This window comes from Calypte anna, chromosome 1 (assembly GCF_003957555.1).
Source record: "Calypte anna isolate BGI_N300 chromosome 1, bCalAnn1_v1.p, whole genome shotgun sequence".
Classification (NCBI taxonomy): domain Eukaryota; kingdom Metazoa; phylum Chordata; class Aves; order Apodiformes; family Trochilidae; genus Calypte; species Calypte anna.
Genome location: NC_044244.1, coordinates 129789095 through 129932979, shown reverse-complemented (window position 1 = coordinate 129932979; position 143885 = coordinate 129789095). Strand labels below are relative to the sequence as shown.

The 143885-nt window shown below is 39.7% G+C and overlaps 4 protein-coding genes and 1 pseudogene across 14 annotated transcripts; 2 read left to right on the top strand and 3 right to left on the bottom strand.

Moving 5' to 3' along the window:
• The first annotated feature begins 6419 nt into the window (after positions 1-6419).
• LOC103528597 (CD99 antigen) lies at positions 6420-15594 on the top strand. The gene is made up of 8 exons (XM_030457426.1): positions 6420-6423; positions 6671-6712; positions 7032-7088; positions 10730-10765; positions 13400-13465; positions 14351-14407; positions 15079-15117; positions 15440-15594. Exons 1-8 carry the CDS (start codon positions 6420-6422, stop codon positions 15592-15594), a joined length of 456 nt encoding a protein of 151 aa, XP_030313286.1.
• Positions 15595-20425: 4831 nt separating this feature from the next.
• GYG2 (glycogenin 2) lies at positions 20426-36578 on the top strand. Of its 6 annotated transcripts, none has more exons than XM_030469122.1 (10): positions 20426-21064; positions 26493-26634; positions 27815-27989; positions 28637-28799; positions 29069-29191; positions 29349-29475; positions 30876-31098; positions 32107-32247; positions 33890-34000; positions 35888-36578. In XM_030469122.1, exons 1-10 carry the CDS (start codon positions 21058-21060, stop codon positions 36047-36049), a joined length of 1374 nt encoding a protein of 457 aa, XP_030324982.1. In that variant the 5' UTR covers positions 20426-21057; the 3' UTR covers positions 36050-36578. The 6 variants fall into 6 exon arrangements, with proteins under 6 accessions (XP_030324982.1, XP_030324984.1, XP_030324985.1 ...); XM_030469120.1 differs by lacking the exon at positions 20426-21064 and adding an exon at positions 21120-21183; XM_030469124.1 differs by lacking the exon at positions 26493-26634.
• An 8453-nt stretch (positions 36579-45031) lies between these two features.
• On the bottom strand, positions 45032-69175 carry LOC103535105 (arylsulfatase D). 4 transcript variants are annotated; one of them, XM_030459702.1, is made up of 12 exons: positions 69077-69175; positions 68785-68891; positions 65782-65851; positions 64220-64360; positions 63272-63393; positions 62241-62363; positions 60235-60658; positions 59133-59269; positions 56903-57037; positions 53766-53928; positions 52592-52713; positions 45032-45582 (listed from the first exon to the last, which is right to left on the bottom strand). In XM_030459702.1, the coding sequence occupies exons 3-12, from the start codon at positions 65832-65834 to the stop codon at positions 45212-45214; spliced, it is 1791 nt and encodes a 596-aa protein (XP_030315562.1). In that variant the 5' UTR covers positions 65835-65851; positions 68785-68891; positions 69077-69175; the 3' UTR covers positions 45032-45211. The 4 variants fall into 4 exon arrangements, with proteins under 4 accessions (XP_030315562.1, XP_030315567.1, XP_030315553.1 ...); XM_030459707.1 differs by having other exon boundaries at positions 68834-68891; XM_030459693.1 differs by lacking the exon at positions 68785-68891.
• A 3167-nt stretch (positions 69176-72342) lies between these two features.
• Positions 72343-80073, bottom strand: LOC103535103 (annotated as a pseudogene).
• Positions 80074-88573: 8500 nt separating this feature from the next.
• Positions 88574-102323, bottom strand: LOC103535101 (arylsulfatase D). Of its 3 annotated transcripts, none has more exons than XM_030452389.1 (11): positions 102238-102323; positions 99510-99609; positions 98839-98988; positions 97692-97813; positions 96339-96461; positions 92822-93245; positions 92186-92322; positions 90803-90937; positions 90039-90201; positions 89640-89761; positions 88574-89026 (listed from the first exon to the last, which is right to left on the bottom strand). In XM_030452389.1, the coding sequence occupies exons 2-11, from the start codon at positions 99533-99535 to the stop codon at positions 88656-88658; spliced, it is 1773 nt and encodes a 590-aa protein (XP_030308249.1). In that variant the 5' UTR covers positions 99536-99609; positions 102238-102323; the 3' UTR covers positions 88574-88655. The 3 variants fall into 3 exon arrangements, with proteins under 3 accessions (XP_030308249.1, XP_008499343.1, XP_030308238.1); XM_008501121.2 differs by lacking the exon at positions 102238-102323 and adding an exon at positions 101721-102043; XM_030452378.1 differs by lacking the exon at positions 102238-102323 and adding an exon at positions 100691-100771.
• Between the last annotated feature and the right edge of the window lie 41562 nt (positions 102324-143885).

The window sequence follows — 143885 nt, the reverse complement described above, 5'->3', positions numbered from 1 at the left end:
TGCTTTGCTTCTTTGCTGTCTTGCATTTTAAACACACAAGAATGTGCATGAAATGCCCTCATCATCCACTTTGACTTGGTAGTATTACTAACCCCTTGGAAGCAATATAAAGAATAATGCCAATGTCCTACCATGACTTCAGGGGGCACAGGATTAATTATACAGCAGATCTTCTGAAACAAGTTCAATACAACATTATTTACAGAATAGTGCTACTGAGATCTATGCTACTCATATTGAAGAGATAAAGATTATTTTGGTTGCATTTTACCAGTGCATTTGTGACGAAGTTGGGAGGAGAAACATTAAAAGACACTCTAGGAGCAACAGAAATAAAAAAACCTGGCATCTCCTGACTTGCATTATCTTCTGCTCCATCTGTTGTCTTTAAACTACCAGCTGGGGAAAATGTGGATTAGCCAGCGGGTTCTTAGGGACTGTGTGGTCACTGACAGAGCCCAAGACCTCTGTTGCTTGTGCCACACTATAAGGTTTCAGCAGGAAGACTCATGAAGGCCTCTTGTTCAAGCCTGCCTGCTATAAAGTGAGGATCATTAAACCTTACACCATCAGACCAAATGGCTGAGAAGGGCCAGCAGCTTCACAAATCACAGAGGGACAGAGAGAAGCGTTGGCTGAGCAGCCCACACCATGGCCTGGGCTCCTCTTTCTCATGACACAAAGATGAAAATCTGAGTTTCGGTGAGACGGGCAGACATATGGTGCTGTTACCTCAGAGATCCCAACTCTTTAGCTCTGCCTGTAATTTTACAGCCCGCACCAGATTCTTGTGTACACACTCTGAAGCAAAATATATAAAATTATATGTTTAATTTTATGTATGAAGGACATATCACATCATAAAGAACAGCAGCTACCTTTGAACAGCGGTTGTTTGTCCACCACAAAACAAACACCATCAAAACAGAAGATTTTCTTTTATGTTTCACAAGGCCATGCTACACAGACCTAAAGCAATACTGCCACTGGTGCTTTACTAGTGCATCTTATTTGCCAGTAGTTATTTAAATGTGTACTTAAATGAATAAGTGAGAGAGACCTTTTAATTTCCCTTAAATTCAAACAGAAGTGGCCTAGAAAAAAAAACATGAAGCCAATAATCAGGTCCATATGCTGTAGTCTGTAGACTGGATCTCTGATCTTAATTACAGATTTTAAAGCATGCTCATTTACCACCCCAGCATTAAGGGGTTGTAATGGCGATTGTTGTTTATGGAACAAAGGGGCCATGATGGAAAAAAAAAAAAGCTACAGTAGCCTCATCAGGAAATAGGGATCATAAGAATGTTACATCAAAGTAATGACACCCCCTCATTGAAATTTTGTCCCATGTGTCCACTCTGGGGTGTAAACTTCTATGTTCTGCCACAACTTTTCTTCCATGAGTAATTTCCTTTAAACAAACATAATTGCTTCCCTAAAAAAATTGGACTAGTAAAAGGGTATGTTCTGAATCCCGAGAGAATACATCCCATTTCCTTGTTACATGGGAAATATGCCTTATTATTGTATAATAAGCAGAAAGTAGCTGTGCAAAGAACTTACCATTTCATCTAAGATGAACATAAAATGGGCCCTGTGAGAAATTTCAGTAACTTATTGTTTCTCTTTAGAACTATTTTTTTTCTCATTTGTGAGTCACCCACTTCTCCCTCAGTATCTGCCAGCTTCACAGTGTTTTAAGCTCATTGTATTCACAAAACAATTCTTATTTTATTACCCTGAAGAAATAATTTTTGTTCTTCTTTTAAGACAATGTAAAAACCTATTTTCCCTTTCTATCTAGCTTGCATTTCTAAGTTAGTTGTTTCTAACTTATTTGTGACACATGTAGTCTCATCTTAATCATAGGACTGCTAGCAATACAATTAAAGTCCATTAATTTAATAATATAATGACAAAAGGATTTACCTAACAGCAAGTGCATGTATGCATTTAAGATGTATGTCCACACACATGCACATGAACATATAAAGACATTTTCTCATGAATCTTTGCTTCATTTTTAGGACTAGACTATACATGTTAAAAGCCTGAGAAGTTAATTTCATTTATCCCATAACCTGAGTCTCGTTTTGCAACACTCGTGCAGGCTTACTTAAATGTGTAAAATTTGAATGGCTAAAAGCTGTGTTCATAGGGCTCCATTGCAGGGCTGAACCTACTTATGGAGATTAAAAATTGCACAGTGGTGCTGTGGGAGCCTTTTTCCAGAAAACCTCTGACATAATGATGTATAGATAACATCCACTTGGAGAATCCAGCCAGGATCTGTGTAAATTCTCTTTGAAAACTGTGGGTCCTCGGACCCTTGTGATCAATTGGCTACTCAGCTAGTGGGTGATGGATCCATTTAACACGTAGATCACCAATCCAACCATAGCCAAAAGGTGCTGTTTTCTCTATTTTAGTGACTGGATATTTTGGTCATATTTTCAGAAAACTAATATGGGTCAAATTTTGCAAACATTAAATGTCGATGTGCCAGAGGACATCACTTGAGGTGGGGTAAGACAACCTCAACTTTTGAGATGCTTCAGCAGGATGTGTCTTACAGTCAAGGCAACCTACTAAAAGTGAGCTCAATACCTCTGTGGCAAATAACAACCATAACAGTCCCCACAAGTAGAGCAAATGGACTAATGAGGATTTTATATCACCATGCTATTAAAAAATTGATAGAAAGTATGGGCATTAGTGAAAGCAAATGTCTTACCCAGAAGAATCGTGCCTGTGAAAATAAAGGCAGTAACTTTGAAATATTCTGATGCTTGGCTTTATGAAGTCTGTTGCCACCTGTCTAGCTGCTCCAGAGAAGTCTGCTATTAGCTGTGTAGGCCAGGGTTATGCTTCAGATTTTTTACTGGGACAGTTATGTGTGTTGGGTGGAGATGAGGAAATTACATTTCAAATGATGCTGGCAATAGCAGCAAAAGTCCTGCTGTTACTATAGTTCATTGTGTCTGAGCAGCTAGCTTAAACATAATTAAAATAAGTCCTTTAGTGATAGAAACTGTGTCTATCTGTATATCTATCTAGAAGGCTCACTTCCTTAGCTTAACGTCCTCTTGTTTGCAGAGAAGAATTGTTCTGTAGTGTCAGGCAGGAGCTTACAAGAATTTTCTCAAATTTTAAATTAATAACCATATCAGACTACCCAACAAAAAACACTGTTACAGTAATTTTATTTCTGTTAAAAGCAGGGGTACTTCCAGAAGAAGGGATAGAAGTGATGCTAAGAAGCATCATACTAGCCCAAAGCAGTAGTAACAGAGATAACTCTGAGATAATACCACCTTGAATAGCTAAATCTCTTTGTATCTTTATCCAGGTTAAAAAAATAAAATAAAAAACCAACAACAATCAAACTCAACCAACAAAAAACCACAAACAGAAAACCGACCAAATAAAGAAAACCAAAGGAAAAAAGCTGTTTTCTCCCCACTAAAATTTCTTTCATTCTTATTTTTATCGGTGTACTTCCAGTTGTTTCTATTACAGAAGCTGGTCCAAACCCAAGCCATTTTTATATGTGGAAAATTAATTTCTATCAGCCTATTTGTTCTGTGAAGAAGCTTGACTGGTTTATTTCCATTGTCATTTATCTTCACAGTTCCCTGAGTGACTGCAGTTCCTATTGAGCTAAATAGTCCCTGAGTCTCTAATGTGTTTTTGATTTTAGACCCACCATTTTGTGGATGAAATCTGGGCTGTTCAGCTATTTAACCATCTGTTATCCTACCAAATTGGATTCTTAAAATGTCTAGGTGCAGTCTCAGAAATGGTAACGAGCATTTAAAATTCTGCTCCATAAAATCTTACCCCTTGCAGCAATTTGATGTTATTACTGGAGGAAGTCTGCATGGAAGTCCAAGGAATCTTTTGGTTTATTGGAATATCATTTGCCATGCTGCACAGATGTCCACATAAAATCTGCCCATCTGTCGAGGTTTATATTTACACAGTCAAAGAGATTTCAGTGTAGATTCCTGCCTTACTCCAATTAATTCGTTCTGTGTTGATGTCAGTGTATTACTTTGTTTATAATAAGAAATATTAATTTAAAAAAATCTTAATAATTTATACAGGGAATTAAGAGACATTTTTTTCTCTACTTGAAATATCTGTAGTTCTCTTCTACTTCTCCCTTGCTGTCTCTTGCTATTTCCCACATCTTCAGGATGAGAGCAGACATAAAACAGGGATGTGTAACCTAGGTATTGTTCAGGAGAAAGGCAGATGTGTGTAACGGTTTCACCATTCTATTTTGCTTTTGTTCTTACTCACTTGGAAGCATCTGCATCATCTTGTTTGAATTCCATAAATTATTTGGATTAGATTTCTCCTTCTGCTTCTTTTTTTTCCTTCTAACTGCAAAGAAATATTATACAAATAAGTTTTCCAGAGTCTTCCTTTACAAGGTGATTTTGTCATGCTCTCTTTACAGCATTAAGATCTCAGTAGCTGCTTTCTATATTGGTATTTTGTGCCTGTTAGGATCTGTTACAAGGGATCTGGTTTGGCCAACAGCTCTTCAATGTTACAAAACTATTTCTGGTGATTCATTTTGATGAGAAATGGTTTGAATCCCACAGCAGTATCCTGTAGCAGCAGGGCTCAGGTCAGCACTCCTTCAGCACTCAGCACTCAGGATGCCGGTGAATGGATTTATTCAGAAGAAAAATCAAACCACAGTCAAAAGGTTGATTGTATGGTTGGCACTGAAGAAATGCTTCAGAAAAAAGGTAGTTTGACTGCATAAGCTGAGATAATACCAGGATGTCAGTGTCTGGGTAGGGTGTTCAGCAGAGGGATCAACTTGTCCCATGGTTGGACAGCAGCACAGATGTGTCCTCTGGGAGGGGCTTAGGGCCTGTAAGGGGTGGCAATGTCCTTGGAGCTCTGGCAGATAATATCTTCTGAGGAAGTCACCTGTCTATTTTATGTAATTATGTGTTTTTGTGGATTTATTTTTTAAAAAATAACCTGTAAGGATCTTGGAAATTATTCATCTAAAGACCCAATTCAAAGGTTGCTGAACTTAACTAGTTTGGCTCAGTGGCTAGGGCAGGGGTGGGAGAGGTGGTCAGACAAGGTAAAACTCCAAGATCAGTTCAAAGGAAAAGAGATCAAATGCTATTCTAACAACATTTGTGGGAAAGCCTTATGCTGTTTATCTACTTCTTACTTCCAGAGACATTTGTCATAGTTTTTATGGGACAGTTTTGCTTTAAAAGCCTTTCACTATTTTTCATTCTAGCTCGTTTTATCTTTTCTGTCAGACACCAGCTATAATTAAACTCAGACTTTTGTGAAAGTACTTATACAAATCAAAATGTTTCTACTTTATCCTCCAGCACTGATTTTTATCTGAGCATCACTGGTTTTTACCTCTTATAATTTAACTATCCAGGAGCTCTTTGACAAGAGAACAAGAGATACTATTCAGAAAGAATGACTGATGTGAAAAATGTCATGAAGACAGACAGCATCTGTCAAGGAGAGAGGGCTAAGCTGAACCCAAAGCACTATCATGCTGGAGAATCTCTGATAGCCTCTCTCTGATCCTCAGTTTCCCTGCTTGACTTGTGACACCTTTCTTACTCTTTTCAAGATTTAGTAAGAAAAGCACTTTAGTGAAGAGTTAGTTCTTAAGCCTTTTAGAGAGTAATAAACAGATGCAGATCAAGAAGCTTACTTGGTAGAGCACAGTAAAACACATCATCTTGGGGCAGTCCCAACTTCAAGAGTTTTTGTGGTTTTTTTCTGGCTGACCTTGTATTTGGTGAGCAAACATAAGGATGGTGAAGTTTCAGTCTGGATGAAAACTAATGGATATATACTCTGCAAAGAAGTGATTCATGAGGGCTGTATTAAAAGGGAAGTGGCAGGCTGTAGAGGGTGGAAAGTAAAACTCACATGGTCACTTCAAAGTAGTATATTTCAGTTCAATATATTTTAAACACTTAACAGTTTTATTTACCTGCTAACTTCAAAAGTCAAGATGCTAAATGTCCTGCTTTGACATTTAATCACATCATTGCTACCTAATACAGAACAGGAAGGTTTCTTTTCACCCCTTTCAGATTTTTTAAAGTACTGTGGAAACTAAATTAGGGAAGTACATCTTTCCGTCTTTTACTGCTGGCACGTGTTACAGGAAGAATTAAAAAAAAAAGTTGACTCAAGCTACAAATTATCAGAAGTCAGGCTTGACAGAAAAGCTGCTCTCTGAAGCTAAGCTACTGAAAATGTAGTGAATATTAAAAGTTGTCACCTAACTATTCTGGTTTGCAAGCACTGCACTGACTGCTATTTTCCATCATCTGGCAATAGTCCTTGTGCCCCCTAAGAAGCAGCCTGTGTGGTTCAAAGACATGTTTACATAGCAGCTGAATATGGGTAACACGAGAGAAGAGCTTTTCTTTGGGCTACCTGAGCAAATAACGTCTCTGAATGAAGTGAGCCCATCCCATGAGACCACTGAGGATGGCACAGTGCAGGGACAGCCGCTGACAGCTTTTGCTATGCCAGCTCCTGTTTGGTTGGATTTTTCTTTTGCTTCTTACTGGTGTTCTGGCTCAGTCCAGACCCAGAGCTCATGGAAACCTGTCCACTTAAGCAGTTTCTTCTGTCACCTTCCTTCTAGGTCAACGTGATTTTGATTTAGCTGATGCTCTTGATCACCCGGGTAAGTAAATCTCCTATCCTTATTTTACCAAGGCATCTAAGATAAATCTCAAGGCCTTTTCCTTGTGGCTAGTACTTAAGTTAAAGATATACAGAACTGAGAAATCCTGTATTTCAATGTTTTACTCATAAAATTTAAATTTTCTTTAAAACAAATGGAAGAAAAAAGGCTTTGAAAACATAGCCATTTATTTTTACCTTCTTCCAGAGTATGCACAAATGTACTGAGTGCACCTCTCTAGATTGGTAGATAGCTTCTTTTGATAAGTTGAAAAAGTTTAAGCTATTATTTCTTATTGTTATGCCATTGTGTCCCACAGAGGACATAATCACCAGGAAGCCTACAGTGATCAGAAGACCGACAAGGCCTGGGCTGAGTAAGTAATAAAGACAAGGAGTCATAACTGATTTTAGATATGTAGAAACTTTCTCCCATGAGGTTCTTGACCATATTAGCTAATGTACCATATGAATATTAGCTGTCTTTTACATGTAAAATAATTTTTGACAATTACCAATTACATGTCTTTACTACTTTACTAGTTCCAGGAAGGCTTTAGAGTATGACTGGCCACTGATGGCATTTTATTTCCTGAAGATCTTCCTTGCCCTTTTCCAACCCATATTAAATTCCCTGGGGAGTATAATAATAGGATGATAAAAATAACAATAACAGTTGCTAAAAATGGCTCACTGTTCTACTATTTTTTTCCCATCATATTTTCTATGTGAATGGTTTAGTGGTTATGGGTTGTAGGGTGGATGGTTGGACTGATGATCTTAGAGGTCTTTTCCAACCTTGATGATTCTATGATTCTCTTAGTATAGGTATTCATGATGTTTGATAGTAGACTTGGGAAAGAATCAGAAGGAATTTGGGTATTTTCACTTCTTCCCATGTATATACTTACTATTATCTGCTATTGATGACCTGCGTCAAAAAGGGGAAAAGGCCCTGAACGGCAGAGAGGACCAAAAGATTTTAGCTGTGGTCTTGAGGATGGCAAATGACAATGTCCAATTAACAGTCATTACTGCCGAAAAAACCCAAACATAAACAACAACAAAACGACACAAGCATTTATGATGGAACATTTTATGATAACATAGAGATTTTTTCAACTAAACTACACCAAAAAGACATTTTTGGCTATCAAAATACTTGAAATTAACATTACTCCACACAACATCTTGCAGTGTTTTGTTTTCCTGGATAAAAATTGCAGTAAGTCTTTAGATACATGCAAGCAGGTACATTTCCCACACAATTTTCTGTCTCCTTCTTTGAACAAAGAGGGCAGCATTTTGCTAATGCTGTGGTAATTAAACCCTGTTGCTGGCTGCATTCTTCCTTCCCACTGGATTTTGCAAAGAAAGTCTGTGTTTGGCCCAGATTAGACGTGTCCATTGTAAAGCACTGCTAAACCACTGCCCTCAGCTTAGCTAGCTGTGCTGACTTATTCTGTAATCAGTAGAGAGAAATCAGAATTTCTAGGGATGGTTCATATCACCCTAAATGTGGATTTGGACTCATTCTAATAGAGGCATTCCTAGTAGGTTACTTGAATTGTGCCCCAAAATACTCTGTTCTCAGAAGTGTTTGAAGATAACCTAGGGATGTTGATACCTACAGTGAAGTTGCTTTAGTAAGGTGAAAGTAATTTAATTGTGGGATACAACAGCCAGAGGATTATCCGCCTTACCTGAGTCAACTTCACTAATTCCTGGAAATGAAGAACTCTGTTTTCCTGACCGTTCTAGACTCTCTTCCAGGGCTGAAGAGGATTGCAGGGAGTTTAAAGGAAATTCAAATAAATCAAAAGGCAGCTTTAAAAATCAGTTACTAGATTTGGAAACATGTGCAGGAAGATGATCCAAAAATATATTTAGCATCTGCCTGATGCTTCATCTTAACCTCAGGGTTTCCTCTATGTCTTATTCAGCCAGTACCATTAAGAAATGAGGCTGGCTGAGATGATGAATTTGATTGAGCTGGGACGAGTTACTGCACAGGCCATGTCCTCTGGGCACCACTTCCCACACAGAAACCTGTGCCTGACTTAAAGCTCTCCTGTGGGCACCTCCCATGTAGCATAAGAAAATTTAACTCAAAACGTATTGGAAGGGAATGGTGACATTTGTTTACAAAGCCTCTAAATAAGTTGATTTTACCTACTGACATTCATCCTGCCACTGATTTAATTCAGCTGTATGCTCAGAGGAGCACCAAGATGTGCATGTTCAGGTGGTCTGGTGAGCACCATGTGCAACATAGGACAATGTATGCCAGCTACTAAGTCCTCAATAGCTGTGGTTCTTCTTGGTCAAAAATGACAAGCCAGTTTATGTACAGATCTTTTATACTCTTTAGGAGTCATCAGCTATTATGGAGAGGTCCTTTGCTTCATAATCTTACTTCAGTGTCTCTGACCCCCAGGCCAGGTTGCTGCCCACTATCTGGCATTACTTGTTTGAGTACAGAGATTATGTCCACATGTTATTTTCTGAGTGAGCAAACAGGAATAGTGGAATAGGTGATACTCTGCAACCTTTGGTTTAGAGTCCCCTTCTGCTTTTCCTCTGCTGACAATTCATCTGTGCTGTCACCTTACAAGAGTGCAGACCTACTGGTTTTGACAGAAGCAACACATTCCTTCATTTTATTGCTGGGAAGCATGTTTTTTATTGTCTGTTCATTAACTCTTCATTCTGGTGTTTCTTCTGGCACTTGAACAAGTAAAGGTATTTTTGAAATGTTGCCCAGGTGCAAACAGGATCAGCACCTGTTTTGACAAGAACAAACAGAGTCACGTTGTATGAATTCGATTATTTTCCTGCCAGATTCCTTGGTGACATCAAAGCATTTCTGGATTGTTACACATATGAGACTAGATACTGTGCAAAAGCAGCTCCCTCTGGAAATAAAGAATACGTGTAGGGTGTCTTCTGCACAGTGATTCATTTGGATGGATTTTCCTGAGTTTGGGAAATTCTGATACAAGTATACTGAAAAAAAAATAAAAAATGTTTAGCTGATTTTCTGTGGCAATAAGCACTGGCATCAAAATTTAGGCATATTTTGATGTCCATCCTGATATATTCCAGCACTTTAGATTTAAAATGAACAAGAAAGGGATCCTTGAAGTTATGACATCCATCTGCCTATTACTCAGTGATCTTTTAGAGCTCACCACCATTCTAAGCACACCCTAAAATATCACCCACGTACTCATATCCACACCTGCATGTTGGAAACAGAGTTCCTCTTGTTTATGCATCTGCAGCTCACTGGCAGGTTTTTTATTGGGAGGAAAATTCCAGCCCAGGTACATAGGGACACGTGGGCAGTGCTGGGGGAATGGCAACAACTTGCTCATGTAGATATTTAAGTATACTTTAAAACCTTTATAGCTCAGCAAAAGTAAAACAGACTGTTACCCAACTTGAGACAGGAACATGTGATCAACTGAAGCAAAACGTTTTATGTCACCATGACCCTTATATTTATTAGTTGACTCAATTCTCTTTCTCTAAGTAAGTTTACTACTTCCCAGTAATTGTTCTTGAAAAGGGTATTCAGGTTTTGCAGTTCAACAGATTACACTTGAGCTGACAAATATATATCAGTGTTAGCCACAGACAAAACTGTTTTTAAATAAGTGTATTTTTTAAAAAATAAACTATAATATGCTAAGGTAACTAATTTTATTTTTTGTAGTTGTGAATACGTTAAAGACCATGATTCCATTATGAGATTTTTTTCTGAGCTTATTTAAAGCAGGAATAAATCTTTTCTATTTTGAGTGGAAAATACTGTATCATTTGTCAGTTATTGTGTGGGGAAATATTAAATTCTGTAAGCAGTTTCAATAAAAATCTAATATCTTATTTGAATTTGTGGGACTGCCCTGGAAAAGTTGCTTGGCAAATACTCAGTTTTACATTTTCTATTAAAACTAATGTCTCATTTCCCTCAAGAATCGCATGTAACTCACTTCTTCCTCCTTTTCATTTTTAGACAATGATCTGCATTTAGGAGATGCTCTTGGTGGAGGTGAGTACTCTGTTCTCAGATAAAATGATTGGGTTTTTTGTAATTTTTTTTTTTTTAATCCTGCCTGTGGGAGGAACTGTAGTAGTGGGAGTCATTACAATTCATGTACATACAGATTTTCTGTCAGAGGCCATCACACAGAGCTGGGACAAGAGGATGGGCTGTGCCTGCTTGCCAATTCTGGGAGCTTGCAGGCTCTCCTGCCTGCCTGAACCAAGTCAGCTCCCAGTTCCTTTACCATGCCAGGCTACCCCAGTCTGGTCAGAGGATGTACTGCCCAGTTAGCCCTCAATGGTTTAGGAGCTTGGCCTCTGGTAGAAGGTTGAAGGCAACAGGCAACAGCAGTAGTTTCTTCTTTCAAAATGTGTCTGCCTAAGATTAGGAAGCAAAGGTAACAGCGTATAGAGAGAGGTGGGAGCTTGCAGCTCTGCTGGTCAGGAATACAGGAAGGAATCTTCCAGAGATGAGTAGGGATGGAGAAGATACAGCTTAAGCTTGAAGCAGTCAAGGTGTTGCAACCTGACAGAGCTTCCAGGTGTTTCAGTAACATCCAGAACTGACCCAGGAAGCATTCACTGTACTGTGCTGAGCTGTGCAGACATAGGAAATCCATGGCTTTGGGAATTTTTGCATTTTTTTTAGGATTTTTAGAGATATACCAAGAATGTGATTTACCAAGAATGTGTTTTAGGCTCCTGTATGCTGAGATTATCTAAAATGCAAGCAGTATTGAATCAAAGCCTAAAATTCCACTGGAATCAAAGCTACAAATAAGAAAAATTACTTCTCAGCCCACTGCACAGAACCTCTGAATTATGAACCCAGTCACAGTGGTCTTGTTTACTCGTGTTTCCATCTTAGAGAACCATAACTTGCATATTATTCTTCCCATTTACAGGGCTTTTCACATTTCCAGGTTCATCTGTGGCATTTCATGATCATGCTTGACATATTAACTCATCTTTTCTAAAGCTGAATCTAATTTTGTTTATAACTTTTATGTTTATACTGTCACTTCTTCCTGCCTATGCTTATTGTTATATTTCTGCAAGTTTATAATGGGTGTTTTTATGAACGTATGTGCTTAGTATGTTGATTAAATTACTAAATGAATACCTTAGGTGTCCTCTCTAAAACCCACCTTTTTATTCAGAAGATGGCAAATTACATTTCCCTCAGTTTTTATTTCTTTGCTCCATTCTGAGTTCAGGTTCTTAACTGACATGCATGGTATAAAGGGATTAATGATATGTACCTCATTATCAATAGCTCTGAAGATATTATTTCAAAGAATCAGGGATCATACAATTGCTTGCAACCCCTCCCCAACCCTTCCCCCCCATCCCTACCATGGGCAGGGGCACCTACTAGACCAGATTAATAATTTTTTCACTATAGTTTGTATTTATAAGGAGATATATAGAATATATCTTCTTATGCTTAGAGAAATCCGAATAAGTGTAGCATCATAGTAGAAATTAATAATGGGCTCAGTAGTTTTCTGCTATTGTGCTGTGGTGAGTCTTAGTTTGTTAGACATAGTTCTGGAACAGAACAAGTCTCTTTTACTGTTGAATAGAATGAATTGGGCAAAGTCTGATTCAGCAAAGCTTTAAGACTTTACCTAAAATCCACTGACTATAGTAGGCTCAACTTGACTGAACTGAAGCATAGATCTAAATCATTTCCTGAATCATAACCTAGATGTTATTCACACACAGAAGCATTGTATTTAGCAGTTATGCAAGAAGAAAACATGAAAAAAGGGAATCTGGAATGTTTAAAGGTGAAGAAAAGATTTAAGAAGAGGGAGGGAAGCAAGTATTTATTTCTGTGACCTACCTTTGATTTTGTAGAAACTAAATTTACCCTCTAGCTTTGAGAAAAGCAACTGAGCTGATGGCAAGAGGCGATCTACTCCATGTATGCAGAGCAACACCCTGGGTGTTAATTTTGGCAGGTTTTTACCTGAGTCAGCTCTTACTACTCCAGCACTGTATGTGCAGTTTGGAAACTGCTTTTAGTCATCAGATCTTCTGCTCTATTCAATGCATCTCTTCCTGAAACTTTGGCAAAAGTTAAGGCCAAATACCAGCCCAAAGTCCTAAACAAAGCTGTGAGTTCATTTTGCACTGTTCAAGAGTAGAAAATTAATCATGCATTAGGTGAATTCAGCATCTTTTAGATGAAACTAATCTCCAGATCTTAGTAATATCTCATGATGTCACAGATACATCCCTTCTGTGCCCTCCTACCAACCCCAGCCACTGCCCAACCCTGGACACCAACACCAACTTCTCTGTCAGTTCTGCATCCCTGACACCCACAGTGACACACTGCACCTCCCCACTGTCAGCACTAGTGTTGGCACTTCCCAGGAATGCATGAAGTATTTTCCTTCAACATTGTTGCAAATTATTCTCTCATTTTAATTTTGAAACTATTCCCTTTTCACTTCCTAATTAGTTTTAGTACCTAGTTATTTGTTGATGCAGTGCCTGAGACTTTTTAACTAGTGACAAGATCCTTTTCTTAATTCACCAGAGAACAAATTAGAAATAAGTGTAAAATCTCAGGTTAATATGCTTTTTGTTTAAAGCTGTCCAATTATCTAATAATGTTGATTATCAATAGGTGACATCCCAAGAAAGCCTTTATATCCACCTCTGCCACCACGACCAGGAACCTATAGTAATTCTGGTAAGAATATTTTCTCTTAAGACAATCTAGCATTAAAAAGGGACATTCTGAATAGTTTATTCTCTTATTTTTTATTGATGGTTTTTATCGTCCCTTTCTGCTATCTGCTTTTTGCAATCACTGTTAATACCCAATGTTTGCAATGTTTTTTTTGAGTTTTTAGTACCATAAATCTTTTCTGTCTGACCAAATTGTGGTACTTTGCCTCCTAAATGGCATGGAAATAACACTCATCTTGTTTGCCTTTTCATTTTGGATGTGTATACACTGAACCATGATAAGGTTCAAACTGGACATCTAGTCACAGGGTGTCAATAATCCTATATTCAGTCCATACTGAGATGTGCATCTGAGATGGCCCTGGGACATACAACAGGTGGGAGTGGGGAGGTGGATATAAGCCTGTATTGCTTTTGGATGTGGTTCCACACACACCCACTCAGATAATGTGGAAATGGCACCTCTACCCCAGATGCCACCATGTATCACATGTTTACTTCTGGTATGATTGTTAGTGGTGAGCCATGGAGAGGCCCTTCTGAAGTCCTCCTGCAGCCTTTCCTGGAAAGTTCCTGTTCCAGGAACCCCTGGGATTTGAGAAATCTTTGTTATAATGCTCCTGAGAACTCAGTCCCACACATCCTACAAGTGTCAATACAGGTGCAGAATAGGTAGACATCAGCAGTTTCAGTACTCCAGCTTCCAGGTGAATTTGAGTCAGTGACCATTCAGTGCAAGACCCCTGACCCATCCTCCATACAAAGCTGAGATTTCAAGGGTTCCTCACCGCTTCCTAGAACATTACAAAAAGACAGGATTTGGATGCTGAAGGGGTTATCATTGATCAGAAATTTTGCAACTTAAATCCTAATCTTTATTTTGCAGGAGGATTTGATGACTCAGATCTGCTTGATGGGAATGCTTTACCACCGCACATTATAGGTACTATTTGCCAATTCTTTGGTTCTTCCTTTATTGCTTCTTCCTAATACTTGTAACTCAGAGCTAGCTGGCATTTCTTTAGCAGTAATCTGTTTGTCATTGAAGATATAGGACAAGACTATGATATTTTTATTTAGATTAGCTATCCTGCACAAGCCATGGCTTTGAGCCTGAAGCTCAACTTTGAAACATATTCCTAAGCATTTTGTACCATTCTGGCATATGCCAGAACCCTGCAGATTTAATTCATTTGAATTCAGCTGGGACAGTACCAAAGCAAAGCCATTCTGCTGAGAACAAAAAGTAGATGCACGAGGCCCATGATCTGGATTTAAATCATTGAGAAATCAACTGACTGTCTGGCAGTACAGAATAGCCAGAGTATACAGGCCTCCCACTCCCTGTGAAATCAGCTGGATGTAGACAGCTAAGTACAATCTTTTCTTTAGAAGATAATAGTCTTCTCCAAAAATGAAGTGTTGGGAGGATGAACAGTTATTCAGCCAGCCAGTAGAGCTGTCAGCCAGGACTGGAAGAGATGTTCCTTTCACACAGTCCTGCTGAGCCACCCCCTTTCACCTTCTCTAGGAAACCATGTTTTGATGAGTAAAAACTGTTCTCAAAACAAGACTAAAAACATTTTTTGATAAAATTTCACCTTTTTGTTTCAGGAGAAGAGGAGCATAATTTTAATCATGGAGGAAACACAGGTATAATAAATTATTTATTAATAATTAACTTGCTTCTGATCATCATAAAATAGTCAGAAAATGTTAGCCTTTTAAAAGTAGTACATATACTACTTTTTTACTCTTAAATTATTCCTTATACTCTTAAGTATTCTTTAAGACACCATTTTCACACCAGCTGGAATGCAACATAATTGCTAGTCTTCTGCTTAAATGCTATGTAATAAATTTCCAGTATCTGACCAAACAGTGTTCAGTTTGGCAGAAGTACACTGCAGTAGGGAAAATATTCAAGTCAAACCATTTAAGTGCCTCTGAAAAAAAACCCTCTCTTTTTCCACAGATTCAGGATTGATAGCTGGAGTTACATCTCCGATAATTTCTGCTTTTGTGATATTGGTTGTTGGATCCATAGCTGCCTATTCCGCATACAAGAACAAGAAACTTTGTTTCAAACCACAGGGTAAGACCAAAGTAGTTTCCAGCTTTCAGAGTTGATTTAGTACTGGAGCAGACTTAAAATTTCAGCGGGAGCATAAATGAGTCAGGGATGAGGACATTTGAACATCTCATCTTAAACAACCTCACTGGCCTGCATGAGATACTGGAAATTAATGTTCTAAGTCAAGGACAGGTATAGGAAGGCATAACATGCCCAGAATATGGATGTAATTCACATCATGAGGGGAATTACATGACGTGAGGTCTCTGCTATCACAGAGATGACCTTTCCAGCCCTGTGCGTGGGAACCAGTCTGAGTCACTCAGATCAGCCTCTCCTGGAGCACCCTCATGTATCTTCTGAGGTCCCCATTTCAACTCCTGCCTCTGAGTTTCCTGTATCACATCCCTGGAATGCCTGACCCAGCCATGAGCCTGGGTAGGTGGTTGGGTTTCCTGGCTTGCTGGGCCAGTTGCTTTGTCTTCATCTGGCTATGGTTGGCCCATGCCTGGAGCCTGTTTGACAACATCACATCCTCTGTGTGTGCCTGCTGCCAGGGAGGAGGTGGCCTGGGCTCCCCTGTGGCTGCCCTCAGCTCCCAGCATTTTGGGAACGGCCCAGCCCTGGCCCTGAGCTGTCACAGAGGTCAACTCAAACCTGTAATTCCTGTGACTTGCTCTGTAACAACTAAGACGTGAGTGAAATGCAGGGTGTGAGCAGAGATGTTTCACGGGCATTTTTGAGAGATCTGGGATTGCCTGGCACTTAGGGAAAGCCTCAGCCTGGGGCTGCTGTAGTGGGTTGCAATGGGGCTGATGCTGGCTTGGTGCTGGGGGAAGGCTTGGCTAGGGTTACACCAGACACAGCAAGGACAGGGATGTCCTGAGGAAGCCTGGTCAGGGCCATGAAAGCTGCTCATGCTCTGAAGGTCTGACAGTCACTTAATTCCCTCTATTTCTATGGCTGGAAGGTAACTAGAACACCAGGTCAGTGACCTTGCAACCCCCTGGTTGCAGGCAAATGGGAAAGATTGTCTGTATAGCTCCAGGGATTATGAGATTCCCACCTGCTGCCTCAAAAGGACTGGAGAGAAAAAAAAAAAACAAAAAAAACCCCACCCAGAAGAGCTGGGAAAGGGCATTCATGGTGAAATACTGAATGTTCAATCTGCATTTTTCAGGTGGGGCTGTGGTGTAAACTGCTGAAAGAAGAGCTGCCCTCTGATCTCAGGCTCCTTTGGTTGGTGACACACAGCACACAGATCCAACAACTTTTTTCTACTTTAACATTCTGACGAAAGAAAATCTTCCTCTAATTAATGTTTTGTTGAGACATTGAAATCCTACTGCCTCTTACCTGACATCGGTCTGGTACCTTGGGCTTTACATCATCAAAGATCTGCTTAAAACCTCTAGGGATGGTATTGAACCACCAGAAGTTATTGGAAGCAACAAAGAAATCAAGTCTAATATAAGTTAAAAATGGAAAGATGTTGGTCACATTTGAGCAACTGAACAATTTTCTTTTTTTTTTTTTTTTTTTTTTTTTTTTCCCCAAACTAACCAAAATACTTAATACTTCTGATAGAAAAGAAATAAGAAAACTGCTGTTTCCATTCATACATGTTGGGCTTCTATAGTATACTTCTGTATTGTCTATAATGTTTAAGGAAAACTTGATATTGTATAAAAGACAAAAAATTTTAATGCCTTTACTTTGTATTTATGTCTGGGTTCTAGCAAAGTGAAAGGAGATGTAGATGGAATATTAATTCTTAATGTTAAAACAAAAGAATATGTATATTGATGAATAACTTTAAAAAATAAAAATGAGAGGAACATACACTGATTTTATTTATTTATTTATTACTGAAATGGTGTTTTGCTCTTCTCAGGAACTGGAATTTGACATAAATTCTGTTTCTCTTCTTAAAAACTTAGGTCCTGCTCTAGGAGCCTTTAAAGGCATTAATCTGGCTGGCTGTTTGGGGTTTTTTTAGTCATATTATTCGTGATTTCCATAAAGGGGAAATAGGTATGAGCTTTTCAGAGTCATTTAGAACAAGTCTGTGACATTTATTCTATAAAATCTGTGTCATGCCAACTTTTAACTTCATGCATATGTGGAGATGGAGTTTTCATACATATGGTTGATAAGAGTTGAAAGACTGTTTCGTCTTTGCCCTTTGTTCCTGACCAAGTTTGCTGTGCTAACAAATGTCCTTACAAAGACAAGTCTATCAAAAAAAAAAACAAACAGTTTTTCCAGCCTCTCTGTCTTCATTTAGTGAGCAACTCAAAATACCAGCAAATGAATGAAATGCAGCTGAAACCTGGCAAAACAGTTTTCAGACATAATTCTTCACTACAGCCGTTCTAGCTAACACTTCACAGCATAAAGGAAATCTTTGTTATCTTCATCTTATATATAAAGCATGTTTTACCTTACTGAAATTCCGTGTAGATGGAAGAAAACATAATTTTGTGTTTATTGAGACAAAGGCATAATCTGAAAAAGTATTATTTTCATAAAACACTGTTCAGTCTAAATTACACTTGAAATGCTGAGGACATTAGGATAATCTTTATTTTAATCCTGAAAGTAAGAAATTATAACGTACATCAATTTAAGTACTGAAACGTCTTGACAATACACAAACTGATGAGCACCTTTGTGGCTATCCCTTTCAACTTATAAATAACAACATTTTTTAATATGGTTTTCAAGGACACTTGATATTTCTCTAAAAGTACTAATTTTCCATGTTAATAGTTAAAACTGAAATCTATTTTACCAGGTAAACACACAGTTTTGATTAATGAATTGTTTAAGTATTTTGTGGTTACCACTTCAGTTGTTTGTTTAACAAGGAAAATACATATATTTTGCTTCTTTCTCTTGAAAATTTTCAATAAACACATACTGTGTTTTATCTAAGATGATCTGAGTTTCGTTTGTTACTTTCTGGGACATATGCCAGCTGATACCTTTTACATACAAACTCATCTATGTCTCTCTAGAGAAGAGGAAAAAATGCTTTTAAATTAAAGACTTTAGGAAGAAAAAAATCAACTTAAGAATTCTTTTTGTTGTTTGGTGTTTTTTTGTTTGTTTGTAGGTTTTTGTTCTGTTTTGTTTTTTCAGAAGCAGTGTCCAGAGAATGGGCATTATTAGCATGTTTGATTTTTAAAAATTATTGCAACTTATTTAAATTTGTTAAAAACATTTCAAAATATTTTCTTGCCTGTGTTATTATCCAAAAAGCAGATTTTACTGTGGAGAACTTAAGCAAAATACATGAATTGTTTTAGCCCTCTATAGCTCGTTTGTCTAATTATATCAGCATACAATCAATATACCACTGTGCAGGTACACTTCTCAGTGCTAATTTCCCTTTTAATTACTATGACAATGATGATGTTAACAATAATAATTTCTGTAATATTATTCATAATCATTATTATTTCATATAATTGGGGGTTGTGTGGGGAAGCTGTGGCTTATTTAAATTGGTAGGGGAAGGAAAGAAGGAATATAAACTGCATATTAGACTATCAGAACTCCTGGTGGTATTATTTGCTTTGACATCTATAATCTATTCTATACTGTAAAAAAGTTGCTGACACACAAGTAAAATAGAAAATCTTCTAAATGCAGACTTTTAGTACCAAGAAAATGCTTTTGTTGATTATAAAGTTCCCTAACTGAAATAGATCTGCCAGTAAAATTACATGTAGAAGTGATCATACTTATATTGCTTAGTTGACTCATCAATATAGGCAGATGATGCACACATTACCTGAGATTTTTGTTTCTGCAGGATAAGTAAAGCTTGATTTCTTATTAATTTGTCCTTTCTTCCTTCAACACCATATAGTGCAATGACATTCTCTTCTATTGGTGAACCTTGGAGATACTCTCAGTGCATGAGACAACAGATGCTGCAGCTTGGAATGGCAACACTGATCACCTGCAAATTGTTGGAAATACAGGTTTAATTAGTTGAGTGGTATGTGCAGTTTCTTCAGTGGCACACTCTTAAATTGTTTTCCTCTTTCTAAACAGTTACCGATGTTCACAGAACCATTTGATGCACAAATGCCTTGGCTGAACCTTATCAGCCTAAAACTACCATGCAGAGATACTTTGTGCCTGCATTAGTTGTTGGCTACCTCACTGCTAAATTATTGGCAAAAACACGCTGTGTGAATATGCGTACATTTATATCTGTATTTGTGAAAATACAAATATATTATGTATAATATAACACAATAACACAAGATCTCTGAAAATATTTATTTATATATCTGAGTGATAAGTTATCAGACTGTGCATATCCACAGGGGTAATGGTGGCTCCAGAGAAGTTTTGGGGCAGGCTGTCCAGACTGTCTTTTAACTCCTGGTGAATCCCAAGTATCATGACTGCTGTAAGCCACCCTTGAGTCACTGCACTCATTTGCTAAGATTTTGTTTTCCACATTCTACAAGCTTTTCCAGCGAAGACATTGATGTTTTCCTCAAAAGGGTTTCAGAATAGAGCCTCCAAGGAGAGCCTCCATGGTTGAGTCACCAGGCCTGGAGGTACTTAAAAGCTTAGTGGTTTAGTGGTGGACTCGTCAGTGCTGAGATAATGATTGCTCGTGATAACCTTAAAGATCTACAACCAAAATGATTCTATGATTGATTCTATTCCCACAGTTTATCTTCTTTCCTTCCCGTTTCTGCTCAGCAGTGTGCATAGGGGCAGGCCGTGTTGCAATGCCAGGAGCAGGGTTGGTGGGGGGCGAGGGGCGTCTCTCTCTCTCCTTCCCTGACGTCCCCGAGCAGCCCGCAGGCATTCTGCCAGGAATGGCCTTGGGGAGGGGAGGCTCTGTGGAGGTCCCGTCCAAACCCGCAGCTCTCAGGAGCCGGGCCGGGATGAGAGGGAAGAGGAGGCGGAGTGAAGGCGAGGCCGCCCGTCCCCACCATGGCTGCGGGGCCACACGGGGCAGGGCAGGTGCCACACGGGGCAGGGCAGGTGCGAGGCCCGGAGCAGACGGAGGCTGCTGGGGCCCGACCTACGGGATCTGCTCTGCCTTAGGGGCGGCTCTCTGCGGGGATGCACGGCGGGGCAGGGGGCGACGAGGGCATCCTTCCCTTACCTTCCTTTATTTCCCTTCCCTTTTCCCTCTTTCCTTTTCCCTTCTCTCTTTTCTCTTCCCTTCTCCCTCCCCTCTTCTCTTCCCTTCCCTTCTCCCTTCCCTTCTCCCTAAAGCAAGGGCCGGGAAGGGGAGGCGGTGCGGGTCGTGCCAAGCCTCCCCAATGGTCTGTGCCGCTCAGGCCGTTTCTCTGCCGCTGCGCAGGAGTCCCTGCGATTATAAATCACCTGCCGCTGTCCGCAGCGGGAAAGCGGATAATCCCATCCCGCCATTTACCGGGCCAGCAGCGAGCAGGTGAGGCGGGGGCAGCGGCAGAGGGTGGGCGCCCTGGGCCCGGGCCGTGACTCTGGCCCTTCCCGCCTGTCCCACCCCCCGCAGGATGCCCGGTGAGTACCGCGTCTCCGGCCGCCGGGTCTGTCGTGGCGGTGGGCAGCAGCACCCGGGCTTAGCCGCCACTTGGGGGCCGGCATGGCAGCACCGGGGCTCCGGCCGGGGCTCCTTCGGGGTCAGTTCCCTTTCGGCACACCGGGGAGGGTGAGCGCGGATGTCCGCTCCTTCTTTATCAGCAGAGTGCTGCGCGCTGTCAGGAGCGCTCGCAGATTCGGATTTAAACCCTCAGGCTGGTGGGATGGAAGAGCTGAACTCGTGTATTCATGCTGCCTGTATCTACAGGTTGGCATCCCCAGGCCTCTGCGGGCTTTCCTGATGGGTCTGCAGGGGCACAGACAGGGATGGGCTCATGCCAGCCTGAGGCAGGTTCAGAGAAACCTTTCTGGTGTCCCTTCTTTAGCAGCGATAGCCCCGTGTTCCAAGTATCCCTCAAGCCGTGAGGCGCTGGCTCAGGACTAACCGCAGGGGTTGGGTGCAGGTGCTGCTCCATGTCTGTGATGTTGCAGACATCTCTTCTTCAGGCATTTGGCCTGGCGTTGGAAATCGTGTGTGTGTCACCTCAGTGCTGGGGGCAGATGCAGAAAGGGAGTCTGCAGATGAGAAGATTAGAGGGTCGTGGTGGTGCTGTGTTTTGCTTTGTTTCGGGTTTTTTTTCCCCCCTCCTTTTTTGGAAGAGGGAAGCATCTAACTTAATGTATCAATCCCTCAGTACTGTCTTTGGGTTGCTTAAGCAACTATTACTCATTTTTTTTTTTTCAAGCTGGTGTGTTATTATTTTGGGACCAGCTTTGGATCCTACGCATTATGTGTTCACTATGCATTATGTGTGCATTATTTTCATGTTATGATATTGTTGCACTTGATATTTCATAATGTTCATTTACTGTCTATTGAATATGAAAGCAGAATTATAAAAGCAGAATGTAACTGTTCTTAACTGAAAGATACATAGTAAAATCTACACTAAATTAAAATTTCTTTTTTGTAACCTCCAAGATAACAGCAATCCTGTCTACTAAAAATATATTTTTTTAAAGAAAGGATAAGAGAGAATGTGGTTGTGGATCAGGCAGAACTTTATTAGACCAAGAGAAACACTGCATGCCATCAAGTGTCAATTTATGTTCTCTTATAAAAAGTCTGTGTAAATGTGTCAGCTGTGCCACCTTTATCAGTAACGTGTTACTAATACTGGACCCAGACTGAAGAAGTATGGGAATTAAAACAGTCATTTCTTTACTAGGGCAAGAACTGCCTCTGCTGAAAACTTGCATAATAATTTCTGATAGTGGGCTGACATAGCTTATTGTCTGATACAATTATTTATTTTATCTACTTATAACAAAATACTTTTTGACTGCTTTTAAGGTTCTGATACAGTGTTCCAAGTGATTCTGATACAGTTGTGCTGGTCAGAGATATGAGAAAGCCTGTAGCTTTCTTTACCTTTGCAGAAGTCTAAGGCATCTTCCCCAAGATGTGCTCCTGTGGTAGGATGCACAGGGACCTATGTGTGGGAAGGGGAGTAACAAAATTGTTGTGAGAAAAAGTGATTTGAACTGGGGCTGATTTCAAAAAGATGCTTTGGTCTTAGTGGGCACCAATTCAGGCTGCAGCCTGCTTAACCTGCAGATTGTGTCTGAAATGGAACGGGAGAGGTTAGAAAAGAGCAACAGATGGTACCAGTGAGGAATTTAAGAAAGCAAGATACAGCACAGGTTTGTATGAATGGCATTAGATAGCAGAGATCTAACCAGCCTCACAGAGTTTTAACATTTGAGTTTGCACTCTTCTATTGCAATTTGGAATGGACAACATGGGAAATTTGAGTTGTTATTCTAGGAGCCACAGCTAGAGTGCTTTTATCCTATCTGTGTCTATCAGAAGAAAATCTGAAATCTGTTAAGAACGCTGTGTCTAGTGGATTATAGAAAAAAACCAAAACCCTCCCAGATTACTTAAACTTGCCTTGAAGCTGTCAGGTGGATGTGGTTTGTTCAGTGCTTGTTACTATGAGTCACTCATTTTCAGGAGGTACTTGGTGTTCAGTCTTTTTTTTTTTTTTTTCCTTTGAAAATCAAAGTGTGAACCACCCTGTCTACTTGTTGGTGTGGATTCTAAGTAAAGCCCCTAGCTGCCCCAGAATTAGCTTTCAGCCCGTGGAAGAATTTTGCCTCTGGCAGTGTTATCCAAGGTACCACTGCTATTAAGCAGGATGAGAAGCTGGTGGTCTTGGTTTAAAAACTGTAACAAGTTTCTGCATAAAATCACCCTAACTGTAGTGATTCACATTACTTTTGCTGTCTTTTCTGTTTTGCTATCTGTAGCTGAAGAGCAGGCACTGAAATAACTCACTGAAGTTACTGGCTTGAAAATCCCTTGTTTGTTCTGAGAAATTATCATTAGGTGTTAAAACTGAGGAGCCATTGCTGATGATAATGATTTCTAAATTTTCATACGCTGTGTGGTAATCCAGTCAAGAGAAATGAGCAGACTTAAAAATTCATATAACATGGCTTTATGTGATTCTAATAACACACTTCACTTTCTCATAATTCTCTGAAAGTCAATAGTATTAGCCATAGGGTTCCACAGCTTGAAAACAATTTGCTTGAAACTTAACACTATTCACACTCTGTGTTTTCCATGGGAAATCGTATTGTCATTCAGCACAAAGAAGTGAAAGCTATGCATAGAGCTGCACTTGACATGTAAAAAAATTAAAATAATCCACTTTCAATGAATTTTTTAAATCTACACCCTTTTCCTTCAATCTTAAAGGATTAAATCTTCTTTTGCAGTTTAAAATCAGTCGGTGAAGCCCTGTGTACATTCAATTTAATTCAGCATTTTCTTTTATTTCAGTTAAATTAGAATTTTCAGGAAAGGGTTTACTTTCATGAGTTTATATGAAAATCTGATCCTTAAGTTTTAGTTATAAAAATAAAACATTTATTTACAGTTACAGAGTTCCAAAGAACTTTCAACACAAGGGAAGTCAAATAACACGTCTCCCTTGAAAACAGAGAATAGATGAAAGAGCATGTGTTTTGATTTTTAATCCCCATATAGATCCTTAATAGATTAGTGATGCTTCTGCATTATTTTAAAATGTACTTCTTGCTTTCCACCAGAAATATTTTAATGTTGCAGATGTTTGTCTGTTATCTCTCTCTGTAATGATTCAGTCTTAAGAAGGCCACAATATGTATCCTACATCTGATTCTCAAAAGAGAACTGATTTATTTTCTGTGTAATGTATTAGCAAGAGTTTCTTAGAAGCTGTATTTATTTAGCAGCTTGCTTCCTTGTGGTTCTGGCCACAACTTCAGCCCAAAAGGTACAGGGCATGGGGTGTATGTAGGATGTGGTAATTTGCCATACCAACTTGCTGAATGAGTAGCTTGTGTATTTTTAGATTTATTACTTATATGAAGATTAGGTTTCTGTAGCTAAAAGAATTTGCAGATGCAATAAGATTATGTTTTCTGTTTTTTTGATAATTATTTGAATTTCCGCATATTTCTCAGTTTGCTTTTTTTTACTAAACTGCCTCCCACGTTCCTCTCAGTAGTTGTTTTATTACCTTTATTTGGCTAAAGATGCCTGTTGCCTAACACAGAAGTGCTTTTCTTTGCTGACTCTGTCCTCTGAGAAGAATTTTGCTAAAGCAGTCTCCAGGGTTTGGTTTTTTTTAATTTTTAAAATGTATGCTTATACTTATTCATTTAACCTTTTGAAAAATGGCAGTAGGAACAGTTCACTTGCACACCTGTCTTTTTAAAACCACCCCATGTAAGTAGCCCCTTATTAATTGAATCCTAGAACACCCATAACTTTCTCAAGCTGTTACGATCACGGAAGACTTGAAAGCTCCTTTTTCTTTTTTTTTTTTTTTTCATTTGTTGTTTCTGGAAACTGCGATTAAAAATTGCTTTTCTTAGCTGAGGGATCTGCAGACTACTTGAAGTTTGAATAGTATTTCAGATTCCTTGGCCAAGCTTAACTCTACTGGGGATATCCTGAGGTGCAGGGGTCTGTTGCAGTGTGTGTCAGCAACCGCAAGGTGCATGTGATTGATTTGAATTCAGGGCTGGCTGGAGGTGAGTGGGAGGTAGGGCAAAAAGGAGGGAAGAAGAAGTGGGTCTGTGCTTTGCTCTGGATTTGGAGGACCTGAAAAATGAGAGTAACAATTACCCGAGAGCTTGTTACTGGCACCAACCATCCCACTTCATTGCATACCTTGATGTTAGGTTAGAGTTTTGAACTCAGTTTGGCAGCCTCTGGGCTGAAGCAGCCATGAGGTCATTTGTTGGGTTCTCTGCAACTAGTTCTGTGAGATTCTTTCCCAGTGTCTCTCACAGAGCCTGGAAACTGTATGACAGGATGTTTTTGTTGTTATTGTTTCACTGGTTTAATTTATCTAATGTAATTGCTTGTCCCTTCAGATAATGGTGGTTTTAAACATGTAGTTCAGCACAAATATTTATTGAAGCCCTCTAGAGCTCAGTGGAATTTCCCTCATCTGTGCTACCCACTCTTCTTCTTTTGCGTATTTTGCAGTCTAGAAAACTGAGATCTTCCTTCTGTTCTGAGGATGCTCTTCACCTTGCTGAGTTGTAGCTTCTGGCTCTCCTTAGGAGAACCCTGGTGGCTCTGTCAGAGGGCAGAGCTAAAGAAGCAGTCCTTGGTGCTACTGCCACAGGCCTGCTATCTCTACTAAGTACATTATGTCTGCTTTGTGCAGGCATGTAGCTTGCTTTTTTTGTTATAGTAACTTCTCCCTTGGAAATATTCCTAATTTTCTTGCAGCTACTTGAGGTAGGACTGTTAGCTTCTGGGAGGGGAACCAATCTCAGCAGCAACTTCTCTGCGTTTGTTCAGCCAGCACCAGTTACTCCCATACAAAGAGGACAGATTAAAGAGTGCCTGTTAGGTTGATTCAGTGAGGTCATGAAAAGGAAGACATTTTTGGCCAGTACTTAGTGTACTGTTTTTTCCCTTAGCTTTTGGTGCTGTATAAACAGGAATAAATTCCTTATCTGTTATATTTTACTATGTTAGCTAAATGTAAAATCTAAATATTTAGAGAGTGACTTTTTTGATTGACATTATGTTTAGGCAATAAGACTTGGGGAAATATTTGTTCAAGTCCAGTCCAAAAACTTCATACCTGTTATTATGTGAATCAGATGAACAAAAAATAACAAATTCAGGAACATACATTCTGCAATTATTTTTCATGGATTTTCTATTCATTTGTGTCTTCTGGGGGATTTTATGAGAGAAAAGAGCTTATCACAGAAACTGCAGGTTGTTACAAGCTGCAGCCTGCTGGTTAGCTGGAGGAGGGAGTTTGTTGGAACCTGCCAAAAGAGCTTATGTTAAAGCTATAAAGTAACTCTCCTGAATATTTTCTCACAGTAACAGATCAAGCCTTTGTGACCCTTGCTACCAATGATGTGTATTGTCAAGGTGCTCTGGTTCTTGGACAATCCTTGAGGAACCATACAACTTCTAGAAAATTGGCAGTGCTAATTACACCAGAGGTTTCCAGTGGGATGAGGTATGGATTAATGTATTTTGGAGGGTGATAATGTGCAAGAATTAACAACAGCATGAAAGATTTTAATAGACTTCCTGTGCATTTCACAATATGTCTAGAAGTTTTCCCTTGGCTACCTATTTCTGAGAGCAGTCCCAAATACCATCCATGATAAGCCTTGTTATAAGAATTCACTTGCAGAAGTACAGTCTGTGGCTGGGAGTTATCTCAAGCCCTTAACTGGGAACATAAGTTGAAAGTTTGGGAATTAGGGTTTTATTGTCTTGCTTTTGAGCTGAAAAAAAGGCACTATTTTTTTCCTCAAGTGTTCTTCTTTCAGGAAGAGCAAGATGCATAACTGCCTGTGACATTAGAACTCTCCAAAACCTTGGGGGCTTAGTTTCAGATGATGTCTGTCTTGTCATCCAAACCTTGGGGGCTTAGTTTCAGATGACATCTGTCTTGTCCCTTGAAGGGAAAAACAAAATCTAAGACTCTGCAGTTGAGATAATCAGCATAGGCTTTTATTTTTCCATCTTTGTATGACACCCAGGACATGGTCATTAATAGTGTAATGTAAACAAATAAGCTGTATTAAAAATACTTTTTCTTTCAAGGCACTACAAAAAAAAAATTTACCTGCTTTAGTCTCACCTGTGAAATTCCCATCAAAGATATGCAAAGAAAAAGGGTGTCTTCCTAAAAGTCCCATTTGTAAGGTTTGTAGTAGTGAGCAAGTATGTACTGTCTGTTTTTAAAAGTGCAGTTTTGAAGTTGCATTCACTTGGGTATAATAGGTGCAAATGACTGCTGACAGTGCATGCCACATCCTCTGTGATGCAGAGGGAACACAGTATGGCATTCTTCTTCAGAGACAATTATGCAGGATGAAAGCTGCTTTAATTTCTGTTAGTGCTCCCATAGAAGATTAAGTAACTAAAATAAGGACTGGTTTCTCCTCCATACAGCACCTGTCACTTTTGAGATGTGCTGTCCCTGTAGTGGAAAACGCGATAGTTTATGGCCTCATAGCTGCCACTTCAGTAACTGTTTACAAGGACTTTAAACTTTTGACTTCTCATTCTAACCAATCCATCTAGCCTTTGTTGTTGTCATAAAATATGTTGTGCTGTGTGTCACTGTTTTCATGCCAGAAGTGAACTCTGATGAACCTCTCCCTCTCTTGTCCTTGCTCTGGTAGGTCTGTCCTCCACAGTGTGTTTGATGAAGTAACCGAGGTGGATGTGCTTGACAGTGCTGGCTCAGCCCATTTGGCTCTGATGCAGAGGCCGGAACTGGGCATAACCTTCACTAAGCTTCACTGTTGGACTCTTACTCATTATAGCAAATGTGTCTTCATGGATGCAGACACTTTGGTGAGTAGATTGGTAGCCATGGAAACCTTAGTGTCTGTCTTGGAGAACTACTCTTAGTAGCTCCTCATGCTTCCTCATCAGGCAGGCTGCTGACCTATGAAGTGACCAGATTTGCTCCTGGTCACAAGGTTGCAGGAGCTCCATCTGGCCTGGTTTGGCAGTACTCACAGTTTTGCTGGCTGCCTAGAAATAAATGCTGCTTTGAGAGTTGTCTCAGGATTGTTCTCAAAAGAGACCACAAACACATTCTATGCAAATGGGCTTCTGACGGATATTTAAAAAATAGTCTTCTGTCGTATACTTAAGTTTGGATTTTTTCTGGTCAGAAGGACAGGCCAGTTTTAAAATGGAGGTATGCTATACTATTTAAAGAGATGCTCTGGAAGGTCTCTGAGACTCATGAAGTAATTCCACCGAATTTTCACTCTTATCAGAGAAATTATGGAGAACCATAGTTAATGTTACAATATTGTATTAAAGATAGAGGTTTTGACCCCAAGCATATTTTGCATAGCTACTGCATTTATGTTTTGCAAGCTATATACTTGGCCAAACTAGTAGTTTACTCCATTGGTACTGATTTTACTACTCATATTCTAAAAAAACATTTGCTCTAAATTTTTTTCTTTTTTCCTACTATCTCTAAGGTGCTTTGCAATGTTGATGAACTGTTTGATCGAGAAGAGTTTTCAGCAGCTCCTGATTCTGGCTGGCCTGACTGCTTTAATAGTGGTGTTTTTGTGTTCCGACCTTCTTTAAAAACTTACAACCTACTGCTCCAGTTTGCTGCTGAGCATGGCAGCTTTGATGGTAAGGAGCAAAGCATAAGGGTTGAAGTGCAAGACATTAGATTTCTTTTCAGTAATTTGTTTGATCCATAGCTTTCATGCTAGCCAGCAGGGTGGAAGGAGGCAGGAGTTCTCTGGGCTTTATGCAATTGAGTCCTCACAGAACTTAAAGGTGCAGACCTTTGCCTCTTGCACTGTACTTAAGACCCATTGAGTTCCCAGAAAAGTGCAGCAAAGGGTCGTTGTGTCTGAGTCTTGTTCAGTAAGTTTTAATTTTGCTGTCTGGTTTAGGAGAGAGAAATACAGCTGATCTTCAGGCTTCTGCTCTGAGGGAGACCCAACCCTTTCCCACTCCTTTCTTCATATATTACAATAGAACTCCATTTACACTGAATTTGCATCGGAGTGGATCAGGTATATTTCACTTGTACCTGCTCATGTGGCCATATTGTCAAGTCCACGTGGCAGTGCCATGAACACACCAGTCTCACTCCCATCCTTGGATGTGAAATTTTGACATAAATTTGAGTGAATGCACAATTAAGATAATACTATTTTATGTATTCTTTAGGAGGTGATCAAGGCTTGTTGAATAGCTTCTTCAGCAACTGGGCAACAGCAGATATTGGCAAACACTTGCCTTTCCTCTATAATTTAAGCAGCAGTGCTGTATACACCTACAGTCCTGCTTTTAACCAGTAAGTAGTAACACTTCGGACTGACTGTAAAATGCTGTAATTTGTTATCAAACATTCATTGTTGACAAACATAAGAGAGATTAACAATGCCATATTCTTTTCATTATAAGTTATGGTAGTTACAAAGGATATTATGTAAAAATCATGCAGTAGAAGTTTAAATGTGATATCAAACAGAAAGTCTCAGAGTTGCCTACACTATCTTATGTCACAGAATCACAGAATTGTTAGAGTTGGAAGGAACTTCTAGAGCTCATCTAGTCCATCTCTCCCACTAAAGCAGGATCACCCAGAGCACATTGCACAGGACTCTATCCAGGCAGGTTTTGAACATCTCCAGAGAAGGGGACTCCACAACCGCCCTGGGCAGCCTTTTCCAGTGCCTTGTTGCCCTCATAATAAAGATTTTTTTTTTTCTTATATTTAATGCAACTTCCCATGTTCCAGCTGGTGCCCATTACTCCTTGTCCTGTCAGTGGGAACTGAGAAGAATCTGTCTCCATCTGCCTTGCACACTATCCTTCAGATACTTGTAGACATTGATAAAGTCTCCCCTTAGCCTTTCTCTTTTCCAGACTAAAGAGTCCCAACACTCTCAGCCTTTTCTCATAAGTGGGGTGCTCCAGTCCCCTAATCATCTTTGTCACCCTCCTCTGGATTCTCTAGTAGTTTCCTGTTTCTCTTGAACTGGGGAATTCATGTTTCAGAGATGCTTTGCTCATGTTTGAAAAGATTTACCTTACTTTAACATTAGGTTCTGACAGCTTTACTTTGAAAGTTCTTTCCTAGTCAGCTTTTTGAGAAACCATTGTAGACTTTTTTTTTTTTTTTTTTTTTTTTTTAAACCATTTATTAGGTTCTTCCCTGAGACAAAATTTGTGGTAGTAATTACATGGCTTCAGACAATGCAGTTAGAGAAACTTTTCTGGCAGCAGACAAGTTGGATTTAGGGTTTCATGAACTCCTGTTCCAGCTATACAACACACTTACTGGAAGGTGAACTTAGGACTAGGTATTAATTAGTGATTTTTAATATGGGATCCATAATAAGTGATTTTGTTGATTCAGTCTTTGAAGTGGTGCTTGTGAGCAAAGTATGCAGGAATACTGGAAATGGTACTATATGAGCTTGTCATTTTTTTTCATGAACTTTTTAATTAGAATCGGCATCTGGGAGCAAATGGCAATGAGGCCTTTTGTTTTCTGTATGCCAAGCAAGATACCTTAAACTAACAAGACAGAAAAACACTCAAAACACATAAACTCATATTAAATGTATTACTGCTGCAAAATGTCAAAATTATCTCACCAGTGAGGCTAAGCATGTTTCTTTAGCAGTTAATATAGGCTAAAACCAAAAAAATATTTAATGTATGGGCCTGTATGTTCAATCTCTACAGTTTTGGTAGAGATGCCAAAGTTGTTCACTTCCTTGGAGAGACAAAGCCCTGGAACTACAAATATAATCTTCAAACAAAGAGAGTTATTCAGGATGGCACCATCTCTGGGTCTGTTCATCAGCTGTCATTTCTTGCTCTCTGGTGGAATATATACAGTGCCAGTATATTGCCTTTGATAGAAAAACTTCAGAAGATGGAAGAATCAGAATCTGAGGAATACAAGGTAATCAATAAGAAGTTAGCTGGAATATGTTGGAATCACAAGACAAATTCTGAAAATTGTGTTTGCAAGCATAAGGAATTAAATGAGAAAACACAATATCTGTTGATTGGTGATTGCTTCTAGACACATCTAAACTAGCAATTAAGGGAGGATTTTTAGAACTGTTTTCTTTCCAAAGATTTCCCACAACCTTCTTCTTAACTGATAAGAGTTTGTATGGGAATGGATGTTTATAGATTCTTCAAATTAGACACAAAGTATGATAGGCATTATCCAGAGAAGGTGATAGCCTTGCTGTGAAACAGACTTCTGACTTTTTAAAGCTATATTGATGTAGACTATCAAACTAGCCCTTTTCAAAACTGCCTTATGACTTGTTTTATTAGGGTTGGTTGTAACAATTCAAATTTGCAAATGCTGTGTATGTGACATTTAAGATGTATACGGTACTCAGATGTCATCAATCATTTACTGAGCACTTGAGCACTTTACACTTTTTTTTTTATTCTGTATCCAGACATGACAGTTTAGATCACATCTCTGCACATGTAAACATTATCTCTATTTTTTTTTAATATTAGACCATTATCATCATTGAACTAATTGTGTTAGTTGCGTTAGGTCAGCTGGAAAATTAACATCAAAGCACCAGAGAGGAACTTGTTTTTTAACCTCGTGACAAACTGGAAAGCAGAGGAATGAATGTATAGTCTTTTATTTCACACTTAAACGTGCTTTCGTTTTCAAGGAATTCCGAAGTAAAGAAATATTTCAGCTATGGTAGCATGAAAGTGTAAATATCTGTTAGATTTGCCTTGTGATGATGCTGGTATACTCATGAGTGTAGCAATCTAAATGGCAGCATGCTCTGAATCTGGGATCAAAAACTTTTTGAATTTTGTAACTTACTCATTTAATGTTGATGTCCCTGTAAAGAATGGTTGTAAGATAGATACTAATTTTCTGCAAAATTGTATTTCAATGGTGAGATCTTCTTATTTTTGTTAGCATACTTTCAACAGAGTTGAAATTACACTGAAAAAGGTCAGTCCTTCTGTGCCCCCTTTGCTGCAAGTTCCTGTGCTTCCAGAACAGACAAATGAAAAAAATCCCACAGTGTGTTCACCTGAGGAACTTGCTTTTAAAGCTGTAAGTATATTTTATATTACTATACACAGTAAGAAAGTTAAATGATATACTAAAATGAGATTTTAAAATTCTGTTTCTGACCTGGGAGATGGTATCTTACTCAGCTTAACTGCAGCTACTGAATTTTCTCACTAGCATCAGAATGAGTCTGAAGAGCATTTATCTTTAATCTTCAGTCAGATATGCACAATGTGTCCAGAGATTGAAAGAGTTTGCAGTGAAATTTACAAAGAAATTTACTGGAAGTTGTTAAGTACTTAATAAAATGTAATATACAGCCCTGTCTAACACTGAGCTACTATCTCAGTAAAGAAATTCTTCCTCAGATCTAGTTTAAACCTCCCCTGGTGCAACTTCATGCCATTTCCTTCAGTCCTATCATTATTTACTTGAGAGAGGAGGCCAACACTCACCTCCCTACAACCTCCTTTTAGGCAGCTGTAGAGAGCAATAAGATCTCCTATCAGACTTCTCTTCTCCAAACTGAACATCACCATCATTAGGTGTTGTGTGTTAATTGCTACAGCATGGTACAACTGGGGGGAAAATAATATTCTAGTGTCATCTGCTATTGTAATTTGTGGACTGCTCTAGTAAGATGAAGACATTGGTCATTAAGTTCAGTGTTCGATCCCTTTAGACTATAGTTACTCCATAAGGTAAAACCATGGTCTTAATTTCCTTTCTATTCTGAGTGTGAAGGGGCTGAAAGAAAACTGCAGATCTTCCATCTCTACGCCTTAAGAATAATTTATTTGCAAACGATGTATTATCTTGTATGTCTCATGCATCTGACTCCATTGGAAATGCTACAGCCAAATAGAGACACATCTTTCAAGATGTGTCAAGAGACATCTTTCAAGATGCTTGTTTGGGGTAAAATGAATCATTAGGTTCACTTAAAATGATTTAATTCAGATTAAATTTTCTTTTATTTTTTTAATTGCTAGGATTGATTTATCAGGAGGTCATATTAATTAGATATTAATAGCCTTATCTTCTTACTTGGAAGCACCATCATTACATTTTTTATTGCTTAGCTTCTGTAGTCTGGTGGGACAGTTTTGGTTTTGGTGGAAGAGACTGCAGAATGGGGTCTCTCTACTAATTTACATGTTGATATTTGGCAAAGGCAAATATTTGACAAGTATTTTTTAGGCCATTTATTTTACCTCTGTTTTGAAATTCATTGTTGTGCATTTTATTCTATGCATTATAAGAAGCTCATGAGTTGTAGACCAAACTAGTATCCTAAAATGTGATTTTTCTTGTTGAAATTTGGCCTTATGAACAGTAGGGATCTATTGTAAGGTAATTTTCCAGGCTGTTTCTGTAGTTGCTGAGGAATGACAGCCACTCTTGAACCTCTATAGGATGATGAGGTGAAATGTCCTCTGTAGCTGCTTTATCCATAACTGATTATAGTAGGAGCTTAGATTCAGTACCATTGTGATAGTTAAAGCAGGGGGAGATGAATTTCGGTGAATTTTGTCCTTGGTGATAGCGTGTTTTGTTCCTTTTCCTCCCATCCACTGCTTCTCCCTATCTCAAGACTGAAATAGGTTTTTACTGTATAAATCCTCTTTATAAGGAAACTATGAAAAAATATGCTGCTAATAAAACCTCAGTGGTTGTATTTTAGCAACCTGTATGTGAAGCTGAACTAAGTGGTTCTACTGCCCATCTCTCTGAGCCTGACAGACCTTCAGAACAACTTGTATTTCACCCTGCGTTACAGGAAACCTCAGAACTGGTACCTGTACCTTTCTACATTGTGCATCTATTGATCAGTGCATGCATGTCTTTGCTGCCAACATAACTTTGGGAAATTTTAACTAATTGTTGATGCAGTGTGCAATAAATTCTTTAAGCTTTTAACTATGTAATTCCTTAACTGCTTCCAATTGTAGGGTATGATCCCTTTCTAGTTTGTAAAACATAAGTTTTTAAATGTAGATTTTCCTGTGCTAGCCACTAAGTAATAAATGCATGGTATTAATTTTAGCTCTCCAATACTAATACAAGCAAAGCTTTTTTAAAAAAAGATTTTTTTTTGTTCTGTTGTTTTGGTTGTTTTGCTTTTTTGTGTCTTGTTTTGTTTTGTTTTGTTTTTTTTCTACCTGCTGAAGTCTTGTTTTCAAGAAAGTGGAAAATGAATGTACAATGAGTCAGGCATGGAGCCTAAGCTACTGGGCTTTCTTTTGTAATCCTGCACTGCATTTATCTGTGGGAAGTGTGACAGCAGTGCTAGACTTGGAGCTGATGGAGGAGACAGGGTTTCAGGGAATTGTATATCTTAAGGTAAAGTGCATTTCCTACATTTTCCTGGTGAGGCTTTTTTATGATTGTAAAGTATTATGGTGAAATTCTGTAAGAGTGAGAAAGAAAACTGTAGGTGAAGCTGTAGCTCCTGTGAAGCCAGTTAGGCCCTAGCTAAAATTTTTACTTTCTAAAAAAACATGATGATTCCTATCTTGTTACTAGTGGTACCCAAAGCTGTTGATAAGACTTGCCGATTGGAAAGGAATTGTATTGTTGTATTACTGCAGTTATGTATATACAAAGCTTGAAAGGTAAATTATTTCTGCCTATTTGCATATATAGAGAGCAAGCATGCTCTACAGAGTATTTATTAATGTTTGGTCATGTACAGAGTGGGACCCAGGGGGGGGTAAATAGGGAAGGATGCAGTTGCCCAAGCATATAGTGTCATGTTGGCTGTTTGTAACACCTTACCTGGGCTGCACGTGCAGGTCTTGCAGAAGTCCCGTCCCTTATCTACCCCAAATCGGCAGAAATAGTGGGTATTACAGGGAAATTAAAAAGTTGCATCTACTGATTATCCCACTAAGTTCTATTTTGAAACATTTTTATAGCGAATTTGTGAGGGCTTCACTGGAAGGCAATTCTGGTTGATTTCGACTGTGTTTATAACATGAGCTTGCCTTGGAATCTCATATAGTACTGAGAGCAGGTTTTCAGTAGCTGCCTAAATTAGTTCTTGTTACATTTCATATCTATTAGTGGTTATAATCTTAGGGTTGCTCCTGTTCACGTTCATAATGTCTTCCATTGGTGCACATATAATAACTTGAACCAGGATTGACAATTTTGGACCTTCATTCCAAATGAACCAGTTATTGGTATGGTTAATAGTATTAAGCTTTTCAAATAATTTCTGTTTGTAATGTTACTCCTATCTGCTAAATAATACTGATCTCACTGGAGATCAAATTCAACAAATGAGCAAAAACTCCAGGAACTTAGATTCAGGTGGAAGCTTGTGTAACAGAAAATTATCACAGAGACATAATGACATTTTATTGTAGGAGATACTCTGCTCTAAATAGGCCATAGTTGTAATATTCTTATCATATTGTTGCTGAGTATGCCAAAGTCTGACTTAAGGCAAGTGAAATAAATGTTTGCCATGTTCAGAGATGCAATGACAAGTCATAAAAGCATGGAAAAATAAGATCCCTGTTATCAAATCAAGAATGAATGTTTGAATACTGTTTTTTTTTTCTTTTTATTGTTTTAACTGGGACAGTTCAAAGCAGAAGTTTGACATTTAGCTTCACAGCATTAAAATGAAAACAACCAAATATCTGTTTTCCCACTGTTGTGCTTCTTCCCACAGGATGAAGTTGCACGTTCTGTTTCAGAGCTGTCAATTTGCTTCAAACCAGAAGAACCAAATCCAGAAGATGAACGGAGAAAATGGGAGGAAGGTCGTATGGACTATATGGGGAAAGATGCTTTTGAGCATATAAAAAAGAAATTGGATGCATTCTTACATTAAGACAGAGTCTACTGTAAGGGCTATCATGATCTATGTTTCTTCTATAAATGAAGTCCTTGAATACTTGGCTATCTACCTAGTTTGAAACCAAAGCTAAAGACATAGATATGAATCCTCACAGATTTTGGGGAAGACTAACAGATATAGACTCTTGTTTTACAATATTTAAATGTGCCTCATCTTTATTATGTGTGTGTCTCATCTTCTTTGTGTGTCTCATCTTCATTGCTATGTCTTACCTTCATTGTTCTCCCACAGTGCCTTCTGAAGTACAATGAATGAAACCTTTGAATGAAACTCATTTTTATCACTCTATCCTGCTTCTCCCTTTAGCATTCTGCAGAAACAGTCACGAATGTGAAAGATATTGGAAGTTGAGATTATTTCAAAAGTACTTTTAAAAGATGCTATAAAACTATTTGAATGAAAACCTTGTTCTTGAAACCATAGTAAGTCTTTCAAGGGTGACCCTAATGTGGACTTCAATATGAGAAAAAAGTGAGGAGATGAAATTCTGGCCCCATTAGACTCTGACAAAAAAAAAAAAAATAATAATTTAAGTATACTAAGGGTTGGAGGAAATTCAGACTTTGTCTGAGATCACCAGTTGATGTTCTCCCTGTTTATAGGAAGCTGCTCAGCCTCATCACCAATGTGATGAAGAGTGGTGTGAAACTCTCCAGACTAATGATACATGTTAACTTTTTATATTGTTGCTATAGGAAACTATTGTTTTTTAAAAATATTGTCATCTGTGCTTGCCTATTCAGAGTTGTGTAGTCAGAGGAAGGAATGCTGACACTAAGGCATACACCTTCTGGTGCTTTTTATCAGTTTGTTTACAGTACTTCAAGCTACAGCTGACAAAGGCTTCTTCCCCTTTAGCACTGTGGCTCTGTATTGCAGGCAGTTTGAGTGCAACTGAAAACACATTGGAACTTGTTTTAGTAAACAGGCCCTTTGAAGATCTTCTAAACAATAGCTGCGTGTGGGAACCAATAGATCTCTGAATGTAGTTCCAGAAGAATCTACTGATGAGGCTCCATAATGTTAAGCATACTTATGGGAGATTTGCTTATTGAATTTGGGTATTTAAATCCAACTGATCTCGGCAGCATGTCGTAACAAACAAGGAAAAAGAAACACTTTGAAAGAAAGAAGCTTGACAGGCTTGCTCATACAATAACATATTGGACACAGCTATTCATAACACAACTCAATAGTAGAATAAATTTCTGCAGTGCTGATGCAGGACTTGGAGCACATTTCAGTCTTAATATGCACTAATTTTGGTACAGATATACCTAATGAAATTACTGGGTAGTTCTGTTTAAAAAGGAATGATGTAAAGTTATGCATCAGAGAGATTGCCATAGATGCTAATAGAGAAAAAATGGTAGAAGAGAAGGATTTTTTGTTTCTTTTTTTTCTATCAAAAAGGTTTGTGGGAGTGGGCAGCATGGAATAGCTTGAACAAATTAGGAAAGGAACAGAAAAGCCGAACTGCCCATTAAAAGAAGAAAATTTGAGTATTTTAGAATTAATGTCTAATACTCACTATGATAGATTTGCTTCTACTTCAGTAGGATAGTTCTCATTTTACACAGTTCTTTATTTTTCACTTATTCTAAGCACTCAAAGTGGGAATGGCTCTGGTGGATCTGCTGAATTCAAGCTTCTATTTCAGTTAAATGTTAAGGATCTCTAAAGTCGAAGGCAGATGTCCAGAAGATGTTTCTTTTCTCAAGTCTCAATTTTTCTATTGATCATAAAGGGAATGTCAGTAGCCTGACTCTCCTGGGTAGGTACCCTCATGTGTTAACACAGGGAGATGCATTCTGCCTTGCTGTGTGTGGCCCAGCCCAGCACTGTGTGGAGACTGCAGCAGCTGCAGTGCCCACCTTACTCCTGTGGCATCTGATCTGCTGGTTATACCCCTGTTCAGTGAACCTGAGAAAGCTCTCTGTTTTTATAAGCATTATTGCTAATATAATTGAAACGGTTATTGAAGACTGTATAAAACTGTAGTCAACAATGTGAACTCATGCTTCATGCAGCTGTAATATTTTTACAGTAACTAGTAGGTCTTACTGGGCACATTAATTAGATTATGGGAGAAAAATTACTGATGTGAAATCAGTAACCCAAAGGTTAACTTCATATGAATGAAGTAAAAGGAGCTGTCATAGAATACATGTGAAAGTGCTAATATGTAAAATGGTATGGTGTGTGTATTATGCAATGTTTTGCAAAGAATCGTAGTACATAACTGTCATGGAAATAAAATGGAAATGGAAAGGATAAATAAAGTCATGTGCTTTTAAGGTGATGCAGAGTTACAGGGTTGTTTATGTTGTGACAGAGTCATCATTTATGACTAACTAGTAGCTTTAGTATGTTTTTTAATTTTATTAAATTGCTTTTGCGACATTAGCTCTGCTTGCTGAGCACAATTGAAAGGTATGAGTTATAATTATTTCTATAAACATACATAATTAAAAGTGTTTGGATCTCTTGAATTAGCACAACAGTAGTTGGTTTATTGCATTTCATGGAAAAGTCCAACTCCAATTGAGTTTTTTTGTTTTCACACACAAAAAAATGTTTAACTAGTTAAAAGCAGTGAAGTGTTGTAATGAATTCTAGCATAGTACCTGTTGTCACCAGAGTTTAAGAAGGGAGAATCTTGTGGGTGTATCTGGAATTTGCAAGTGCTGTGCTTTAGTATTCTTTGCTCCTATGGACATCATTCTGAAATCTGGGGCACACAAGCACCTCTGGGCTGTGTTAGGGGCTGCTTGTTGCCATGAACCACAAGGCTGAGGTTTGCTAAGTAGAAACATGAGAGAAAAAAACTTACCAACTCCCACCAAGAATATTTTCCATGTTAAAGTGTGGTATAGTCCTAGGTATTTTTAGAGTACAGGGTGTTAAGAAATGTTGGCTTTTGGGGGGCATGTTAAAAAAAGTCATATTTTCACTTTGGAAACTGTAGAATATATGTGATGTAAGGGAATGTAAAGGGAGTGTGAAAGGAAAAAAAAAAGTATAGTGAAATGAGAACCACCAGACATCTTGTATGAGCTGGTCTGTGTGTGTGTGACTGAGAGTTCTGTGAGCATTGTTTAGGCCCTAGCAACCTGAGAAGCAGCTGTAAAGGTTTTGAGAGGCCAGACTCTGACCTTTTGCTGTGTGTCAGACTCTATTTAGAGAGGACAGCTTCTCTTTAAAACAAAACATGCTTATTGTTCTTCTGTCATGTGCTTAGAATTATTCACAGCTAGACTTAAGAGGGTAATTTTATTTGCCATTTAACAATTTTATTGGGTGCTCTTCCTGTATAAACAGGAGAGAGGGTGGGTGTGCCACAAGGAAAATTCTTGAAAATTTTAGACATGTGGGTTAAGGCACTTCCCTAGCCTATGGGAAAAGGAAATTGTTCTTGAAATACCACTTACTGTCTGCTATCTTGTGTGGACCTTCCCAGCCTGGTTGTCTGTCTGCAATAAGTTGTTTTCTTTGTCTCTCTATTTCAGTCATCTCCCATCAGCTGTTTTGTAAGGATGGTACTTGAAAAAATGCTTAGTTATTTTTTTTCCTTGATTATGGGAAGCTAGTTTAGTAGCAGGTGGCTTTTTATGTTTGCACAACTACTTGTTCAACAGAAACAAGTCTGCAGCATGCCTATTTCTTCTTTAGTGGGTCTGATTCCATTGTTTTGCTAATCTAAATTATTTTGATTCATATGACTTGAAAAATAACATAAAATGTGACTGTCTTCTTAATTCACACCTCAAATATTTTTTACCTTGGTGTAAAGGTATGCGTATGGAAAAAGTGTTTTATATATGTGATTGTTCTCTCCCACCTCTAACCCCCTAGTGTTCTTTTCACCATTTGATGATTTTAATTCTATGGTTTAATTTTTAAATTTTTTTAAGCTAGCCCTATGAATGCAAATAAATATACAGTAGTCAATTCTTAAATAGCCTACAAAAATACATGTCAGTTAATAGTAGTCATTGAAATAGTCTGCATTTTCAGTCTATTGGTTGCAGAATGCTTCAGCTGAAATTCTGTTCATCCTGATTTGTTTGGCTCATAAGTAATAGTTTCCTTGGTGCTGACAGTTAAAAGGGGCATCATTCAAGCACTACATACACCCTGGTATAAACTTTCAAGTTGTTTTGGTAACAGCATAACACAATTGTGTCAAAGGTAGTTAAAAAAATTTACAACTATGCTTAATTTACTTTAAAACTTTGTTAAAAACTGTTAGAAGACTGTCTATGAAAGCAGGGAAAAAGCTGCAAACATTTTTCCTGAATTTTACTTTGATTGTCAGAACCCTTCCAACTTCAAGAAACTGGAAGGAAAGAAAAAAATAATTCCAAGAGAGACAGGCTCCAACTTGAGATTATTTTAATACTTTTCCCACTTCAGGATACATGATGTTAACTGCTTTGGAATAGTGGTCACTCACTTCTTATGGAACTGCACAAGGTTCTGAACCATGATAAATATAGGTGGTTTTCCTTCAGACGTGTTCTCTTAGAAACAAGTAACTTATTTTAGAAAACTTTGAATTTCAAAACCATCTCAGTATTGAATACTTGGAACAAAACTGACTGCATGTGATGGGTGGATACCTATTTTTTGTTTCGTTCAGTTTAAAGATGTTTCACCCTTTTTTTTTTTTTTTAACCTCATTAAATTCTTTGTTTCCAAACTAGTAACATGCCTGATATTTAAATGTGGTGAAGTGAGGTCTCTTAGAAGATTATTTTCTCACTGCTGTGTGACTCGACAATTATTTGTTGAGTCAGTCTGTGCATCAATCCCAAATACCATTTAATAATGACCAAACTATTTGGATGCAAGTCAGCTTCATACACCGTGAATGTCAAACATTTATACAGTTCGGCTGCAGCTCTGTCAGTAAAACCAAACTTTATTTGTTACAGAGTAATTCTTCCCTCTCGATGGTGTCTATATTTAACCATGTCTCAGCACATTCTGCTATAGTTAACACTGACTTGGAGATCTGCTACTTCTCTCAGGTTTCCCAACAGGCTACTTTGTGGGGTTTCCTCCCTTCTATGAAGAAAGACACCATAAGAAAAGAAAGGAAAAAGCATGTATTTTATCTTTTATTCTTATACATTTTGCAAAGGATGATTACACATAATTTTCCAAGCAACAGCCTACAGTTGTGGCACTGTCACATCTCAAAGTGAGCATGGTTCCACAGGGTGGGGGCAAACCAAGTACCAGAGTGGGTATGGTGTTACATCCCATAGTGCACATGGGTAGGGTTCCCCAGACTGGAGGTCAACTCAAGGAGATTTGGACTGGACCTTCTTGCTTTTTAAACTCTGTCAGAGGGGAGCCTCGGTGCAGCTGGGCCCAAGCCGCCTCCTCTAATTAATCTCTATTAACCACCCATTCAGCGAGATTAGGTTCACGAATACTCTGCATGGTACTCTAGGAGTAAAATTATTACCCAGGAGGCTAGTTCAAAACACACCTTTACTTAAAAATTAGTAAGATTATAAAGCATGACATATTACAACTAGCAGGATTATAAATGATGGAGCTTTCAAAGCAGTAGATTACAATTTAGCAAAATTTAAGGAAATTGTCAAACAACAGGTTACAACTAACAAACCAAACAATTGGTAGTAAAACTTAAAGTTGGAAATTATGTAATTCTCATGTGCTGAGATCAGGTTAGAAACAGAGAGAGAATAGATAGGAAAGATATTACCACCCTCGGATCCAGCGATGACCTTGGCAGAAAGTTGTGGTCCTTGGATGGCGTGAGCACATCTAACATTGAGTGTCCCTCTTTTATGCTGCCTGACCCCACAGTTTTAGGGGGGCTTTGGCATATCTTGCACAGCCAGGTCTTCACTTGGGCCCCTCCAGATGGGGCGACACAGCAATAACCCTTATTTCTGTGCATGTGCCCACTCCACTGTCTTTACCTGGGGCACACATGAGATGTCACTCTGCCTCTGCAGGGTGCAGGTTGCCTGCCCCTGCCCCTTATCGAGTAGGGACAGTGTCCTGCCTGTCAGGGGGGGCATCAAACAGAGCTCCCCTTGCAAGGACAGAGTTCAGCTGATCGGGATACCCACTAAAGGAGGGGTTGCTATTGTGAGAATAGGGCCCCATTTATCAGGGTGGTTACCCAAATGAGGGTCTCTCCTTGAGAGAACAGAGTCCAGATGGCTGTTGAATGAGGCCTCCACCCAAGTACAGTGTCCATTCTATCAGGGCAGCTGTTTTGAGACAAATATTCTTTTTGGGATTCTACACCTGTAAAAACTTTTTTTGAAGTGACATAGTGCATCCTACTCACTGATTTCCCATTACTTTGTTCTCCTTGTCACCTGTGAAATGCATCTGTGTGCACTACCTGCCCTCTTCGTCCCTCTCTGTATGGGGAAAGTCCATTTCCCTCTGCTTGGGTCTGACAGTTACTTGACAACATCCAGTTGTCAGGCCTGTTTCTCCAGCCTCATGCCAGAAGGATGGTCTGGCTTTCCACAGATGCCACACAAGGTGAAATTTGGGTGTCAGGACAGAAGACATGAGCCTGACACAATGTGATTTTAGCAACTTTAAGTTTCAGAGGAGTGAAATGTTGCACCCAAGCTTAATGCTTATTTCTGTATGGGTGATTTTTATTTTTATTTTTTTTCCCATGAGGTAAAGGGGAAGCTTGTTTGATAGGCATGATATCAACCAACCCAAATGCACTCTGCTCAAATTGCTAGCTCTTAGCCTGGCTTTAAACTTGGGATGAAAGCATTCATGTGGTGCTCAGGGTTCAGGGCTGTTGCTAATGTACTGCACTTCCCAGTCTGTCAACAGGAACCTGGGCTTGTGCTTCTATGCTGTGTGGGTGCTTGAACACCTTCCATCCCCTAGTAAAAGCTCTAATCATGGAGCAGTCTGTGATGGGGCGTGTTCTGTTTATAAATGGGTTTTGGGGTGTGGAGGGCAGTGAGGTGATCTGAGAAAAATCTTATCCTCATGTTTAACTGACAATGAAGACGACCCTGAACTGACCAACTTGATGCCAGATAGCATCTTTTGGCTTTGTTCCCCACTGAGCAATAAGATTTATCCTCCATCTCTCAATGGGCTGAACTAACCTCAAAATACACAGTCTTTTGTGCTCTTTTCTTTCTGCATGAATCCAGTGAGATGCACCTGCAGTGGTTTCAATTCCTGCCAAACACAGAAAAATGTCAAGCTGTCTGAAAAGTTCTTAGCAATGCTGATGTGGATTTTAATGCTATCAAGCAGTGTGCCTAAAAAAATACATGTGCTATCAACACATGTATTTTTAGATACTTCTGCCAAATCTGACATTGATATATCCCATCAGTCTGTGGTCGGATTAGCCCTTTGATTTATGTGGAATAATTTCCACATAACTTGCTTGGTGACCTGTTAGAGGCAAGGTAAAAAGTAAATAACCTGAAGAAATTCTGGGTCAGCTTTTTGGAGGTGTGTGTGATGCTGCATCATGGTCACGACCTGTGCTGTTTAAAGCAAAATAACATAGTGACTTATCACACTGGTGACATACAACATCAGGGGTGTAAGTCAGGGTTTTGCTTGAAAACACTGCAAAAGGTGCATAATGCAGGCACGTACAGACTTTTGTCCTGAAACTAGTGAAAGGGCTGGGACCTGCTTTTGCAGCTCAAGAGCACTGCTCTGGGATCATCAGCTCCCATGGGCGTTCCTATCACCTCCTTTTTCTAAAAGGCTAAAAATGGCACGCAGACAGCATTGGCACTGAGCAGATGTGTGCAGGAATTGTTCTGCAAGGAAGTGACCTTTAAGGAAACAAGTCACCCGAACCACCTGCTATGCAGCTTTCATGGGACCTTTTTACTTTTAAAATCTTTCTGACCTTTTGTTATGTGGTAGAAGAGGCTATAGAGTGTTCAGGAAGGCTTAGAAGCTTGAATTTGAGTCTCTGACACATAATCTATTTTTGGAAGTAGAAAACGCAGGAACCTCTGCTTGAAAATGGGAACTGACACAAAAGCCCTGAAAGGACATGGCTAGGATTACATATTGAGAGATGAATTAATTTAACCTGAGGACAGCAAGAGAGGATTAGATTTTTTAATTCCTTCCCTTTCCTTAATGACTGTACAGGGTGCTGACACTTGTTTGGCTTGGAGAAGCTGACCTGTATAAGTGAAGTGATTAGTGTGTGCAGAGAATTTTTTAACACCTTTTACTGCAAAGAAAGTCTCACAAAAGGAAGCATGTTTTTCATGAAATCAGGAGTATTATCAATCAAGTGGGGACATGAAGCTTATGAATTGCTCTCATAGCTGGTGAAATTCGGCACCTATCTTGTCAAGGCAGCAGGGTGATGATTTTCAACGCTCTCACAAATGAGATGACAACAATGTGGAAAGTGTATGTCAGTAGGAGTTCTGGTTTTGCATTTCTGAATAGCTAGATACTTCTCTGCCAAATTTGAGATAAAAACTTTAGCTAATTTTTAAAGCATACTTGGCAGTTCATGGTTTTCCTAGGAATTCTTGAATGATAGATGAATGAGTGAATGCATGTACAGGTAAGACAAAACATTGTTGTAAATTAGCAAGTGTTTATTTCTTAGAGGCCAATGTGTTTTGTTATGTTTCCAAATTAAATGTACAATTGTGCTTTTAAATACAGGAAAGTTGTTGGGTTTTTTCCTTCATTAAAGATAAGGCCTGAATAGAGATGCCCTCAGTCTCAGTCCTTCTGCTTTAACAAGCCTATTACCCATACCAACAGATGCAATTAATGTTCACTCCCTTGTCATTCATAATTTACTTGAAAATCATTAAGGAAAGAAATCTTGCTTCATATATTTGCGTGTTTGATGCAGAATTATGCTCTTGAGGGATAGATTGACAGGTGACCCATAGGTGGAGTGTGTCTGGAATATGGTTTTTTTTTGTTTTTTTTAAACTACAGGCTTGTTGAATGTTTGTGAATGAGAGAAAGTTTGAATAAAAAGCACCAATAACATCCCTTTTGTTCCAGTGTAATTTGCCCCATGTCTCTGTATGACTGTAGTCATGTGAATGTGAAAACTACTGTCTTTTATAAGATAATCATACTTGGATTTTGGTATTAAGCTACACCACCTGCTTTGTTGTTTTCTTCATCACACCAACAGAATGGAAATGTGCCACAGCACGGCTGCAGCCATGGCTTCCATATATTATTGTAAGGAGAGAGCTGCTGTGGGACTGGGGTCAGGGTCTTGCGATGCTCTTCTATAGCTTCTTCTATTCTCCTTGTTATAGTATCAAACAAGGGCTCAGTGTCAGTTGATAGAGGATTTGCCTCAGAAGGATCTCGGGAGAGATCAAACAGCAGTGGAGGGTCATGATGGGTTACACCATCCCCGAAACACGGGCAGATTCCTCTTCCAAAACAGGCCCCAGAGGCTTCTGGTTGGAATACTGGAGTAGTATAATGAGCCTTCCATACCGTGCCACCTGTCAGAGAAGCACATTTGAACAGCTTAACAGCACTGGGAGACAAGGAGGTCCCTAGAAGACTGGTTCACATTTTAAATTACCTGCTTTGTTGTTCCTAGGGGAAGCTTATGCTCTGGTTGTCACACAAGAATGAAAAGCTCTTTTGGGAGCTGGCAGAGGTTCGAAATGTTTTTTGTGGCTCTCAGGCACACCTGGGCTCTGGATATGTGTATCTACTATGTGGGTGGTTGGGTCTAATTTTTTGGGTGCAGAGGGATTCCCTGTTGCTTTCTTGTGTCTCTTTAAAACTCTACATGTTTCTCGCTGGGGATTGAACCTGGAGAATGTAGACCCTGACTTTTGGGTGCAGGTGCTGGTAGGTGATTCTTCTGTTGGTTCTGCCCATCTGAACCAAGATGAGCACCTGGGCAGAAGCTGACCACAGCTCACTTCCATGCTAACTTTCCAGCACATTTTTAAACAGGGTGGTAATTGCAGGTCATGCAAACAGTGTGAAATATAGAATCTAGTTTTGAAGGTAAACACAATGAAGGCAAATAGTTTGCATCTTTAGAGCTTGTACTTGATCAAGCTCTTGCACTGACCACTGGATAAGTGCAGGTCTAAGTGATAATGTGACAATGAAGTAATGACACATGACTAAATCTGAATGAAGTTAAATAGAAGATTTTCCTTTCTTCTTTTCATCTTACTCCTCATGCTGTGTTTCAAAAGCACTATGATGAACTTGGAGGCAAGGATGTGCTCAGCAAGAAGTATCCAAATAGATACTATGTCTGAAAAAGGGAGACAAGAAGAAAGGGGACATTCAGCACTTGGAGCCACTTCTGAAATGCATTGAGCACAAATAGCTGACAACTGCATTGTCCCCATTTGGCATTTTCTTTTTGATTCAATGGAATCAGATGAACTTTCCTTATTTCTGCTGTCCCTGGAGCTGTTCTTCATGAATGCAAGTCTGCAGCTGTATTCTTCTGTCCCTGTTGTGTCACTACTGCTAGAATACATTTTGTTAATAAATAAAATTTTAAAATATCTTAAAAGATGAGGGCAACAAATAACAGATATTAAGGCTCAGATAATCTTTTATCTTACAATTTCTAGTCGCTGGCTCTTTGAATGGATGACTGTCGTTTTATTTCCAGCCCACAGGGCTCATGTCCGGCTAAGCTATGCTCCATACTTCTATAGAGGGATGATGTTCATGGTTTGGAAATGTTTTGGCATAATACATTTAGAAATGTTACAGCTTTTAGATATCTCTATTTCTGAAGCCATGGGAGAAAGGATGGAGAAGGTGGACTTCTTAAAGAAAGTGAGCTTACTTCCTGATGGCTTACTAAGGATAGGTCTTCCTTAGCTCTGTTTGAGTGTGTGTTTTGTGGCTGGCAGGAATGTGCTCCATGTCCTTCTATTTTCCCTGTCTTGTGATGGAAAGACCATTTGTCTCATGACAAAAACACAAGCATTTTCTGTCACAGAAGGGTTTGCCCAGTGTGGGCTTTGAGTCCTATGGCTGTTGCTCATGTAGCAAAGATACTTGTTAGAAGGAGGTAAGTACTCTCTGGGCCACCAGCATTTTTCTGATTAGCTGGCTGTAGTCAGGGTGCTATTGTGATATTGCCTAAAAAGACCATTTAGTAGATAAACATGAGATGGACAGGTAGACTTATCTAACTATACGTAGGAACTTACATGATCATTGTTCAGGAAAAAACAAACTAGGTAGTCAGTCATTTCCATAAATATTTGAGCTGAATTCCTCATAACCTTTACACTGTATAGCAGTTTGGAGTAGACTGTAGAGTGTCTGAGGAGAATTGTTCTGATTCTGCAAAAATTTTAACATTCACTTTTCACAGCTGCAAATAATTACTGTTGCTGCAGAATGGGAGAGAGCCAGGTCCTTCTTCCTTCACTCGGAAGGATACAGTGAAGCTGATTGTAATTAACCTGTGTTGGTGAGCTGAGTAGACAGCTGGGTTACAGAAGGATAAGAGAAAAAAAAAAAAAGGTGGTAGAAATCAGTGCTGATGAAAGCAGCAGGTGTTTCAGTCATCTGCAAGAGGCAAAAAGGGATATGCAATTTGCCACTGAAGTAGCTCTGACAGAACTGGAAGAATGTGTGTGAATTTTAGGGTAATGTGTTAATGTAATATGTCCAAGGGAAAGGAAACCTGCTTCTTCAATCCAAACCTCTCAAACCCATCTGGTAACAATCCATTCATTTAACGAGCTGAAAAAAAAGTCATGTCACTAATAAGCCTTATTGTGCTGTGGCAGAGGAAAGGGCTCTTTAACATACAGACAAAGGATTCTTCTGTCTTCAGTGCAGGACTTAATTGATGAGTCCTGCCTGGGTGACATCAAGGCACAATGGCTTCGTATCCAGCTTGTCCAACAGATAGAAGTAAACAGACAATAAGTAAGTCATATGAATGTGATACACTTGTTAGTGAGCTAAAACAGGCTCTATAAATTCAGTCAGTCCAGTCAGAAGTAATGGCAGTTGGAGCAAAGAACCAAAATTTCTGAACTGCCTGAAAGCTGAGCCACATGGTAATATTGGATGAACCAGTTTTTCATATGCAGAACATCCCACTGCTTTCAACCCCCTTGCAGTAAGCAGTTGTGGCTTAATGGGAAACAATGTAGAAAGTCCCACATAAGAGATGTAGGTGCCTGTGGCTTCACAGGACCACACACAGACCACACCTTGCACTTGCATATTACATCTGTTTGTTACAAGTAGTGTGGCCTATTAGAAACTGATCTTTAGAGCAGAACAGTCATTGATGTCTTGACTTGCTGTCATTGTCTAGCAGTGATTTACTGGGGCCTAATTTCTCTGGTCCCATCTATGCATCTTTAGTGATGAGGTCATGTTAGGTATGGTCCTAGAGCCTATTTTACTCTTTAGTTTCATCTAAACTAAAATCATGGTCTTTAAGACCATTTTACAATGCAAGCAAAAGAACAATGAGTGGGTATAATCATGAGGGGTTTGCTTCAAAATGCACTCTTCTAATCTGAACTTAAATTGTGACCTAGACAAACATTACATGGCCTATTAGAACAAGAGGTGCAAACAGCTGTCCTTGAACCCAGTTCCAACTCATCCCTTGATGGAGCATGCATTTAGCCTTCCAGTAAGGAAGGGCATCATGCCTCTTCCAGCAGGAATTTTCCCCAGGAGTCTCTGTGCTGTGAGACAAAGCTTTCTCTGGTGAGAGGAAATATGTATTAAAGAAGAAATTAAGAGAAATGTTTAAGAGTAGTGATGACTTTAGAGGCATGGGAGATTTAAGTTTCTGACAGCTATTCTGCTTTATGTAATAGAAACAGCCGAATGGACTCAGGGTTAGATGTGATCAAACCTAGAGCTACTGGCAGGTTCCGAGGTGGCACCAGTTTAGCACCTGTCTGCATCAGGTGAACAGTGGTGTCTCACATCTGTAGCGAGAGCTCTAAGAGCTGGACTGTCACTTTCAGTCTGTAACTTCCTGGTCTGCTGAGTATTGGATACAGGAGGAGAGAGATTGAAAGTGGTGACTCCTATTTCTTTCAAGCTCCATGTTGGCTCCATGTGCAACAACGCAGCACTCCCTTAGGGCATGGGTCCTGCCTTGCCTTTGGGTCCTCCAACCTTTGGGCTGGAGCTCTGGCTGTGGTTCGGGTGGGTACCAGTGGTGGAAATGCTTAGGAAATGAAGCCACTAGCCATGGGGGCAGGGGGTGCTGATGAGGGCTCCTGGTACCATGAGCCCAGGGCAGCAGGCTCCAGGTCTCAGCCTCTGGTTCCCACAGAGATGTGAATGGCCTTTCACACATGGCATTTCAAGAGCAGAGAATGTCAGGTTGGAAGGGACCTCAAGGACCATCTGGTCCAACCCTTCTAATATTATTGGTTATATCAGACGCCTCAGCACCCTGTCAAGCTGAGAGTTAAAAACTTTCCAAAATGGGGGAATCCACCACTTCCCCTGGGAGACCATTCCAATGTCTGACTGTCCCCATCGCGAAAAATTTTCCTCTTGTGTTCAGTCAGAACCTCCCCAGGAGCAACTTGTGCCCATTACCCCTTGTCTTGTCCGTGTCACTCCTTGTAAACAGGGAGTCTCCATTTTCTTTGTAGCCCCCCCTTTAAGTACTGGACCATCGTAATAACGTCTCCCCTGAGCTTTCTCTTCTCAAGGCTGAACAAACCCAGTTCTCTCAGCCTCAATGTCTGTGAAATCCTCAAGCGGCGTGTGAACGAAAAGCGGAGCAACCAACAGCGCCGAAGAGCCGCGGATATTCTGTTTTCATGGGCTGGAACCATCCCTGGTGCTCTCGCCCGGCGCTGCGGCGCTTGGCGGTGCCGCGGTGCCGCGCTGCCCCCTGCCGGTTCCCCGCTGCCGGCTGAGGGGAGAGCGGCCCCGCGGCCCAGCTCTGCGGCGGTACCTTCCAAAACCGGACCGTCATGGCTGCCCCACCTCCATGCCCCGCTGCCGGGGCGGCTTGGTCGGGGGTGTAAACTGTGTGCTTTGGGAGGTGGGTGCCGAGCAGTACGACACTTTGGCGTTTCTCTCCAGTGCTGGCATCCTCCTCCCCACAGCACCTGAAGGAGCAAAGTGGTCCCATCTCCAATGTTATTTAATCGTGTTAATGGGCTTAATAAAAAAGAGACCGTAACAGCAGCCGAGGGGGTTAACCCCTAACCCAAACCCAGTGCATATAATTAGGTTATGGAGTCCAGCTGATCTTGATTTATAATTACTATTGAGTTCCCCATCCCACAGGAAGAGCCAAGATGTCGAGCTGTGGTTTATATGTGTCACTTAGGAGATGATACATATTGATTGTGCCCAGAAGAGTAAAGAATTGAGTCCTGGTTTCCTTACATAAGTAGTTGAGGCAGCTAAAACGTTGGCCTTGAGCACGTTAATTGTGCCCTTATCAGGACCACCTGATTTCATAGTGGTGGTGGTATCAGACCATCCAAATCCCTTGGGGGGAGAGAGGGAAGCAGCAAAGCCAAGTGTACTGCCCGAGCTCAGGGCCTCTTCCTCATGACTCTGCCAAAGAACCAGTTCTGCCCAACTGCAGTAGGGCTGTGAAGGTCTTACCACTCCGCTGCCAGGCAAAAGTTTGGCAGTTGCAGCACTCTTTCCCTTTTCTTTCTGTTTTTCAGGTTTGGTTTTGTTGGTTTGTTTTTTTTTTCTTTTTTTTTTTTCTGGTTGCCTTTTTGTTTGGTTTCTTTGTTGTTGTTTTGTTTTGGGTTTTTTTGTTGTTTTGGTTTATTTGTTTAGAAATTAAGGAACCCTTTCCTCCTTCTCAGACAAAAACATGATCAGTATCTTCTCTCCAGGAAAAATACAGAACGAGGATTCCCAAGAGAAAAAAAAAGAAAAAAACAAACAAATCAGAAAAACCTTCTCTGGAGAGCTTGAAGGTACACTGCACTCCATAGAAAAACCTGTAGTGATGAAACACCCTTGCACTTAGTTTTTTTTACCAGACACCCAGCTCCTTGAGCACCATGAATGTTGCTCTGGATCCCACCCTGAATGGATTAGTCTCCTCAAGAACTGTGTGGCTTATATAGCTTACAGATTTTTCCTTGAATGAAGTATCCAGATTTATATTTGGGCATCAAGAACAAAAAGAATAAAATTCCACTGCAGCACCTGGCATCACATCCTCACCAGGTTGCTCAAAGCCCTTTTGTGCCTGGCCTTGAACACTTCCAGGATTCATTGCCACAACTTCCCTGGGCAACCTGTTCAGGTATTTTATCATGCTCATAGTGAAGAATTTCTTCCTAATGCCTAAACTAAATCTATAGTTTTCCAGTTTAAAGCCATCACTCCTTGTCCTATCACTACGTTCCCTTGTAAAAAGTCTCTTCCCTGCTTCCCTGTAGGCCTCCTTCAAGGTACTAAAAGGCTGCTATAAGGTCTCCCTGGAAACTTCTCTTCTCCAGGCTGAGCACCCCCAACTCTCAGCATGTCTTCATAGGAAAGGTGCCCTCTGAATGCCCTAGCATTTGTAACTGTTCTCTAATTGCATTCTCTGAAGAACACTAATTCTTCTTTCACTTCACAAAAAGGGAAAGAAAAACAAAAATTGAAGGGGCTTATCCAAGTTTCTAAAAGAGAGGACGATGAGTAGTCATAGCACTTCACCAGCTTCTGCATTTCTCTCTGCAGTGCAGTATGGAAAAACCTGAGTACAGTATCCCCATGAATTTGTCAGCTTACTGTAATGTCATCACTTACTGTGACATCATTCAGAAGATGCAGTTCAACTAACATTACTACGATGGTGTTATTTATATCTGATATGGTCAGTCTTGGCTCCTTTTTCAGTCAGTGGAGAGAAAGAGGTGTAATTGATCTAGCCTGGATGTGTAAATCAGGAAGTGAATCATGCCCTGTTCACATCTGCATCTCTTCTGTGACTATACACCAACCAGCTCAGGTCCAGGCACCTGCATAGTGGCACTAGTGCTGTCCTGTGTTCTCTAGCAGGAGTAAGGGCACAGCTACCAGTTACTGGCCTGCTCTCTTTTACACTTTCATGGAGGGTGAACATCAGCAAAGATTGGGTGGTTGCTGAAAGCCTAGGAAAGCATTAGAGCTGCAGTCATCTTCTCTAATGCCACAGCTGAAAAATTGAAACAAATAAGGAAATTGGAAACAAACTTCTGCTTAAGCTACCATATTTGTGTGCAGCTCCTTGTTCTTCAGTCTTATTATAAGCTTCTCCTCAATGCTTTTGCAGCAAAAGCAATAGAAACACTGCAATGACAGGGAGACTCTTGAGGTCATGCAACTCAAAAAGCACAGCCTGGCATCTCAGGCAAGGCAGGACAGATACCAGTGAAGCCTTTCTGCACTTCGCAGAAGAACTGAGAGCTTGAGGCAGTAAGGTTACTAAAACTTATGTGTATGTTTTCATGTGATACTGTATGGGAAGCCAGATGATATCACATCATCTGCAGGGGGGGAGATGTTGATACTCACTGTCCCTTTGGTGCCACCGCACTGCATGCAGAAACACCCCGCAGTAGTGAAACAAGAACTCGTGCCCGGAGTGCTGAGCTGTCCCTCGCAGCAATGGCACCAGGGTGAGCCCATCAATGACCCTGGCAGAAAGGAGAGAGTCATCAACCTGCTAAAGAATTTCAGTCTGCAGCCAGAGAGTGAGCAGTACTCCATCTGTGCAGCATTAAGATTTCAAGTGTGCTTTCCAAACCAAGCTACTGCTTAGCTAATTAGCCCTGAGATTTTTAATCGGGAGGACGGATGGAGACCAATAATTAGCAGTTAGTAGGGGTTTTTGAAATTGCAGTTAGTTCACACATCCTGCCCGGGGAGATAAGTTACCCTTACTGTAATTTTCCTGGGAGTGATAACCACAGTGAAGGCAGGATTCACAGCATTAATTTTGCTCCTTGAAATGAATGTCGATGAAGTCAGTTAGCTCTGTGTGCATTAAGTTTTTTTTATAAAAGAATAGGAAAAAAAAAAAAAACAAACACAACAAACAAAGCCAAGAGAAAACCCAACAAAAAAAAACCCCAGCCACTTACTGCATGACTAATGGTTGGGTTAGTTACACACCATCAGTACTGCTCTGCTTTTTTTGCTCAAATGACTTAGCCACCTACATTTTCTTATGTTCTTTAAAGATTATACAAATCTTAAAGATTATACAAATCATTTACTGTTGCAGAAACTCTTTCTCTGTTGGCTCTACCTTTTCTACTCATGAAGAATGAAGCTTTCTAGTTTTGGAAAAGGCCTGTTCTAGTACTTTAGCACAACCAACCTGCTTAACATCTGTGGATTTTTCATAAAAGGTAAGGTTAAAAGAGGAGGGTTTTATGGTTTTTTGTTTTGTTTTGTTTTGTTTTGTTTTTTATAGTTATCTCAGTGTTCCAAATCAACCAGGTTGCTTTTTAGTGATTAGAAAACTAAACTAGCAAAATGACCCATGACAAAACATACTGTTTTCCTTTGCCATTTCCATAAGAGCAGACAAGATAGGCAAAGCTACAGAGAAGGCAAGCTAGAGAATTACTTGGTTGAGAAGCAAACCGAATTTATTCTGTGACTGTTAGGATGCAGGACATAGTCAGCTTTTCTGCAAAACAAGAAAGGGGAGTAAATATGGTTTATGAAGCCACCTATGTACCTGTCCTGAGGCACTGACCCTCCAGCCAGTTGAACCACTGTTGGAAAAATATCCATAAGGCTTGTCAGCTCATTGATAACTGTCCCTGCAGGCAACACTCCTGGCCATCTGACTATTCCTGGGACACGGATCCCTCCTTCCCAGCCTCCCATTCCTTTTCCACCTGTTAAAGAGAAGGACAAAAGGAATACGTGAACAAAAGATATTAAATGTCTTTTATGCATGTGCAATAAAATGTTTTGAAACTTTCAGAATATTCAAATAACTTCAGTCATTCTACATTTCTCCAGGATTTAGTATGTTTTAATTAAAGTGCAAATTCTGCTCTTCAGAAATGTGTTATTAACCTCTTTTAAAAAAAAAAACAACAAACCAAACCAAACAAAACTCAGCTTTCTTGGGTAGCACATAGAAGCACCCACTAATAAGCAGCATTTTTGGCAGAATAAGAGTTCCTGCTCTGATGTCTGAAAGAAAAAAATTTAACCCATAATTTTAATTGAATGACATGTCTGAGAATAATCTCTGCACTCACTAATAACACGCACAAAACAAAGTCTTGGGCTGCAGCCTCACTTGGTGTCCAAGGAAGGGAGATTAACACAGAGTAAATTTGGTGGTCAGACAGATCCCAATCAGAGGCAGAAGGAACATTACAAAATGATTACAGTCCTGGAGAGCAGTGAGTAGAATTAACATAATGCTTGATTGCCCTTCAGGAGTTTACAGTCCCTCAGATGCTCTGACTTCGTCCCAAATGGAAGAGCACAGAGCCTGTGCAGTAAACAGGGGAGTGCTTTGAATATGCAGCAGTGATGAAGACTTGTGACCTACATCACTGTTGAAGCTGTCTTGATGTAATCCAAGGAGTCCTTCTTAACTTGGTTTATATTACATATTTGTCTTCTATTTTTTCTCCTCCATGCATTGGCTCTTTTACTAGTCAAAATATTCATGGTTTTGAATAGCATTTCAAAGTGAGAACCATTAACTAAGTACAGATATGAATTATAGATGCCAAGGTTGGGGATATCAATGAGATGGTGTGGACAAAACCCAGAACTTCCAGCTGAGGGTCTAGTTAGAAAACAAAAATTGCAAGACCTCTATGACCCTTGCTCTGGTATTCCTCCTGTCAAGGATAGAAATGGCAAACCATTGTTGGATGTACCTACATCCAGCAATTTCCTACAATCAAGGATTGCAGGGAAACTGGCAAGCAAAACATGAAGAGAGCTTATTATCTCAGCTAAAAAAAATCCTCAACTGAATGTTAGTTTGTATTAGCACCTGGCTTTGCTAAGTGATGCTGGAATTTGCTATGTAGGAGATGTGCTCACTGCTATAGCTGACAGATAAGGTTCCCAGAGCTTGGTTTTAAAGTCTGACAAGATGGCATGATGGATTATAGACAGAGTAAGTCCACCTGCTTGTGCAATAATCTTTGTGATATGTTAAACAATGGTATCTCATGCTTTGCTACTCATTAGTGACTGTTCAAGTTATTCACATGCATGGCTTATTTATCTTCTTGTTTTTAATACCTTGTTACTGATACCAGCAGTGAGTTCTCAAGATATCTATGAATTAAACTACTTTTTCAAATATTGCTAGTTAGTTTCACTGGGGTGTCCCTTGTTCTGCTGTATGACTGGGAATGTTTTTCTGTTATTAATATCTAAAATGGTATTATAGCTCCTTTTGTCTCCTCTCTAAGTGGGTATGATTTCATCATTGCTCTCTAGTGTGGTCTTCTGTCTAAACATACTCATTTTTTCTCTCTGGATTCTCCTGTATCTAATATACTTGTGTTAGAAGTAAATTCCTTAGGTTAGTTCCTGAGTTGCTCAAATGAGTCTGTTGGTCTTTATTACATCTGTTACTTCTATGGAAACTTCATATCCATAACTGGAGGCTAATTTATAATTTATGATGGTTCCTAGATGAGGTATCAGCTGCATCAAACATTGTTTGCATGGCTCATAAAGTAACTTACTACTAGACAATGTGCATTTTGCTTCTGAGCAATGTCAAAGGCACCCGAATCTGTAGGGAAGTAAGTGAGAAGAGCACTTTCCAGGCTACATCACACATTAAGTGTCAAGCTGTTTCAGTGGCTCTTTGAGGCTGAGCAGTCTGGAGGCAGAACACGAAAGAGATACAATAGATCTTCATTTCCATCCAGCTTTTGTCACTGTGTTGCAAGCCAGTCATAGAAAGAGAATCTAAATGAAACATCCATAGGACTGATGAGAAATAGAGAAAACTATATCAAGAAAAATATCATCATGATACCTGCCAGTGTTGATACAACTCATCATCCACTGTGAAAAAAAAAAAAAAGGATTTTCCAAGTGAGACTCCAAACAGTGTGCTATGGATCTGCATCAGGGGAAACTCAGGCTGGACATTAGGAAAAGGTTCTTTGCTGAGAGGGTGATCAGTCACTGGATCACTCTCTGGGAAAATGACCATGGCACCAAACCTGTCAGAGCTCAAGGAGCATCTGGGCATCAAGTCACACGATTTACTTTTAGGTAGCTCTGCAAGAAGCAGGGATTTGAACTCAATGATCCTTATGGGTCCATTCTATTTGAGATTCTGTGATACTACATTTTTAAGTAGTGTTTTGGGCTGTGGATTAGATAGTATGCTCACAATATTTAAAGACAGCATAGAACTAGAAAGGGGTACAAGTGTACTGGAGTCTAAAGAAAGGAAGGACAAAGTGGAAATACAAGAGGACCTTGAAACAACAGGCTTTTGAAAGGAGGAAAAGAAGAAAAAGTGGTGAATAGGGCAAGATCTGATGTTTAAACTGCAGCAGGAAAACCCAAGACAGAAAACTCCTGTGCTGTGCTCCTGTAGCACAGCTATTGAATTATCTGGGGAATAAGACTGAAGGTCTTTAGGAACAGGCTAGACAGTCTGGCTGTCAGGAGTAGTTCTCATGAAAGTAATTTTCTCTGAGGGCTGCAAGATGAATAGCCAATGCTCTGCATTTGCTCCAGCCCTTCAATCCAAGGTTATCATCCCAGCATATATCTTAGTAAATAAAATCTATTGGGGTGCATTTTATTCTATAATTTTATTTTAAAGAGGAAGTCTTATGCATGTACACACTAACAAAGTTTTACCTTTATAGATCCCATTCCATCCACCCAACCGAGCATTTCCTCTGTGAGCCTCTAAGGATCCTCCATGATCAGATGCAAAGTAAATGAATGTGGTATTCTTCAAGCCTTCATTGTCAATAACATCCAAAAGCCTGCCTATAAACAAAGCATCACAATTATGTCTGGAGATGCAGTCACATTGACTAAAAATTCAGTGAAGATCAAGTCTTTCCATTTACCTGAAAGAGTTCTGTTATAAACTACCACAAATAACACACAAATAATCCTGCATTACAGAAGTAACAAGAGCCCAACAGAAAGCAGCTGAATGTGTCCAAAGTTTGTTTGTGGTTTCTATAAAACCAGGAAGATAAAAAATAAAAATAACTGGAAAATAATTTACACAAATGATGCTTGTATTCAAGCTACTCAGAATACTCTGTCAGATTTATGCTGCAAGTTCTCTGAGTCAAGGATTGTCTCCTTGTAGCATCAAGCATCTTTAAAAGCATAAATAGTGCTGCCTAGATTACTAGTCACAGAAAACTGCTGTCTCTCACCAAGAACTGCTCAGGGACTTTGAGACCAGGCTGCATATTATCAAACAAAATCTCCTAATGTCAGTGGTAAAAACTCCACAGAGTACTATTCATAGGGAAACCACCTAACTTCATAGGGAAAGGTTTTGGCACTAACAGCATAAAATGTTTATACAGAATAACATTTATCTTTGATTGCTTATGCTCACCATCTTCTGCATGAAATATATTTGTCAAAACCAGCTTCCATAGTTACAGAACAAGTAGGAAAAGCTGAAGTATACAAGGAAAAAATAAAAGCCAGTGATTGTCTCGTTTCCACAACCTCTTCTCCTTTACAGACTTCCCATGTCTTCTTGGTCAGGTATTGACTCCACCTAAAAAGAGACACCTGCCCCCAAAAGAGTTTAGATTGAGACTGGGCATCTTGGTTCTGAATTAGAACCCAAGTATTTTACTTTGCTGTCCAAACCTGAAAACTTTTGTCTTCATTAGCTGCCATCCTGTTTGGCTTACACAAGGCATGTTCCTTACATCATCAGACTTCTGCTAGCCAGCTCTGCTTGCATAGCTTGTGCCTGAAGGTGACTGTTGCTAAAAAAAGTTTCAAGAGGAGCATGGCAGAGTCCTCTGATTCAACTTGCAGAGTTTCTCAGTCTACCTGTCAGAAGTTATGGGGCTCCTCTCAAAAAACAATTTTGAAAACAGGATTATTGGAGGAAGAAAAGGTTCAGGGATTGAATCTTGGCCTAGACAGGACGTGACTACTTTGTCAATAGGATCTTCACTTTTGACTAAATACAAACAGGAGCTTTGTAGCTCCCTCTCATTGAAGCTGGAAGGACCTACTAATTAAGGCTTAGGTGTGATTGACACTCAAAGCCTAGATTTAGTCCTAGGTGAATTATATACTGTCTTCACACAAGTTATTACTTAAGTGAAACTCTAATTTTTTAAGATGGTCTTTTGGCTACGGGGAAGTTCTGGTTTCTGCTCCAAGGACTATTCTTTCATAAAAAAATAAAAGTACACAGAACAATCACCATAAAATGTAAAATTCATCAGCCTCACCATCTATATCCTCTGCAACAAAAGAGAGCTGGAGAAATGTCATACATTTTGATTAACAATATGAGTGAGTATACAGTTGATTATTTGACTGCATATAGTGCTGCATCACAGAACTGTCAAAAAATAGAAGGAACAAATAGTCACAAGAAAATCCTTTCATCTTAAAAAAGAGGTATGGTAATGTGTAGTGTAACAAGGCAACCAGGTGCCCCTAATTGCCAGGGAGTGGGCATGAGCTTGTGTTAAGCCCACCTGTGCCCAATTAGGGTGGGCCCCCACTGCGCATGAGCAGGACCAGGGGGCCAATAAAAGGTGAGGCCTAAGACACAGCCTTGGCTCTGTCCTGGGCTAGCCAGCAGAGAGGTCAGTTGCTTTTGGAGCAACAGCACCTATCTGGGCTAGTCAATTCTGAGAGCCATAGGCTTAGATCATTGCTCATGAGTCTCTGCTGGAACACCTGGTTGGACTTTGAAGTGCCGTTCCCTAGACAGTAATGGAATGGCAGTCTCTGGAGCTAACTGTGTATCTGAGGCAAGTTTACTGTTTTTTGACATATGCAAAAAGGGAGTTCTGTGGCAACGCCTCTAATTGCTTTTCCAAATTCAAATGAATTAAAGGTTTCCTTCAAGACAACCACTTACCCACCATCCAGTCCATCTCCTCTACATTATCTCCATATAGGCCATGTCTGCTTCTTCCTTGAAACTTCTCTGTGGTAATGAGAGGAGTGTGAACATGTAAAAGGGAAACAAATAGAAGAAATGGTCTGTGCTTGTTTCTGAAATAAAAGGAAACAATAGTTATTTCTGCAAACTGTCACTCGGCCAAAATGGTATGATAGTGACTATCCCAATAAAAATTATTACTAGATTATTGCTAGATTTTTAAATTTTGGCATCCTTGCATTTTTACAAGTTTTTATTTCTGTATTAAGATCAAAAGAGTAATAAGCCCTTTCTTTTTCTGGTTCCAAAGTAGACACATAAAACGTTAAATAAATAACTAAGAAAGTTCACAGGCAAAAGGCTGACACTCTCTCAGAGGCAAGAAGAATGGGACTCTCTTGCTTAAAATTAAAACAGAGATGTCACTAATCATCTGAGACATCCTCATGGAAGAGGCAAATCTGGCACTGCACCCACAGAGGAACTGTATCCCTTTACCATCAGGCCAAGCAGAATATCCTAGGAACCTGAGATTATTCATGCTCAAAGTTTTACAGAAGAGATTTCTCTTATTCCAAATTTCCCCTAAGAAACTCTGACAGGAACAGTATTATCTTGTTCAGGGATGTGCTCAGATTTGACACAAGAATACTTTTAAATACTTAGTGGCTTGTACAATGCTGATTGGGGCTACTGATAGTACTGCAGATGAAGGACACCCTTGGAGAAAAAACCAAAACTTTCACCCCCCTGTTTGTAAAATATTAACTTTATATGACATTTGCTGTGACAGCCCATTCATCAGGCTAAGAATTTTTCTGTTTCTACTTGGCCCGATCCCCTTTGTATTAGGTAAGCAAAACATAAATGCAAAATAATCATCTCTCTTTTCCTGAGGAGCTGACAAGATGAAAGGCAGCAGTTGGATGATGACAGGTAGGGGGTTGTCAAAAAACAACAAATTATTGTCCAGCAGCAGGTAGTTCAGGATGTCAGCTGCCTCACCTAGTGGTGTATGACACAGTTATCACATTATTTTTAAGAATCCCTCAAACACAATACAATTTTTATTGGTTACCTTTCAATGAATGAAACTGTCTCTTTCAGCATATTAGAAGCCGTTTTTTCTAGATTCATTGGTTGTTCAGTGATATCATGATTTCTCATCAGGATACAGTTCCAGTACTTGGTAAAACCATAGCTGGAAAACCAGGTGATGAAATACAGGAGACCACAGATGGCCAGACATACGATCACTTTCCATTTTACTGAGAAGATATTAGTAAGTTTTCCAGTCAAAAGGGTAAGCACTGCAAGGATGATCATCTGTGTGTAAAGCCAATATGTATCTTGCAAAGACTTGGCCAGTTCAGGGTCATCTGTGCCTTGACACTCATTCAAAAGGGTAAAAGGCATGCCATAAAAATAATCAAAACCATGATTTAAAGGATGGTGGCAGTGATCACGACGATATTTGCAGTTCACACCCATATGCCACTTCCCTGAAAATATAAAACAAAGATCCTAAATCAAACATGGTTACCCTGGGATGTGTCTGCCTATATTTCTAACAGGTTGGCTGTAATCTTCAGCTAAGGTGCAGCCAAGGGAGGAGTTGGTGTGGAGTGGGGACAGGCTCTCAGGGAGCAATTGTGCATTGGCACTTGATATGCCTAGAACTGCTGGTTTTCCTCACCTATCTGTTAAAATTCCACGTAGGGCAATGGTCAGCCCAGACATCTCCCTGAATAAGAATAAATAGGGTTGCAATATTTGGTGCTTATTATTTTTCACATGATAAAGTAGTCATTCATTTATGGGTAGCCTGATGGGGAGAAAAACAGGAAACCCTTGTGCCAAAAGGGACAGCTAAGGGCAAAAAAATGAACTAATTTACACTCAAGTTCTATGTGACATTCACAGTCCCAGAACAAATTTCAAGATGAAGGTGTACATATTGGCTCAGTGTGTCTATATTCACCCTAAAAATGAGTAGCAAAAATAGGACATTCCAATTACCCAGTATGATTGAACAAATCAGAATATGTCATACACTGATAATGAACTTTAATGAAGTCGTATTACAGAGCAGGGTAATTACCCTGACATTGAAGGACAGACAGTCTATCACCAAGGGCCTATAGGGGCTATTAGACAGACAAATGATTTTTGAAAACTGCTAACCAGCTCTGTGCTTGTGTGTATGCAGTTTAAACTACAATCTATACCAGGCTGAGTATACCAGTGAGCCAGGGAAAGGTCACCCCTTTGCACAGGCTTCTGTGCAGTCAGTACACCACTAACTCCAGTTTAGGCACTAAATGACACCTCAGTGTGCCTGAGCCAAGCAGAGGTGTGAAAATCACAGCAATTGCAATTAAGCACATGACACCTTTAACTACACCAAAAATAGTTTAAAAATGAGAGGTGTTTGAAAGATGTATGCTTTAATAATTGTTTAGGAAAAATTACCAAAGAATTAATAAAAATAACAATTAAAATTAATTCATAAAACCTATAGCTATAAAAAAATCAATAAATAATAATAATTAATAAAAATAATAATATCTTCTTTCTTGAACATGTATTCTGACACCAAAGCCAATGAAGTCAATGGGACTCCCTCAGCTGTTTTGCAGAATTGCTTTTGCAGAAAATGAAGGCACTTTTAGGGTCTCAACTATGACATAAGCAGGATGAATAAATAAAATAAATTCTACCAATCAGATATAATTAAGCTGGCAGAAAACAGTTTTGTGTTCTTATAGATCCCTCTGTTGGCTCTTCCTAAAGCAATCTGTACTGGGTGAACAAAATTCTTTCCTTTACATTTACTTCTATTCACAATGTACACCTATGAATTCTGTACATCCTCATTTTGGATTTTCACACGTGCTGTGCTGACACTGGGGCTTGTGGATGATATTCAGAACCCCATGCTGATTTTGCCAGTTAAGCATATAAGAAACTCTGGCTTATCTGGTCCTAGACATTCTGTCAAAGAAAAATATTTACAGAAGCAGCCTCATTGAACAACAAGCAAAAAAAAAAAAAAAAAGGGCAGAATATTGCTCTGTCTCATACCCAGAAGTGCTGTAGAATAACCTTGCTGGTGCAGTATTCTGGCAAAAGTCGTTTCATTTGGTGGGAGCCCCCCGGAACACCCATTCCAAAATAGAACCTGCCGTTGAGTGTTGGATGCCATGCCTGGAGAGAAATAAGTCTTTAAAATAAAACAAGCCAATTTCAAATTTTCAGTCTTCTCAGATTGTTTTTAATGAGTGGCACTCAGTTGCCTAAGCCTGGGGCCTTTTTACAAGCCACATGTAGGCCATGGCATATTGTGATTAACCCCCAGCATGATGTCTCCTCCAAGCCCCATGTCATTATCTGGCAGTCCAATGCAGACACCTCAGCCATGTTAGGTTGTTTACCAAATGGCATTAAGATGCCTATGTTTGGACATTGGACAGCCTCTCACAACCAAAGTTCTATCAAAATATAACATCAAAAAAAAAAAAAAAGAGGAAAAAAGAAAGAAAATAAGTTTTCTATAGGAAAAAAATGGCTTGCATAGTCAGGTGTACGCATTTAAATGCACAGTTCATGACTGCATTAATCCTTTAGTATGTCAGAATAACATCAGAGGAGCTACACTGTTACTGCTGCATGTGGCAGCTGAAGTTTTCTGTCATGAATTTACGTGGCTGAAGTAAAATTGTTTTAAAACATTATTGTTGAGAACCATTCCACAGACGTATTTCACTATGAAAAAAAATTGCCTGGATTCTCAAAATTTTACACTTTACTTAATATAACCTAAATACCATTGAACATACACTGTTGACACAATATTCTTCATGTCTCTACCTCTGGGTGCTTTGTGTTGTTTGGATTTTTGTTGTTGTCATTTAGGCACATCAAATCTCTTTATGTGGAGATTTTCCCATAGAAATCCATCCATCACTGAATCAAGTTGTCTTTATTTTTGCCCACCTCACTGACACCCCAAATCCTTAGATTAACTCATCTTTAAAATGGTTTATTTAAGTGGATTTTTAATAGCAACAATGGCTAGACAAACTGCAGTGAACCACTAGAGAAAGAGGCCCAACCTGATCTGATGGGGTATCTGCCAGTCAGGAAAGCTGCTCTGCTTGGAGTACAGACAGCAGCTGCAGCAATGTGCTGAGTAAGTCTCACTCCTTCCTTTGCCAGGCGGTCAATGTTTGGGGTCCTAAAGGGAAAAAAAATCCCACCTCTGATAAAAATGTGTCACACAGAAATTTGGGGTATCCTTCTCTTAGTTTTGTTGAGCACATCACCATCAGATTTACAAAACTCTCTGTTTCTCTACAATTCAACTAGGAAAACTTTGTTTTCTATATTTTTTGAGATACCTTGACTCTTTAGAAATGATGGAAACATGTTTTTATTAATAAGTTGGAAAAAAAATATATTTCAGGTCTATCCCATATCAAAAAGTCATGTAGCAAAGTGAAAAAGAATCCATTAATAGACACAGGACAACACAATTTCCAATACTATAATAGTTTAAATACAGGATATACATATATGTATACACACAAAATCATTTTATCAACTGATTTATATACAGACTGGTAACTGCACTAGGTTTAAATATACCTCACTGACTGAGCTGTCATTTCATAAGAAGCCTACTAGAATTGTTAAGTAATATTAAAGAATCATTTGAGTCCTTGATACTTCAGCCCTGGAGTTGTGGAAACTTGGAAATTATGCACAAGCCTGACAAATGCAGTTCATGGACACATTTGTAAAGTTCTGACAGCATATGCTGAAAATTAGAAGCCCGAGAAACTTGCTGAAGCAACTATTGCCTGTGCAATTATTACTCCAGTAGATATTACTGTAGAACTCTCCTTTTCTCTTTTTTTTTTTTTTTTTTTCAGGGCTTGAAAAGAAGAGTATCGAGATAAACTGATCTATAATAATGAATTTTCTGATACTAATTGTCATTGCTGCTTTTTCCACTGATATGCACAAGGAAGGGGAATCTATTTCATAGAAAGCATTCTTACCTTATTGTATCATTGCCATAGCAACCCACATCTCCAATACCAAGATCATCAGCCAGTATCAACAAAAAATTGGGTTTCGAAGGATTTGCTACACAGGTTCTTTTAAACAAGCCAAAAATTATCCAAATTTTTATGCAGCTCCTGAAATTAAATAGGTAGTATTAAAAAATAAAAATAATACGAAAATAGGTGTTAAAACAGACTTTAAACTAGTATAAAAGTTTTATGAGGAACTCGGTGTAGATGCAAAGAGCTACCAAATACTGCCAGCAGATGGAGCAGATGAATATTTACAGAAGTTTCAGAGTTTTCTAAACCCAACAATAGTTGTTTATATTGGCACAAGAGTTTTGTGTGTGCAATAGTTTATTGAGATATGCACTGATCTCAGCAGATGTTTCCAACAGTATGAGGGGCTGGTTGCTTGCTTGCAAGTCTCCTGAGATATTCCTTGTATTGGGGCATAGGGCATTCCTAAGGCTTCTGGAATGAGCATGAAGGTTGTTGGTGGGGAGCCATGGTGGTCCTGATGCTTCACTATTGCATCTACTGTGCTCAGTGCTACACGTAGTGTCTGCAAAGCTCTCCTTCAAGCTTGCAGCAAGAGGCTTTCACTTGCTTATCTCCCAGAAGACCCTAAGTGATTCTTCCCCTGTACTCAGCGCTGGTGAGGCCACACCTCGAGTCCTGTGTCCAGTTCTGGGCCCCTCAGTTCAGGAAGGAGATTGAGGTGCTGGAGTGGGTCCAGAGAAGAGCAAGGAGGCTGCGAAGGGATCCAGCACAAGTCCTGTGAGGAAGGGCTGAGGGAGCTGGGGGTGTTCAGTCTGGAGGAGACTCAGAGGAGACCTCATCACTCTCTACAACTCCCTGAAAGGAGGGTGTAGCCAGGGGGGGGTTGTTCTCTTTTCCCAGGCAACTATCAGCAAGACAAAAGGGCATGGTCTTAAGTTGTGCCAGGGGAGGTTTAGGTTGGACATTAGAAAGAATTTCTTTACCAAGAGGGTGATCAGGCATTGGAATGGGCTGCCCAGGGAAGTAGTGGATTCTCCAGCCCTGGAGATATTTAAAAAGAGACTGGATGTGGCACTCAGTGCCATGGTCTGGAAACTGCAGCAGTAGTGGATCAAGGGTTGGACTTGATGATCTCTGAGGTCCCTTCCAACCCAGCCAATTCTATGATTCTATGATTCTAAGAATATCTCAGAACACGTCTGTAGTTGTTCAAAGTGCTTGCAGGAGGCAGCTTACAGTTGTTCACCTGAAGTAAAATATGCATGCTGGAGCATAGCTACTGACTGCTAGTTCACTAATAGACACTGCAATGTGATAAATGCATAGCAAATATATTGTACCATATATTATATATATACTCCTGAATGCCCTATGTCCAATGAAAGTAGAAAGAAAGGCCTTTAAAGACCAATAGCTCTAAAACTGTATTAACTGCTCCCAGATATTCAATGAGCTTCTTAAAAAAAAATAAAAGGGAGCTACCTGTTTAAATTTTCTTAAGCACAGCATGTAAAAACCAGAAAATACCTTCAGTGAATATCTTGTCTTACCATTGTTTTCCCTGGTAAACTTCATGGCTTCCCCATGTATAAAACAGGTACATAGCTGGTTACATAAACTCTGTGGAAAAAAAAATAAATAAAAAACTCTGAAAACAAATTAAAAAACATATCTCCCAAAACCAGAGCCTAGTGGTTGTGGTGATCCTGCCTATGAGGTTATCCTGGTGATCCTGTCTATGAACTGTTCTGCATTTCAGTGATCAGACTGCTGCTGGCTGGGGCTTGCTGCAACAGAGGTGGACTGAACTACTAGGGCTTGACTACACAGCCTCAGCTTTCCTGAACGTGCAGCCCTGTGGAACTGACACCACAAGGCAGAAAGGGCACTCCTGAGGCCAGGGAAGGTCAGGTAGCATAGTCTGCAGTTCTGCAAGAGCCAGCCTGCCAATAGTTCCAGTGGGACTTGTGAGTGGTTGGCAGTAAGTAAGGCTAAATCATAGAATCATAGAATCTGCTGAACTGGAGGGAACCCATCAGGATCATCAAGCCCAACTCTTGTCCCTGGGTAGGGAACCCCAAGAATCACACCACGTGCCTGAGAGCATCATCCAAAGACTTCTTGAAAGCAGGCAGGATTGGTGCTTCCCTGGGGAGCCTCTTGCACTGCTCAACCACCCTCTGGGTGAAAAGCTTTTTCCTAATATCTAACCTGAACTTCCCCCAACACGTCTTCAAACCATCCCTTTGGGTCCTACTGATTGTTGGTTTTCAGTGTGAAAGATGCCAGGTACCAAATACCTGCAGAGAGCTGCTGGTCTTCACTAAAATGGTTTTCACCGTTTTACAGACAGGGTAATGATAAATAAAAATAGTAGCTCACTTTTTTGTTTAACCTTAAATTATCTTTAAGGTCCAGGAAAAGATTCTAAACCTTACTGTAAGCTTAGAAACTACAAAAAATGCCCCAAAGAAAAGCCATCCTGATTTGCAGGATCAGACATTTGCAGTGCAATTCTTAGGAAAGGGACTGTAATGTTCTTAGGTTTGGATGTCATTTAGTGTCCTCAAGAAAATGTTTCTATCTGAATCCTACTAAAAACTGTCCAGAAAAATGTGTCATTTTGATTATTTCCTTGAAGGTCTTCTAAATTTGAAAAGTCAGTTTTTTTCCTTGCCAACCCTGTAAACTCAACTTTGACTTAAAAAACCTAGAAAAAAATCTTTTCAGTTTCTAAATATTAATTTTTGTTTGGCAAGGCAAATTTTGTGTGTGGAAGTAATTTCCTATACCTGCTGAAATACAGAGCACTGTATTTCATATATGTAGTCACTTGGGACACAGAACAGCTTGGGAAATGCACTGCTTTTTCTTTCTACAGACCACAGACTGAGGGATCTGCAGAAAATGTTGCACTGGAATTGTGTAAACAGTCCTGCAGTAGCACAGGTAAACCAGCTCCACAGGGGGCTGCATAAATTCATCTTTGTGGTGTACACAGAAGTAAATTAGGGGTGACATTCATTCCTTCAGTGTGAAAAGAGATACAAATCTGCATTATCCCACCCACAGTATCCCTAGTTTTCCACACTTCTTTCCATTTCAAACCAGCACAAGAACAAAGGTGTTGTCCTCTCTATTAAGGAACAAACTAATGTGAATACTTTCTAAAATAACTGAAAGCACTTTTGTAATCATAATGTAACTTCTGAACAAGGAGAAATGAAAAATGGGATGACTAGTGGATTATTTGTGGGCATGTTCTCTGGTGGGAAAACACAGCCTTTTTTTATTGCTTCTTTTGTGCATCAGAGTGCTACAGTTACCTAGAATGTCTGTGGAATACTAAACTGGTCAGAGCAGAACATAAACCTGTCCTATTTCAAAGCATAAGCCACAGGATAAAAAGATTTCAAATGCTATTATTCTGACCAGGAAAATAGCATAAAAAAGTGTCAGAACCTGAGGTGCATTGATGATTTTCCAAGCAACATCTAGGTCCTTGTTTGCTATGGCTGAGACAAATTGAGAAGTAAAAATAAAATTAAAAAAAAAAAAAAAAAAAAAAAGCTTGGTCACTGTTAGACCTGGAATTTTCCACAGGGTTGTTGATGCTTCCCCTCTTTATTGGCAAGATCTTGAAAGGCAGTACTGAGATTAATGGGGAAGTAGGAAGATTCCTCTGGCCCAATGCATTGGCTGTTTGAAGTGAGACCTTGCTGTGAATGCAGATGCCAGAAGTCTGAGGCTGTCAAGACGAAGCTGTATTAATGTGAAGCAAAGGGCTCACTACTTGGAGCTCAAATCTTTTATTTGTAGGGCAGTGGTGCCTCAGAATGACAGCCTGGCAGCAGTTTCCCCAACAGCCTGATGAACTATGGCCCAGAGGACAGAGCTGAGGTGACAATCAGGCAGGGACTCGAAGGAGAGGAGGAAGACTATGAGGAGGAAGATTCATCAACTTCCTTGGTTCTTAGCTATAATGGGAACTTGTATCTGGTGCATTAACACTGGAGGCAGTGCTCTGCCTTCCCAGCAACTCGCAGGCAGGTTTTGAGTGGAAGGAGCTCGGGAATCCACGACTAACCCAAAACTATTGCAATGAAAATGTTCACAGCCTGAGCTAAGTTGCTGAGGATTGTCACAGCCCTTGTGAGCTGCAGTGGAGCGAAGGAACCAGACAGATCTGGACATCTAACAAATGCCTTCATTTCCCCTGGGTGTTATTAAGCTTCCCAAGAGGGCACAACAGCTCTGCTGCCTTCCACTTCCTCTCTACAGGTTCATGCACCACAGCTCCCTGGTGGCATTTCACACGTAGGTACTTAGACAGATTTTCTATAGCCCCCCAGGGAATCTGTGAATTCCAAACCAGTGAGGTGCAGCAATATATTAAAAGTTATTTCAGTCTTAACACTGTAGCTTGTGACACAATTAAAATTGGTCATTCCTGATTTACTGCAAGCCATTTTAGGAGAACACCCCTACTGAAAGAGTAGAAAAAGTACCTAGCTTGTGGAAAAAAGAAAAAAAAATTAAATATGCATATTCACATTTCTCTGTTAGAGGCTGATTCCTTCTGAAAGCACAGCTCTCACTGACATTGCCAGAGTATGATGAACCCAGTACTAGGCTGCAGGGCTTGTCCAGTTTCCTTAGGCTGTAAAATGAAACAAACAACTTACTTCATAAATCTAACATCAGCCTCTAGAAATCAGTAGGGTTACTTACAGAAACCCGAGAAAACAGCAAATGCTATTTTTCTCTGTAAGCCAGTGAGCCACAAGAAATGACCACCAAGACAACAAAACACTCCAACCCCTTTTAAGAATGTAGAAAACGAACCCTCGTCTCAATTATTCTTCTTGCTCTGAAATCCCTCTTATTCCTTGGTGTCCCGAGCAGTCCCAAACCTCAAAGTCGTGTGTGGGAGGAAGTGGGCTGGGTTTGCTCCTCCTCCTCCTCCTCCTCCTCCTCCTCCTCTGCCTCCTCCTCCCCCCCCCCCTCCCCCTCCTCCTCCTCCTCCTCCTCCTCCTCCTCCTCCTCCTCCTCCTCCTCCTCCTCCTCCTCGTCTGCCTCCTCCTCCTCCTCCTCCTCCTCCTCCTCCTCCTCCTCCTCCTCCTCCTCCTCCTCCTCCTCCTCCTCCTCCTCCTCCTCCTCCTCCTCCTCTTCTCCCTCTCCCATCCCCCCATCTCCAGCACAGGCTCTGACTGGGATCCCCGCCAGCAACACCCAGCAAACTGGAGCTGCTGGCAAACTGGAACTGACATGAAAGCTTTATATGAATTCCAGGCAGAGTACAAAGTCCTTATTGAAATACGGGCAGAACATGGCTACTGCCTTTTCTAGATTTCCTGTACAGCTACTTCTGTGCAGTTTTCTATAAAGACCAACACTGCTCTATTTCAGTGCCTCAAAAGAGATGCTATAAATAAGAATAATATCTCTGGGGCTTTTTCTCCTCCCGCTCTCCTTTTCAGGCAGGATAACAGGACTAGCCCGTCCTTCTACTTTTCCTCTGTCGTGTTACATTTTCTTCTTTATTGCATTTTCAGGACAGGTAGACCCATCTGTGCTGAAGATATTGAACCTCCCCCATCCCTGCAGGAACTCAATGTTCAATATTTCCCCATCCTCTCGCACTTCTTTAAGAACTTAACTCTGTTTATAATACATGTGACTCTTAAAAAGCAATTGCTTGGAGGAGCTCTCATCTAGTCATTTGCTGACATTTCAATTCTCCAAGTCACTTGAATACAGTGTATGCTGAATGTAATGTGCTCTAGAGAAGTCAGTAGGAGTCAGTAAGATAGAAAGATGAAGCACCGTAAACTATCAGGTTCATATAATAACTAAGGTTGGAGGCAAGTTTTTTATTTGTTGACTTCCTTGTTGACTTGGGACTATATTTAGTTGTTTTATAAGATAGAAGTGGTCAAACTAGGCTACTTTTACTCATAGCTATCTCATTATAATACTTATTTTGTATGACTACTACATGGCTTGTGATACTTCTGGTGTAAAGATTTTTATTGAAAAAAAAATTTCTCACAAATTACATCATGCTTTGGGAAAGGAAGATGAAGCTGCCAATAATATAAGTACTATTTCCACCTGTCTTTGGTTCAAATTATGACTAAATTTTATTTCAGCCTTTCTAGTCTGTTTAAATCTTTCACAACAATTGATTCACTACTGAAAATGTGCCCATGCTGCTGCTGACATGCCTTAAAAAAACCCCAACCTCACCCAGCACTGCTCCCCACCTTCAAACACCCAAATTTTATTTTTTAATCTGATAAAAAAACCTCTACCTGGAAGCAGAGGACACATTCTGTTGGCACAGACCTTGCACCCTCTTCTTCACCTTTATGTTAGAGACCCAGTCCAGAGGTAATAGCTGTGATTACTTGTTATCATAAAAAAAACAAATCAAAACCAAAACCAAAGCTTTGTAACAATTAAGCAGATAAGCAGAAAGGAGATGATTTTTATCTCTTCATTTTGGGCCCTGCAACATTTCCTCCTTTTCAGCCAATATTTTTCTTACTGTGCCTGAGCACAGGAAGCTGCTGCTTACTCTCTGCTGCATACAGGCAACTTCCCTGCTGTCAGAAACTTAACTTTTGGAGTAGTTGTTTGCCTCTGTTCACTTTATACTTCTGCTTTCTGCCTGGCTTTTTGCATGTGTTTGAGTACTAAAAGCAAACACTGAAATTCCCATAAACTCTTCTACTTTTGACAAGTTTTCTGAGTGGCCTGATGGTAGTGAAGAACATAAACATTGAAATGACACCAAAAAGTTTTTGTGAAATTGTTTCTGTGTCACACTTGGGAAAAGACACTAAGAGTTAAGAAGAAAGGCACTAATCAACTAAACTACCTGAGTAAACAAAATGTTTGCAGTGTTATGAAAGGAGTGGAAAAAAAAAAACCAAACTAAAATAGTGTATTTAAATTTACTCAATTCAAACCCCAGTATCTTTAGAATTATAGCAGCAAGTTTATAATAAGCTCTGGCTTCAACTACTCCTGCAAAAATATAGTCATCAATACAGTTGAAAGTCCTAAAATCTCTGCAATTTCCCTGCAAACTTCAGTGTAAAGCCATGTCTCCTTAGAAAGCCTGGTTAAGATCACACCACTGCAAGTTTTCTGGGGTTTTTTGGTTAGATTTTGTTTTTTAAAACTAGTATTGGCAGATCCCTTTTTACGTGTTTTAGTTTGTAAATTTACAATACAATACAATACAATACAAGTATATGTTACTGCTACCAAGTGTTTTTGAGCATTAATTCCAATATGACTCTCAAATGTTTTTTCTAGAACTGAAACTAAAACAGTGAAAACTATTAAAATCTTTTACTGTCATCTTATATGCAATAAAGTTGCTTTTGCTAAATCAGTATGTACGAGGACTGCTTTCTGAAGTGCAAAATGCTTCTCATTTATAACTATTACATAGTTATACTGGACTTCAACATTTTGTACTTCATACTGTCTGTGATGCATGTTGTTTCCCAGCTAAAGATGCAGATTTGTTAAAAAAGTCATCCACAATTTAAGACGATCCATCACTAAATCAGATTCACTCAGTCTCAGGTGCTACTCAACATCTCAGCCCGATTACTGCAGAGATAACAGAAAAGTACAGAAAGAAATAATGACACAAATGACCACATGTGGACAGAGTACAACCATAATTTATGGACTATAGGGGCACAACTACAAATATCTGCTTAAATCCAGTATTTCTTACTGCTGCCTGATTAGCACCATACTCTAGGTTCTCTGCAGGGTGCTCCAGTTATCTCCCTAGAGTAGCCATAAATTAGGCAGAGCTTAGGCATGTAGCTCTATAGCTGTCTCATACATGCAAACCTGCAAAAACAGTCTCAATTCAAGCACTTTACTGCACCAGAGTCCATTTCATTACACCTCTGGGGAGTGGTGAAAAAGGAAGGAGAAAATCTCTGATTGACATTCCATTTCTTTATTTTCATCCATTTCCATTCCCAGAGAGAGAAGGGACACAATTATGTTCTGATAGCTTTCTCAGCAGAGAGAGAGAAATATCTTGGTACCATGGGATATTTTTGTGAACCTGCATCTCACAAACTTTGTGTTTTATCACCTTCCTTATCACACCAACAGAATGGGAATGTCCCACAGTATGGCTGAAGCCACGGCTTCCACAACACATTGTACCCAGAGAGCTGCTCTGGGACTGGAGTCAGTGTCCTGCGATGCTCCTCTGTGGCTCTTCTGATCCTCCTTATTACAGTGTCAAAGTGGGGCTCGGTGTCAGCTGAGAGAGGTTTGGCTTCAGAAGGATCTCTTGAGAGATCAAAGAGCAATGGAGGGTCATGGTGGGTCACACCTTCCCCAAAACATGGGCAAATTCCTTTTCCATAACAAGCCCCAGCTCCAGGTGGATGAACGATGGGAGTCACGTAACGAGCCTTCCAGATGGCTCCATCTGGAGGGAGAGAAATCTTATGGCACAAGTACAAGACAATAAAGGAAAATGGAAAGTGTCTTCAAGCAATAGGAATACACCTATTTACTAAAGAGACTTCTTCTCACTCACCCTGGCACCCCCATCACCACAGATCAGATTCTCTGAGAGGAGTACTGACTTTGAAGATAGAAAACACTAGAAATATGAAGAAAACTACATGTTTGTCAAGCATTGGAACAGGCTGCCCAAGGTTTTTAAGAAGAGACTGATGTGGCAGTCAGTGCCATGGTCTGGTAACCAGAGTGGAAATGGACTAAGAGTTGGACTTGATGATCTCAGAGCTCCCTTCCAACCTGTATGATTTTGTGATTCTGTGCCTAACCAAAAAGCCCTTCCCTTTCATAAGGGCCAGCCACTTCCATTGCTCAGCAGCAGTGGATCCACCTCTTGGGAGCCAAAACTCCACACCTTTGACCTCTGCTATGGCCTCAAGCATCTCAAAAGGGTTTTGAAGTGGTAGAAACCTGTTTTGGGAATATAAAAACATCAACATTTTCTACAAGAGATGGAAGCTTCACTGGTGAACACATACTGTACATATTTGTGGTAGGTCACAGGATGAGGTAGCCTGAATACAAGGGGCTATTGAGGTAGGTGGGAGAAAATGCTATGAATACATATTCTTTTGGCTTGAAAAAGGCCTCTGCACTGCTTAGCAGGTTGGAGAACAATTCATAACAGAAATGAACAAGCAGAAGGTAAAGAGCAAGATCCTCTTTAGGCCACAAATGGCATTTGGATTTAAAGCCAATTGCTGATTTTGCAGGGATTATAAAAACATACAAGGAAAAAAATTGTTACTACAAGTCATGACACATTGTGCCCTTACTCTGCTTTGTGCTGATTAGCTAGGCAGCAACGATTTCTGGAACATAATGAGAAAAATACCTCAAGCAAATCAGGAAATATTCCTATTGTGGAGAGAGACGAAAAAAAGTCTGAGAGGGAAAAAATTCAGTACAGGGAATTATCACTTTTTTCCAGTACCTTTTACTGAAGAATACAAAATAATTTACAGGCAGCAAGCTAGACAATACCTTTGACAAAGAGGTGTGTAACTTTACTAAAGAAAAGGTGACTTTAAGATTAAAGCACCTCTTTATATCACCATATTTCAAGGTGAAAACGTCATTTGTTCCACCCTTGGTAGCTCCAGGCAGACAAATTCATTATGTTTCTGATTCCACCATTCATATAAAGTCATAGTGGTTTTCCTACCTTTATAAATAAACCTTTATAAATACCTTTAAATATAAATACCTTTATAAATATACCTATATATTTAAAAATACCTTTATAAATACCATTCCAGTCACCTAGTTGAACAGATCCATCCTGAGCTTCCAAGTGTCCTCCATGATCAGAGGCAAAGTATGTGAATGTATTATTTTTCAAACCTTCTTTGTCAAGTGAATCCAGAATTTTACCTTAAATTTCAGAAGAGAGACAAGGTTTCTATTGACCAATTAGAAAGATCAAGCCATATTTATGAGGTTTCAATAACATTTTGCAGTGCCCCATAAAAAGTTTTTAATAATGTGGTTTTCTGTAGGTATTTTGTCCTTATTAGTTTTCCTGCTTTAAAATACATAGGTGTATGTGTCTGGAATAAATCCTTCATGAAGAATACTTACCCACCATCCAGTCCATTTCTTCTATATTGTCTCTATATAAACCATGATGGCTCTTACCAAGAAATTTTGCCGTAGTAACGAGGGGTAGGTGAACATGTAAAAAGGAAACAAAGAGGAGGAATGGTCCATGCCTATTTCTTAAAAAGAAATGAAATACAAAAATATTTTTTTGTGTGTTTGAAATTTTGAAAGGTTTCATGTTCCTCAATGCACAGACACATACATTGCTTCTTAACTGTAGTCACATCCAGTGCTCATTGATCACAATTGAGTTTTCTTTTTGCATGAATTATGAGCAAGAAAGATACTATTAAGCCAGATTATTTTCAAATTCCACTGTGTAAACAGACATAGCTTTTGCACAGTGATTAAATGAATCAAGATGCCTGTCTCTGATGCTTTCTTAATTAAACGCAACTGGATACAACTTCATATTTGCCTTAATTTTCATGTGGCTTTTCTAAGATGGTCACTTACAATTTTCGGTGTATTTGTTTTCACAAACTATAAGAAAAGAATAACTACTCTCCATGTCTTATAGAAAGACACTTGGTACACAGAAATATTATAGAAGGCTGTGCAGACAGAAATTGAATGTAGAAAACTAATAATCTTAATTGCCTTCCTTCTTAATCCATGAAAATAGATGTAAAGTGGTTTGATATTTCCACATGAAGTACTTTTGTGCATCACACAGATTTATCTAGGTGTTTTGTAGGGTTTATGAAAAAGGGCATAAATGAGGCTTATAGAGTGAAGTGTAAAAATTAGCTGGTTAATCTTGGAGTAAATATGGTAATTAGAGATTACAGGGCATAGTGAGATGGTCATATATAATTTGGTTAAAATCTGTCTCATTTACTGTAGCTTCTAATGGGAGACAGTTGCAATTAAAATATGAACTATTTTCTTAATGGTGAATTTGGATATGATTTTTGAAGCAGTTGTCATGATACAGCTATGGTTACTGAAAAAAAATATTCCAAGGGCCCAGAACATCCTGGTTCCTTCAAAGAAAAAACCCCAATCATTTACCTTTTGATAAATGACAGAGCCTCCTTCAGCACGAGCGAAGCAGTTCTCTCTGACCTCATTGGCTGCTCAGTGACCTCATGGTTCCTCATCAGGATACAGTTCCAATACCTCACAAAGCCACAACTGGAGTACCAAGAAGTGAAGAAGAGGCTGCCCACCAAAGCAAAACAGGCAATTATCTTCCAGTGGATGGAAATCAAACCAGTCAGTTTTCCAGCAATGAGAGTGAGCCCAGCAAGGGTAATTATCTGACTGCAAAGCCAAAGCTGAGCTTGGAGGGGTCCATCCAGCTCTGAGGGTTTGTTTTCTTGACAGCTTTGTCAAGGGCATACCATAGAAGTAGTCAAACCCATGATTTAAAGGATGGTGACCGTGATCATTGAAGGATTCACAATTTACATCTTGATGCCACTTTCCTGAAGATTTTAAAACATGAAAGACATTGAATCATTAAAAGGTAAACAACACAAAAGAAACCCAGTGTAGCATCACAGACTCAAAATAGAATGGTTTGGGTTGGAAGGGACTTTAAAGATCATCTGGTTCCAACCCCACTGCCCTGAGCAGGAACACCTCCCACTAGACCAGGTTCCTCAAAGCCTCATCCAACCTAGCTTTGAACACTTCCAGGGAAGGGGCAACAATAACTCCTTTGGGCAACCTGTTCCTGTGTCTCACCAGCCTTTGAGTGAAGGATTTCTTCCTAACATCTAATCTAAATCATCACCAGCATCTGTTTCAGAATTAAGCAAGTCACTCAGTTTTTCAACAGAATATTGAAACATTCTGCTTGTGCATAAGGATGCTGGGTGAAACCAGTGCCTGATCAGGAGAATGTCATACTGTAATGGGTGATCTCCATATGACCATGGGATAAACAGAGAAATTCACAAGATGCTCAGCTACTCAGCTAAGGGTAAACAAAAGATTGAGAGTCAGGGAATTAAGGTACTCCAGCTTGCTGGCTGTTTAATGTATTCCCTTCCTAGCTTTCAATCATTTACTGTAACTCCTTTTTAATATAATGTGACAAATTTACTGGAAGATCCAGTAAACTTTTGGCTAATGTTAACAGATATCTTGAGCAGCAGACTCAGGGAGATAATTTCTCAGGCACATCCCTACTACACAGGAAAAAAAGAAAGAGAAAAGGCCATAAACCAAATTTTCATTCTATTGCTGCCCAAAATAGACTCAGTAGGCAAGTGTTGTCTGCTTAGAAACTCTGCTGGATCAAAGGACCCTGAGGTTTGCTGGGTTATATGATTGCCAAGTAAATACAGACTCACCCAGGAAGATCACACTTCATTAGCTTGTGACTCATTAGCAGCCTCCCCTAATTCCAACACTGGGAGATGATAATTAATTTAGTAGAGCTGGCCCCATATTCCCTGGCTTTAAGGGACACAAGTTCTTACCATTAATGTGAACGGATGCATTGCAGGACTGCCTGTCACTTGAGAGCAACAAAAGCAAATGGAAGGTCAAAGAGAGACTTTACCAGGTGGTTCTGGAGATACTTGGCAAAAGAATGATTAATCTTGAAACTGTGACCAAAGTCACAGACAGGAAGGGTCTCTGAGGCAGTGCTTCCTTGACACCTTTTTATTTTCGCTCCATCTGAGGAAACGCCACTGTATCATGCCTCTTTGGGCCCTTGCAACATCATCGATGGGACACTTGTGCTTCATCTCCTCCATGGTTCAAACTTTGTTCCTTTCTTTCCCTATCCTCTTTTATTTCCCTGCCTCTTGTCTCCTAAAGGCAGATGAAATGCTTAAAGACATTGTTTTGTTTGGAAAAAACTCTTCATTAACCAAGCTCTCACAGTGGACTAATCTTTGTGAAATCCTAGGCTAAGTAAAATAAATGCCCACCCATTATAATCATGAGACAGTTTTTAATTCTTTCTCTTTTGGGTGCTCTGTGCAGACATTGCCATTGTCACAGAGATTGCATTGTCAGATTGCAGTATTTTTAGTCGTCTTGCAAGTATGAGTGTTTACTCTCCCCAGTCTCTTGGAAAGGATTCACAATTATGGCTAAAGGACCATTTTGGGCAAACACAATCCTTTAACTCACTTCATATAACTAGTTCATTCTTCAAGGTCACACTAAAACTCTTCCCCTTACCTATGAGTCCAGTGGTATAGCCTTATTGTTGCAGCAGCCTGGCAAATGTTTCATCAGCAGGGAGCCCTCCTGAGCCAGGATTCCACTGCAGCACCAGGTACCTGTTGCTGGAAGCCATCCCTGAGAGAGACAGCTCTGGTGATTCCTGCAGGGATTTTGCTCTCTGACATTGTAGGCTGAGCTGTTCCTGCCACACTCTCTGTCAGGGTTTCAACCTGAAGCTAGAATTCCTCACAAGACATAAAACTGAGTGTATCTTGTAGGCAGTCACATCACATTATCAATAGTGTGTTTTATGTACTTCAGGTAGTCAGGAGTTGTATTTCAAAAAAAAAATAGTGATTGTCACTAGTTGTGCCATCAAAGTGATAATAAATCAGTGGTGACAGTACATCCTAGGTTTTATTTTCTGCCTTTCTGAATAATGAATAATTTAGCCTCCCCACTCTTCATCTAAAATGAGAGATAACAGTTGCATTGCTCTGTGCCAGAGGGATGCTGTATCACATTAGGTGAGATACAGTTCACCCAATGTACACACTGATTTTGCAATTAGCTCTCTTAAGTAGGCACCTAATTTTCCTATAGAATGCCTAGTGAGAGATGGATATCTATATCTATAAACTCCTTCAAAAGGCACCTTAGACGTAGGTGGAGAGTGAATCCAACACTTCTTTTTCATCAGTTTTGTGAATTCCTGAACTGTGTTGGCAATGACCTTGCCCATTTCTCTTGGATCCCCATTTCAACCCCTTATCTCTAATCATCACCATCAAGAGTTTTTCTATCAGTTTTCACCAGGCTGCACCACCCTAAAGAAGTGACAGATACCACTGCTGTTGACATTTCTCCATACCTATATGTTTTCATCATATAGATTGCCCACATGCTATAAAGTCAGGGTGAAGCTCTGTCAACTGGTGAAGGCAGTGGTTCCCATACAGAAGTTACAGAAATTTGGAGCCTTTAGCAATGCATTTTTTGCCCCAGGCTGTGGAAATAGCTGCATTCTCCTGTTGCAAAATTTATTGGCAATTGTGGTACCTTGGCACTGTGCACAGAAATTTGTAGTCCAAAATGGGCCCAACCTGATCTGATGGGGTATTTCCCGGTGAGGAAAGTTGCTCTGCTCAGAGTGCAAAGTGAAGCTGCTGCAATGTGCTGAGTAAGCTTCACTCCTTCTCTTGCCAGGCGGTCAATGTTTGGGGTCCTAAAACAGGTTTAATAGACGTGATGTAATCTGAAACTGATTTTAATAAATTGCCAAGAAGAACTAAAGCTTTTTAACAGTTCCTCAAAAAAAAAAAAAATTAAAAATCTTTTCTTCCAGGACTGGTACAGTAAAAAGTTTGGCACAGCAGGTGAAGGTGGATTGTAACCACTGAAGAATCCATTTCTCAGGACGCAGCCATAGAATGTACTTGGCATCACTGAAAAGAAACCTAGGTGTTGTTGGTAGAGTTTACTTTGAAAATAAAGCTGAAAGAATGCTATTACTTCCAACAGATCACTTTGCCAGCACATCTAGACCCTAAATTTTGAAGTTTATTGAGCCAGAGAATCTCACAGGGTGTCTGAAGCTCTTGGAACCAAGATTTCCTGTCCCATGTTTTCAACACATGCTGTTTATTTCATAATAATATAGTGATATCTTTATACAGTTAGATTTGTCTGGGAGTCTAGTTTTCCCAGAATAACGGACTACAATACCACAGAAACTGAGAGAGGCCTTCCCTCCATCTTCATCACCAGCAGAGGATGATAATGGAGTTCCACAAACACATTCCTACTTCCCCAACACCACAGTGTGAGGAGGATGCACTCAGAGCATGCTGACAAAATGGCTGTGCTCTACTTGGAGAACATGATGTTTGTAAAGTGTTCCCCAATACCCATTCAATTCTACTTTTCTTTCTTAGATTTGAAGTAATGTAATCCCTAGCTTTGAAGGCACACAGTAAAGTAAGAAATTATGCAGGTAAGCCCACATTAGTGTAGTTTTGTAGGAGACAACAAGCAAGTGGATGAGAGATCTTGGAAAAGCACTGGGTGGACAGAGTAAGGATTAAATGTGCATGGAAAGGAAAGAAGTAATTAATGCATGAGAAAGACACTAGTAAGTAATAGACATAAGAAGGAACATAGTAACTGTAATACTAAGACAAGTGGATGGAGAGTTAGAATATGGAGGAGAGGGTGGGAAGAACTCCCACCCCCCCAAAAAAAGAATAACGAAAATACAGTATTTACTTTCTTTTGCTGAACACTGTGTTCTTAGGCCTCAATCCTACGCACATATATACAAATGCTTAAATGCACAATTACTAGAGTCTTGGATTAAGAGATTAAGAGCATTTCTTATTTTATAAATAGGCTTAATTATTCAATATAAGTGTTCTAGTGTTGACTATGTTGTATTGAGAGATCTTTTACCTTATGGGATTGTTCTCATAACAACCTATATCTCTGATGCCAAGATCATCAGCCAAAAACAGAAGCATATTTGGTTTAGAATCCATAGCTGCACTTGAGACAAACTTGTTCCAGAATAAATATGTCAGTGGCCTTAGGAGGTACATCCTGAAACACAACAAAATAACTTTTCAAATACATGACTTGTGAGGGTTGAAGAATGATGGGAACCTTCTGGCAGAAGATCTGAAGCATGAAATACAAAATAGTGGGAAACATCTCAGTCCCACTTTTAATGGGAAGAAAAAGGACAAATTTTTACTGTTTTAGTTTCTTCCATCTCTCCACCACCTTAAAGAACACTTTAACTTGAAGCAGTCTTCTCCACAGACATTCTAAGATGCCAGCTGAGCCCCATACGAGCATCAACTATATTTAATATCTGCAGAAACTAGAATTTACATTTTTACACACACATACCATACTTTTTTATATAAATATCGCTAGAACATTTGAATCTGTGTTCCTCCAATTCACTATTGCTGATCAGCAGTCTTAAAACCTAATCCTAGATTATTTTTTCCACTTGGACTGAGCTGTCATTGCAATATGTACTGATTATGAAGGACATGGGGCATCAGCACCTCTCTAGGACAGACTGGGAAAGCTGCTGCAAATCATTTCAGGATTTTCAGTTCTGGTGTGAAGATCTTGTGTAAAAAAACATGTTTTTGAATTAAAAAGTAGCCATCACCTCTACCAGGCAAACATAGGATTTGCTATAAACGTGACTGTGGACTCATGGTTGTAAATAAGTAACCAGTGGCTAAGAGGACTTAATCATCCAAGATCAAAGTTCCACCTTTAGGAGCACTGTGGGCAATTTCTATCTCTATACTAGGATTACTCATTTGAAGTAAAGGAGAATTTTCTTGTTGCCAGTGGTGTCTCTCCTAGAGGGTTAGAGGTTATTATGCTGGATATAATGAATTCTTTCAGAGCACAGGATACATTCGGTAAGAGCTGCAGGGGGAAGATCTCTAAAGGATCCTGTAAATAAACAGGATCAACAGCCCATCTCAGTCACTCAGGCTTTCTTTCAAAGCTGGAGAGTAGAGTTGTGCTCCCCACCTCTTTCTGCCACATTAGAACAAAGGAAAAGAGAAAAAAAGAAAAAAGACCACAAATAATGAAACCTGTTTTTACTAATAGCTTTTAATTGTCTGTAGCCACATTCTTGCACTTAATTTTCTCATTGTGTTAAGTGCTGGATATTTAGTCCCTGTGGTAATCCTGCTTGTGGATTAAGAAAGGCTCAAGGGACAAATTCCATCTCAGGTAACCTACTGATTATACTTCTAAGTTTGTATCCTAAGCTGTTCTGCAGCACTACTGTACATTAGAAAATAACCATGCTTAAAGCTCAAAGTCATCATCTTTCAGCAATACGTGGAGGAAGAGTGCAAGTTACCAACTCCAATAAATCTTGAAAGCAATTATCTTGAAAGAAAGCAAAACATAAAACTTACATATAGATACGTATGTGTATATATATAAACATTTTCAGAATTACCTACAAAGCTATTTCTGGAAGTGGTAATACTAAAGACATAGCCAGAGACTTCCATTTGGGACACAGATGTAATTGTTTAAGAACATGAAGACATATGTAACTAAAATGGTCCTAAAAATAATTTGGCAGTTAGTATTAGTAAGTGATTTTAAAACATCTACCTAATGACTCAGATAAGTGCACACAGTAGAAAAATACCAGCCACTATGTAACTTTTAAGATTTACACCATACTTGAGCTCCTGTCCATTCAAGAAAACTGCTCCTACATGATTTCACAGGGAAGTCATATCTGTGTAAATGCCTGGCACCTCAGTGTAGTGAAATGAGGCAACCAGGTGCCACTAATTGCCAGGTAATGGGCATGAGCTTGTGTTAAGCCCACCTGTGCCTGATTAGGGCAGGCCCCCACTGCGCATGAGCAGAGGGTGAGGCTTGAGTGGCGCAGCCGGCTAGCACATAACGACACACCCCGAGCAATGCTGGAGGCCGCGGGTTCAAGACTCCTCAAAGCCTCACCCTGACGGCAATGAGCTCTAGTGGAGCAATAAAGGTAGTGCAGTGCTGAAAGCAGCACTTAAAGCCAAGCATGCCGAGATTGTGATTTCCAGTGTGAGCTGAGCCTGTCTTAGGCCTTACCTTTTATTGGCCCTCTGGTCCTGCTCATGCACAGTGGGGGCCCACCCTAATTGGGCACAGGTGGGCTTGACACAAGCTCATGCCCACTCCCTGGCAATTAGTGGCACCTGGTTGCCTCATTTCACTACACCTCAAACTACTCTAAGAGCTTGTACAAAGGGAGACACAACTTTACAATTATGTAGAGCTCACAGTCAGGGAGGATTTTAAAAAATAAATAAAAGGAGAGAGAGAACAATGATAAACATTATTTTTAATGGAACTGAATTTCCTAGATGGCACTAAGGAATGGAACAATGAAGATTTGAAGCAAATTAAGCATCTGGAAAAGTTATTAATTTGGGCCGGGGACTGCTTGGGGAAAGAAGGTGAGTCACTACAAACAGCAAAATTTTAATTCTTCCAAATAAAAACAGATATGTACAAGGAAGAGACAGAAAACTGTTAAGCTGATGGTTTAAGCTTAAGCTGGTGGCTGTGCAAGGTAGCAATGCAATCAGCTCCTGGTAGGCAGTGATCCTGAAAATATGTTAGGCTTACAGTAAACAACAAAGTGAGCACAGTCACTGGTGTGACATTGGAAGGGAAAACTACCCTCAATTAATTCTTGTATCTCTTTCTAAAGGAGGGACTAGTGAAATAATTTTACCTTAAAGACACAAGTACTGATGGGATTGAACTATGCACTGGCCAAAATTGAATGATTTTCAATGTGAAGTTTAAGAACAGAAGAGGGGGGAGAAAACCACATAGAAACAACTCAAGAGTGAGAACAAGAGCCCAATCAAGAACGGGACAGCAGAAGATTTATTAATGCATAAATGCAGGAGGAGAAAGCACAGGTCTTAAAAAGATCATCAGTGTTCCTGAGACAGAGGCAGTATTGATAGACTTGATTAGTCTTTGCACTCAAGAAGGAAGGAAATCAGATTGTTATTTACAGTAACCCCTGTCCTCTTCCCCCCCCCCCAGGCCCCCTGACACATTGCTTTTGATATGAGCAGCTCTGCTGGCAGGCAGGGGCCAGGTTGCCATCAGAGCTGGAGGTCACCAGAGGAAGATGTGAGCAAAAGGCAGAGGCAGGATGCCATCCAAAGAGAGCAAAGCTCTGTAGGGAAGAGTTCAGTGTTTGAGCACAGCTTCCCAGAAAAGGCTGGTGGGAGGAGGGCTGGAGGCTGCCCAGGAATGCCAGAGCCCCTGGGTACCCAGTCTCCATGGATATTGACATGTTTACTCCCTCTTGAAGGATGGGTCAGCTTTGTGTACTTCGTGTAAGAGGGAGGGAAAAGTCCTCCCCCGAAGGAAAAACAGAGGTGACTTTTTTTTCTTTTTTTAGTATTTATAATTAAAAAAGGTAATATTTTACTTACTCCATGCGCACTCACTGGAGGATCCTTGCTCCCACTTTCCTCTCTGTCCCAGCCTTTCTGATCTTTGCTTTCAGAGAGGGTTTTTCAAAGGCACAGCTTATGTATTCAGCTCAGAGCCATTAGTAGGTGTCAGTCTCCTTTAAAAATCTGGTCAAAGTCTTTTCATTCCACTTGCCACAGGGGAGGGTTTCCCTGCCTGCTCCGGGAAGCAAGTGCTGATTATAAGGAAGAACTTTTTACAAGCTGAAACTGGAAACAGCTCCTGGAATAGACAGAGGCAATGTAGAGAGCCTGAGCAGTAACTGAGTGGAAGATCATGAATTCACACATCATGCCACATGGAGAACCTCCCTGTGGATGGCAGCATGGTAGCCACGGCCAAAGGAGAGGGTGACCCAAATAGTCCCCTGGAGACCAAAGACAGCCAATCCTGTAGTGTCACACTGGTGTATGAATACCAACTCTGGCAGCCTGGCTAACTCCTCCTTACATTATTATCCTTCCTGTGTCTGTGAGTTCTGTCCTGTGATGCCACCAATGTGGCTGCATAATCTGACTATCCATACAACTTTGCAGGCCCATGGGGCACCGAACCCCTCCTTTTGTTGGCTGTGTGCTTATGGTGCTTTAAAAAGAGGTTAAAATGTGTCATGATGGAACCCACTGAATAAGTGCTATATTCAAAGAAAGACTGGAAAAAAAGAGAGAGGTTCTTGGTGAGGACACATTGTAATATAAAAATCTTAAAATAAATATTAATACAAAATACCATGGCAAGGTGGACAAAACAATCAGAATTGATTAATCATATTTTTATAAATACATTTTTGAATAGTTTAGTATGTATTTTAGTTCATTTAACATTTAGTTAGTCTGCATTATACATTCTTTTTTTCCCATGCAGAACTGAAAAGTGTATTTCTTAGTCATAGATTTTTCTTTTTTTTCATCTTTCTCACTAATATCTCACTGAAATAGTGGGGCATTCATCAGGAGGGAAAAAAAGAAATGTGAACAAATTGATTAGTATTTGACAGGTTGTTTCCAAATCCTGACTTTTTATGATACTTTAATTTCTGAAGAACCTTCTAGTGATATTTCTATTTCTGAAGGGCTAAATCTACAGGTGGAATAATTTGATACAGTTAGATTTTGTTCCGTATACCTGACTTGAAGGTTTCTTTTCAAAAAACAGCTTATGCATGTGTGTTTATGCAAGAATATAAAATGAGATGAGTGTTACATTCAACACCAATGAGGTATTGCTTAAATCAGGTATTTTAATGAACACATAAAACGTCTCATTGCAGAAAACACTGACCAGATGCCTGGTTCTTGCTGGTATCTTCAGGGGATTTTAGTGGGAGGTCTCATCTTGGAGGGGAGGAAGTATTTGCTTCACTCTTTCACGAATGTGCACACTGAAAACATTGCAGTATGGAGCACCGAGGGGCTTCAAGTAGAGGTAATCTGGTTTTTTAGAGCTTCCTGAGGTTTTTAGTTCAACAGGGTAACTTTTCTTGAAGGAAGGAACTTCAGTAAGTAATTACAGTTGTCAAACTGATGGCTATTTTGTGGGGTTAGCAAAATTTGACCCATAGCTAACAGAAATGGTCCTGTAAGCCAGCTGTCCTGCCTGGAATTCTCTCTGAAGGGAACAAGTGTAAGTAAGTCTGCTTTGATTCTTTTGGTTACCTGGAGGGCTAAGTGATTTCATGTTTCTGAACAGAGTAATCTATTACAAGAAATAATATCCACATCTATTTACACTTCAGTCTTTCTGTTTCTTTGCGTTTTTGAAGTCTGCACATAGGCAGAGATGATCACTGTCATCAACGTGTAGGCTATCTGGCCTTCATCTTCTGACCCTGACTGTGCCAAGAAGACAGCAATTAATCCTCTCACTGCTGGGTCTCCCACACCAAGGGAGCAGGAGCCCATCCCAAGGAACACCAGGAATTTCCTAGGGCTGGGACAAGAGCAAGAGCTTCAGCGACTTATTGGTGATTCTTTGAAAATTAGTTTGGTGCAGAGTCTGGCCCCAGTTTCATAAATAATTTCAGTGGGAAATCAGTGAGGAAAGGAGAAGCAGCACAAACTAGGTTGGAGACACATGGACTCCCAGTTAGTCCTTAGCTATGGAAGTGAAACATACATTTGTTGCAATAGAGAAAAAATTTCCATCTCAACAGATGGGAGGTTCCCAGAGCAGAAATGTACAGCACCCTGCAGAGCTTTCAATAAGCTATGTTTATTTGGCTGAAGACACCTTCTCACCAGCTGTTTATCCAGACTATCATAGATAGAGTAAAGCTCAGAGTTACACAACTCTGGGACACTGCAACATTCATAACACAAGGCAAAACCTCACAGGCATTCTCTGTCCTCGGGAGCTGGTTAGTCAACATTTTAACAGTCCTAATATAAGTGTTTTACCTAAATACTGATTAATGTTTGTTTTCCTCCTTTTTTTTTTCATGTGTCTGTTTCATCCTGTGACAAATTTTGTCACTGCACTTTGCAAAGCTTTGAAGGATCTTTGCTCTGAGAACCTGTAATCCAGAGTTGTTAACAGCATTACGTAAAATGCTGTTACCAAGAATGAACCTAACCAGCTTGGATCTTGGGAGCAGTAGTATTCACTGATGGTTTCTTGCTCTGACTTCCCCTGTTATGTCATGATTTGACTGAGGCAAGCAGTGTCTTGTAGTTGAGGACCCAACCTAAAAAAAATCAGAGACTGGCAGAAATCATATGATTTGTTTTACATGTATGATGATTCTGTTAAACTTACACTACTTAAGGGTAAATAGGACATTTCTTTCTCTTATTACCTGGATTATTTTCTACCACCTATTTAGCTCATAGCCAAGAGCTCCAACACCCCACTCAACATTAAGCATTGTTGGTCTTTCTAAAACAACAAAAATGTCTTATTCTATATCTAATAAGAGAGTGATAAAGCAGTTGATCTACTTGGCCAAGAATAGGAGTTGATAACTCCTAGGTGAGACACAGGAACAGGTTGCCCCCTCCCTGGAAGTCTTCAAGGCCATGGCTGAGGCTTTGAGCAACCTGGTCTGGTGGGAGGTGTCCCTGCCCATGCAGGGGGGGTTGGGACTGGATGGTCTTTAGGGTCCCTTCCAACCCAAACCATTCTATGATTGTTCTGAGTGTAATGTTGGTGTTACCAAGCCCTGAACCTCTGCTGATCCTGTGGCACTTTGCACATCAGCAAGGCCTGATAACTGTCCTTTCATGGACAAACACCAGTGTCCAGGACAAGTTCTACCTCAGATTTCTTCCTCTATTCTCTGTATCCAAATGGATATCCTACAGTGTTATGAAATATTTTAAGGAAGTAATTTCCAGTCACAAAACTGGCTTGAGAATGGAAGTGAGGTCTTTGAAAATTACTGAGAAAATTGAAAAATGCCAGTCTGATTACAGTAATTTCATATAGAGAAAACACTGCATTATGGATATGAAAAAGCTTTAAATTTAGCCAAGACAGAGACAGTAAAATAGAATACGTTCAAATGAGAAATAAAGCACAGGCTTTTAGCAATAGTGGAAATTCATCAGTAATCCAGTATGTATGAAGTGATGGATTCACTTAATCTCTTGGAATTTTCGCAGTAAGCACAGTGTCTTTCTCATCAATAGCACTGGTGGAACATCTGTGTGAATAATACAAGTCTGAAATGCATGTGATCTGACTATACAATAAAAAATTCTTTTTAAGCTGTAGAATTTTGTTTACCTGCAGATTTCATGGTGGCAGAATCATGGAAAGGAAGGGGGGAAATAAAAGCAAAATAAACTGAACATATATCAAAAGGAAATGAAAAATTGAAATAGACCCTATCACAAAAGTTAGAAAAGTAGTAAAAAATGAACTAAATTGTATGGGTAAATTACATTCACAGACATCTGCACATATTCAGATATAACATTGTACACTTCTGTATCTAAACAGATATATATTGTACCCTAAACTGGAAAACTTTAACTGCAAGGCCACTTTAATAAGAACAACTATTTTAACTCAGAGAAGGAAAGAGCTGAATTTATAGCAGTGAAGGATATAAGTAAACACAGCTGAAAAGCTATATATAGCAAAAAAATAACTTCATTCTGCATTTCTTTTCAAAATAGTAAATTAAAGTTTGGTTGTTTTCAGAATAACTATTGGGCATCTTCCAAAGAGTCTTTTCTGACCTACTACTTGTTAGCAGGAACCAGTTATGGCTGAGATCTGGGCAACAAGGAAACTCGTGCAATCCTATGCCCAAATGACTGAACTGTTCATCACTGTGGCACATCTGTGACCAACAAGGACACTGCCCTTACCAGTGCTGCTTAGGCAGCCAAGTGCAATAGGAGCTTGGGAGGGGGAAAGCCCTTTCTCTCTTATGTTCTCTATCAAAAGAGGCAAGCTCCAATCAGAGGGGTCCCATCTTTCTAAGAAGGCACAAACAGTGGTTGTCCAGCTTGTCACGTTTCCAAGCTTTGTGTCTCGTTTGGGTAATTTCTCCTGATCTGTAAGCCCCAGGCTAACCAGCTGCCATCATCACTTCTACTGGAAGGACTTGTTGTAAGGAAAAAAAAAAGCTGTTTTTAAAGGAGATTCTGTGAGAAATTGTGGGAACATTTGCTTTGGAATTATTTTGAAGGCAGTAGTCTACAAAAACCTTTTATATTCCATCTTATATGTCACCAATAAGGATTTTTTTAAAAATGGATATTTCAGTCCATGAATTACTTAGAAATTCAGAACAAAAAACCAAGCAAACATACAATCATAAACAACAAAACATAAGTTATATCATTGCTTGTACAGCTCCAGTCTTGGCCTGCTTTAGTGCATTTGAACTATTCACACAGTTGTCAACAGATTTAAAACATACTCTTTAGATCATTCTGTCTTGCTCGCTTCCTGAGAGTATCCAGCCTAAGGCCACATTTGCCAAATACTGTGCCACTCACTGGAACAATTCTGATATAAATACCCATTAAAACAAACAGACAAATAACCCACCACTAACCCCCCTAAGAAAACAGTCAAGGTAAAAACACTTTTGAGGAAGTAACTTTGGTTCTTTCCTTTATAGCTTGGCAAGTTTGTTATCACCCTCCTTATCACACCAACAGAATGGGAATGTCCCACAGCATGGCTGCAGCCATGGCTTCCACATCACATTGTACCCAGAGAGCTGCTCTGGGACTGGAGTCAGTGTCCTGCGATGCTCCTCTGTGGCTCTTCTGATCCTCCTTATTACAGTGTCAAAGTGGGGCTCGGTGTCAGCTGAGAGAGGTTTGGCTTCAGAAGGATCTCTTGAGAGATCAAAGAGCAATGGAGGGTCATGGTGGGTCACACCTTCCCCAAAACATGGGCAAAATCCTCTATCATAACAACCCCCAGCCCCAGGCGGGCGGAAGATGGGGGTCATGTAATGAGCCTTCCAGATGGCTCCACCTGGAAGGAAAGAAAGAAGGCTTGCAATGACACTGGTGGTTATCACAAAGCAGTAGAAAAGTGAATATATTTCTAGAGTTCATTTCTGCTTGCACTTCAGCTCTACACTTATTAGTTGATATAATATTGTAATTTCATTTAAAATTTAGTGACACAGAATCAAACCAAGAATGCAAAATTATTTCTGATGTTTTGAAATTCCTCCATAATTTTCAGCCAAGTGTAAGCTATCACTCACTTCATTTTTCATGGATACAAATAAAAGCTTTGGTGTTTCCATTACTTGGTTGTTAAGGCAGCAGAATGACAGATGAAGTTCTGAGGCAGGGCTTCCTTGTGACGCAAGGAGGGCATGGACTCTCCAGGCCTTGCATTCAGGTAGAGGTGTGGTTGAGACCCACCCTGAGCTCCAGTAGCCTGCCCAACATGCCATGTGCCTTGGAGCCATAAAAAAACTCTTTGTGCCATACAACACAGGCAATACTAGTAAGCTGTTTACTTCATTACACCTGGAACTACTTGGAAAGCTTCAATCCCAGAAAAAAAACATGTAAAACAAATGTCCCATCCCATAGACTGAGCCCAATTTAAGGGAAAAAAGCTCTGTACTCACTGTCCTTTTGGTGCCACCGCACAGCGTGTAAGTGAACGCCACAGTAATGAAACAGGAACTCGTGCTCTGAGTGCTCAACTACTCCTTGTAGTAAAGGCATCAGGTCCCGGCCATCAATTACCCTAGCAGAGAAAGTGGAGACCATCAGACTGGGGAAGATGGACAAGACTGTGTTCCTTCTGCATCTTTCTTGGTGGAACTGGCAACAGTGGGGAAGATGCTTGTAGAAGATTGCAGGTAGATGCTGAATTTCAAAAGTAGAGAAGAGGTGGCTGAGATATGTGTCTAGAGAAGGAGCAGGAGTGAAAAATAGAATGACAGATTCTTAGGAGGTGTTTCCAAACTAGATTTTCCATTGTTTTGAGAGAGACAGAAGAATAAGGACACTTGTGTTTGTACCTGTCCTGGGGTAGAACCCCTCCAGCCAGATGAACTACTGTAGGATAAATGTCCATAAGACTTGTAGGTTCATCAATAACTGTGCCTGCAGGTAACACTCCTGGCCATCTAAATATCCCTGGGACACGTATTCCTCCTTCCCAGCCTCCCATAGCTTTGCCACCTTTCATTAAAAAAAAAAAAAGTATTGTATTATCATAAGCTAATGTTACCTTTTTGAACCTTTTTTACCCTTTTGTTTTCACCACTAAGCTCCTTCTCAGCATCAGTGCAAGTGTATTAACTATATCAGACTCCTTGAGTGACCTTACACACTTAGTCCCTTCTGTTGTTTTACAAACACATTGCCCCTTCAGAAATCAGTGTGGATAAAATTTTCAGCCATAAGGTTGTTTCTCAGCCTCATTCTCCTCTCTCTTTTACAATCCTGTAACATACTTTTGCAGTTAAGGCAAGTATTCAGATGTAAGATGCAACTAATTTTTAGAGAGAAGTTATAGAGTCTTAATAAAAATTAATTTGGTCAGTTGATTCATGAGAAAATGGCAGTTTGAGAATTCATGCAGATAAAGAGCATCTACACAGGCTAGAACTGTCTACATTTTAAAATGCCTAATTAGAATGTGACAAATTTGCTCCTCAATGATAACAAGTTGTTATTCCTTAGGTGTACAGTCTTAATCTTGAGGGGTGTCCTGAGTGCTTTGCTACTTGTTGCTGGGTTGTCACCACCCCGGACTACTGCCTCCATACACGCCTCTTACCTCTGTATATTCCATTCCAGCCACCCAGCTGCCTTTCACCTTCTTGTCTTTCCAGCCATCCACCATGATCAGAAGTAAAGTAAACAAGTGTAGTATTTTTCAAACCTTCCTTGTCAATAGCATCTAGAACCTGGCCTTTAAACACAGGAATATGTGGGTATTAAAAAAACAAAAAAATATTGCTTACACTACATAATTTTTAGCCTCTGACATGTAAACATTCATCAATGTAATTTCTTATCTCTGTAGGGCTAGTCGTTATTTAAAGGAGGAGTTTTAGTTTTTTAGTCTCAAGATTTGTAGTTGTGATTTCACTGTCTCTAAGTGCACAGAGAATTTGTGATGTGCTGTAGCCCCCTTCCTATCCATATTATAACAAGGAGTGCAAGATCCACAGTTATGGATCAGAAGCCTGTATTGAAAAGAGAATAAATACCATGTGCTGTTAAAATATGGAAAGAAAGTATGATACAAAAGCCCACAAAACTTAGATTCTGTGTCAAGGGAGCCGTCATGAGCAATGAGGAAAAAATTTAATGTACCTCTATCTTACCACAGTATTTGCATTGTTACTGGATCACTATAATATTCATTATATGCATGATTAATATAGCTCTTTTTTATTTAAGTTATTTGTGATTTGTTTCTGATAATATTAAATATATTGGTGGTGAGTGTGTGTGTTTTACAGGTAGGTTTGAAAACCAGTTCTTTTTGTATGCACACTTACACCTGATTTTTATCCCTTTTGCATATGTGGCTACTTTTCCTCTGACATGATTGGGTGATAAATAATTCTCCTCCCCTTCCAAAAAACAGGCTTGAAAAAAGGATTAATCTGACTGGGCCATACCAATTAATGTTTATGAACATTTCTGGACTTATGAATAGGTCTGAAAAATACGCAGTACTCTGCTGAATGAAGAAGTCACAGAGAAATAGCCTGCTGGTCTACACCTGGAATGAATTTACCTGGCAGTTTTATCGCCAGATAAGACATGAGCATAAAAGGCTGAAATTACCTGATCTTTAATAATCACAGAAAACTAAATAATTCTCACTTATTTAGTAAGAATAATAGGGGAGCTAGTTGACAGAAGCAAGGGGTCATAGTTAAAAATGGCAAACACTGGACACAAGAGCCAGAGTGAACAGAAAGATTCATTTGATCTGAAACTTGAAAAAGTAAAAAGCCAACAGTACTCAACAAGATTGACAGATGTTAATGAAAAGTGAAAAGCTTAGGATTTTTTCTTTTTTTTTTTTTTTTTTTTTTTTTAAATTTATTTCCTATTCTTTTAACATCTGCAGTTAGACCCAGGTATTAGGTAGCTGGAGACTGCTATTAGGTAGCGGGAGTTGTTATTTCCTATGGTGACTTACCCACCATCCAGTCCATTTCCTCCACATTGTCTCCATATAACCCATGTCTGCTTCTCCCAAGAAACTTCTCTGTGGTGAGAAGAGGGGTGTGTGTATGTAAAAAGGACAGAAAGAGGAGGAATGGCTTGTGCTTATTTCTGGAAAAAATATTAAAAAAAAATTAAAAAAAATCAACACTTTCTTATTAGGAAGGAAGGTTCTTAATACAGGGGCCAGTTGTAATGGAAAATGGTATTATGATTTGCATATATAACGTATAACTATGTTTTCAACAATCACTTCTGAAATGTTTACTTTGTACAGTGTTAAAACCCAGTGATTAGGCTCTGTCTGATACAATACTGTTTGGTTGATGTAAAATGACCAGTTTCAATCTGGAAATTTTCTCTTTCTGATTCAGGAAAAAAAAAGGTCAGCAGATGATTTTTTGGTTAGTATAATGATTTTATTATCAATAATTTACATGCATACCAATTGTATATTAATAAGTATTAATATAAATATTTATAATACTTATAATACGTATTATACTTATTAATATACTATTATAAAAATAAAAAAAATCACAGAGGAAAGAGCCATTTAAAAGGTGCAAGACATGCAAGAAAAGTTGGAATCAAAGAAAACTCGCTTTACCTTTCAATAAATGAAACAGACTCTCTCAATATAAGGGACGTTGTCCTGTCTGTCACCATTGGCTGCTCAGTAACTTCGTGGTTTCTCATCATAATGCAGTTCCAGTATCGTACAAACCCATAACTTGAGAACCAGGATACAAAGAAGAGGAGGTTAAATCCAGCAAGGCAGGCCAGTGTTTTCCAGCGGACTGAAATCAACCCCATCAGTTTTCCTAGGGCAGTGGTGAGAGTAACGAGGCAAATCGTCTGTGTGTAAAGCCAGAGTTTCCTTCTAAAGGCTCTGTCCATCTCTGGTGGTTCTGTTGGTTGGCAGTCACTGATAAGTGTAAAAGGCATCCCATAAAAATAGTCAAACCCGTGGTTTAAAGGGTGATGGCAATGGTCATTGCGGGATTCACAATTAACGCCTTGATGCCACTTCCCTGGAAAGCACAGATTATTAAAATGTAAATAGATAATGTTTCAACCAGGCTTTTTCTTGTATAAAATCTCCCTTGAAAACTGGTTGGTTGTTTTCCTGTTTGTGATAACTTCTTCATCCTACACATATATATTGAATACGTAGTAATGTAATGGGATAGATCATACAAATGCTGAAAGTAAACCTCTTCAAACTATGAATTTCCAGCTCTGTACCTATAGCCATGCCCTGTAGTTTTCACCAAATGTAAAAAGCTGGATTATAAAGGGAACTAAGAACTTAGAAAAAATCAGATTTTCAGAACCAAGAAAAAATGCATGGCTTTCCTGGAGACTTGTCAGGTAGGAAGGTATGAAGGAGGAAGAAGTCCTTTTGTAAGCAGAGGACAAAGTTGTCCTTGGATACCAAATCTATAGATCAAAATGAAATTTTTAGAATTTGCTTGAAAACCAATTTGCAAATAATTGTTATTGTAGAGTAAGGAACTGTGTACTTACAGAAGGATACTGTTCTAAACAAATGGTTCACTCTATTACCTATAAATATATTAGTAACCAGCCCTGAGCTTATTTAAATAGAATTGCTGTGCATTACAATAGGAACAGAAAAAAATGCTTCTGGGGAAAAAAATAAAGAGCTATTGTTGGGATATAAATATAAAGCAAGAATAAAATTTCTATTCTAGGTTACCAATTGCTTTCAGTTAAATAATTTTTCCTCATGACATATCTACCTCATGACATATTTAGAGCCAACTATAGAATGAAACAGGTTTGTAATGAATACATAGGTGCATTGGCTGTAAATATGGGTGCAGCTAATGTATCCTTGGACTTCAGATGCAGTCCAACAGCTAAATCTGCAGCTGAGGTCAATAAAGGCTTCTGACATGGAACAAAAGGCTCTCATCTCCAGAAGGTATACAAAGTGTATAATTAAGACAAATCAATCCTTGAGGAACTATGTTACACAACACTGGCTTCCTGACTACAAAAAAATCCACAAAACAGATTTTTCCCCCCAAAAATGTCTCATTATCACATCAAGCTGCAGGTTATTAATAGTATTTAACTTTGCAATTAAACTGTTTGTGCTCAGAGCAAAACAATCACAAACCATTCAGCTGTGATGATGTGGGTAGGTGTTTGCAGTATCTGGCTTCATGACCTGAATGTAAAGTTGTTCTGATGTAGTGGCTTTGTTGTTTGGTTGGTGGGGTTTTTTTTTTTGGTTGGTTTTTTGTGGGGTTTTTGGTTTTGTTTTTTTTTTTTTTTTTGTGTGTGTGTGTGTGTGTGTCAATTATTATCAGTGCTTTCAATCATCCCCAACAGTGCAATTAATCAGAATTTGTCAATCTGGTTAAATTAAGTGATGCTCTTGGTGTCTATAGTGTGATTTTAGCTGAGCTGCCCACAGGGAAAATGCCAGCCCATTTTGCTAGCTAGCTTCTAGGAGATAGCTGCACAATCTCCCTGTGGGGCAATTCCTTTGGCAAAGTGGAAACCAGTGTAATTGTTTTGTTAGTGATTACATGCAGAAGCCAAGCTGAAGCACTAGGCTAATAGAGATGGTTTTTTTAATGGGCTGCTTAAAACAGCTAAAATAATATTGCTATAAAACTAGCAGGAGAAGATCCAGTAATATAGAAATTAAAATGCTTACAGGGCTTTGCTTAGTATTGTCCTGTATAGTTTAGATTTATTCAGCTGAAATAACACAAATCAATTCCTGCAGACACTTTTATTAGTAAATTCAGATTATTTGTGCAGACAATATTTTTATGTGTCAGCCATAGATTTTAGATATTGACATTTAGATGTTCATGTGAGGTAGGAAAAAATAGCTGAAAATTTAGCTCGGGAGTGTTTGCTTTTTATCTAGGAGGAATAATTGTTTGAAAATGGATTGTGACCAAATCAACACCGGGGAGTGCTGATCGACAGCCTGCTGAATATGAGCCAGCAGTGTGCCCAGGTAGACAAAAAGGCAAATGGCATTCTGGCTTGTATTTGGAAAAGTGTGGCCAGCAGGAGAATGGAAGTGGTTGTACTCTGTGTACTCAAATACTGTGTTCAGTTCTGAGTCTCCCACTAAAAGAAAGGCATTGAGGTTCTGGAGTGTCTAGAGGACAACAAAGCTGGTGAAGGGTTTGGAGCACAAGTCTTTTGAAAAGCATCTGAGGCAACTGGGATTGTTTAGCCTGGAGAAAAGGAGGTTGAGGGGAGACTTTATCAGTCTCTACGATTACCTGAAAGTAGGAAGGTGGGATCAGTCTCTTGTCCCAAGTAACAAGCAACAGGACAAGAGGAAATGGACTCAATTTTTACCAGAGAAGGTTTAGATTAGATATTAGAAGAAACTTACTCACTGAAAGGGTAATTAAACACTGAATAGGCCACCCAGGGAAGTGGTGGAGTCACCATCCCTTGAAGCCTTTAAGAGGTCTATTATGTGTTGCGCTTGAGAAGGTGGTTTAGGAACTGAACTTGGTAGTTAGGTTATTTTTGGACTTGATTATCTTAATGGTCTTTTCCAACCAGAATAATTCTGTGATTCTGTTTCCTGTGGTTCTGTGAAATCTTGGTGAACTACAGTGATACTGTAATGAAAGAAAAAGTAACTACTTTGTTTCTGTTTTCAAAAGAGCAGACCTTGCCATATTATGAACTGGCTTTATTGTTTGAAGTAGCAGCTCTTCACTTTTGTTTTGAATCTGCTCTGAGCTGTGTAAAGTGTCATCATGCATATTTAAATGGCACTCATTATTTGTTTTTTTTATGAAATACCATTAGAATAATTAGTTCATGTATGTGGTAGAATAGTATTCAAGCAATCTTAAGATATTTACCATTATATGTTTTAATAACCACAGCTGTGCTTCAAAGCAGGCCAACGATAAAGACTGTTCTCTTTGTCAGACCCCTGTTCTTTTAAGACTGATTTAAGACAGGATTTCTTCTTAAAAGATATTTTACAATCAAGAAATAAAAACATGACAACTGCTGTATGAGTTGTTGCTAACTAAACCAAATCATTTCTGTGAGACATGCAGTTGAAAACACATCCTAAGCCATCTTCAGGAGTGTCCCCATACCTATGAGTCCCGTGCTGTAGCCTTGCTGCTGCAGTATTTTGGCAAAAGTGGTTTCATTGGGAGGAAGCCCTCCTGAGCCACCATTCCAAAAAAGAACACGGTAATCGTTTATAGCATCCATCCCTAAAAAATACAGTAATAAACAATCTTAGTAAGCATAACTGGTAAGTATGAAAAACACTTCCCTATTTCCTGGTTTCATTGATATTATAGTGCTAAATTTTTATCCTAATGCTGTTTGTTTGGGTAAAGGAATCTAGGACTCCGGATATCCAAAGATTAAAAAATAGTTAAGTCTCTTCATTGTATAGTACCTACTCTTCTCAGTCTCTCAAACTGAGGCATTTTGCATTCCTTTATTTATTGGGAATGGTACAATTTTATAGGAGTTTTGTATTTCACAGCAGCATTCAGGCTGTATGAAGTACACTTACTGAGTGTGACTGTGAGGGCAGGGAGAAGGGTAGGGAGACTTCAGCCCTCTGTCAGCCTCAAACTCCAGCTTGTAAAAGGCTGCCTGGGAATACAAGATGTCCCAGCACACTGGTATGGCTGTATGGCTGGTATTAGACTTCTGAAACCCTGAGTAGCTCTTTAGCACTGCAATCTTCTCCTCACCTGCAGGTTTACAGCCTGTCATTTAGCATTACATGCTGGCATAATCCCATCACACAGCTCTATGTGAAGTACAGTCTGTCGTGGAAGCCTTGAAGGGCTCAAGCCCTGCTGTTGTGTGGGAGAGAGCCTGTACATGTTGCTGAACCTTTCCAAGCTATCTATCTTCCTGTATGAGCTGTCATGATAAAAGTAGGGTGACATATCAGCTTTAAAATGCCTTGGGAATGCAGGCACTGCAGATCATTTGCAATAGAATAAGCATTAGAGAGTTGCTGTTAGAAACAGGTAGAGCTACTTGTTTTTCACAGCTCTTCATCTCAGGGACGCAGTTTGACAGGATAGTATTTTTCCTTCAGAAACAGAACTGGGACAAATAATATAGATGTCAAACTGTTATTTCATAGGATGGATGAATTCTGACATGCAGGTAACAAAGTCTTCCTGTAAATGACTCATTCTGCACCACAACAGGAGGGAATGGACACATATCTGCATAGAGCTACTCTGCTCCCTGCAGGACTGAGCTGTTTCTGATATCTGAGGAGGATTAATCTAGATGCCACCACACATGTACGAGACAGAGCTAGTGTGTCCTGGTGTGTCTCAGTGAGGAACGACAAGTCTGTGATATTAGTTCTCTTTGCACACCCTGATTTCTTATACGCCCATTATGTGACATTTTTCCCTTCAGGAATAAAACAATGTTTAAAGGCTGCTTGGTTTAACAAGACAAACCTGATCGGAGGGGATATCTCCCAGTGAGGAAAGCTGCTCTGCTAGGGGTGCAGAGTGGAGCTGCAGAGATGTGCTGGGTGAGTTTTACTCCTTCCTTTGCCAGGCGATCAATGCTCGGGGTCCTGAAAATGCAACCAGCACTGTCAGATATCATTCAGACAGTCTCCAAGGGAGTGAGGATGAGGAATATTACACAAATATTTGTTTTGGGAAGTTTATTCTTTTTGAAGATGGCCAGGATATATTTTTTATTTTATTTCAGTTTTCTGAAGTGAGGAGGAAATACTTTTGTTTTTTATTTTTGGGTCATGTGTGTCCCCCTTGATATATATTTTTTTTTTAATTAGCAATTACTATCTGGATACATTTCAAGCCAATCATTCCTTCTTGTTTCCCAAGTCCTATGAATGTCTTCACAGAAATGTATCCCACTGCTCTTGACAAGAAAACTCATGGCTTGGGGATGATGCTTTGCTGAAGTGGAGGCCCAGCCATGCAGAGGCCCATCAGCTACCTGTGATCATCAGCCATCTCAGAAACTGACTGCCTGGTCCTGATGAGGGTTAATTTCTGAGAACTTTACTGGTTGATAGGAGTGATCATACCAAATCTGGTTTTGTTTAAAGAAGTGACAAGTTGGTAGGAAGCCAGCAGACAACACTGTGGAATGATTTTCAAAGAGTAGGCGATTTCTATGTCCTTGGGTCTGAAAGAAGTGTTTTCTAGCAATATAGCTCATTGCAGTGATTTATGCTGTATTTTGATGTGAGACAGAGAAGGCATAGCAAAGTAAAATTAAATGAGATAATGAGGTCTGATATGTTGAAAGATGGGACAACATTTCTATCTTCAGGTATGTGTAAGAGCATAGCTTGTCTCAAAATCGGGCAATTAAGGAATCCACAAGAATGACTGATGTATTCCCACCCTGCTTCTAATAACAGAGCTCGCTCTGACAATGCCCTCTAGGCTATGAGATAATCTTGGTAGTGCTCTACATTTAGCTTCAATGGCAAATGTAGGAAACCCTCTCATTTCTCCAGGAAATGAACTTGAAGAGAGCTCAAATAGCTGATGATGGGTCGAGGTTTGCAGTCATACATTAAATAACCCCCCAGCTTGGTTCAGTTTTGCTCAGTTTCCTTACCTGATGGTGTCATTCCCATAGCAACCTACATCCCCTATGCCAAGGTCATCAGCCATGAACAGGACAATGTTTGGCTGTGTGATGACGGAGAGCTGTGTCAGCGGTGGCTGTAGAAGCAGACCAAAAATCAGAAGTGTGACCAGGGATGTCCTGAAACACAGAAGAAGGAAAGAAGACAATGACCTGGCAACTCAACACTCCCACAGCAAGTGGATAAATACCCTTCTGTGTAAGCTTGGATGCACACCAGATAATTTTGTGCCCAGATGTAGAGTCTGTGTTAAATTTTGATTATTGACCCAAAGAGATTTCATGAAAAGGATAACATTAGGACCATAACTTTAAAATCTCCTTTTCTGATTGATGCCAAACTTCCTATGAACAACATCACTTTGGAATTAACAGGTGAAGTGCAAGTTATTTTGCTTTGGTGGCTTGGGATATTTTTTAGAAGTTGCTCTGGGAAATGGAGAATGTGATCAACTTCAGCCAATATCATCCTTGCCCAGACTGGGACCTTGATGTTGTGAAAAAGTTAAGAACAAGAAAAAATACTAACTAAACAAAACCCCATTGGAGTATTCTTTCATAATGGTCTTATATCATTATTAAACTTTGCTTGCTTTAGATCTAAACACGATATAACAATGATTAATGAACTTTTTCCTTACCAATGAGTTTTTAGTTGCCAGATCATTTCTGCCTTGCTAGTGTTCAGATTCTGCAAAGCTGAGAGAGATCTTTGTCATATATGTATCTTCCTAGTAGTCACTGAAATAAGAACAGATAAAAAAAAACTTAATCAAAGCCTATCAACATTCTCTCTGTTTTATTTACTTCAGTGCAGCTCAGATCAGACCCTAAATGAAGAAAAGTAAAGGCATTAAGGTTACTTTTATTGCTAACACTTTCTCACTTCTAAGTGTTTTTCTCTTTGTGTAGAGAAGTTTATCTTAAAATAGTAAGTTAACTGTCTTGTTACATGGCTCAGCTGTATGAAAAATACTGTTCAGAAAGGAAGAGAAGATCTTCTAAAAATCCATTTATCATTTATCAATTATCAATATCATTTATTTTTCTCTAATAAAAGAGACAGCAGCAAACTGCTGTTTCTTCACATATTGTGCCAAGTTTTCTTCCAGGCTTTTAAGAGATATTTTTAGTTGAAGAATTTCTAGTCATCCTTTTCCAATGATGACATTTCCTCAGAAGACACTGAATTTGTGACCTCCTGTTGTTTGAGCTGAGCCTTTTCCTTCTCTGTATGAGTCAGATTTCAGAGTGTGATAATCTTCCCCGCTCTCTGCAGAAGTCTCTGCAAAGTTTCCTCACTTTCACTGCCAAGACAAGACAAGTTGTATAAAGGCTTTGAAGCAAGTGCCAAATGACCCTTATTCAAAGCCTTAAAAATAGATTCCTTTCAAATTTACCCCACGTCTGGTTGAACTATTCCAAGCATCTCAATTTTATAAACTGCGTTGTTTTCACATGTCATTTTCCAGAAATAAAGTATTTAGCAGCTTGGTTAATATCCATAGTTCTTACATTTTATTCATCAACACTAAAGGCCCCAGTGGGAAAATTTAATTTTCTGTGTTTAGGGAATTGGCATCCAAATATCTCTACACACTTATATACAAGCACCAATGCTGACACATCATGGCTGTCTGCAGACAGCCTGGGTTTTTTACAGCTGGAGTTCTTTGCTCCACCCTAAATAGGTGTGGGAAAGATACTGGAGGACACCTCATCCATCTTTTAAATACAAATGCCCTGTTCCTCCAAAACAGTTGAAATAAATGGAAGATGGAAATATTTAAATTTAACTGTTTAATTGGCTGTCGTTAACTACCTTTAGAAATACACTGCTCCAAATCAGAGGCTGAAGCTCAATCCTGAGCTTCCTCAGAAGCTGTCTGTAGAACAGCAGGTGACACAGAGCGCAGTCACCACGCTGCCTGATATTATCCCAGTCGAGCCATTCCCTTGGTGAGAAGTGATGGGAATCCAGGCAGAGGAACTTTAGCCACTTGTGTGGAAACAGGAAGGACAGTGAAAGCAGCTTGACCTGTTCCTCCCTCTTCTGAGGAGTCAGGGGGGAACCCCAGGTCCCCGTGACCCCAGTGACATTGCATCTCTGTGCAGCATTAAGCGCCCACTTTATTCTGTCACTGGCAGCTTGGAGGATGCCTTTTTGGGGACCTCTCTGAGAACACTATTGCCAAAGTGGCACTTAAGCCTTGCTGCAAGCACATTGCTCAGTTTGCTACCGGAAATGAATTTGGCTTAAAACAAAATTATTCCCCCTCTTATTATTTAACACCCCCCCAAAAAAAATTTTTAGGTTTTCTGCCTTTCTTGATCTCTTTTAATAATTCAGGAGCTTGTATATCTATCATGTTTTAGCAACAATTTTCCTTTACTGTTTGAACTTCAGTGATCTGTCTTTATTTTTCTATCAAATAATCACAACGTACTGAAATCACAATTCATGCCAGTTTGTGTAAGAGAAAATACTCCTAATTTTAGGAACACTCAGATTTCACAAAAACAGTACCCATTTGTGGCATCAGTATGGCAGCACTCAGTGAAAGGTCTTACAGATAATTCCACTGAATTTCCTACTGTTCAGTCTGTGAAAATATCTTCTAAAAATTCCTATTTTGTAGACTTGATATAAATACACAGACTCATGATAACACATGCCCACAGCTGACTGCTCTCACTTTGTACACAGGCATGTATGAGAGTAATGTTGTTGTAAAGAGAAATTACTGTTAAAAACTTCCCTGAGGTACTCATATCTACAGCAGCAGTAACAAAAACATAATTTGCAAATGCCCATTAAAAGTTTCCAAAACAGGAAGGGAGGAATACTATACCTGGTCAAGTTGCACTCAAATCAGGCAGCTGGCAGACTGGAGTGCGAGCTTATTTTCTTTCCACTTGAAAACCTTCCAAATTTTCCAGCACAACAGCTGCTGCTACAGCACGGGGTCTCACATCTGTTTCTGAAGGTGGTTCCTAAATCTGCCCCAGCTGCCCATGCGCGCTTCGCCACAGGAAGGACACGTTATCCCGGAGCTTGGAAGCGGCTGGGTGGTCTGGCTTATCCTGGAATCCCTTAAGCTGCACGTCCCACTGCCTTTTGCATCACGGTGACATTCCTGCATGCATGAGGGTTGGGCGGGAGAACACCAGGAAATGGGGCTAAAACACCTTCTGCCTCAGCAGCAGTTTCTCAAAAGGCCTCCTTTAAGTCTGAGAAACTCCAGTGAAAGACATTATAAATAACAGTTTCCCATAAAACTCTCCTCACTTCCACCAAGGAAAACAGAAGAATGCTGTGCTTATCAAGCAGTAATTCTTTGTCTGTAGATAGAGGAAATGAGATAGTACCTTCACTTCATCTTAGTCCCGAGTGCCTGCAGCGATGAGAAGGTCCTCTCAGCACACGCACTGAGAAATAGTTATAGAGTGTGGGGAGGAAATGCTGGCAAGAGACCTGAAGTACTTCTGTTGAAAATGAGTCATTCAGCTTCATTTCTGAGTGCTGCCTGCTTCCTGGTTGTCACTCAAAAGGACAAAATAAGGCTGCATGCTGTCTAATGCTTGCTTTTTTGAATTTTCTTGTTTGATTCCTGTTGTACTGGGAGTTTTGAGAGAGCATGAGATGCCATCAAACAACAGTTTTTCCTTACTGTCAGAACTTGCTATGTTTTCATATCTTAAAGAGAAGAGATATGTTGTTGTGGGTTGGGAATTCATTACCAATTGCAGGGCTCAGGTTGGTGTGCTAGTTGAAGATCTCTGAGCCAACCTGCAGGGCCATAGGTGATCCCTTCTCTTCTCTTCTCTCTTCCACCCCAAGATTTCCATATTGTAGTGGTTACAGCCAACACACAGAGGAAAAGCATTTTGTTTGTTTGTTTTTTTCTCTCAGTGCCTGCTCCCTTACCCTATTTACAGCATCAGTCTGTACCTTTCCAGTTCTTACTCCTCTTAACTGTGCTTTTAGCATTACAGGATTCATTAATGAACATAAGATTTCTTGTTGTCTGATGCCCTCTGCTGCTGTATGTTTTCTAAAAAGAAAGCACCTTCTGAGCTGCTGGTTTTTTCTGTCCCACTTCCCCCTGGGCCCTTGGCAGAGCCTCTCTTGCAGCTGGGATCTCCTCCACAGCTTTCCTATTCTCCCTGTGTTTTTCTGGGACTTCTTGCCAATTCTATAGCATTTGTAATGGAAAACCACAAACTACAGCTGCTGTGTTATTTACTAAGTTTAGAGTAGAGCAGAAAATTGAATGCCTGTCTGCAGCTACACGGCAGGAGTTCATCTCCATTGTTTAGTATGTAGCTGCCTTCTAACACCGAGAGAGCTGGATCGGCTCCCTGCTCAAAGCAGCACTCCTTGAAATCCAGCATCTTGGAATTAGCATATGTGCACAGCTAATCTGTGATGAAGATAAAGGAAGGAGGGAAGTGCATTCAGTCTAAAGACTTTCCTCTCATACTGACAACTTGTGCCTGTTTTAGTGTTTGATCATTGAAGGAGGAAAAGGTGGATGCTCTTTCACTGAGGATGTGTAAAGATCACATTTATAAAAGTTCTCGGCAAAGATAATTCTGTTCCCAGCTGCTGCACTCACTGGCTCTACAGGTTTTTCTGTGAGCAAATCTTTAGATAATCTCTATGTGTTCAGAATGTGGAATGAATGTGGAATGTTGGCACAGCCTCTCCTATTCCTGTCTTTTACCCTCATTTTCTTTAAACTGAGTGCTAGAAGGAGCAGCACTCACTGAGTCTATTGGAGTACCTCAACATCTGAGCACTGTAGGCCGAGTGAACAGTGGTTTGGTACTAGGATATGATGATTAAGAGGCTCCCTCTAGCGACCTGTTTGTTTTTTAAAATCTCGTTATGCTTTAGAGAATATTTGATTCACAATCTGCCTTTCAAAAAGTCGTTGTGTAATGATGAATCATAGAATCCTAGAATCATAGAATCATAGGGGTGGAAGGGACCTCGAAAGATCATCTAGTCCAACCCCCCCTGCCAGAGCAGGGCCACCTAGAGTACCTCGCATAGGAACGTGTCCAAGCGGGTTTTGAATGTCTCCAGTGAAGGAGACTCCACGACCCCCCTGGGCAGCCTGTTCCAGGGCTCTGTCACCCTTACAGTAAAAAAATTTTTCCGGATATTCAACTTGAACCTCCTATGCTCCAATTTACACCCATTACCCCTTGTCCTATCACTGGTCACCACTGAGAAAAGCCTAACTCCATCTCCCTGACACTCACCCCTTACATATTTGAAAACATTGCTGAGGTCACCCCTCAGTCTCCTTTTCTCCAAACTAAAGAGACCCAGCTCCCTCAGCCTTTCCTCATAAGGGAGATGTTCCACTCCCTTAATCATCTTAGTAGCTCTGTGCTGGACTCTTTCAAGCACTTCCCTGTCCTTCTTGAACTGAGGGGCCCAGAACTGGACACAATACTCCAGGTGCGGCCTCACCAATGCAGAATAGAGGGGGAGGAGAACCTCTCTTGACCTACTAACCACACCCTTTCTAATGCACCCCAGGATGCCATTGGCCTTCTTGGCCACAAGGGCACATTGCTGGCTCATGGTCATCCTCTTGTCTACCAGGACCCCCAGGTCTCTTTCACCTACACTGCTCTCCAGCAGGTCAGCCCCCAACCTATACTGGGCCATCATGTTGTTCTTCCCCAAATGCAAAACTCTACACTTCCCCTTGTTGAATTAAAATGAAATGGTGCTATTTCACTGAATGCTGACTCACACTGGATCTTCAAGGTCTGAATGCTCCTGAGCAGTAGCTGAGTCTTACCTGCAGTCTTGGAGCATGTAAGCCAGTTCTATGAACCTGGAGAGGAACTTGGTTCAAGCACTTCAGGACTACCCTGTGTGTGTTAGCCAAAGTGCAGTTAAAGAGGCAGAGTGGGAGAATCACTTCATAGGTGCATCCCTGGTCTGAGGTAAAGCAATAATTCATGTAGATCAATTTCTGCCTAAGATTGATTGAAATTTAGAAAGCTGATGGTCCTTATTCAGATTATTTGTATACCATCTGACTTCTCAAGAAAAAAACCAGCGAGCGTTTCAATTTCTGAAGAAACAGCTTCTCTGCTGTCTTTCTTTCATGAATCTCAATTTTTACAAGAGAGATGGATGTTGCTCTGTTCAGAATAGTTTATAACTAGTTATAAGTTAGTCAAAAGTAAAAAGGGCCATGAGCACACTGTCCAGCTCAGGAAGAACTGCCATAGATGTACTCCAATGGAAAAGAAATGGTCTTAAAAGTCTTCTCCCTCTTGTGCTTGCCTGCATAAGAGGATGCTTAATTCAGACTCCCAGTGCCCTTTTCCTGCTCTCGGTCATGGACTTTTTCTTGTCACAGTTTCATAGCTTCGTTTTTTGTTGTTGTTGTCATGCACTCAGGAGCACACTGTCCATTTCTCTGTTTTCTGTTTTAGAGGGACACCTGCCTCTCCTATGGACTCATCATCTCTCCTGCTGTGGAACTCTTCAGGCAATGCAGGCTATGTGAGCATCCATGGCAGTCTGCGTGGATACTGCATTTGGGAACCATCACTTGTAACTGAAACGCTTAATAACAGGCAGGTGATCTCTTGCCCTCTCTTCTGTCTTCTTCAGAGAAGGTAATGTTAGCTTAATGCATTTCAATACATATGTACATACCAGAATGTATAGAGCTTATTTAAAATATTTCTGGTTTTTTCCTCCTGGGAAAGAAGAGCAAAATAGATTTAGATTTAGTTTTTATGTAGCTGAGTCTACTAGAACAAAATTTATACAAAATTATTAAAACCCAAACCAGGTGTTCACAGGTTATAAGATCAATACAGAATGGAGAGATTTGGAAAAAACAAACAGAACCAACCAACCAAACAAAAACCAAACCAACAAAAACCCACAACCAAACAAAACCCGTGGCTTTTTCTGGCAAGCTATAAAATACACAAAGCAGATTTTTTATTTTGATAGCTGGTGGAAACAAAGCATGTATCTATCATGTTCTTAAAACCCCTGCCCTTTTTAAAATAGCTTAAATTTGTCAGATGCTGGGATGAAACACGATAGTGCTTAAAAATACAGAGATATTACCTGATGCCTTGTTCTGCTGCTTTACAAATTCATCAGCACTGCAGTTGTTCTTGCAGATACCAAGAGCTATATTCTAAGCAGAGTGCTATTCTAGCTGCAGCAGATAGTTAAAAATATCAAGTATTTAGTTTCTGGCTATTTTCTGATACTAAGACCAATGCATTCACATTGGCAGACACTGCCTAGAAAAATTTCTATGAGTACTTAGAAAATATTTTTGCTAGTATGATGATTCATAAGATATTGTAGTGAAAAGTTACAACCCATCAGTGTAACTAAGTAAAGACTGGATAACTTACTCACAGGGTCACACATATTTTCAGTGTTGTTATTAAGCTGATTAGTATCAAATCAGGAAGGTTTTGACCTTAATGTGCTTTATTAAAGATTTTCAAGATGAGGTATGAGAACCTTTGGTTTCTATTGCTTATTAATTGGCAGTTAATAATAATGGGAATTAATAATTGAACATTGCATAAAATTCCAGAAAAATAAACATCAAACAACTTCAAGTATTTCATACTCAGATCAAATTTTTTACTGGAAAGTGAAATCTATAATCCAGCATGCACAGAGGTATGGAATCTTAAAAAGTCATCAGACTCCTTAAAAAGCTGGGAGCCATATTGTAGAGCAAGTGTTGCCTACAGATTGCATGTGACTTGCAGGGGACAGAATGTTTTCCTGCAAACAGACTCAAAAGCTAAGTCAAAAAGAAACTCTGGAGTACATTTTGTTAATGATTACCACTCTAGATTTATATACATGTTGCTCCTTGTTACTGCTGGAGTTCACAAGTCAGCTTAGATCTATCTTCAGTATTTCTCTGGCAACTGCCACAAGCTTCGGTTTCTGAGTTTAGCATTTCAAAAGCCACAACACATTTTGATTTCAAGCCTATTAATTTTAATTGTCACCATTGAAAAAAAACAATGGGGAGAAAAAAAGGAGAACATTGACCTCAAAGTACAAGAGCATAACAAATAGTTCTTGTTAAATCAAAGTCCTTTTAAATAGGTTTTTTTTTTTATTACCAGGTTACAGAAGAACACTTGTCTTCCAGAACTGAGGATAGACTTCAGAGTAGATCCTCTTGATTACTAAGAATCAAAAGTCACATGAATCATCCATTGCTATTAAAACAGTTCAGCACACAAATGGCTCCAGCACTGCAGAAAGAAGACATCATCACAGGGATATTGTTTGTACTCTCAGAGAATGGAACATCAATGATGGGAACATTCCAAATGAAGTCACAAAGAAACAGATTTGCTGTGATGGTCTGCAGACAACTAAAGTATGGATTAGAAGGCCGGAACTGTTTTTGTATCACTGGCATTCTTAAGCCAAGGTTGTACTGCAGATTTCTGCTGGCTTAGCTATGTTGCTTAAGGGTGTAAAATGAGATTTTGCCAGCGTATTCTGGGAAAGAAATGGCTAAAACAAACTAAAATGCTAGAAGCTGGGTGGCTTTGTGTTTTGAGGTGGTGGTTTTTGTTTGTTTTGGGCTTTTTTTTTGCAGGGGGAGTGTACAAAATGTTTCGGAGTCAGAACTGATTGGCTGATACCATATTCCATTTTGCCATTTATGTGCTCCAAAAATGGATGTGGTCTCATGCTTTTCACTCATGAATGTGCTGTATCTTGTCTTAACATCTCACTTCAACATCTGTAGGCTTGGGGGGAGGTGAGCAGACAAACATATCAAAATAACCTTGGAATTTTTGCTTGTACATGCTGTGATCAGGAATTCAAATGTTATAGCCTCTGTAGTCTTTTAAAAATGCTGAGTGTTATATTTTGCTCTCTCTATGCCAATTGCCTACCAATTTATAAAGTTATATATTTAACTTCTTTTTCCCCATGTGTACATTTTATTTTAATATGTCTAATTTTTCTATCAATTCCTTCCCTCTTGGCTTTTTGGGGTTTGTAATTAAGTACTGTAAAGACCCCTTTTTAAGGGTCAGCAAATTAAATTCTACTAGTGTAGACTGAAGAAAGTCACCACTACAGAATATAAGCACAAATCTAATTAAAAAGTTTCATCTTTTGTCCTTTTCTACATATCATAAAATCATAGAATCAAAGTTACGGGTTGGAAAGGACTTCAAAAAATCATCAGGTCCAACCCCCCTGGCAGAGCAGGGTCACCTACAGCAGGTCACACAGGAACACATCCAGGTGGGATTTGAATGTCTCCAGGGATGGAGACTCCACAACTTCCCTGAGCAGCCTGTGCCAGTGCCCTGTCACCCTCAGAGTGAAAAAAATTCTTTCTAATATTTATACAAAACCACTTATGTTCCAGTTTATGTGTTGCCCCTTGTTAGTTAACATCTAGTGAAATCATTAAGAAATATCTTTAAATGGTGAATTCTCTTTCATTTCCTTTTAATAGAAATTTAAGTAGTGACTTTACAGCTGGCATTGTATTAAGCAGATTTTCAGAAGCAGAACAAGAGTTCACTTCTTTCATTTTTAAAATGAACAGGTCTCTAATACTTGGCACAATATTTATACAGAAAACAAGTAAAATTTCTTTGCATTTTACATGCCACATATTTATTAACCATATCACTCATTTAAAAGTCTCTTTATTTTTAGTTTTATCCTATAATTTACCAGCTTGGGTTATCCATGAAGAGGATCAGTTTTCCCACAAACTGCAGACTTCCTTCCTTCCCATCTTGTATTACAGGCACCGGCCAGTTTCAAAGCATTAAAACAACAGTTTCCCCTCTAGTTTTGTAACTTAACCAATCTCCAACCATAAGTGCTCAACAATACCAACTACTTGATTTCTGCTATGCTGCCAAACCCAATGTTTGTCTCTGGGGCTAGCTTTTTGACCATCAGTAATATAGGCTACATCTACATCCACTTTTATCAAGGACCCAAAGAGGCTCCAAACTCTTCCTTCATTTCTAGATTTCTTTGCCCCACAAACCTTCCCCCTCCCTGCTCCACTGCAGCCCCACAGCACACCCTGACCCAAGCCCCCTTGTTTCAGACTCCTTGCTAATCCTAAATGCTCACTTCACCGCTGAAGACCTGGATGTTCATGTACCCCCAGAGCACTTGACTTGACTTTTCTCCAGTTCTCTCTTCCTCCACATGCCCCTGTGTGAGGACACCCCCAGGTGTTTCAGGGAGCCTGCTCTGCTCACTCATCGACTGCCCCAGTGTTCCCTAAAATGTCTGGGACTTGACCCTCCTACCTGTCCTGACATGTCCTGTCCTTCTGTCTCTGCCAGCATTGGGGCTGCATTACATCTCTCTCTTGTCTCTCTGCCTTCATCCGCTCTCTTCTGGTCTTATTAAGAAGGAAGTGACTTGTGCTGTGGTTTGAAGCTCAACTTCTTTTTGGCAGACATAAAGAACCCTGGAAATGTGACTCTGACTTCCTCAGACTCAGCTCTTACATCTGCAGTCCCCCGTGTCATTCCTGCTCAGATGTCTGCTCTCATTGTGAAATGCAGAAATGGGATTAGTGATATCACTAATCACTTCAGTCCTTCACAGACTCTTCATTAGCAAAATTACAGGTTAATAACTCTACATTGATTTACATTTCTCATACCTTTATGTGAATGAAGTATTTTTAATATGTATTTCAGTATTGCACATATGGGTATGAAAAGTGTGTATGTATTTATCTATTTATCTGTCTGTCTATCTATGCATGCATACAATTAAAAGCAGGATATTAACAGCGAAAATAGATGCAGTAATTAGGAGAATATTTGTTGTGCTAGAGACCTATTTTGTTAATAAGTATGGAAAATGTACCTCAAGAAAGGCTAATTACCATAGCCAAACTATTTCCTGTAGTTAGGACTATACGAACAGTGCTAGGCATTAGATGTGCAAATTTCTGGTATTCATTAACAAAGCAAGTATGATCCAAAGTGTATCAACATCTTCCAAATGCTGAAGACAATAAGAAAGACATCTTGTTCATTATTTAGGCTCTGATAGTAACAATCAGCTAAACTTTTAAGTATTACTGCAATATTCTATAAACTCAAAGGCAGAAATTATGTAAAAGGGGAACAACTGAAGAAGGTAAAATAAGAGTTAAGTAGTTATGATAAAATGATTTGTGTGCTTCTCTACATATTAAGTATTTTAACACATTATGACTATACAGCATGTACATTTCAGTTTTTTTAGTTAGCCCAGTTGGTTGGCTTAAGTTACCCAGAAGGTTATGGAACTAAAGTATGCAAAATATATAATATATAATAAATACAACTGTACTGTAAACCCAGTACATCACAACTAGTACTCCTCAGTCTGATGAATGGACAAAAGTCTTGTACAGAGTCTTTGGGAAAACAAGCTTTTTAATATAGAAATCTAGTTTGCATTTTTCCATTTACTGGATTGAACCGTAACATATGCTCAGATGATCTGGTTAGAAGTGACATTCCTTGAGTAACTCAACCTTTTCTGCCTCTGCTAACAATATGTTGAATATGTATTACACTTGAAACCCAAGATTCCTAGTTAAAATACCCTGTGAGAGCATCCAGTAGCATCCAGTTATTTGAGTCATGTCCCATTTTCTATTGCTTGTGTACACATTCACTGTGGACCTCATTCCAGACTGGATTTATTAATGTGAATACCTTGGTACTTGTGTAATTCTGTTACATTTTGATGCCTTTAGTGGGTTTGGTATCCTGTTTCAACAGAAAACGTCATTTTATCTTTCCCTTAAGAACTTCCAAACTCCTAAATATCTTCTGGCTAAAATCTTGGTAATGTTTTTAAAGCTTCCTGAAGCTGTCTGCTCAGAGTGTGTTTTCACCACTAGAGGGTAGAGAAATACACCCTTGGCCAGCAAGTAAAAATACCCTGATCTGCAAGAAAAATAACAGCTTTGTTTCTGTTAGAATCCTGAAGCTCCATTGTTCTTTTCAACACTGTTGTTCAGGTGGAATAAAGTCAACAGAATACAGCTCCCAGGCAAGAGGTGAATCACAACCACATAATTAACTTGATTCCTTGGAAGCCAATGTATTGAAGTGTCAGGGTTCACTTCAACCTGAGTGTTAAGTTTGCAACACTCATCCCAGGTACTCTGTAAGGCTGGAAAGTTGAAGCCTAGCTATAAAGTAGGTAGCCTGAACTATTTAAAGTACACGAGTGTTTAATAAACCAGCTTCCATAAGGCTGGGGGGATTATTGATGGACACTTGTTCTCAATATCTCTGCTTTGCAATCCCAAACTCAGTGATCATGATAGATGTTTTTCTGGTGTGTTTTAAAATCCTTTGAGAGAACTTATCTATATGCAAGAATGTATCATCTGGGAATAGGTGTTTAAAATACAGGTAGGCTGGTTTGTAACCATCCGGTGATATAATTAAAATATAATATGTGGAGTAAGTAGTATATCACTGCAGTTTCAAGTTAAAACTCAGTTTCTTGGTTAAACTTATCTGAAGGACTATGCACTAGAATTAAGACATATGTAGGTTACAAAGTGTGTATTTAAATTCTAAGACAATTTCTTTTTGATTTATACAGCAGAAACAAAATGCACAGAATGGAGGCTTACGTATATCCTTTGCCACTCAAGATCTTTCTAACAAACCCAATAGAATTTGTCTACTAAAACAATCACAAGTTAAAAAAAATTATTCCACACAGCTTAGATCCTTTCTAAATGATTCTGTAACTGTTTAGAGATATAAATGATGTACAGTGTTTTAGGTGACATTCCTGGACTCAGGGTTTGTTCAATATGAATGTTTTCTGATTTCAGCCTATGCATGTTTTTGTGCATTCAACAACCTGGAGGGTGCTAGTTCTGATATATAGTACTGGGTATATTATAACTTAATTATTTATATTTATATATAATATGTTTATATTATTGATATGCCTGATGGTAGGGCATGTGTCATCATCACTGTTATTTTGCAGCACTGTGCTTCTCTTTCCCAGAATCTGTAGTAGGGTTCTCTGATAAGGCTTTGTAGGGGATTTAGGGACTTCAGAAAAACTCAGTCTATATGAGAACCTAGTCTAAAAATCAAGAATAAGTATCAATGATTAAGCTGTCAAGAGATTTTTATTAGCTTTCAATAATATATAATCACCGGAGATATTTTTTCCTTTCCTGTTTTCTCTCATCGGTTTATTTTCTTCTGAGGAGAAGAATGTTTTCTGCTCAGAAAACAACATTTTCCTCTTTCAGCAAGTTATTAATTGCTATCTGACTCCACAGGTTATAAGCCAGTGAAACCTGTTTTAGAAGAACCCATGTAACTAAAAGGTAGAGAAAGATTTCCCCAAATTATATGCAAAGGAAAAGAGCATCAGAAGATGATTTTTTTTTCAAAGCTGAATTTTTATATATTCAGAACAAATTTTGACCTCCTTAGTGTTTGCTAAAAGCATTAGATGAAAATAAAGCATTTTATTTAAAAAACATCTGCTCTACAGAATTCCTCCTTGAACCAGTCACCTTTCATTGCCTGCTGCCATACACATCAACAGCTTCACTTCAGCTCAGGCTGGGGCAAAGAAAAATGAAATGGGAACAGACGTGGGCCCAGGGTGAATGAATGACTTGAACACTGTTTATTCCCCACTTCTTGGCACAGGTTGTCTGATAGGAGGTGGAGGGGGAAGTCTAACAGCCCAGATCTCTGTATGTGAATGTCCTGGTTTGGGCCAGGATAAAGGTGATTTTCTGTCTTGTACTTTTGCTTTCACCTAAGTCTCTTGTAAGTAGCTGCACTTGCTGAAATTAACAGCAGGTTTCTCAGACAGTGTCTGCTTCTAGGACTGATAACACTCGATTTTTATAGTTACAGTCAGAGACTGGTGTGCAGAGCCAAGGACACTGCTCAGCTCTGAGTAAAATTTTACCCTCTGGAAGGAGAAAAGGAGTAAAAAGGTCGCATCTGCAGCCCTCCTTTGGGGAGGAAAAGACAAGATAGATGCCAAAATTGACCAAACAGAGTATTCCATCCCATACACATCATACTCAGTACAAATTTGAGGGATGACAAGGGTCAAACCCCTTTCTGCTTCCGCTTCTTCGCCTGTCCCTCTTTGCTTCCATCCATTCCTCTGCCTGTGGTCCTGATCCGTGCCAGCCTCAATCTGTGTGTTCCTGCCTCCAGCTCCCGACTGCTGCTGACCCCAGGATTCCAGCCTGGACTTTCCCAGGGCTGCCCTGCAGCCTCGGTGGTGACATGAAAGTTATCGGAGGAAAAAGGGAGGAATGTGGTGTCAATTTTCCTGTAAATTGTATATATTTTGTAATTTTTCTTTTTTATCATTACTGTTTCATTAAAGTTGTGTAGTTTAGGTTCCAACCCATAAGTCTCTCTCCCTTATTCTCTCTCCTTTCTTTATCAGGGAGGGGGATTAATAGAGAGGATCTGTTTTTCAGTTTTATTGCTGGGCCAGTGCTAAACCGTGACAGCGAAGCACTACCTATAGCCAGAGCACCACCTATAGCTGGGGTACTACCTGTAGCCCAGGCACTTAGAGCTCTGGCTTAGGTGATCTGGAGAAGAAAGGGTGACTTTCACCTACCGCAGCAGTTGTGTGGGGAAAGGTTTATTCCCACCTGCTGGGTCCAGTCAACTGCACTGACACCAACCCTGTTCCTGAAGCAGAGCCAGAGGAAAGCAGTCACTCAGCACAGGGTGTGTTAATGCTGCTGGAAATGAAGCGAAGGAACGTGACACAGAGTTTACCTGGGAAAGGGGGCAAGAATCTTTTTGGCTTCCTTGCAGTCTGTGAATAAGGAGATGGAGGAAGGGAAAGCTGACTTTTTACTCTATGCTGTGTGTGTTAAGGGTGCATGTTCACCACAGGAGCCTTTCAAATGACTGACCCCCATCTCAGAGAGATCATATAAGTCCTTGCTTCAATTACCAATTCCTCATTAGTGGTATGTTCTTGGCTTCATCCTTCTTGTGGGCTCAGGCCTCTAGAAGACACATCCTTTAATCCTTTGTGCTCCAGCTGGTGAAATGATCCATGTGAGCTGTAGTAGCAGTGCCCTTTTCTGAGCACGTGTAGAAACTGTGGGTGATGCTAGAGGACCAGCAGCTCTCAAGCACGGCTAATCCAAGACCTTTTTACAAAGTGAGCAGCCTAGTTATTACCCAAACTGGATGAGGTAACTATGCAGAGTCATCATGCTTATGTCTGTCTTGAACTGAACTACATTGACTACATACTAGAATAGGTGGTGAAGATCTTTGGCTTAAGGTCATGCTTTTAAAATAAATACTGGTAACACTGGGGAAGTTTCAAAAAAGCAGCACAATGGTGCTGTGGTAGTGATGTTTAAAATGCACAGGAAGACTGACCTCAGCAAGCCTAGGGTAGCTACAATAATGTCACATGTCAAACAAACCTGATGTTTTCCTTTGCAATTACTAGTTTGGAAGGTGATGGTAATTGCAGGGTTGCAAAATACCTATGACTTTGAAAACCTTTATATAATATAGAATGAATTCTAATTAAAAAATGAGTTAAGAGTAGACTAACTGGTCTATTATGAATAAAACAGTTGTTAGTAAGGAAATGTTATTCCATGTCTTGTGTTTGTAAATATCTGCCTTAGATCTAGTGCAATTGACTTTGCCCATGTGATCTGAAGCAAAAAATTACTGCTGAACACATTTGATTTGAGGACTGAAGAAGACTAAGTAGCTGTCAAGACAAAACAGTCCTACACTGGATTGCTTGGTAAACTGGGTCCTTTTGACAAAGGCAGAGAAGTTACCACTGAATGGAAAAGGAGAATTGTAACACCCATTTACAAAAAGGGAAAAAAGAAAGACCCAGGGAACTACAAGCTAGTCAGTCTTACCTCTGTGCCTGGCATGATCATGGAGCAGATCTTCCTGAAGACTCTGCTAAGGTACGTGAAAAGATGGAGGTGGTTGGTGGCAAAAAACATGGTTCATCAAGGGCAATTTCTGCCTGAAAAACTTGGTAGCCTTTTATGATGGAGTCACAGCACTGATGGACAACTGACATCACCTACCTGGACTTGTGCAAAGCATTCAAAACTGTCCCACATGACATCTTGAAATGATATTGATTTGATTAATGGACCACTTAGTGGAGGAGGAATTGGCTGGATGGCCACACTCGCGGAGTTGTAGTAAACATCTGGAAGTCCAGATGGAGACCAGTGATGAGTGGCATTCCATAAGGGTTGGTCCAGGAACTAGTGCTGTGTAATATCTTTGTTGAAGACATGGTCAGTGGAATTGAGTGCACCCACAGCAAGTTTGCTGACAAGCTGTGTGGTGTGGTCAACATGATGGAGGGAAGGGAGGCCATCCAGAGAGTTCTTGATAGGCTTGAGAGGTGGGCTCATGCCAACCTCAGGAAGTTCAACAAGGCAAAATACAAGTTCCTTTGCCTGGCTTGGGAAACTCTAAAGCATAATTACAGGCAGGGTAGAGAATGGATTGAGAACAGCTCTGAGAAGGGGTGTTGGGTTTTGGGTGATGAGAAGCTGAACATAAACTGGCAATGTACTCTTTCAGCCCAGAAAGCCAACTGTATCCTGGGCTGCATCAAAAAAACCCATGGCCAGCAGATCACAGGAGGTGATTCTGCCCGTCTACTCTGCTCTGTTGAGATCCACCTGGTGTACTGTGTCCAGTTCTGGTGCCCCCAACACAAGAAGGACACGGAGGTGCTGAAGCAAGTCCAGAGGAGTGCCACAAAGATGAGCAGAGGGCTGGAGCACCTCTCCTATGATGACAGGTTGAGAGACTTGAGATTGTTCAGCTTGGAGAAGAAAAGGGTCTGGGGAGACCTTATAGAAACCTTCCAGTACCTGAAGGGGCTTACAGAAAAACTGGGGAGAGACTTTTTTCCAAAGTACTGAGTGACAGGACAAGGTGTAATGGCTTTCAACTGGAAGGGGATAGATTTGGTTTAGACATTAGAAAGAAATTCTTTAGTGTGAGGGTGGTGAGACACTGGCACAGGTTGCTCAGGGAAGTTATGGATGCTCCCTCTGTGGCAGTATTCCATGCCAGGCTGGATGGGGCCTTGGGCAGCCTGGTCCGGGGGGATGTGTCTCTGCCCATGGCAGGGGGGCTGGAGCTGGATGATCTTTATTGTACCTTCCAGCCCATACTATTCTGAGATTCTATGATTCACGTGTTGGACTGCCAAAGGTAAGATGTATCAAGTAGGGAGCATACATTCTGGAAAGTTGCTGTGAAGAGGTACTATGATAGTTCCCTTTTAGCTTGACATGAACTGCCAGAAAAATAGTATAGTGGGAGGATTATGTGATCATTGTGCTTATACAGACAAAGAAGAAGTTGTAGAGTTCTAGAATGCTGTTCCTGTATCTACCTTGTCAGAAGGACTTTTGAAATAGTAGAAGGGGTACAAAATTAATTTTAGGATTGCAGAACACAATTTGCAGTAGGAGGCCTAAAAAGATTTGACTAAAGAATGTACCAAGAGATGATGCCTCATGAATATCCAGGTTTCTTTAGGGACAGGGAGATAATGAATACTGGAGCCACTAATATATTAATGGTGAAAGATTTTACAAATACTAGTTACTGGCAACAGAATTTGAACAGAAACCTGCTAATGGGAAATAGCCACCATTTTTAAACCCCAGATTGCAAATAACTGTTGAAGATGGCACAGATTTATCTCTTAGCATGTTCAGCTCAAGCCTGAAAGCCTATCCAGAAGAAAAGTTTTAACCAGATAGATTATTTGGCTTAATGCAGAAATGAGTGGATGAAATGTAAGGTCTTGTATGTCTTGCAGGTTAAATTAGATGATGTAATGGTCCTAACTGACATAAAGCTCTATGTGACTCTGAAAAGTCTGTTATACAACATGTTCTAGCACTTCTGTGTAGACGTCCAAGGCAGTCTAGACTGAAGCATACACCAGGAATCAGTGATATAAAGAACTTTTGCAGGAGTTCCTTTCATTATAAAATAAAACCCAATGATTCAGTACAGGAGAAAAGCCAAACTGGCCTTAAAGAAGGAATTACCTTCTTGGACCATTTGTCCTTGGCAGGCTTATAATAATGCCTAAATAACAAGTAAGGTGTTGTCTAGTCAGGGAGCAATTGAAAGCTACAGCTGCTCTTCTGAAATAACTTTCATTTTGTTCTTCCAAGTTATTGTACTTCCTTAAGTCAAGTCAGTGTGGCTTGTTCTTGGGCATATGAAAAAACAATTATGCCAATACAAAATGTTCACTATTAAAAACAGTGTATATTTTGTTCTCCATTCATAAAATCCACCTCTTCCCCATGATTCATTCAGCAGATCAGTACAAGTATCTGCAGTTGTGATTTCAAACTTATTTCTCATTTTGTTCTTGGTCTGTCTTTTATATGACTATATGAATTTTAATAATCTAGTGTAGAAAAATCATAGCGAATTTTTGCTTTTAAGTGACTCATAACTGCACACGTGTGACTTTATGTGAACTATAGATCTCTTACATTACCTATTTATTTTGGACTACTTTGGCCATAGTTTTAAGGGTCCACTCAAGATCAGGGTACACTGGCTTTACAGAGGGCACTTCTGCCTTAAATTTTACAGGATGCAGTCAGCAGTGCTGAATACCTAAATTCAGAGGTCCTAGGGCTTGCTTAATAAGATCTTTTTGTGGAATGCAATTTTTTTTGCAGGGGTTATAAGTCTAAATCCTCCATTTATTTTCCATGCCAGTGCTAGACTTGCATGTATAAATAGAGAAATTGACATAACCTTTCTGTCTTTCAGCCATCTACAGACATAAAATCCAAGCACAGTTAGAGCTTTATGTATTGTGCTGCTGTAAAGACATAGTACAAAGGGACTCCACAGTCCTTGTGCTAATCCATTTCTTATGCTAGTCCATTTTTGCCCAGATTTTGTGACTTTATTTAGGAATCTAACTTTCTGTGGGTAAAATAATTCTTTGGATTTCCTCCAGGGTCTATCCAGAATTTCTTTCTTTAGGTTTCACGCAGTATTTCCTTTAGGCCAATCTGAGTGCACAAACAGAAATGCAGACTGATGCCAGTGAGCTATTATGGTCCTTCTGACACGTCTGAGCCATTTCACATGACTGCAAGTATCTTGTGGGTTATTAATAGAGACCCCAAACAATCCTCAAATTTAGATGCTTGCATATTTTAATGTCTGATTCTTTAAGCACCTGACTGAATGAACATTTCAGTTGCCAGAGATCAGGAGCTTTTGCACCTCTGCTTGCTGTTAATGTGGCAAAAGAAGCTTTACTTGGTTTCAAAACAAGACTTCCATTCCTCTGCCACGCTGATGCTGTTTATAGCAGCAATGCTCACATATGCTGGTTCTTCCCCTTTTAGAAGCACCTTTACACAGAAATCTCAGCCAGTGACCCAGTTATCTGGGAAATCATATAAAAGGTTTGACTGCTTTGAACATTGTCTTGCAGTAAGGCGTGGTGAGAAAACAATAATAATTCTCTCTCTCACATACACACATCAGGTTCTGCTATTCCAGGCAATGTTTTGCCAGGTGCTTTACAATTTAGTAACATTATTGAGCTGTAGCTCTTGGATCCTGGTGTTGTTTCATTGGGTTGGGGTGTGTTTTTAATGTTTCTTTTTTCTTTTTTTCCTTTTTTTGGTTTGTTTTTTTGTTTTTTGTTTGTTTGGGTTTTTGTTTGGTTTTGTTTGGGTTTTAGTTTTGTTTTGTTTTATTTTTCTCCAAGGAAAATTTTAACCTCCAGTGGAGTTCTTAGTAGCAAAGTAAGGGAAACATTAAATTGCAAAGTTGTCCTTGACATTCAAGCACTTTCATTGCATTAGAAATCTTTCTGGAACCAAGTGCACAAAGATCTGTCCTACAGTTTTGGAATAGCAACCTTCTGAATTTGATATTTTCAAAATATCTTTGCAGCTTGACAAGCAAATAGATGCATTCTGCAAGGATTCTTGAAGACTGATGATGGGCACAAAGTGGAGGGATGTGGTCACTGGTCTCTCAGGCAAGCTAACGGAGAAAAATGAGTCCTCTATGCCTTCCAAGAATAACTTTACTTCAGTGTACTGTCTTCTCTCTATTTTCAAGAAAGTTAGACCTGGAATGTCTCACGTTTCATATTCTTTGACACTAGTTCTCTTTTTTTTGAGCTCTGGTTTTGAAGTATCATGAAAATAGTGTGCTTAATTTTGTTCCTTGTAGTGCTGATGCTACATGACTTATTTAAAAATACTGTACTTCATTTGTCTGTCCTGTATGACACACAAAAAAAGAGCAAAGATAAATGATAGACAGGGGATAGAAGGCAATAATTGAGCAGCAGGTTTTTTCCTGCTTCAGTCCCATCAAGGGGATGTGTTTTCCTCCCTATTAGACATATTGTACTTCTCTCCTCATGATAGGATTTATGCTCACCCATTATGAGAATACATATATGACCTAGGGATGTATGTGGCAGCAAGTCAGGAATAGTTTAGTAGTGAGATCATACCTGAAGAGAAACTCTTTGCCACTGGAAAATGTTCCGGAGATGCTATGAAAACACGTATATATTTTTATTATAAGATGCATTACTGTGATAATGCAGAGTAGTTAAAATGTTAGTGAGCATATGGATGAGAAATTACAGAAGTTAAGAAGTGACTTGTTACCAGCAGCTGATGATGAAGTTATACTTGGCCTAAGACTAAAAATGACTTTGACAGCACATTTCATTGACATGAGTGCTGAATTAATCACTGCCTTTAGCTAATGTATTTACCAGACTTTGTGACAACATGGATAAAACCTAGATTCCTTTGTGTTTTTTGTTTTTTGTTTTTTTTTCCTTGCATTTACATGGAAAAATGTATTATGTCACCCTAAACTCTCATCTTATCCAGTATGTGGTGCCAAAAAGTTTATGGAACATTCATCTCACTTTCTTTAGGAAGTTATCTACCAAAATTTACAGGCTTCCTCACTGATGAAAGTAGTATAGTAATTGCTAGGTAGTTTCTTGGTTTTAATTCTAGAAATACTATGAGAAACACTGAAAGAGTTAGAAGAAAAATGCAGAAAGAAATGTAAAATGGGAAACAAGAGGACATGAACTGTATTATTAAAAATAATTGTATGAGATTGCAAGGCAGCAGAATATAGCATAGGGTAAAACCATTTTATTGAAGGAAAAGTTGCACACTATCTGCAATACCCTGTGTGAAAACACAGATTTTAAATATGTCATGTTACATGCTTCTGTGTGAAAAATATCTTTGCCTTGTTAAAGTAATTCAGTCAAACCCTCAACTCTGAGGCCTCTCGGGCTTTTTGTGCATTACCAAGGAGCAGGGACCAATGCACACACATCATGCATCCTGAGGCAGTTGGTTCTACAACCTGAAAACATATTGAGGGATTATTTTTTTTTTACTTCAGGCTAAATTCAGGCAGGTCCCAGAGACTCAGTGCTGGATCCGCTGAAGTACATTTGGTGTGGTCCTGCAGTTCATCTTTGTGTTTAATTTCACATGAAAGAAGCACAGTTTGTGCATGCCAGGCCCATTAACTCCACCATACAAACCCATGTACTGTATACATGGAAGTACAGGGGGTGTTGCTTCAGTAGAATAGATGTATCCATTAAAAGAACGACTTGATCCATTTATGACTACAGTACAGGGGAATGTGATGCTTGCAAGTAGTAAATCCCTATATGTGCAGGAGGCATTTCTAAACCAGTGCCAAACACTATGATTTCAGGACTACAACATACAACTCCTGATGTGTTCCCTTAGTGACCTGGGGCTCCGTGGGAAAAAGGCTTGTTAAGGATTGCAAACTTATTCTGTCAATTCTCCTGTCAGTTACAGAATTGCTTTTTGTAGTGCTAATTAAAACCATGAGCCTCAGTAAAATGGGTTTGTCTTTTAAATATATTTGTTCAGAAGTATCTAAAACCCAGCTAAATGCTAAGTTACCCAAGTTCAGGCCATGACTTTGGGCAGGTTTGCTTAGGTGGGGCTTGATGAACTCCAGCTTGTCCTGCTTGTGCTTTAGGCTGCTGCACACCCACCTCAGAGGCACAAGGCTTCCCCAGCATGTCACTGCCCTTTGGCAGGGATATGCTCCTTCATCATGAATAGTTTGGCTGGTTGTAAACTTCTGTTGAGCTGCACAAACTCTGAGTCAAAATTGCTAAAATGTACTGAGCATAGGGTGGGCAGAATGCGATCAAACAAAGGCTGGATTTTAGTTTCCATTTCCCTGAGTGCTCCACTGCCCTGACTGTCACTGCCCAGTCAGCAAGGGCTCCTTCCCCCTGCCCATATCTCAGGACCACATATCAGCCCAGATAGATAATCCTGGTAATCTCGATGGCACTCCTTTCATTGTCTCCCAGTTTCTCCTCTAACCTCAGCTGTCTTGCTGAAAGTCTTAAACTGTTTTAAGATGGTCTTATCTGCCCTTATTCCTAGAAGGATAAGCATTGATGATGAAGTACTGTTCTGCGTCCACAGAATTTCTAAATAGCTTTGGGATCTTTTCGAATAGAAAAAAGGATATTTGAATGACAACTGGATTAACTCAGCTGTAACTCGCTTCTTAAAAGGAAGCCCATTGACCTGATTTTATGATAATCAAGATTGATTGTCTAAGGAAAGCAGAAACAGCCTGTGTTATTAAATAACTAGATAAACAGTTCACATTAGTTATTTGTACTTACAGATAGTGTGTCTATGCAGTACTCTGGGGGTTTGTTGATTTTTTTTTTTTACATTTCTGTAATCGATTATTTCTACACCAGTCTTGACTTCATTAAGCATTAGAAGAATATAGAAATAATGGGTAACACTAGAATCAAATGTGTGTAACATGCAAGAAAGAAAAAAAAGGGGTTTTGATAACTCTAACAATGCCCAGTCAATTGCGGATTCCCGTATTTCCCATGGCTTTAAAATCATCTTAGCAATTCTTAGCGTGCTTTTAGTCATGGAGCATAAGCACGATTTTCCCTCTTTTCTTTGCCTCTCCAAAGCAAAGTAAATCAAGGGCCTCTATTCCAGAAGTGTATGAAGAATAACTAAAGGATTCCCTTGTAGAAAATGCTCTCTCATCCTGCTGTTGGCTTTCCTCTGTTTGGAATCTAATGTTGCCTCTGGAGAAGAATTGCTGGAGGGAAAAAAGTGAGTTCTGAAAGCCTGTGCCTTGGCTTGGAGAGTGAGTGAGAATCAGTCTCAACCCAAGCAAGAGGAATCTCCCCTGCCTGCAGAGGGGCCATTGCTGGAGGACAGTGTGTGCTACCTAATGAAGTCTACAGTTGCTCATTGGAGCAAATTAGTAACCTCTTGTGGCTGAGGAAAAATCACAGTTGAAAGAAAAACACTGTCATTTTGAGAATTGATACATTCATGGATCGTCTTTATGTGTTTTAATATTGTCTGATGCCAGTGAAGATAGAGCACGGGATGAGGGAGGGGAATCATTATTGTGCTTTGCTTAAGGAGTACCCAGTGAATGCTGTGCTTGTGATGAGCAGTGAAGTATCTACAACTCAGACAAGAAGCAATAAAATAAAGGAGACTGACATTAATAGGATTGAGGAGCGGACCCATCTGAAAAAAAGGCAAAATGTAATGTACAAAGTGCAAGGTCCTGCACACAGGTTGGGGCAATTCCTGCTATCAGAGAACTTGGGAATACTGATGGATAACGAACTGGACGAGAAAAATAGGAGACTCTTTTTCACTATAGGCAAGCCAATATGGCAAATAGTGGAATACAAACTGCACAGAAGCAGAATAAAAATGTTTCACTTTACTAAATACTATGGATTCAGGTAGTAAACCCTGCTATATTTGCATGGTAAGAATATTAATTTCTAATACTGTAAAGATGAACAGTTATATCTTTTGCCTATTGACATGTTGCAGATTAATGCAAACAAAAAAAGATGTGATAAAATGATGCCTGTGCTCACTGGTACTCATGTAAAAGGAGACCCAAACCAACTCAATTGAAGCTTTTGCTGATGCAGAAAACCAGCTAATGTAGAAACTGATGCAGAGCTGACATCAGTCCCTGATACAGATGTGTTACAGAGAAAAGGGGAGAGAGTGAATCAGAAAAATCATCTTGAAAATTGCAGTGTGAAGGAATGGCACTAAGTCTCTGCCTCCTTAAGATGACTTTTGATCTAAAAATTGAAAGGTTTCAAGACTGTTGATCAGAAAGAGGATGATGCCCTATGAGCTGTTTCTGCTGTTTCAGCTGAGACATTTCTTAAATATCCTAGGTGAAAAGTATACAGCCAAAAAAGTGATTTTTCATAAATGGTTCCAGCCATTTTGAAGAGAATCATTGTTCTTTTTCTAAGCAATTTCTAACTTTATCACAGGTGTTTACCTCGTGTTTTTCTTGATTATGCTGTATTGTTTAGCTTGTATTTTTCTTGATTATCCTGTATTGTTCTTTATCCATTCACTTACACTGTAGAACTGTGGCCAGATAAAGCTGAGGAATTAGGTTGTGTTGCCTATTAGGAGGGAAAAGATCCAAAATCCAGGAGTGTATGCCTGCAGACCTTGTGCACCTCACACACTGACACGTGTATAAATGCCTAGGGGCTACAGCACATTTTCTGCCAAACCCTGGGAGCCTGGATGCTGGTTTTGCTGGTTCCTGGAAAGGTATTTCCTCTGACAGGCCCAGATCAATCCTGCTCCTGTAAGACAGAGGTGACGGTGAGGTGGCCAACTCTGGGCAGGCTCCTTGCCTCTCATAGCTGTGTAGCAGCTGTCATTGCTGGACTCTATACTGTGTATCAATCCATCAAATTAAAAATGGGGCATGTTACCCCTTCTCCAAGGCAATTGAATACTTTGACCACCAAAGATGTATGCCAATAAATACTATACAATGAGTGATTTCCCTCCCCACGTTAGGAATTAAAAGACTATTTCACTACTGATAATTTAAAGGAAAATTACTTTAAACTGCATCCTTTGGAGACAGACTCCAGAATACAAAATAGCACTAAAGAGTAACAGACATTTTAATTCTGATTTTTGATGGGGAAAATGTATAGATTTGCATTAATCATGAATTATTAGTTGAAAAGCTTGTATTGCATAAATAGCTACACAGCATGGTCTTTTAACACAGAGATGCTGCTAAGTGTTTTGTTGCTTGTTTGAACAACTTTGAAAAGAACAATTCTGGATAAGAAATAGCAATTTTTCATCCCATTTTATTCCACTGTTTTAATGTGGGGGAGGGGGAAAGAATTAAAAAAAAAAAAAAAGAGAGAGAGACAGCATCTCAAGCTGTTTTGAAATAAAAGTTACACAGTTGCTGTGTCTGGAAAAGGCTATATGGTTCTTATTATCTCATGACCTGTAGTAATATTTTAAAGAAGAGTAATAAGGTCTTCACTGTAACATATTGTGGATAGTCTGACTGTTACCTGAATTTCCCAAGTTGCATTAGACTCTATTTGACTTTGGTAAAGTTTTGGGTCTATTGCATTAGCAATGAAACAGTTACTTTAGCATTTCCTTTTGCAGCTTTGCATTACAATCTATGTGAAATCCAGATGTATTTGTATTCTTCCAAAGAGTTACCTTGGGATACAGAATCACTCCTAATGAATCTGAATGTGTTGGATCAGATCCCAGTCCAGCTCTCTGGGAAAACCAGATTCCATTACCTCAAAAAACTGAGCTCAAAATACATTAAAAACACTTTACATGCCAAATAAGCCTGTTTATTGATCATACCAGAAGCTATTGGTTTTGCTGGACAGAAGGAGTTAACAGAGTTAAGACAGTGTCATAACAAATCGACTGTACAGCTAGTCTTTAGGTTACTTTTTCTTACTGTCTCTACATTTAAGAAAGAGTTGGGGAAAAATAGGTACAAAGAAGATTGAAGATCTTGCAAGAGTGAAGATTTTGCAAGCAGAATTTTATCCCTTTATGCCCAAAAAGGGTGGGTTTTGCTCCCCACCAAGCTTCCCATCCTTTTTGCACTTGTCTCTTTTGTGACTATTGAAAATGTTACTATTCCTGTTTCAATCATGAAGCTCTGTTGCTGGTGCTGTAGTACTAAGGTCCCTTTTTCAAATAAGTACTGCCAAAGGGTCTTGCAGCTGCTTGCAGTTAGCAGGAGCTAAAAGCATGATTAAACTCCAGCTTATGCTCAGGACATAGAGCTGACCTGTTCCTCTGCCTCCTTTCCAGTATCCCTGTATTTCCAAACAGTCTAGAGGTTAGCTTTTTCAGTAGATTAGCTTGGCCAGATGAAGGCCATGAAGATGATCAGAGGGCTGGAGCACCTCTGCTATGAAGACAGACTGAGGGAGTTGGGGCTGTTCAAACTGGAGAAGAGAAAGCTCCATGGAGACCTTGGAGCAGCCTTCCAGTGCCTGAAGGGGCCTACAGGAAAACTGGGGAGGGAATTTTTACAAGGGTATGCAGTGATAGGAGAAGGGGTAATGGCTTTAAACCGGAAGAGGGTAGATTTAGGCTAGATATTTGTGGGAAAGTTGAACAGAGTGGTCTAATTTGGTGTCCTTATCTTGTATCAAATTCGGGATAGTAAAGTTGCTGCAATTATCACTTCCTGGCAATAAGCTGGAGCAGAGAATGAACACCTCACTTATCTAAGCCAAGACTCAGTCGAGATATTGGCAGTTTCTTACAATCTAGCAGTCTGGAAGTTTTTGCAGCCAGGGTAATTCACAAGACTACTGGGATAGGAAGAAAGTCCTGGAGCCAGACAGTTATGCCAACAACAGCCATAGGCAAAGACTGACAGCCAGAATTGTGTCAAGAGCCTGAGAAGGAGCACACACCTGCAGCAAGTGTTGGTTCTAATTTCTTCCCCTTTCTCTTCATTAATAGCACCATTCACCTGCTAGGAGCCAATCAGCATGCAAGATATGACCCAGTCCCAGCTTATAAAAAAGTATAAAATAACCTCTAGACTCCTTTCTTTTTAAAGGAAGATAATCCCAAATATTTCTGGATAGGTTGATGAGCCTCAACCTTTCTCCTACCCAGACAGGGCCTCCTGGATAAGAAGTTACACCTCCACTACTTTGCAGATGGTACCCAGGTGAATTGTTACCATAGTTTAAGTAATTATTTAGCTATCTTTGAAACACATACTGCTAACACAGTCGGTTAATTTATCAATGACAATTCTTAAGTAATTATATCTGTCACCTTAATAAATTCTCTGTCTCTTCAATTTTGTGCAGCTTCCTTGATGTAAATCCTCTGGGGCTCTGAGCAGGCACACACTGACAGATGGCTGCACACATATGATCCTTTAGATGTAAACCATTGACTAAACCTGGGACCAGGATTGAATCCAGGTGCATGTAGACTCCTCTCTGAGGACCTTAGGAAGCAAGCAGATCCAGTCTGAACCTCATGACTCAAGGGGAGGGCACAGACACCTTGCAGCCTCATAGCATTTTATGTGACAACATTAGGAAGAAATTCTTCACTACGAGGGCAATTAGACACTGGAACAGGTTGCCCATGGACTGTGGCTACCCTCTCCTTGGACATGTTCAAGACCAGGATGAATAGAGCTGCAAACACCCTGGCCGAGGGGGAGATGTCCCTGTGCATCCAGGGGCTTGGAACTAGATGATACAGTTTGAGTTCAGCATGTGTTATTTTAAAATTAGTTTACACTATCAGCAAGCTTCTATCTTTCACACTGGAATTTTTTACAAAGTTCACATCCAAGAAAGAGATTATTATCTGGTAATGAAGAAAATAATTTGTTTCTTATTCTTCCTTCCTACCTTCTTCAGATAATTTCAAATTACTCTGTCAGTATGTTGTTTTTTTTCTTCAGAGCAGAGCAAACTAATGCAATATAATGGATTAATATTATATAAACTTTTGTTAATTGCAAGGATTTTGGACTAGGAACTATATTTTGTGGTTTTGTCATGCCCAGCAAATTGCTTGGAAATTTCTTTATTTCTTTCTTATTTCCTTATTAAGGAGGAAGAAAGAATATACAAATATATATAGATTAGAGGGAAATGAAAAGTCAGGTTGAAACGGAGAACTGGGAGGATTAAATAAAGTAATTGTAAGTTTGTGAACACTTACCTTTTTTATGATGAGTCAGTTGACCTAAATTAAGGTAATATGAAAGACTCTGGATTTTTTTTCTCACTTATTGCCAGAAAAAGGGAGTTATTATATACAATGTTAGCCATGTATCCTAAGGCTTAATTTAATTTGCAAAGCCCGTTTGCAAAAAAATTTTTCCTAGAAGCAGCATATTGAATATTCCCACAGCTAATTTATACTAGAGCCCCTTGCAACATTGTGGTTTTTGTCTTTCCAGTAATTGGCATAGTATATTAATTTTTATTTCTCTTCACTAATTCTTCTCTGAAAGACATGAGTGTATTCTTCACCTGGTATGAGAAGGACATGTGGCACTAATGAAATACATATGTTCTGGAAATGATCTAGAGTATATTTTTGTAATGATTATGTTAAACTTTTGCAAGGCAAGTAGCTCCTACTGTTGAAATAAAGATGGAAAAGAATGTGCAGCTAGCTGAGTTTTTTAAGTGAAGATTAGAAGAGAAAGGTTCACACATTTTAGTTGAAATCCATCTTGTTGAAACAAGCAAATTTTAGAGCTTTCATAGCTCCAATTTCCTTCAAGAGTAATTTCTTAAAGGTAGAGAGGGACAGAAGAGGGAGCATGGCTGTGTCACGAGGTTTCAGGTCTTAAGAGGCTTAGTATGGGTTGTTGGGCCTCCAGCTTTCAACCCTCTGTTCCACTGCCTATAAGCAGAATTTTTGGGGGAGTTGGAGAAATAAAATAATGTCTCAAATTGCCTCAAAGAAACAATTGAGGCAGCAGTCTGCATGGAGAAACACCTTCAGCTGCCTTATTCAGCTTCTGGGTCTTTCTCTGAATAAGTATCAGAGAGGGAGCTGCCTCTGGCAGTCAGAAAGAGGAACAGATAGAGCATAAGGTGACTTCATCTGAATTGTGTGCTGCTGCTTTTCTGCTTGGTCTGCTGTTGTTCAGTATAAAGTGGCTCTGTTGAACCCGAGCATAAAACAGCTCTGTAGCAACTGGATGGAAATTTGTCACGACTTTCTTTTTAATTCTCAGAAGTTTAGGGTCAGGGAACCATGCTGGTAAATTCTCTAACAATTTTAATTATTCTGTTCCAGGGTCCTGTGTCTGGTCCTTACAAGAAAACCTGGAGCTTTGACTATGCTAGTGGCTGGAATAGAAACATGTCTTTTGTTGTCTGGCAAAAGATACTTGCTTATTTTTCATTAAAAGTCTCTAGGATTTCAAAGTAATCTTCTCCATTTCTCTCTCTGGGTCATATATAAGGAATGTGCTTGTTGCCTGTAACTTGGAAATAGTTTTGCAGTAGCAGCAGTGGAAAAACTCTTTTGGTGAATGTTATAGGGAAGGAAAACAAGAATAAACTATAAAATTTAGTTTTAGCCAAGAGTACTGACACCAGAAAATCTGATAACAAACTGTGTTTTTCACAAGTGGAAATAGTATTCCTTGAGGTAGATCGTTTCTGTTACTGACGGCTCTCAAGTGTCATTGCTCATCAGCATGCTTTAATAGAGGAGAAGCAAGCAATTTTATGACAAGTTTGCTTTGGGTAAGAGTGTTCTAAAGTGGGCAAGTAGGAAGGGAAGTCTATTAGATATCTGTCACTACCTATTTGACCACATTTCAACAAACATATTTGAGAGGAATTAATCTGCGTTGTTTTTTTGTCATCATTATTCTGATGAGTGAAACACACAGTATTCCTAGTACTGGACGGATTTTTGTCTGAGGCATATGTTACATTTTCCTTTCCAAAGCTCATTTTTCAAAACTTAACTGTTAGATTAATATAGAAGTAACATCTCTAAAATTAGAAATGAGGATATTCTTTAGCTGGCTGAGGTAAAGATCTTTTCCTTCTTGATTTTCAGCACGCTCACCTCTTTTTCTTTACGTCCGGAGTGTTTAGCCCAGGGAGGATCCATGGTTAATATTTCACAATGAAACACTGATGATTGAGATCTTACAAAAGTAACACTGTAATGAACAAATGCATAACTAATATGACACCACAATTAAAGGCCTAATGGCTTACGTTAGTGAAAACCTGATTTTGATTTACTTGGATGAGTTCAATAATGCTAGTCTTATTTACCATTTAAACTGTTAAGAACTGAATGCAGAAATTAATAAAGCATGTATTCTGGGGGAAGAAGAACAGAGTCCTTTCTTTTCGTTAGGGGAATGCTGTTTTTCTTTACAGCCACAGAAAGTCCAAGATCATGGCCTTCCTGTCTTTTTCACCATTATGGTATGTGGAGATCCAGTTTGAAAATATAGGTTGGGGGATAAATTGTATTGGGCTTTTTTTCCTGTGTACTAGTTGGTCATAGGAAATGCAGAAACTCTGTTTTCTGGTTTCTCGTTTCTTGTATGAAACAATGAAGCACAAAATATTTTGTATGACAAAGAGCTGAATGGAGCACAAGTGGGACAACTTCACTATGTCTGAAGTCTTATCTCAGTTTCTAGAACCCACCAACTAAATTTTCCAACCATTTGCCTTTGCATGCCCCTTAATATTCAGAGCTCAACAGTGTTGACAGGGATGGTCCCTTTTCCAAATCATCAGTTGAAGTCTATATCTCAGAAGTTTCTACCATGTTCCTTCTTCAAGGGCATGAGACAAGAGTCCCTGCTTCAGTAATGTGATGTGATCAAGAGCCTTTTCAATGAACAAGGGAATAACAGGTAAAGAGAAATCACACAGAGACACAAACAACAAAGATACAAAGACAATGGGGAGAAACAAACCTCTGGTCACACCAACTGGTGAGCTATCAAGAAATTTTAGGCTTTGCCACTGATAAGGATGCAAAATTGGGATGGGTGGGGTGTCAGTGGTACAGTGTAAAACTGTATTTGGTTTGGGGTTTAGTAAAGCGATAAGAGGAGGATAGAGTTGCACAGAGAGGTGGTAGAGGCTTCACCCCTGGAAACATTCAAGATTAGTTGGAGCAGGCTCTGAGCAACCTGATCTAGTTGGTGATGTCCCTGGTCACTGCAGGGGAGTTGGACTGGGTGATCTTTAAAGGCTGCATCATCTCCAACCCATTCTGTGGTACTATGATTCTAAGAGAAGGGGGGGCTGTGTGCAGTCATGGCCAGCCAGCAGGCTTGTCTGGCACAGCTCTGCACCTCATGTCCCCAGTCTGACCATTCTTCTCCTCAAAACCTGTGGTAGCTCTCCCTGTACCACTGCACTTGCTGTCCCATGGGGGTGTGAGTGCTGAAGGGATAAAGTTCCAGTGGCTGGTGTGAGTGTATTTGAGGCCAGGCAGATGAAGATGCAGGCTCCCTGGGGTGGTGGGGTCAGCAGACCTGTGGGGTCTCAGAGCCACAAACTGGGATGGATGGGAGCCTTGGCTATAGCCCCTGGAACAGGAATGGTGTGTGTCCTAAAAACCAGTTATGGGAGGACCAGGTGAATGAGATGAGTGAGGGGTTCCATGCTAGTGACTGAAGATGCCCATGTGCCTGGTGTTAGCTGCTGGGGGGTCCTGTCTGTGTCTTCTCCAAACTGAGGGGTGTGGGCTGCTTGTGTGTGTCAATCACAGCAAACTCCATGTTGGACCCATCAGTGAGCAAGAGCCCCTGAGCCCAGACAGGAGCACCAGGGGGGCCAAAGGGTTGTGCTGGTATTTGTGGGGGGTCTGCAAAATGTGCCTGTGACTCTGTGTGTGTGTCCATGTGTGTATCTGGGGAAGTGCAAAGGTTAAAGTGGCATCCATACCCCCCAGACTGGGCTGAAACCTGGGGTCCCCCATTAGGAAAGGGTCTCCCAGGCTCCAGTGCTGCTAAAGGCAGTAGCAACTTACAACATCTCTTAACAATTTCTTGTATACAGGAAAAGAATGCAGTACTTGGGGATTTTTTGAAGTAATTTTCCTTCTGCTTTTTAAGTATCCTTGGACTGACACTTATGTAAAAAATTAGGTCAAAAAGGAATTTGTCTGGGGAAGCAATAAACTAGAAAGCAGAGGGAAGATACTGGGATTCAGCTCACTGCAGATAACTATGATCCAATTTACAGAACTGTACACAAATAAACAGATTAAACAAGTAGTATGAATATAAACAAATGATTTTACTATGACTATTACTTGGCTTTGTAAGTCAAGCATGGTCCCTTCATGTCTGACCTAAGCAGACCTGACACATCAGCAGGAGTCCAGTGTCCCATAATGGGGTTTGAAACTTATCAAAAAAGAGCCTTTTGAGTCTTTGAAGATGAAACAAAACCATCTGCTTTACGAGCCTTTTTCTTATTGACTTTGTGGTGTGAGAGCATGACGAAAAGCAGAAGGTTTTGTGACAAACCAAGGAAGAACCCACGCAGTTTGCAAGGAGTGAGAGATTTAGGATTTCTGTTGACCTAGTTGTGTGCCTGTGCCTGTTGTTATCCCAGTCACCCAAGAATCTATCAACAGGCACAGCCCTTCAAAAATAAGCTATTTTTTGTGTATGGCAGTCTCACCTAGATTCCAGCTTTACAGATACTGAAGGATGACCTTAGTTCAGAATTAAAACACAATTGTTCATATAACACAGTCAAACAGTACTTCCATTCATGAGCAAAATTAAAAGAGATAGGTGGGGCAACTTTTAAATTATAATAAGGACAAAGTTTTGCTAATCTGGACCACAAAAATTCTGTGTGTGTATCAGGGAGAAGGATTCAAGATTTTGCTTATTATCTGGCCTGTCTTCAGTCCAGCATGACTATATAATTACAGTAAAATAGCCTTTAGGTCAGAGTCATTGCTGAGGTGTTAACTATATGAGCTCACTTTGCGTGCCTGGGGTCTGAGTTAAAGATACTGGAATTATAGAAATCAGATTTTCCAACTGTTTTCATGGTCAAATTTGTGTGACTTCCCATCAGAAGCTTGATGTGGGTGACAGAAAAGACATTTCTTTCCACTTTGGAAAAAACTCTTACAGGAACTCTTTCAGTTTTTGATATCCTTGGCAGTAAACTGGTTTTTAAGTAAGTTGGGTTTTCTTTAGAAAAGGACATGAGATTATTGGAGAGTTTAGGGCCCATTTAAAAATACTTAGGGCCTAATGCCAGGAGGTTTTGAAATCAGTTGAGAGTGGAGAATGCTTGGCATCCTCAGAATTATACAGTGCCTCAAACAATATTTAAGGTACAGTGTTTTCTTTGTTATATTCTACATGTAAAGCATTAATTTTCACTGGGGTCTGTTTCTACTGAAATAAATCATGGCTTGGGCTGATGTTTAAAAAAAAATATGTAAGGCATCCAGGTTTCACATTGGCTTTATTGCTGTTTTTTAATTTCTGAATTCTATGAAAAAAGCAATGCATTTTTACCCCAGAAGTCTATTAAAAGAAAAACAAAAAGTGCCAAGTTTTAGGCGCTTTTAAAAAGTTTTTCTGAAACTTCAAAATTCTTGTAAGCCAGCCCTCCTTCCTGTTCATCTCCATGGGCTTCTCCTTCTCCATTTTAATGAAATGTGATCTCTCTTTGCATTCATTTGTATTTAAACAAAACACTTCCAGGAGGAAAAACTAAACTTTGGAGAGAGTTTTATTTACATGGGAAACAGATCTAGCTGACAGCCACAACTTAATGACTGGCAAAGTGCCCTTCAAAGATTTGTCTCCAATAGAACCAAACTGCACTGCTTTCCAGAAAAAAAATGTATTTTCCTCCTCCAGTGACCTGTTGTTTGTACAAATTAGTGTCAAGGATGGATTTCAGAGCTGCGATGACAGATTTGGAGCACACAATGCAGTTTATATGTCAAATGAAATTATGTGGACATTCTTCACTTCCACAGCAATCATATGCAGAACTCAGGAGCATCAACAGATTTATAGTCTGCAGAGTGTGAATATGTTATGATGAGCAGTGCCGTGCTCGGTCACTCATCCTTAATTATACTGTTTGTGACACAAACAGAACCAGCTCAGGGCAAAATAGAATGTAAGACTAACTGCTGCTGGCCTTCCATGTAGAAGGGCAAAGAGGGGCCAGAGCCCCTCTAGCTGGTTTCATTTGCAAAGTAATCAGTGTAGAATGAAGATAATTAAAGAACCCCCCACAGAATGGGACATGAATCGAAACCCCTGGTGCTCCTGCAGTGCAAATAATTTGTCAGCCTGGTGTTTCGCTGTTTTGAATTTGGAGGTCAGCAGTGATTTTCTGTCACATAAAGGAGACAAGAGGTCAGTAAAAATGCAACGTGATGCACTGTTCTTTTATAGGATGTAATAGCACATATGCTATTAACTAGTTTGTTTCTTATCCTCTAAATCAATCAGCACTTACGGCTAAAACACAGTGATTCCCAGTTTAGGTGGGTCTCACTGGTCTCACTGCTGTGGCCTTCTCCTCCCTACCAGTTTCACAACCAACCCCTTTTGCTCCTCAGTTCCCGGATAAGTCCTACCATTCTTCAGGCTCTGCAGCAGGCAGAGCATCTGGATGTGCTGCTGTCTCAGGTCCCACTTTTCTTGTCAGCCACCTCAGCCTAGTGAGGTCAGTAGCACTTCAGGTAGGAAACATTGGTGCAGGGCCTACCTTCAATAAGGCTTTGTCTTTGTTTCAAGAGCATCTTCCTCTTTTCTAAGTGGGGAAATATAAACTCTAAGTTTTCATATTCCAATTTAGTGACAAGAATTCACAGTTAAGTTACAAAAATAATTGCTGGTGTTTTATGTATATAGCAATGTAAGATTCTACCCTCAATTGGATGATCTGGGGGAACTTGAGAGACTCTTGGGGAAACCAGGTGTTCCTTTCTTTCTGCAATGGAATTGTTCCACAGTTACAGTAGTGCAATATGAGCATCCCATGGGTATATTTATATGTTTCTTTGCTCCTGGATCATTATCATAAAACTTCTCAGACAGCAGATAATTATTTTTAAAATGAGAAATCATAGAATCAGAAAATACCAGAATGGTTTGTGTGGGAAGGGACCTTAAAGATCATCTATTTACTACCCACCTGCATGAACAGGGACACCTCCCTCTACACCAGACTTTCTCCAGGTTGAACAACCCCAACTCCCTCACTCTGCCATCACAGGAGAGGTGCTCTGGCCCTCTGACCATCTTTGTCACTCAACCCACTCTAAAACTTCCACGTGCTTCTTTTGTTGGGGCCACCAGAACTGGACACAGTACACCAGGTGGGATCTCACCAGCGCAGAGGGGCAGAATCTGTGACTTGCTGGCCTTGTTTCTTTTGGTGCAGCCCAGTATATGGTTGGCTTTCTGGGCTGCAAGCACACATTGCCAGCTCATATGAAGCATCTGACTAACCAGCACCCTCAAGACTTTTCTCTCAGGGTTTTTCTCAATCCATTCTCTGCCCAACCTGTAATTATGCTAGAGGCTGTCCTTACCCAGGTGCAGGACCTTGCATTTGGCCTTGCTGAACTTCACAAAGTTGTCATGGACCCACTTCTCAAGACTTTCAAGGACCAAGGACTACACCACACAGCTTGGTTGTGTCAGCAAATGTGCTGAGGCTGTACTCAGTTCCACTGTCCATGTCACCAAGAAAGATGTTAAACAGATGTTAAACCACTCCCAGTACCAACTCTTGAGGAACACCATTCATTACTGGTCTCCATCCGGACACCACAACTCTGTGAGTGTGTCCATACAGCCAATTTCTTATCCACTGAGTGGTCCATTCATTGAATCTGTATCTTTCCAATTTAAAGACCAGGATGTCATGCTGGAAAGTGCTGAATGCTCTGTACAAGTCCAGTTAGATGGACTAACTCCTCATCTAACATGTTCTCCCCTTGTCCATCAATGCTGCGACACCATCATAAAAGGCCATCAGAATTATCAGGAACAATTTGGCCATGGTGACAACATGGTTGTCACCAACCATCTTCACCTTTTCCATGTGCCTCAGCAGAACCTTCAGGAGTATCTGCTCCATGATCTTGCAGGACAAAGAGGTGAGACTGTGCTGTAGTTATCCAGGTTTTTCTTCTTTCCCTTTTTGAAAATGGGGGTTACGTTTCCCCTTTTCCATTCAGTGGGAACTTCATGAGGCTGCCATGACTTTTCAAACATGACGGAAAGGGCTTTACAGCATCATCCAGCAGTTCCCTTGGGAGTCATGGATGGATATAGTCAGGTCCCGTGGACTTTTGCACTTTTCTTTTCTTCAGATGGTCTCAAATCTGCTCTTTTACAGTGGCTGGATCAGCCTTCTCACATTCCCTGCCCTTGCCTTCTACAACTTGGGTAGTGTGGCCAGAGCCCTTGCCAGTGAAGACTGAGGAAAAAAAAAAAAACAAAACCAAAAAACAAAGATAAAAACCCCATGCTTTTTTTTATTAAGCTTAAAAAGGACTTTTTCCTCATACCTCTTCTTTGCTCTTGGAATACTCAGAGACAGACTTGCTGGACTGTGAGGGACCATACTCCTCCAAAATCTTGCATTTGCTAATCAGGGAGTTAATTTTCCTGAGAGAAACTGTATGAAGCCATGGTTGGTTCTTTTTGCTTGTTTCAAAGCCTTGTGTGTCAATTAAGCAGTTGACCAAAAAAAACATCAAGACAATACACAAAAATAGATAAATGACATGAGATTACACTGTGCATGAAAAACTTTTCAAGGCTGTCAGCACATTGAAGTCAACATTTCAATTTGCACTCATGTCTTGCTTGTCTAATATGTCAGAGGCTTCTGCCAAACAATTAGGACTCCAGCTTCAGTCTGGAGCTGAGGGTTTGCAGTTGTTGCTGCCTGAGAGGTGTGTGGCGTTATTTAGGCAAAATCAGAGCCACCTTGGCACGTGCCCAACTTCAGCAACATCAGAGATCTGATTTCCCACGTACAGCTGGATTTGCAGACAGCAGAGCTGATGACACCATTTCCAGAGTCCCCTTTTTGTGGCTTAGATAATGCTTAAAATGTGTGCATTTGATTTGCAAATCATAACCCTTTTTAGAAAGCTTGGAAATATTACTGAAGATCAATATTTTATATTTTATTACGATTAATCACAAGGTGTTGGAGGTACATTTATAATTCTCATGACAGTTCATTAGCCTTTACTTTCTGCCCAACTTAAAAATGTTGCTTAATCCTAAATCCTAATTTGTAGGTGAAAAGGTATTAAAACAATTTTGCTGAGTTTTCACCTCATAAAACATTTCTATCTGCATGAGATTGTTCTTGGATAACTGCTACGCTTAGCAACAAATGTGAAAAAGGTCAGATTAAAAAGTTTACCCTAAACAAAGTGACTTACACAAGAGTCTTATTTACCAATAAGAAATTCTGTTTATGTGTTTTTTTGGTTTTGGCTTTTTGTTTGTTTGGTTTTGTTGTGTTTTTTTGTTAGTTTGTTTTTTAAGAAAGCAGTTGTCAAAAGGGTAAAGATTATATGTAAAAAGTTTTGTACATGAATGAAAAATTTATTCCAGCCTTTAGGCTGGATTAATTTAAGGGACACACAATCTATTTTACGTATTTGTATGGTAAACCATCATTTATCTAGAGTAAGATACTTATGTAGATAGTTCGTATGACCAGACAGGTGTTCACAATCAGGATGTCCTTCTGCTACACTGGACTTTTCAGGTACAAACACATCTGAAAGATGCAGCAGCTACAGAAGCTACAGATTAACCTGCTCTGACAGGAATAATATGTCTGATGGTCACATTTACTTGCTCCATTTTGAGATGTCTAACAGCGCACACGTGTCATGTGGGCTGGAGATTTCTCTGGCAGCTGAGTGGATTTGCCTCTTCTTAGGTTTGTTTATTTTGGAGGGGGAGGTGAGTGAGAAAGACCATAAATCAGTTCCTTCCCTCCCTCCCAGCTCATTTTATTTGTTCTTGGCCCCATCTGGGCTCCATTAGTTTTAGAGAACCAGAGCTGCAATCAGCAGAGCGTGGGGCACTGCAGATCTCCGTACCACTTAGCCTCAAAACAAAAGCTGTTGGGAAAAATTAAGTCGTAAAATAACTTCCTGAATCTGTACTGTACAAGAAACTGGAAGTGAGCATGTGTTTCAAAAGAGAGCTCTGTTATCATGAGTTTCACAATTTAATTTTTTTACGTCTCTTTTGTTAAAAAAATTTGAATTAATTATATTTTAAATCCCATAATTTAGATTGGGGATGTATTAGAGCAGTTGCTTGTAATTGGGTTGGAAATGCCTTGTTATGATCTCTAGTCATAGTAATGATCTAATCAGATGTTGTTGATGTCTTAGCCATATGTGTGTTGTATACTTGGATTTGTAATTAGATCCATTACCAAAGACTTCAAAAATCTCATTCAAATCAGGTAGTTGAGTAGAATACTAAAAGGAGTGGAGAATAGCTACTATTAGTATTCATGAATAGTGGTTCAACTAACTGCATGGCAAACCAGAATATTGTTCTCATTTGAATCTAATCAGCTGAACCGGGTATTAAAAACCTGGGGTCAATCAAGATTTTGTGGAAGGACATTGTTCTACCAAATGCACATAATTACTGTAAATTACATCTGCATGAAAATCATTGTAAGCTGTTGTATGATATCAGACCTTGTAAATGTGCCCGCAGTTCTTTGACAAGCATCTGAGTAAGAGCAGCTGATCTTGCTGAAATCCATTAACTGCACACTTGGTAGGAATTAAATCTTGGATGTCCCCTAATCCAACCTACCTCAAATCTAGCACCAGCAATTCATGCAGCTAGCTATAGCTTTGTCTAATCATATCTTGAAAATCACTTAGTTGGGGAGATTCATCAGTCTCAGCTGCTATCCTCTTCTAATGCTGTACACTTTACTGATATGAATGAAAATTTTAATCCTAATATTTGACTTGAACCTTCCAAGTCCATCTTGCAGAGCTCCAAAGCAAAAATCTGAAGCAGAAATAAAGTCTTCTGATTTTCACTATACTGGAACTATACTAGTATTTTATGGCAGACATATACATTTTATGTTGTTTCATTTATCTGTGATGTACCATAGTTTGCTTTGCTTGTTTTTCTTAGACACTGTAAATAAGAACATCAGAATCATCATAGTGCAAAAGTCTTTTCTATTTTGTCCTAGAGGAGTTGAAAATAGTCTATTTATTAATCAAACACAGACCTTCATAACTCAAACCCAGATGAGCTGCTCAAGTGAGCAAAGAGTGTGAACTCATAAGTTGGATAAATATGCACTAGAGCAACCCCTGTGTCAGTACAGTACATCAGAAATATGGGTGCTTACAGTCAAGCTGTCCTGAAATAAAACATAGAATATAATCATAGAATCATTTAGGTTGGAAAAGATCTTCAAGACCATTGAGTCCAACCATTAATCTAGCACTGCCTATTCCACCACTAAACCATGTCCCTCAGCACCACATCTACATGTCTTCTAAGTACCTCTACTAAAGGTGACTCCACCACTGACCTAGGCAGCCTGTTCTGCTGCCTGACAAGTCTTTCACTGATGAAACTTTTCCTAATATCAAATATGAACTTCCCCTGATAGAACTTGAGACCACTTCGTCTATTACTAGCTACTAGTGAAAAGAGACTGACCCATATTTCTCAACAAACCCTTTACAGGGGTTTATAGAGAGTGACAAAATCTCCCCTCAGTCTCCCTTTCCCCAGAATAAACAACCCAGCTCCTTCAGCTGCTCCTCAAAAGACTTGTGTTCCAGACCCTTCACAGCTTGGTTGCCCTTCTCTGGATATGCTCCAGCACTTCAATGTCCTTCTTGTAGAGAGGGGCCCAGGACTGAGGACAGTATTTGAGGTCCAGTCTTACGAGTGCCAAGTACAGGGGGAAAATCGTTTCCCTAGTTCACCTGGCCACATTATTCCTGATATAGAGCAGGATGCTCTTGGCCTTCTCAACCACCTGGGCACACTGCTGGCTCATATGCAGCCAGCTGTTGACCAGCATCCCCAGGTCCAGGGTCAGTAGTAATTAGTATCTCCATGGGAAAGGGAATTGATTAAAACTTGAAAATATTTTCTTTTGCTTACTTGAAAGAGTTATTTTTGACAATTTATTTCTGTAGTCGTCCTTTTCTTAGGTTCAGATCTTGCTCATTTAAACCCTATTTTTAAAAATGTAGTGTTATAAAAGTTTTGTCTTGGCTCATTCTTATATGCAAATGGCATTCAGTTCTTGTATCAATTTCTTTTGCTCTTGTTTAACTAAGAGTAATTAGGTATGGGAACACTGCTTTTAAAAAACTCACAATGTAGAAACAAAAACAGTTCTGAAATTAAACTGTCAGGTTTTTTTCTAAAATTGTATCAAGCAATTAACAGGCTCTTGAAGTGAGAAGTTCATAAATGGCTCCACTGACAGCAAAGCATCTGAGGAAGCAAGCAAGCACTGGAGTTCAATGAAATGGGTACTGTGGAAAGGAAAAGAGCAATGAGGAGCCTGACACATGACAACAGGGAGGAAGGAAAGCAGAGAAACGTTGCTGAAGTGATATAGCAGTTTCATCTAATGAAACCCAGATGGGCATAGTGATCAAAACAGACTTAAAGCCAAAGCTTGACATCCAAATTACATGTGTTATACAACTAGAAAATTATGGGATTCATATCTAAAAGGTCATTTCCATTCCATTCTTATTTTCCATCATTTTGTTGGAGCAGCACAGGCCCTTCTGCCTGAGGTATCATTTGACCACTTCTCAATGTTTTAACATACACAGTTCCTTTGAAATGGGTCCATGTTTAGAACTTGTTTCTGCCTCTAGGAAACTCTTCCATACATTAACCTTTGCATTATGGGCACAGTTAATAAACAGAGCCATGTGCTGTTCCAAAGGCAGCATCAAGGAGCCTCATTTCACTGGGGTTTGCCACAGAATGCCAAGGCCTAAGGCTGGCCCTCTGGCCTCCAACCCACCCACTGCAAGCATCCTCTCATTTGGGATCTCCTTGTAAACTTCTTTTGGATGTACTCTTATATGTTGTCCATCTTCCCTCTGATCCCAAGACCATATCAGTGATTAGCTAAATAAATCTGATCCTAAGCACCTTGTAACAGACTCCTCTGGGAGTACTTAGGCCCTCCCAAGCTTTTCGTTTTCCTGAGTCTATCAAATCAGATCTATCTGATTTCTTCATGATTGTACAAGACCCCATTTGGCAAATCCTGGGAGTACTTTTTTTTTTTTTTTTTTAAACTCTTCTTCTCTACGTCTTTAATTGACAGTAGGGTTTAAAACACCTTTTATGGAAAATATGATTAATTTTAAATACTACACAGGGAAAAAAAACCACAAAACCTCAGCAAACAATATTAATAAAAGATGCACTTGTATATATATCTTCCATCTGGGCAGAATTAGATTTCTAAGTAATTGCAGTTGAAAAGTTCAACTTGTTTGGAGATTTTCCTTCAGGGACACTTGTGAGAGTTCCAGTGCTTCTTTCTCATTGTTATAACTGACTTGAAATTACTAAAGAAACTTCTTGTCACAAAGTCAATTCTCCTGGAGGAATTTCCTTATAGTGTCACTAACAGTAGCTTAGAAATCTGGATTTTTGGTTACTTTTGGCTATTCTTGTGCAAAACTGTTAACCTCACTCTAATTCTAGCTATTTCAGCTGCCTCAAGCACAGCCATAAAGCATTGCAAAGATCCACTGTCAATTGAATATCTGGCCACCCTGTAAAGGAAGCCCACACATATTTGAATGGCTCTACTAAAAGCAAAAATATATCTACTTGGTAAAAGGTCAGGCTCTAGACACCACTGAAAGTTTCAGGGAGAGATAGCAGCTTTTCAAGCTATACATACAAGAAGTAAAAAATGCTTCCCAAGCTTTTAATCTGTGCAAAGGACCAAGCCACCTCTCCTGTATATGGCCTTATTGTACCATATGGAGCACACACCCAGAACAGGGATTTTGTTACTCTGATGAATCACTGGCCTCAGCCTGTAAGTTGAGTTATTTAAATTAATAATGCACCTTAGGGTATTAGAAATTAGTTGGGTTGTTTTTTTTCTTTAACAAATGCACATTTGGAGAACTGTAGGCATGTTATGTCTGTAATTCTCATGCAATCTAATGGAAAATATTCCATACACATAATTTTTTATAATTACACAGTTTCTTATAGAACTGGTTTCAGCCCACTGATAATTTTATAATTGAACTTGATGGGTTGCTATGTAGCATAATGGATAAAGTGCCAGCAATTGTAAACAGTTATTCCAAAAGAAAAGAGAAAATTATAGGCTACTGTACACATATAATTGATGGTGTAAGGGGAAGTCCTCAATACACTTAGATGTTAACTTACTGAGAGGGAGTGCATTTTATGAAAGTTGAGCAAACAATTTGAGCACTTTTAAAAATGTAGTAGATGCAGATGGAGCTTGATGTCCTGGTAGATTTAGGCATCAGAACAACATCAGAGGTTTTTGATTTACCACAGAACAGAAGACTTGCAGTAAAATACTTTTGCACCGTTTACAGCATGGTAGGAAAATGGATAGCAAAAGAACTCACAAAATTTGTCAGGAAAAAGGCACTTGGGGTGAGAAGTTTGTTGTTTTTTTTTTTTTTTAAGTTATGGTGGGATGACCATGTGTGGCAGCTAAGCTCCCAGCCAGCCTTTTGCTCACTACACCTCTGCAGTGGAACAAAGAAGAGAATTGAAAGGGCAAAAGCAAGAAAAATGCATGAATCAAGATTAAGGTGGTTTAATGAGTGGAGAAACAGAAAGAAAACAAAGAAAAAAAACCCCTGGGTAATTCTAAGTCATTACTCACTTCTCCCATCAGCTGACCATACCCTGGTAGTCTCTGAGCAATCGCTACCTTGGGGGACTGCACCCCCTAATTTTATTGCCAAGAACCATGTCCTATGGTGTGTTACTCCTCTTTGGCCAGTGTGGGTCAGCTGTTCCAGTTGTGTCTCCCCCCAGCCTCTGATCTACCCCTGGCCCACACACTGGTGGGTTAGAATGGGAAATGGAGAAGGCTTTGACACTGTGAGAGCACTGCTCAGCAATAGCTAAAACACTGCTGCAGTGTCAACATTTCTTTTGGTCATAAATCCCAAACACAGTACCATGTGGGGTGTTCTAAAGAACGTTAACTGCATCCCAGTCAGAGCCAGCACAAACATTTAGATACTTTCCCTGTGCTTTGTACATTCTGTGATACACAGACCTGGAGGTCCAATGTCCTCTTTCCAAGGCAGATCAGGAATAATTCCTTAAAAAACAACCTGTGCTGAGAGGTTTTAAGGTAACAGAGAATGTACTGTTAACCCCTATTACAGCTGAACAGAATGGTACAGTGTTCACTGTGGGCCTGAAAACCAACCCACCACACAACTGCAGTCCAGAGGCAGGATGCATGGAAGAAAGAAGATCCTTATTGGATTTGCACCTATACCTAGAGCATGCTCAAGCAAGTGAGATGACGATGCAAGGAAGTTATTGCAGGTGGTAAATGTTATACTTGGTTTCTTGCATTGCTTAAAGTGAACAGAATTGGAAACCTAGCGAAGACGACAGGTCTATTTTCTTTGATTACTGTATGTAATTGAGTAGGTGAATTATAAAGCCCGAGGTGTCCCTACCAACAGACCTCTGGAGCAGGTTTACTTAAGCTATTGATAGTTAAGCTACAAAGTTGTATTTATGGCACAAGGTGGATGACAGAATCTGTTTTCCATGAAAAATGGGAGACTGGATGAGCAGGAACAATGATGTTGTAGAACTGTCTTTCTGAGGGTGTGAACAAGACAACTTTGAAGGATGAAATAATGGCTTTTCTCTAGATAATGTGTATTTTGAAAAAAAAAACACCAAAAACCAGTTAAGTTCTTAGCCCAAAAAACTTCTTTGCATCTCAAACAGAAGCCTAAGTAATCAGACTTAGCAGAATTGGTGAGCAAGTCTTCCAAGTCTAAGCTAAGCAGAGAGCTTGAGAGGCCACATATGAGCAATCACTGCAGCTTGCCCTGCTGGAGGGAGCAGTTTCAGATATCCCATGCCCTGTGTGGTGGATCTCAAACATCTGCCTGGGAAAGCACTGACAGCAGCTGCTGGACTGCAGCCTCAGTCCTGTACACTGAAGTACTTTTGAATGCAACCCATTACTGTGAATTGCTTTTAGCTTCGTAGAAAAATCTGATCTGCACTCAAATTTTAATTACTGCAACTTTGTTTATGAAAAACATCTGTGTTTATCAGAGAAGCAAGCTCTACTTTGAGCTATAAACCTCAAAAAAAAAAAAAAAAGCCTTTAACTGTTGAATTTCCAACATGAATTAAAATGTGTGGGAAAGAATAGTTAGCTCTAGATTTGTGATATTTACTATAGACTAGTATATCTGCTACATATATGTGTGACTGAGGGAATCTTTTGATTTCTATCTATTTTTTAAAGTGTTAGTATATTTGATTATGGTATTTGGAGAGAAGGAATGTTTAATCTCTTTCAACTTCAACTGGAGAAGAGTAAGGCATACTGCTTCCTCTCAAAAGGAAGCAACATGCTCCTTTTCATTGTGATTTATCCCCTCTGTGCTATATGCAACTCCTCAGAGAGATCTCTGGCTCCTGGAGCTTGGCTTGGAGGGTAGGTAAAAAGGCTAAAGTTAGTTGCAGCCCTCTGCAAATGCACAGATGTAACTTGCATCTTCTTAAAGTCTGTTTGATAGGCCTGATCTCTTTTCCTGACTTACATGTACCCATCTGTTTGTGTTTATCTCAGGAAAAAGGACCAATGAAGAATATAATTTATTTCATATTGAGGGTTATGAATAAAGTGGTGTTAA

What these genes read in the sequence shown, in the direction of transcription:
- LOC103528597 (XM_030457426.1), top strand. An exon ending in AGGAGATGCTCTTGGTGGAG is followed by an intron (nt 10,766 to 13,399) that starts GTGAGTACTCTG and finishes GATTATCAATAG; the next exon opens with GTGACATCCCAAGAAAGCCT. An exon ending in TAATCATGGAGGAAACACAG is followed by an intron (nt 15,118 to 15,439) that starts GTATAATAAATT and finishes CTTTTTCCACAG; the next exon opens with ATTCAGGATTGATAGCTGGA.
- GYG2 (XM_030469120.1), top strand. Translation starts at nt 21,147, where the DNA reads ATGGCAGCACCGGGGCTCCGGCCGGGGCTCCTTCGGG. An exon ending in TGAGCATGGCAGCTTTGATG is followed by an intron (nt 28,800 to 29,068) that starts GTAAGGAGCAAA and finishes TGTCTGGTTTAG; the next exon opens with GAGAGAGAAATACAGCTGAT. An exon ending in TACAGTCCTGCTTTTAACCA is followed by an intron (nt 29,476 to 30,875) that starts GTAAGTAGTAAC and finishes CAATCTCTACAG; the next exon opens with TTTTGGTAGAGATGCCAAAG.
- LOC103535105 (XM_030459702.1), bottom strand. Translation starts at nt 65,834, where the DNA reads ATGTACCTGTTTTATACATGGGGAAGCCATGAAGTTTACCAGGGAAAA. An exon ending in TTATTCTACAGCACTTCTGG is followed by an intron (nt 60,659 to 62,240) that starts GTATGAGACAGA and finishes TTATATTTTCAG; the next exon opens with GGAAGTGGCATATGGGTGTG. An exon ending in ATGGAATGGGATCTATAAAG is followed by an intron (nt 53,929 to 56,902) that starts GTAAAACTTTGT and finishes TCTCTTTAACAG; the next exon opens with GTGGAAAAGGAATGGGAGGC.
- LOC103535101 (XM_030452389.1), bottom strand. Translation starts at nt 99,535, where the DNA reads ATGATCTGGCAACTAAAAACTCATTG. An exon ending in TGGCAACTAAAAACTCATTG is followed by an intron (nt 98,989 to 99,509) that starts GTAAGGAAAAAG and finishes TCTGTGTTTCAG; the next exon opens with GACATCCCTGGTCACACTTC. An exon ending in TCTGTTTCATTTATTGAAAG is followed by an intron (nt 92,323 to 92,821) that starts GTAAAGCGAGTT and finishes TATTTTTTCCAG; the next exon opens with AAATAAGCACAAGCCATTCC.